Source organism: Mesoplodon bidens (assembly GCF_964165515.1).
Source record: "Mesoplodon bidens genome assembly, chromosome: 2".
Lineage (NCBI taxonomy): Eukaryota > Metazoa > Chordata > Mammalia > Artiodactyla > Ziphiidae > Mesoplodon > Mesoplodon bidens.
This window is the reverse complement of record NC_138177.1, coordinates 86,614,690-86,753,727: the sequence shown is the minus strand read 5'-3', so window position 1 is coordinate 86,753,727 and position 139,038 is coordinate 86,614,690. Positions and strand designations below refer to the sequence as shown.

The window sequence follows — 139,038 nt, the reverse complement described above, 5'->3', positions numbered from 1 at the left end:
ATGGCCGCTGAGCCTGCACGTCCGGAGCCTGTGCTCCACAGCAGGAGAGGCCACGGCAGTGAGAGGCCCACATACCGCAAAAAAAAAAAAAAAAAAAAAAAAAGTTTATGGGAGGGAAGCCTTTGGCTTGATGGGGAGGAGGGAAAGTTCACATGGAGAGGGCCCTGGGGATTACTTCCTTGGCAGCTGGATGTTCTGACCAGAAGCAGCAGGTGAGGAGGAAGGAACTGGCCAATTCCTGTTGGTCTGAGCAAGGGTTGGTCTACTACCCCCCTCGTTTTCAGGGCTCTGAGTGTGTGTGTGTGTGTGTGAGCAAGCGATGATGTGAACACTGTGAAACCACCCGCTTCCTTTTCCCTTCTCTCACCTCTATCTGCTAGGCGAAGTGTGTAGACTCCTTCCCCTGTTTGTGACTGCCCAGAGTTGTTCTCAAGTCATTTGTGAAATACGCAGCTTCTCAATTCAAGTGTAGACTGTAGTTGTACCCCTTTATGCTTGGCCCGATTCAGAGACACAGCCTCTCAGAGCTGTGAGAAAACCTAGCTGTCATCTAATTACCCCCTGCTCTGAAGCCCAGAGACCACAGGTAGTTGGAGATACAAACAGGACTGAATCCCAGACTGTGGCACGGCTTGCCTATGTCATCTCTCTTCTCTCCATAACCACTCATATTCCACCCCTCAGGCACACTTTATGCCAAGACCACAGTGTCTTGATTACCTTAGCTTTATAATAAGTATTGAAATCAGATAGAGTTGGTTTTTCAATTTAGTTCTTCTTTTTAAAGTTGTTTGGCTATTCCAGGTCCTTTACATTTCCATATGAATTTTGTAATTTGGCTTGTCAATTTCTACGAAAAGCCCTGCTGGGATTTTGATTGAGATTGTGTGTGATTTGTAAATCAATTTGGGGACAAGTAGGTGGAATGTAAGCTGGAACGGAGTTGATATTACAGCATTTATCACAGGGGTTTGAATTTGCCTGTTTAGTGTTTTTCTCTCCCAAGAGGCTGTAAACACATTGAGGCCAGGGACTGTGCTTTATTTACCATTTAATTTTTGCTGTTATAGCTCCAGCCCCAAACACTGTGCCTGGCATATAGTAGTTGCTGAATGCATATCTGTTACAGGAACAAATATTTATTTGATCATTTATTTGCTTATTCAACAAAGAATGGATTTTTGTTTGCTTTCATTCTACTTTTTGTCTTCCTTACAGACAGTCTAATCCTATAAATGCTTGCTGAATCATTACCATGTTTTGAGGAATATATCCAAGGCTCTGCATGTCTTTCTGAAGTGTGTGTGTCTGTGTGCGTGTGTTGCATGTGCACACAGGTCTGCAGGTGATGAGTGTGTTTAACATCACAGGAGACCTTCTTCTAACAGCTCTCATTGATAGATGCCTTTCCATTTCTTTCATTCTAGGATTTATGGAGTGGCAGCTGTCGAAGACTAGGTGTTAAAAGCATGTTAGGACACTACCCTGGTGGCGCAGTGGTTAAGAATCCGTCTGCCAATGCAGGGGACACGGGTTCGAGCCCTGGTCCGGGAAGATCTCACATGCCGTGGAGCAACTAAGCCCGTGTGCCACAACTACTGAGCCTGCAAGCCACAACTACTGAAGCCCACGTGCCACGACTACTGAAGCCCACATGCCTAGAGCCCGTGCTCCGCAACTAGAGAAGCCACCAGAATGAAAGGCCCCACACCACAATGAAGAGTAGCTCCCACTCACCGCAACTAGAGAAAGCCCGCATGCAGCAACAAAGAACCAACGCAGCCAAAAATAAATAAATTTATATTTAAAAAAAAAAGTTAGATGTGCTTCTCCTTTCTCTGCTAGTTTTTTTTTTAATTTATTTTTATTTATTTTTGGCTACATTGGGTCTTCGTTGCCGTGCACGGGCTTTCTCTAGTTGTGGTGAGCAGGGGCTACTCTTCTTTGCAGTTCACAGGCTTCTCATTGTGGTGGCTTCTCTTGTTGTGGAGCACGGGCTCTAGGCACGTGGGCTTCAGTAGTTGCAGCACACAGGCTCAGTAGTTGTGGCTCACAGGCTCTAGAGAGCAGGTTCAGTAGTTGTGGCGCATGGGCTTAGTTGCTCTGTGGCATGTGGGATCTTCCCAGAGCAGGGCTCGAACCCATGACCCCTGCATTGGCAGGTGGATTCTTAATCACTGAGCCACCAGGGAAGTCCCCTCTCTGCTAGTTTTTAAACTTCATTTTATTAGAAAATGAATCAAATAATTATGTCTATTCCTTCACCTCTGAAACATGACTTTCCCCAGTCTGGAGCTAGAGGAAACATTTACTTAGATTTAATGTAGCTGCTGCCAGCTGGTGAAGGCTGTGCCTCCTCTGAGGTCATGAAGTTCCCTGCTCCATGGATGCTGTAGGAGCTGCTCCTGGGCTGGACAAGGCGCCTAAGGAAGTGGCTCAGCTCCGCATTTCTCTTCAGATATTTTCTCTGCCATTTGACTGAAATGATTTCTACGGTCTAATTAAGTGAACGGTTAAAGCTCCTTTTTCAATCAAAATTCAATTCCAGCAAATAGTAAGAGGAGGAGGGAGAGAGAGAAAACACTGATGAAGCTTATTTAAGCACCATGCTTCCTTTCTGCAGAAAATCAAATTGCCTGACAGAAAAATAGCTTCTTCCCATCAAGATCCATCAGCCTGAGTGTACTTTACACTAACTAATCCATGTTAGGGCTCAACTTTGGTCCCACAGCAGAAGGACCAGACCGACTGGAGATTAGAATCTGGTGCTGCCACTTACCAGCTCTGTGGCTTCAGGCAAATGACTTCACATTTCTGAGCCAGTTTCCTCACCCATGAAATGGTAGTTAATAACTCCTACTGTATACAATTCATATAATGATCCGAGAGCAATGTGTAGCATGCAACGAATAACTATTGTGTGTCTCTGGTTTGTGGACTGAGTGTGAGCACAGACCGACATGTGAGTGTGGGGGGCAGAATATATGACCTGTGTGCGGGTGGGGTAAGTGCATCATGCGGGAGGGGGAGCGTGTGGGGTGCAGCTCTGTGTCAATGGACGTCTGCGCATCTGTGTGGCCGTGACCTCTCTGTAGGTGATTAGGTCCGCATTCTCCATCCTTCTTGTAGAGGTCTCCAGACAAGCTTGGGTGGAAACCTCAGAGGGGATTGCTTAAGGGTTGTCTGAGGCTTGTGGGGCACGACACCCGCTCCCTTGCAGCAGCAACAGCTCTCAGATCCTGTCTCAGTAGTCTAGACATCACTTCTAGGCCTTCATCAGTCCCCGGTGACTTGTTAAAAGGCTTCAAAGGAGAAACTTCAGACTAGAAACCTCACTTGCCATTCACATTTTTTAAACATTGAAGACAAAACTATAAAGACCATATCTGTGAATGCTAATTAGCCTCCAGAGAGGGAGAAAGAAGAGGATGGAAGAGAGACATAGACACAGAGCTGTAGAAGGCCAGAAAGTTGCTGCAGGGACAGCAGGGGGAAAGGGAGTAACTCCTTGAATTCTGTAAAATTACATTAAGGATACAAATGCCTCATGAAGGTGAAAAAGGCCAAGTATCAACAACAAAAGGATCTGATCCCAGAGATGAGTAAGTAAGACCAGAGCTGGAGCTGGAGCAGAATTTCCCTTTTCAAAGAGGCTCATGCAGTGGGCTGGGCTGTCCCCTTCATAAAGACAGCAGAGACCGCCCAGAAGGGGTGCGATAGGCACTAGGAGTATGGGGTGTGATCTGAGGGTGTCTGTTCAGGCTCTCATCCCCAATCATTCATTCCTATACCCACTAACCCCCAGTCACTTATATCTGGACTCCTGCTTTAATAGAAAGTACAAAAAAATGAATCTTTAGCACCAGGTATATTTATAAATACTATCTTATTTAATTCTAACATATCCATATGAAGTAGATACTTAGGAAATATTATCTCCACTTTATAGATAAGGAAATTGAATATCAAAAGGTCACACCTGGGTCTGACTCCTGACAGTGGATCAGGCTGCTTCTAATCTTTGGGTCTTGAAAGTTTGGTTGGTTGCTATCTAATTGTTTCAATCTTCATTTTCCCTCTGATTACCAAGTAAATATATGCTTACTAAAAGCATTTTAAAAATACTGAAACTTACAAAAAAGAATATAAAAATCATTAGTAATCCATAGTGATCTGTATTTTCTTTTTATTTTCTTTGTGGCTTTGATAATTATTGTCACTAGTAAGATGCTCTGTTAGAAATGCTTTCAGCTGTAAGAAACAGACAACTTGACTACCAGTACAAAGATGTGTTTAAAAAGAGGTTTTTTGTTTGTTTGTTGTATATTAGGAAGTCTGAGCAATTGCCACCGTTGATTTAGTGGTTCAGCAGTGGATTGACATTTGAAAATGTTCTTAGCATTTGCCTCATGATTACAACATGGCTGCTGCAGCTCCAAAAATCACAGGCAGGTTCAAGGCAAAAAGAGAAGGCAAGGCACTAGCATCATCTGTTCCTTTATGAGAAAAGAAAAGACTTTCCCAAAAGTTCCTGGCAGATTTCTTCTGTTTAAAATCTATGGGCCATAACTGGGTCACAAAACTACTCCTACTTTTTTTTTTTTTTTTGCGGTACGCGGGCCTCTCATTGTTGTGGCCTCTCCCGTTGCGGAGCACAGGCTCCGGTCGCGCAGGCTCAGCGGCCATGGCTCACGGGCCCAGCCGCTCCGCGGCATGTGGGACCTTCTTGGACCGGGGCTTGAACCCGTGTCCCCTGCATCGGCAGGCGGACTCTCAACCACTGAGACACCAGGGAAGCACCCCCCCAGGCAGATTTGATTGGTCCAGAGGTCAGCTTTCCCAGCATGTAGTACATTAGAATTCTCACTTGATGGAGTACTAGTAGCTAATATTTACTGAGCACAGTTCTAAATACTTTACTGATATTAACTGCTTAATCCTTATGAATTTCAATCTTATGAAGTAGGCACTGTTATTAGCCTAATTTGCAGATGAGAATACAGGCAGAGAGTTTAAGAAATTTCTTCAACTTTACTCAGCTAGAAAGTAGCAGAGCCAATATTCAAACCCAGGTAGTCTGGCATCCCCCTCCCTCCTCCCTGCTTGTCCCCCTCCTCTTTCCCCTGGTTGACTCACCAAAAAAAATGCACACCGTGAGAGTTTCTAGTTAAGTTTTATTTGGGGCAAAATGAGGACTGCATCCTGGGAGACAGCATTTCAGATAGCTCTGAGAAACTGGTCCGAGGTGGTGAGGGGGGAGCTAGGATATGTAGGAGTTTTGCAACAAAGGGCAGGTAGTCGGGAACATCAAAAGATTACTGTTAATTCCACAAACCAGATACGCTAAGTTTAAGGAATTTAGCGCTTTTCTATGTATGGGAAGATACAAGAGTCTGGGCTCACTGAAATCAGTCCTTTGAAATGCACCTCAGCTATCTGGGGCCATCATCGTCTGTTTTTACATCCCGAGTTTCCTTCGGGCTCACCATAGGGAGTGGCTGCAGTCTGATGGCTGCTGGATGGCGGGTATTCTTTGCCTTCCTGAGTTCCCTCAGGGCTCACCAGCTCACCACTGGCCGTGGCTGTAACTGTGGAAGACTGTGACATCCTTTGGTTACTGATGTGGCAGCAATATTCCATTTATCACCCCTTTCCTCTCTTATAAAGTTCTAAACAGGCAGAAAGTTTGGCAGACTGGTATAATGAATTTCCATACACTCATCACTTATTTGTAACCAACTGCTAACATTTTGCCATATTTGCTTCAGCTATTTTTAAAACCTCTAATAGATAAGGACTTAAAAAAATAACATTGCCACAATACCATAATCACACACGACTAAATTATAGCAGTAATGTCTTCATATTATCTAATACTCAGCCCATGCTCAATTTTTTTCTGATCCTAGCAAAAATGTCTTTCTACAGTTCTTTGATGTAAATAAGGATCCAGAGTTTACACATTGCATTTGGTTGACACAAGTCTTAAGTCTCTTTTAGCTTATAGCACTCCCCCGTTTTTTAAAGCCTTTAACTTGTAGAAGAAACACAGTCATTTTGCCCACAGTATTTCCCATATTCTGGATTTGCTGATCGTGTGCTGGTGGTGTTGTTTAACGTGTTACTGCACTGTAAACCAGAAGTTAGATCTGGCACACTGCTTACTGTAGCACAGCTGTGGATGCTTCTCCACTCCCCTTAGCATTCATTCCTATTGAGGCAGGAGGTAGATGGGCCCCCAGGGCAAATGGTTTGAGTTCGTTCCTGTGGACCCATACTCTGAAACAAGAATTACAGGACAATTGAGAGAGGAGGCTGGGCCCTGCCCAGACAGAAGATAAGAGACCACATATTCCTCATTCTCGAAGTCAGGAGACCTCCCCGACTACACATGCGCAGAAAGGCTCCTTGGAGGTCCAAAGGGGAGTGATGCCAAGTGACGAAATCTACCCATAGGCCTCTGCCATAGAATCCATCTTGGCTAAGAGATGTGCACACACACCTGGGAAAATCCCGATATATACCAGATACAGACTTTGAACCAGGCAAATCAAACTGATTGGCCAAAGGAAACCCAGAAGAAATGCCCCATGTAAGTGAATTAAACTTCCACGAGGACACGACTCACTCTCTGATAGACACCCATGTGTCTATCCACACACACTGTACTCTTTTTTCTCCTAATAAATACTTGTTTCACTACTTTCTGTCTTTGTGGAAATTCTTTTTCTGCAAAGCTGTAGGGCCAGGGCCTTGTCACTGACCGCTAGTCTAGTGGCTAGAATTCGGTGCTTTTACCTCCACAACCCGACCTCAACCACTGGCCAGGAACTGAAACCCTGCTTCAGGCCACAGCAGGCCGAGGCCACCCGAGATCACTATGTGCCAAAGGTTGGCATCTTGCTGCCTAAGGACTTTTTGTCTCACTGTGAAGCACACTTACCTGTGCTCTAGGCAAGTCAGGAATGCAGGAGAATCAATGTCCACAGTAGCAACCTTCAACCAATGAACCAAGAGCTGGTGAATGAAGTCCCCAGCTTCCTCATCCCTTAGTTGGGATAACTCTGAAATTTGTTCTACGCTGTCCACATACTCCAGTGAGGTTGAGTTGTACCTGTCTCACTTTCTCACTCCCCTATTGGCATTTTCTGGAGACATCTCCCAACTAAACTCCTTAAATTGAATCCTAGTCTCAGGGTCTGCTTCTAGGGTTACACAAATCAAGACAATTAGATTCTGGTTCACCTTTTTTTTTTTTCTGGCGTGCTGTGTGGCTTGAGGGATATTAGTTCCCTGACCAGGGATTGAACCTGCACCCCTGGGCAGTGAAAGCATGGAATCCTAACCACTGGACAGCCAGGGAATTTTCCTGAATACAATTTTTACAAGAAATGCAGGATAAATGTTTCATTGACTTTTCTTCTTTTTTTAAATATTTATTTATTTATTTGGCTGCATCAGGTCTTAGTTTCGGCATGAGGAATCTTTAGCCGCGGCATGTGAACTCTTAGTTGTGGCATTCTAGTTCCCTGACCAGGGATCAAACCCCGGGCCCCCTGCATTGGGAGCATGCAGTCTTAGCCACTGGACCACAAGGGAAGTCCTGACTTTTTTCTTTTTATCAGTTTCTAGAAAAATGACTTAGTGTCCCAGAAACCTTCAAAGGTGACAAATGATGAGTTTTTTATTTTAAAGTATAATTATGAACTCTTTGATGTTTATACTTTTGACATGTTATTATCCACTGCTGTCACTATTTTGTTTTGATGCTTATATTTTCTCAACTTTGGCTAGTGGGGCCTGATCAAGTTGACCGCTGTGTCATTTTGACGTAACCCCTGAAGTCTTCAAGACTTGATTTCAGGCAAGACAAGAAGACTTGGGCTTATCTTGTACATTTCCAGCTCCAGACTGCATTAGCCATTTCTCCAATAAATTCTGGTTCCTTTTAGTAGGAAATGGTATTTGAGAATACAGCATGTAGCAGTGCTCCTTGCTACTGACTTGTCATTGCTTCTAGGTCTTTTTGAACAGAGCTGAGAAATACGTATTTCTTAGAAAAGAAAAAATATAATATTTCTTAAAAATTAAATTTAAAAATATTTAATATTTATCTGAAAAACATGAATATAGGGACTTCTCTGGTGGTGCAGTGGTTGGGAATCCGTATGCAAATGCAGGGGACACAGGCTCGAGCCCTGGTCCGGAAAGATCCCACATGTCGCGGAGCAACTAAGCCCGTGCGCCACAACTATTGAGGCTGCGCTCTAGAGCCTGGGAGCTACAACTACTGAGCCCACATGCCACAAATACTGAAGTCCATGCACCTAGAGCCCATGCTCCGCAACAAGAGAAGCCACCGCAATGAGAAGCCCGCGCACAGCAGTGAAGAGTAGCCCCCGCTCGCCACAACTAGAGAAAGCCCATGGGCAGCAACGAAGACCCAAGGCGGCCAAAAATAAATAAATAAATAAATAAATTTAAAAAAATGAATAATGACTCATTTGCTTTATATCTATCTATCTATCTATGTATCTATATGTGCGGTAGGCTGCATTAGTGGCTCGAATTTTTCACCCTATGTGTTTCTGCATACACACCGCTTGCCACGTGTCTTTTTCAGTCTTTCCCTAAAGAAGTTCAGTCTGTTTTACCACTCTTTGAATCTGGGCTGGTCTTGTGCCTATCTTTGACCAATAGAATGAAGCGGAAGCGATGGTATGCCAGTTCCAAACCCAGGCATTAAGGTTCCTTAGCTATTTCTGCTTAATTATTTGTGCCTGGGAACATGCCTGGTCAAGCCTGCTAGAGACACGTGGAGCAGGGTCAAGGCCCCCCAGTCATTCCAAGAAGTCATTCCTAGATCAGCCAACAGCTATTTGGTTGTTCCATTATTTTGTTTTGAAAACATAAGCAATTATATATATATATATATGTATTCATATCTCTGTATTACTTTCCTAGGTTTGCTGTGACAAAGTGTACTACAAACTGAGTGGCTTAGAAATTTGTTTAGTCTTTCACAATTCTGGAGACTAGAAGTCTGAAATCTAAGTGTTGGCAGGGCCGTGCTTCCTCTGACTTCTACAAGGAAGAGCCCTTCCTTGACTGTTCCTAGCTTCTGGTGGTGGAATTCTTGGCATTCTTTGGCTTGGAGCTGCATTACTCCAATCTCTGCCTCTGTCATCACATGGCCTGGCCTTCTCTGTCTCTGTGTCTACATTTCCCTCTTCTTATAAGGACACTGGTCATTGGATTAAGGTCCACCTTAATCCAGGATGACTTCATTTTAACTTGATTATACTTGCAAAGACTCTATTGTTTGTTGGTATGGGGAGATCCACCCCCCCTCCCAACACACACATGGAGTAGAATTGGGTTCAGAGCCCCTTAGCAGGTTATTGAGCTACTCTAGCCAAGGACTTTGGCTGTCTGGACAGAGGGTACCCAAGGTCATTCCCCTGACCCTGGCCTGAGATCTTCCCTTTGTACCTGGAAACCTGTGCCTCCCACTCCTAGAAAAGAGATTGCTAATCTATCATTCCTGCTCCTCACCAGCCCCCCTCCACCAACTCCAACATCTGGCTCTGCCTGATGAAAAGCCAGATTATTCATGACTCCCATTCAGCATTTCTGGTTAAAGCCACACCCCACAGCTGTTTGTATTTTCATCAGAGGCTTTGGCAACTTTTCTCCACTGCCCCCAAAGCCATGTTTAGAGGGAAGATTTAAATATGGGACTTTCAGATCAGCGGCAGCCTGTCTGCAGGCTTGTTTTTATCCCCTTCAGTCTTCTTATTTCTAGGCATGAAGGAAGAAGATGGGAGCCATGGAGGGAGGCAGGATCACAAAGGGGGTCCAAGGATGGGTTATTTCCTCTCAGAACAAATTAATTAGTGTCTGAAGAAGCCTGAGTCAAGTCTTACTGTAAGGGCTGGAGACAGTGGAAGGTTCTTAATCTGAAAAACGAAGACCCTCCTGAATTTGGCCTAGAGAGTTCCAAGCTCAGTTGTCTATTTGCTCCACCTCTCCTGCTTGGGGGGCCTTGCTGGAGCATTCAGGGCCACCTCTACCATCTACCTCACACCTTCTGAGGCCCAGTTGGCTTCCTTTATTCTAACTCTGACCAGCCCAGAGATGGTGTAACATTTGTCTCTGTGGAAAGACGATGGCTTGGAGTCAGGGTGGAACCTTCGTGTGGGTCCTGGTTCCACCATGATCTAACTATGACTTTGGGCAAGTCATCACTCTTCTCCAGAATTCAGTTTCCTAAATTATAAATTGGGAACAGAATCTCAGCCTTGTCTACTTCACATGGGTGTTGTGAGGGTGAGATATGATTGTGGAAATTTCCTGTTTACTTGTCTGACCTACGCACTCCATGCTCCACAGGACAAAAGTATGTCTTACCTGTTAATTATTGTGTTCCCAGCACCTGGAAGAGTGCCTAGCACGAGAGCTCAATAAACACATGCTGAATAAATCATTGTAAATGTGTCTCATCAGCTGTCATATACCATTACACAGGATTATGTTTAATGCTGCTCTGTCTGATTTATGGGAAGACCCTCCATGCACTCCTCACAGCACCTTGAGTTTACAGATCCAGTAAACTCATAGCACAGACCCAGTGTGGGTCTGCCCCTCCAGACTAGAAGCTCCTAGAGGGCAGGGACATCTCTGCATCTTGTGCACCTAGCACTGTACCTGGCACACAGCTTTAGAAATGTCTGAGGAATTAATGAATGGATGAACAATGCAGAGTGGTTAAGTGGTTTGCCTGAGGTCACTCAGCTAAGGATTATGAACTGAAAAAACAAAACTTTTTTTTTTTTTTTGCGGTATGCGGGCCTCTCACTGTTCTGGCCTCTCCCGTTGCGAAGCACAGGCTCCGGATGTGCAGGCTCAGTGGCCATGGCTCACGGGCCCAGCCGCTCCGCGGCATGTGGGATCCCCCCGGACCAGGGCACGAACCCGTGTCCTTGCATCGGCAGGCGGAATCTCAACCACTGCGCCACCAGGGAAGCCCCAAAACATTTTTTAAAAGTTGAATAAACACACTATGAACTCAGGTTTTTGCTAAGTATTTTCCACTATCTTATACCAGTTGTCCTGACTTCCAGGGCTATATTCTCTCCGTTGCCCTCTCATGAGTGCACCTCACCCATCCCATGCTGTCCAGTAATGGGATTTGAACCTCCTGGTGAGGGCAGGTCATTCTACCTACCTGAGACATAGATGTGAATGCAGAGTGTTTTGGGAGGTGATCCCAGGAAACATTCATGGGGGTGGGAAAGTGAGACAGGAAAAAAAAGAAAGCCAATAAAGAGATGTTAACAAGCCAGCTACCACTGTGGACAACTGGAGACCTGTCTTGCTGGGGAGCCTTAGGAGGTGGTGAGAGACATGCCTTAGAGTCATCTCAACTGAGGGCGAGGAAGCTAGGTGCTTATGCCCTACCCTGTTGTCATTCATGGAGGGGTGCTCCTTCAACTCTCTGGTACTTCTGGTTTGCCAGCCATGCAGATGTTCTAAGTGGCAGCCTTGGAGTATGGAGGTGAATGCTAAGGGTATGTGGGCAGAGCCCACTGAGGTCTCATCAGGGTCCCAGCCTGGCTTGGTGTCCTTTGAGTCTTATCCTAATCTTCTGTAAAATAGAGGTAACAACCCACCTCCCCAGCTGGGCTGCGGTGAAGTTAGAGGAGATGAAGTTATGTGACATCACTTACAAGGTGATGATCGACAGTTATGACTAATGACAAGTCCTGCTCTTCTAGTACATTAAAGGAAGATTTAGAAATCAAATGCCAAAGCGAAAGCTGGTCAGGTCACTCCAAGGGGGAATGGCTTTAGATTTAGATCTTGATTAAATGTCTGAGTCGTGTAATGATGGAGGCAGGACCACCCAGGCTGTGCCCAATTACTGGTCAATTCACACCCAACCCATACCCAGACATCTGGGAGGAAAAAATCACTTTCATCTCAGCTCCAATTCTTTTTTTTTTTTTAATTTTATTTATTTTTGGCTGCGTTGGGTCTTCGTTGTTGCACGCGGGCTTTCTCTAGTTCTCTACTCTTCATTGCGGTGCGCGGGCTTCTCATTGCAGTGGCTTCTCTTGTTGTGGAGCACAGGCTCTAGGTGTGCAGGCTTCAGTAGTTGCAGCATGCGAGCTCAGTAATTGTGGCTCGCGGACTCCAGAGTACAGGCTCAGTAGTTGTGGCACACGGGCTTAGTTGCTCCGCGGCATGTGGGATCTTCCCGGACCAGGGATCGAACCTGTGTCCCCTGCATTGGCAGGTGGATTCTTAACCACTGCACCACCAGGGAAGTCCTCAGCTCCAATTCTTGGCTCAGTTATTACTCCCCAGTGGGCAGGAAATGCCAGAGAAGAGAGACAAAGCTACTGAGAGAAAGAGGGGCTGTTTACTGTTTGGCAGGAAGGAAGGACAGGGCAGGATGTGGTCAGGAACAGATGAAACTGCCCCAATGGATGCAGATCATTGAATGAATGGCATGTATGATTTACATGCTCTTACCCTTGAAGATCTAGATGTTTCAGAGAGTGGGGAAAGGAAAGGAGAATGAAGCAAAGGACTAAAAAAGCAAACAGAGGTCTCTCTTTATTCTGCTCTTTCTCCATTACTGGCCAAGGCTGCTAGCAATAAACTCAGCAAATCTAGTTGATGCTAATCTTGTTGGAAGAATTTACTGTAATTTGCTTCACTGGGGGGATAATCAGATTTGTGTAAACTTTCATAATAGTCTGCAAAAGCTTCATATCTCTTGACAGATATGGTCTTTAAAATGCCTGTGCTATCATCTTAGCATTGGAGAGGAGAGACTGTGGGCTGTTGGGGACCTTGGTTTTAGCTACCAAAGAGGTGCACAGACCTGCTGTTTTCTCTGGACCCCCGCTCTCAGGCCTTCACTCTACCCCTTCCTCATCGCCTGGCTCCAAAGCTGATAGGGTCCCGTTGGTGAGTGGGACTGATAGTGGCCTGGAGCAGGGGTATCTTAAGGATGAGAGGGTAGTTACTCCCCCTGTCCCCAGGTCTAATTGTCCAGTGATTCCTGATCTAATCAGCCAAGAGTATTACCTTTAAAAATCTTTGTTTTGCAGTCCCTGTAGCAGCAAACGTCATTCTTACCGGTATTTTTATAATTTTCCAATTACTAATAAAATTATTTCTGTTTTATTTTAAAGACATAAAAATACTTATTCTATGCACTTTTTCATGCCTAGAAAACTTGCCATGAGTAGCAACTATAATAAGTAGAATAAGCGTAATAAACATGAGCTATTCCTCTTAGAAATAGTTGGTATTCTTTTGTTTGCTTATAAAAATGGGAACTGGATTCTTGGAGCAAATAATGGGAAGTTAGAGGTGAAAGGAGAAAACCAGGATCTGGGAGGACAACTGGGGCAACTAGTGCTCCTTGTAGCATGACAAGGTCTGGAGGGCATGAATTCATATTTTATTTATAATGACGTGAAACTACCAATCTCCTTTCCTCAAACAAAAACACAGACCTCCCACTCCAATCAAAACCAAGCCTAAATATTTTACTATAAAACGCAATTCTCTGTGACTCATTAAAGCTAAATCTGGCCTCTCTGTACCCCGACACCAAATTAAATCTCAGAGACAGAGACTTGGGTGAAGTAGAAGAGAATAGCTTTATTGCTTTGCTAGGCAAAAGGGGCCACACCTGGCTAATGCCCTCAAAACTGTGTGTCCTGACTTGGAGGGGGTAGTGAGGAGTTTTATAGTAATGGTTCAAAGAAGGTGTTATCAACTCATGGACATTCTGATTGGTTGGTGGTGAGGTAAGTGGGAGTCTGCATCAACAACCTTCTGGTTCCAACCAGTCTGGGGTCTATGTGCTTGTGGGCAGCACACAGTTAACTTCTCCCACCTGGTGGGGGTTTTAGTATCTGCAAAACAGCTCAAAGATATTGTAATGTATATCCCTTGAGGTGGAACTGGGACCCTGCCCCAAGGCTGCACTATTGTTTCTTGACTCTTCCTCCCATGTTTCTGCATCCCCTCCCTTCCCTAATCAGCAACTGTTTGAACTTGCCCATTGGAATTCAGGGAAGGTCATGGAGGCTGAATGCAGCCTACTTCCTGCTAACAAGAAAATGGGGGACACAAAGACCTTTGTGCCCAAGAGCCCCCACCCCCGCCTACCCAGGGTCCTGCTCAGTTTCACCATCATCATCATTTGGGAATGTGTGCATGTGTGCAGTTAGGATCTGAGAAGCCAGGGGGAAAAGTGTCCTCAGGGGCAGGGCTCTGAGACAGGGGGCTGTATTGGTCATCAACCTGGGTGAGGAGAGCTAAGGCCAGAGTGCATTCAGAGAGGTGAAGATATGCTGCAAAGAGAAAAATAATCAAAGTTGATATTAGATCTTGTATGGGGATGTGGGTATTGAGGAAGGATATGTCTAAAATGACTGTAGGGTTATTAGCTTGGGGAAGGGAAAATGGTGGTATTATGAGAAATGTAACCATTGGGAAGGAGGAACATTTAGGTGAGAATATGATTAACTCGGGGTTGGGTACACTGAGAAGTGGCTTTGGGGCAACTAACTGAAACATCCCGCACTAAAGGTTGGCATAGGACTGAGCATTTAGGGCAGAAGATAGAAAATTGAGAATTATTCACATAAGAAACCTTTAGTGAGCCCCTGTTACATGCCAGGAGTTCAGGTAAGTGCCAGGTGGAGAGGTGCCTGGGAGCACAGTCAGAAAGTGGGGTGATTAAGTGATTGGACTTTAGATCATACAGATCCACGTCCCAGTTCCCACTTTGCCACTTACTAGCTGTGGGACCTTGGGCAAATCATTTAATGTTTTTTTTTTTTTTTTTTTTTTTTTTTGCGGTAGGCGGGCCTCTCACTGTTGTGGCCTCTCCCCCTGCAGAGCACAGGCTCCGGACGCGCAGGCCCAGCAGCCATGGCTCACGGGCCCAGCCGCTCCGCGGCACGTGGGATCTTCCCAGACCGGGGCACGAACCCGTGTCCCCTGCATCGGCAGGCGGACTCCCAACCACTGCGCCACCAGGGAAGCCCTCATTTAATGTTTTTAAGCCACAGTTTTCTCATCTTACAAAAAAGTAGAAGAGTGTGTCTGGCACACAATCATTAATAATAAAGGCAGTTCTCATGAGGATTAGTGAAGATAATGCATATAAAGTGCATAGCATTGTGTCTAGCATACAGCAAATGCTAAAAAAAAATGTTACCTGTTATCATCAGGAAAAAAAGTACTTTTGAGCTTAAGGTACCCTAGTCCAATGGTTATGAAAACAGCAAGGGTGTTAGGAGCTCAGCTGAGCTGGAGTAGATAGAGACAGACAGAGAGAGCAGTAGCTGAGCAGTCAGTTATCTACGTAGCAACTGTTGCAGGAAGGGGGACCCCTTCCAGGGCCCGAGAGTGGGCCCTTGTCTAACACTTGGAAATGAATTGTCCGAGGAGACACGTGCTGACAAAGCAGGAGACTTTATTGGGAAGGGGCGCCCGGGTGGAGGGCAGGAGGGTAAGGGAAACCAAGAGGACTGCTCTGTCACGTGGCTCACAGTCTCAGGTTTTATGGTGATGGGGTTAGTTTCCGGGTTGTTTCTGGTCAATCATTCTGACTCAGGGTCCTTCCTGGTGGCATGCGCATCACTCAGCCAAGATGGATTCCAGCGAGGAGGATTCTGGGAGGTTGGTAGGACACGTGGACTGGCATCTCCTCTCTCCTTTTGACCTTTCCCAAATTCTTGCAGCTGGTGGTGGCTTGTTAGTTCCGGGTTCCTTACCAGGATCTCCTGTTGTTAAGATAACTCATGCAAGTGGTTACTATCGGGCCTGGCCCGGGTGGGTGGTTTCAGTCAGTGGTTCCCCTAACACAACTGTCAGGAAAGAAGAAATTTTCCTCTACCTTCTAGGTTCTTCTGGCTGGTCTAAGAAGATTAACAGATTAACAGGAGAAAATCACTCAAAAGTTTGATAGCATGTATGCATGGAAGAGACCCAGAAAAACTGAGTAACTGGCCCAAATGGCCCAAACTCTCACTTTAAATACCATCCTCAGCTAAAGACAAAAGAGAATGTTGGGGGTAGGGGTTTGGGACTTTGAACGGGCAAGGAAATTGACATGGAGTTAGAAAAGCAAAAGTTTGGTAAACAATTGTTTGCTGAGCCATGCAGAGGCAATGGGACACAGAATTTTAACAGATTTCTCTAGGTTTCTCCCAGTCTACACACCTAAATCATACTACAGTTATCTGTGGTGATGGCTGCCTTCCTGGAACAGGTCCTCTATCTATATTCTTTAGGCAGTTAGGGGGAAGTTCAAAGTTTCTTCCTGAGGCTTTTGGGCCTTGATTGTTTTCAGCTCAAAATAATCTGCATGCTGAAGAGACATTTTGGGGTGGCAAGTTTTGCCCTCCTACATAACCAGCCAAAAATGAAAACCTTAAGCCTCTAACCACTTACTATGATGGCAGAAGAGGCTAAAACTGTAACTGAGCAGGACCCTATGGGGCCTTCCTGGGACAGACCCCTCCCCCATATCCTCTGCTGTAGCTCCTCTCTGAAGTACCTAGATAATGGTATCTGATGCATATCTCCTGAGTTTTCAGGTGCTAAAACCACCACCAAAAGGAAGTAATTAACTACTTGATGATCATGAGCACTAGCCCCCAGACCTTCTGGCGCCTAAGGATTGATCACCACCAACCAGTCGGAGAATTGTGCACTGAGCTGATCACATACCCTGGGATGCCCCTCCCTCACGTTGCCTTAAAAAATGCTTTGCTGAAACCTTTCTGGGGTGCTCAGGGTTTTTGAGCACAAACCACCCATTCTCCTTGTTTGGCTCTGCAATAAACCTTTCTGTGCATCGGGTTCAGTAACAAAACTGAGAAAGTGCTGACTCCCTCTGTTCCATTTTCCCCTGTGGAGGCACCAGTGGAGGGACAGGTGGCTCAGCACAGGTGTAGGGTCATCTCACTGTTGAGGGGGTGGGGGAGGGGAGCAAGGAGGAAGTATGAAGAGTGTAAAAGTCCTGAGCACTGAGTCAGGGTAGGGAAAAGCGTCTTAAGGTTTCCCCTCCTCCCCTGCAAGGAGGCCTGGGTAGAAGAGCCTGAAGAGGACCTGGCCCAAGGCCTCAGATCAAGAGATCTGGGAATGAAGTCACTGGATGAGGAATGTGAATGTGTGAAACAGCCAGGGGCCGGAGTCCTTGACTGAAATACCCCTTAGACACTGTAACACACTGACTGGGCCAAGTCTGCTGTGGGGAGGGCAGCCTCTCCTGTAGACCTGCCAGGTAAAGCCTTTGTAACTGCCCAAGGTCAGGCCTGAAAAATCACATGTGGGTTTTTAACCAGGAGTCCGACTCCTCAGAAGGTACATGATAAAGGAATGTCAGACCAGCAATGTTTCTGTGACTATAAAGCCGGGCCAGTGAATGTAAGGTTAGAAACAGGAGGCCTGAGCTGTGAATGAGTTAGCCTGGGCTCTGAATTTGGAGTTCTAATCAGCTTTGCTAGGATAGTTTATTTCATCAACACCCTTCACTGATTCTTCTTGGTCCCTTTCCTTTCAGAGTTACAGAGAGGAAAATATAACTGAAACAAGGTGACTATGTTTACATTCTGACTATCAGATCTGTCCCCCAGGCTGGTAGTTACCTGCAAGGCCACTGGCTGTGAGAGTAACACATTCACTTTAGTGTGAAGAGAACTCCAGGGTTTCACTCTGTTTAGTAGGAGTAGAAGACAGCCCTGGGGAATGGCAGAGGTTTCTCGGTTACAAAAGTGTTGGCAAATGAGTTTCCAAGTAATTTTCTCCCCTTTGTCCTTCAACCCCAGGAGATTATTGAGATAGTTACTGAAAGTGCTTGTAATTTGCATTTCAAAGTAATATATGCAAAAATAATACGTTTCAGCACATGCTTCAATAGCATATTAAAACAAATTGGCTTTGGGTCCTGCCATTTATATCTTTGTCATTCTAACTCCAAGTCCTTTAATGCATTTAGGAAAAAAGGAGGAGGAGCATTTGGGAGGAGGTGGGGAAGAGAGAAAAGTGGAGCAGGGACCTATAGAGCCCGCTGTGTGTGTGGCTAGAGGGGGTGGGCATCTTACTCATCTCGTGTGCCCAGGCTCAGGCCTGTGGGATTCAGAGACTCCAGAGTGAAATGGTTGCTGTGAGATAAATGCGGGAAGACATCCTATCCCCTGGGAAAATGAGAGGAGCCCTCCTTAGGAACCACCCCACCACTACTATCATCACTCAGGCATCCTGTGGTCTCTCTCTCTGGTTGTATTTAGATGATGTGGTTATCTATGGGGGAGTCTTAGAGGGGATAGAAACTGCAGGTCAGGAGAAGTTCCCCTTGTCAAAATATAATTTTCAAAAAGTAAGACATGACTCTCACATAAATATATAGTGAGCATTGATTTAATTCATTAATGAGGGAAGGAGCAGAATGGTAAAGCCATTTCAAAGAAAAGTATGCGAGGCCGTAAATATAACAAGAGAAAGAAAGATTGCTAAGTTAACTACAAAACTTGGTTAGTTTGCTCAGGGCAAGAATACTGTAATGTTTGGACCTATCTTTTCTACTGGATAGAATATATTTGAGCCTCTACTGGACAAAAAAAAAAAAAATCATTTACAACTTATCAATCATCTAAAAGTTAACATCTAACTTTACAGAGTGTGGGTCCCTATCAACATCAGACAAAGGTGTAGTCCCTCAGGCGTCAGGAGATGCATAGGCAGGCTCATCGGGAAATGCTCTAGTATAAATTTGAAAGTGTATGCAGCAATATATATATATATATATATATATTATAAATTTATTTATTTATTTTATTTTTTAGCTTTGACTGTGTTGGGTCTTCATTGCTGCGCGCAGGCTTTCTCTAGTTGCGGTGAACCAGGGCTACGCTTTGTTGTGGTGCACGGGCTTCTCATTGTCGTGGCTTCTCTTGTTGCAACCATGGGCTGTAGGCATGCAGGCTTCAGTAGTTGTGGCACCTGGGCTCAGTAGTTGTGGCTCGCGGGCTCTAGGGCTCAGGCTCAGTCGTTGTGGCATGCGGCCTTAGTTGCTCCACGGCATGTGGGATCTTCCCGGGCCAAGGTTCGAACCCGTGTCCCTTGCACTGGCAGGCAGATCCTTAACCACTGTATACAGCAATATTTTTGCCTTATTTACAAGTTTTGGATAATTTTTCTTAACACCCCAAAGCACACTCCAACCCCACCATAGTTTTATAGTTCAGTTATTTGGCTGATATCTCTCTGAGTGAGCAGGTTGGGAGTGTGGGCTACAAAAGGCTCCAGGCATGAGGTTGACCTAGACCCTCTCTCCGTCCTAGTCCTCCCAGCTCTTGCATCCCACACCTACACTCAGTCACTGGAAATGAGACTGTAGGATATTGAGATATTGAGGCCAGGATGGGAACCCTGTAGCTTTTGCTGGCTTCACAATGGGGCACAAATAAGCCCCCTGCTTCAGTAGAGTGAGGGTTTCTGCCACCTGTCCCAAGGCAGAAGAAATTCTTACAGTTGAAGGTTAAGGGCCTAGAGCCAGATCCCCATCCCTGCGGCCTATGTGTTTGTGAATTACCCCTCCTCCTGCAAGAAATTCTTACAGCCGCAGCAATAAACAGATGTGCACAGTGCTGAGAACTGACAAAGGCTCTCTCCTTGACCAAACTTTAGTCAGGCTCCTCTAAGCCTTTTCTCAACTAGGCCTTGACCTTGGCCCCCATCTTGTGTCCTGCCCTGTGGCCCTGCCTAGCCCAGTCTTAGCAAAGAGCCCTGCTAAGTCAGTGTGGTGACAATTCCCCACCTTTGACATCGGATGTCCCTCATCCCCACCTTTGATGTGTAAGTTTTTGACCGTGCCTGTAGCAAGGATCCCGTTACGTCAGTTTAGCAAGATTCCTTCTACCCTTGATGTCTTCTCTTAAAAATTTTCCACCCACTGACCCCCTCATTGTGTTCATTGGCCATAAATCCCCAGCTGCCTTTGCTGTGCTGGGAGTGGAGCCCAATCTCTCTTCCCTATTGCAATAGTCCTGAATAAAGTCTTCCCTACTAATTTAACAAGTGTCAGAATACTTTTTTCTTTAATGCAACTAAGAATAAAGTAATATGTATCCAGTCCAAGTCCAGTCCTTCATGCTGCTCTCAGATCCCCACTGTCAGAATGAGTCTCCCTCCGCCCACGTCTCCCACTGGATTTTGTTGCTGCCTCCATTAGGGCATCAACAGGGATGGGGCCCCTTGTTCAGAAAGCAGGGGAGAGTACCATTAACGTTACTAAAATAGAAAGCCCTTATGTTTCTTTCTTTCCTTTCTCTCCTGTTACAATGTTTATTTACTATTTAATGTCATTTTCTTTCTTCTTTGACTTTCTTGAATTAGCCAGCCTCTAATACTGAAAATGATGACATAGAAGGAAAGGGAAAAACAGGACCACTCATAGTGCATTTCGCTTTTTGTCCTTCTTTAGTCATGGACAAGCTGTAAGGAGGAAGTGTTGGTAGGATGTGCACATATCAGGAAGTCAAATGAAAACAGCTGAGTTAGTTTTATGCCTTTCTACTCTTTAGGTAAGAGCAAAATATGTGTAGATGTACAAACTATGAAATGTGAATTATGTAACTTTGGTGATTCTGCATATGAACTAAATGACCTAACATTTGCATTTTAAACTGGAATTGTGCAAAATAAAGATGAACAGTAAAATTTATGTTAATAATTCAATATTTTTAAGGTTTTTTTTTTTTTTTTTTACTTAGAATGACATTAAATACCAAAGAAACACCATAACAAATCAAGAGAGAAAGGAAGGGAAGAAAGAAAAGGGCTTCATATTTTAGTAACTTTAATGGCACTTTTTCCCTGCTTTTTGAACAGGGGCCCCATCCTTGTTGATGTTAATACGCTGGATCTGATGGGGAGGCTGAATGCTAAGGGAAGGAGCACCAGGACCGATCAGAGCAAGGCCAGGTAAACAGGCAGGGTGTAATATACAAGTGAAATTGTCCTGTGAGTACAAGATCCCATAAAATGCTCCTAGGAAATTTTTTCGAATTGGCTCCCCCCACCCCCAATAGGCTAGAAGAGCCATATATTTATGACAAAAAATTTTAAAATAAACTAAAATGTTCTACATTGCTTTAGAAATGAAATATATTTTCTTTATAGTTTATTTCTTGAACAGTAAATTAACATCAGCATGACCATAAAATAATGAAAAGATAAGGCTAGACTGATAATTCTGGTGGGTCGGTTGGCTGAAGTTCCATGAGTTACCCTTGGAGGCTTAGTCTAGAGCCCACTCTTCCAAACCTTCCAGTGGGTGTATAAGCACCTCATTCTCTGTATTAAATTTCTCGCTGCTTAAAATAGCTAGAGTGATTTGTTTCTTGGGCAGACCCTGACTGATAAATGGGTTTGAGAGCACAGGTCAAAGGGAGCAGTGTCAGAGACTCGACATGATGAAAACTGCATCCTGCATGAGAGAATAGAGCTGCCCTTTGCTGTGAGCTTCTCTCTCAGATCAACTAAATCCCTCTCTAATCAATTAAGCCCATTTACTCCTTTATCCTCCTCTGCAGAAAACCAGAAGCGCTAGACGTTGGGCTCCATTTCAGACATTGGGAAATTAATATCTGCTGGAGAAAGCAGAGGCTCAGCCCAGCCTGGTTTTGTCTGGGATATGATGGTGGGACTCCTACTCATGTGGTGGTTTAAAAGCCCTCTTCATGAGCCTTGCAGAAGTTTTGTTAGAAGCCAGAGTGAGGTTGGATAACACCACTAGGCCACACCTTCCATCCATGCAAGATTTATTTTTTTTATTTCCTGAGGCAAAAGTACCTCCTACCAAAAGCTTCCTACCTTATTTCCTGAAGCTAATTTCCCTTTGGCTGACACTGTGAAGCAAAATGTATTAATACCCATGATGGGTGATCAGCATTCAATAAATAATGCTGGTTGTTCTAATGTACCTGGTATGAAATATTCAGAGCTATTAATGCATTTCAGTTTAAATCATCACCAGGGCTTTGGTCCAAATCAGTGGTGAGCTTAGGTTCTATCATCTTTTTCTGCAGAGATCAGATGTAGAGTGTAGGCTGAGGGTTCCAGGAAAAGGCACCAAGGAGCCAAACCTCTGCAGAAGGTAGGGGGCTATGCGGTGCAAGAAGATGTGATGGGGGAATGGCCAGAGTCCTTGCTTGCGGTTCAGGACTCCTGTCCTAGCCTGGCTGCACTGAAGGACTTGTTAACCAAAATTTCAGAAGCAGGGACCTGATTGAAATAAAGAGGCATTTATTTTGGATTTGTTAGGACCGCAGCCCAGGAGACACAGATTCAAGCAGCACTTGAATTGTGTTCTGCTGGACTGCAAAATGGAGAAAGCTTATAAGGGCAAAAGCCTCAAGGTCACAGTTAGTTACATGAGTTGTTTATCAAGAAGTATAACTGGAGCTGGTAAGAAGTAAGGGTGCTTATTTAGCAAGGATGGTTGGGGTCTGAAATGGTTGCATAGTTACAAGGGGGAACAACCTTGGGACACAAGGTTGCAGCTGGCAGATGTTTTAAAATGGCTGGTGTTCTTCGGTTTGGTACAGTTCACAGCAAGTTCAAGTTCTTAGTGGTGCAGGGACATGTCAGACCAGATCCTCCATGGCCACCCAAGTCCTTTTTTTTTTTGCAGTACACGGGCCTCTCACTGCTGTGACCTCTCCCCTGGCGGAGTACAGGTTCCAGACGCACAGGCTCAGCGGCCATGGCTCGCGGGCCCAGCCACTCCGCGGCATGTGGGATCTTCCCGGACCGGGGCACGAACCCGCATCCCCTGCATCGGCAGGCGGACTCCCAACCACTGCGCCACCAGAGAAGCCCCCAACTCCATTTTTGATGCCTGAACTATGATTACTCCATCAGGATTTCAATGTCATCATACTTGAGGTTCATGGGGTCATGGGAAGCCAGATTGGAGCCTTATAGGACGTCTTCCCCAGTCCTTGATTGTAAGCACTTAAAATGCCTTCTGTCTCCTGAGGCAGTAGAGGGAACATGGGAGAGAGGGGGAGTCTATATAACCACATAGATTGGGAGTGGGACTCACATCACCAAGCCTTAGGACCTCCACAGGAAACGTTGGATAGCTAGAGAGTTCAGAAGGTTAAGCTCAGATATCCTGTCAATATGGGTGTGGTTGACAGGTCTATAAATCATGTTTGCTTAGCATGTGGTGAGCATGGGAGGAATCTGACAGGTGAGCTGACAGAAGTGAGTCAGTCAGCACCTAGTGGGGCAGCAGTACTTCCTGCCTGTCTTGTTAATTTTTAGGACATTAAACGAGAGGTAAAGAATTGTTGGCATGGGAGAGCTCTACAGACAGAAAGCGGATTGCCTAGGCGCCCCAGACACCAATATCCCCACACCCTTCTCAGATCTCTGGTTTCCCACCCTGCCCCGCCCCTGGTGAAGTCCATTAAGAACCTAATCCAGGGGGCTTCCCTGGTGGCGCAGTGGTTGAGAGTCCGCCTGCTGATGCAGGGGACGTGGGTTCGTGCCCCGGTCCAGGAGGATCCCACATGCCGCGGAGCGGCTGGGCCCGTGAGCCATGGCCACTGAGCCTGCGCGTCCGGAGCCTGTGCTCCGCAACAGGAGAGGCCAAAACAGTGAGAGGCCCGTGTACCGCAAAAAAAAAAAAAAAAAAAAAAAAAAAAAAAAAAAAACTAATCCAAAGGGATCTGAAAGGAAGGACAGGGTTATTTAGTTCCACTAAGTGTTCCCTAAGGACAGGGTTATTTAGTTCCACTAAGTGCTCCGAACACAGACGGATGTGGGGAAAGGAGGCTTCAGAGCTAGAATTAGCTCTCCCAGCTCTCCTCTCTGAATCCCAGCTGAAAGCCTGTTTTCTCATCCTTATTCCTAGGGAATACTGACCTCCCCTCACTCTTGCCTCTCCTCCCATCCTTCCGACAGCTTAGGTCCCCCAAGTGCTCTGGGTTTCTGACACTGCCAGTCCCCAGCAGCTCCATTCTGATCTCGATGCTAATAGGCTGATCTACTTTCCCCAATATGGCAGCTCTCTCAGCTGATGCTGGCTCCCCCTGATCTTTGCTTTACTCAGCCACCTCTTATCTCTCAGAGACCATGAGGTGAATATGAGAGAAAGCAGTAGTTGGACTGGCCTTAGACAGTAGGCAAGGACCATAATGTGTGCCAGTTATTCAGCTCTTGTCTCTCGGCTTCAATCCTATCCTTCTATCCTTTATTTTGTGATGCTGGGGCAAGAACTTTGAAAACTACTTTTCTGCTCAACTATCTAGCACCCTGTTAGGTTCTGCCAGTAGGGCTCGCCAGAGGTAGACTGGAAGGCAGAAGGGATATAATCTTCCTCTGCTTCCTGTTTCTGTCAACATCATCTAGTCTTGCTTTTTTACAGCAGCTGAGGCAGTTCTTTCAGCAGCAGCAGTTGGTTCCAATTTGCAATTGCTCCTCCTCTGTTCAACTTCTAAATGTTGGGTGCTCCAGGGCCAGGCTCCAGTCCTGCATGCCCATCATTTTCTGTGAACTCCGTGAATGATTTCAGCTGGTTTATGGATTTATGTGCCAGATATTCTGATGACTCTCAAATCTGTATCTCTAGCACTGACCCTTCCCTATACTCCATGTTTGAAATGTTAGATGTGTTAAGTCTAACATTTAAATTAGATTTAAGTTAGATGTGTAATCTGCATCTTCAATTTATTTTATTTTATTTTTTGCGGTACGCGGGCCTCTCACTGTTGTGGCCTCTCCCGTTGCGGAGCACAGGCTCCGGATGCGCAGGCTCAGCGGCCATGGCTCACAGGCCCAGCCGCTCCGCGGCATGTGGGATCCCCCCGGACCGGGGCACGAACCCGTGTCCCCTGCATCGGCAGGCGGGCTGTCAACCACTGCGCCACCAGGGAAGCCCTGCATCTTCAATTTAAATGTCCAAGCAAAATTTTAAATTTCTTCTCTTCCAAACAAGCTTCTCCTTTTGTCCACCTCATCTCAACTGACCACACGTCACCACCTTCACTACATCACCCCAGTATAAGCAAGCATCAGCTCAGAGTGAGCTGGGTAGAAAATTAGGAAAGCTCTCGCAGTAAAGCTTCTAGAGTACACAGTTAGAGAGTCTCAGGGCACAGTGACTTTCTCCCTGAATGAAAAGAAACTTGGGATAACAAATCTGTTGGGAGTGAAACCAGAACTATGAAATGAAGGAGCCGGGAGGGGACACTCCGAAGAAGTGGGATGGAAGGAAACTAAAAAGGGAAAGTTGCCCTTTTGGATGACCTCAGCCTCCCTGCCTGTCAGGGGCCTCATGCTCCCGCTCATTACTTGTACCAACTAGGACTGTGTGCTGGGCTGGGATGATAGACCATAATTACTCATAATGACTTCCCAGGGCTCAGCCCAGGTAGGCGCCCAGGCATTTCAAGATAATGGCTTTTCTTCTCTTTTTATTCTGAGTGTGCTAGCTCCCTACATGGAGTGAAAGGTGCTTATTGAAAGTGCCTTTGATAATTAGGTTGGTCCTGGCTTCATTAAACACTGATAAGCTTCCTGCTTCTGGGTCCAGACAAGAAAAGGAGCCAAAAAACTGGATTCTCCTTTAAATGAGTCCCTGGGATACAGAGGGGCTGGAGGTGCTTCCCTCGCCTGTTCCTGGGTTGAGCTGAGAGGAGAGGAAAGGCAGGTCCCCGTGGGACAACAGGAGGAGGCCTTTCTCCCATGCACACCAATCACATACTAAGCCTCGATTTTCTTATCCATTATATGGAGCTTAGAAGCTAGAGAATGTCAGAGCTAGAAGGGACCTCAGGTGTATCGATGCCTACACCTTTACCCTATAGAGGAAAACATACAGCTATGGAGGCCCAGAGAGGGGATGGAACTTGCCCAAGGTCACACAGTTCAGCTGTGCCAAAGCCATGCTCAGAACCCAGGTCTTTTCTGGTTGCTCAAGGCTCTGTGATCCCTGATGTACATCGAAGGATTATCATGGGACCTTAGAAAGTGAAAGAGAGAAGATAAAGTGGTGTGAAAAGTGAGACACTCTATGCAGAGGTGAGGGGTTCCTGTCTGGGGGGTGAGGATGGGAGATGAAGAGAGGAGGTCCAGAAGTCTCCTGGGTTTCAGCCTCACCTACCAGGCACGTGAGCATGGCCAGCTCCTTCGGCCCCCTTGAGTCTCATTACCTGCCCTGCTAACCTCACAGGGCCCTGGGGAAGAGGGCGTGAGGTGAGAAAGGAGACTTGTGAAAGTGCCTTAAGAAAAAAAGCCCATCAAACTGTTGCAGGAAGGGGGATCCCTTCCAGGGCCCGAGAGCGAGCTCTCGTCTAACACTCGGAAATGAAGTGTCCAAGGAGACTTTACTGGGAAGGGGCGCCCGGGCGGAGGGCAGGAGGGAAAGGGAACCCAGGAGGACTGCTCTGCCACGTGACTCGCTGTCTCGGGTTTTATGGTGATGGGGTTAGTTTCCGGGTTGTCTCTGGCCAATCATTCTGACTCAGGGTCCTTCCTGGTGGCAGGCACGTCGCTCAGCCAAGATGGATTGCAGAGAGAAGGATTCTGGGAGGTTGGTAGGACATACGGTCTGGAGTCTCCTCTCTCCTTTTGACCTTTCCTGAATTCTTCCGGTTGGTGGTGGCTTGTTAGTTCCGCATTCCTTACCAGAACCTCCTGTCACAAGAAAACTCGTGCAAACGGTTACTGTGGTGCCTGGCCCGGGTGGGCAGGTTCCATCCGTGGTTCCCCTAACAAAACTGCACAAAAGGCTGGCTTTGTGCTCACTCCCTCCTCTGCCTGCCCCAAAGTCACCACCCAGGAGGCCAAGGGTGTTGCTTGGAGTCCAGCCAGGCGCAGACCTCAATCGGCATCAGCAAGTCACTTCTCCACTTGCTCTCTGAATTATTGAGCTCTCCTGCCCAACCCAGCCCCAGACCTGTGACAACATTAAACCTTTAAATAGGCCTGGGCCTTGGCTTAGGAGACAGTGTTTCCTTATTGTCCCTGACGCCCTCCCCACTCTTCAGAGAGCAGAACACCATGGAGAAGGCTCATCTCCACGCTCCCCTTGGCTGTGGATCATGGTGATGGACTCCACCTGGGTCCTAATTCGAGAACAGGCCCGGCTCTCAGCCCAGCCCTGAACTCGTCCCTTGCCCTGAGCTCTTCCATCTATCCCTGCCTGCCGAGCACCCGCTGAATATCTGATACCCTTCTCCCAGCCAGCCCATGGCAGTCCTGGGGCTAGAAGGCTCCCCAGGAGGCCATTCTGTCCCTTCTGCTCTCAGGCTGGTGCAGACAGATGTGCAGACAGTTGTTAACTGCAGCTCTGTCTTGCCCCGACTCCCACCCCTATCTCCTGCCCAGGGAATTAAGGCCCAGAGGGTTAATGCTTGGGTGTCCGCATCAGTCCTGGAGAAACTTTTGTGTGGACTCTCTGGAAGATGCTGGTTGTTTAGAGGCCCCAGAGGAAGAGTCTAGGGAGAGGGTGGGAGAACCATTGTGGGGTGGGGTCAGGAAGGGAAAGCCCTCCAGTGCCGGGACCCAGAGGATGAAGGGCTGTGCTGTGTGGGCTCAGGAGAGCCCAGCTGAGCTGAACGGGATCCTGCCTGCTTCTGCACATCTCATTGGCATGTGTTTGTTTGTGGGTCCTGCCTGGACTAGCCAAGAGTCCAGCCCTCCTCTCCACCCCACCTTGCCGGGGCTGAGCCTGCAGAAGGCTTTGGTCTGCCTACCCCACACCCCTCCTCCCTCCCCAAAACCTCTTCTGGGTGTCTCCCACCCCCACTGGCCCCTCAACCAATACTTGTTGAATGAATAATTATTGCTCTGAGCCCTGGAGGAAGGAGTGGGCAGTGTCTCCAATGAGCTGTGACCATGGCCTCCATAAAGGCCTAGGGCTGGGGTCCAGGAACGGTGTGGACCCCTCTGCATCCATGCAGTCATGTGGGTGTGTGCTGGGTGAGCTTGCTGGTCAGGCCAGGGCAGGTGCCACCATGAAGGGACAGTGCCATCTAGCTGCACCTGGGGCCAGAGCAGCAACAGGGTCCTAGAGTTGGCTCAGTCAAGCGATGTCATCCAGGGAATCCCTGGGCACCGGCCAATTCTTTAGCAGACCAGTGGCCTTTCCTGCCATATAGGGGGTGACACAACCTCAGCTGAACTGGTCCTCAGCTAGGGGACCTGTGCTGCTGAAAGGGGGACCCAGGTCAGACTGAGGATACCCTTGGAGGAGCCCCAGGTGGGGACTAGGCTTATCAAAAGCACCTGGAAAGGGACTTCCCTGGTGGAAGTCCACGCACCTAGAGCCCGTGCTCTGCAACAGGAGAAGCCACTGCAATGAGAAGCCCAGGCTCCGCAACAAAGAGTAGACCCCGCTCGCCGCAACTAGAGAAAGCCCGTGTGCAGCAACGAAGACCCAACGCAGCCAAAAAGAAAGAAAGAAGAAAGAAAGAAAAGAAAGAAGGAAGGAAGGAAGGAAAGAAAGAAAGAAAAGAAAAAGAAAGAAAGCAAGCAAGCACCTGGAAATGTCTGACTTGAGCCAGATGGGGACCAGGCTGCTTACAGAAGTGGAGTGTCCAGGCCATTGGGTGGCTGTCCTACTGTGTGTCTGTGCTCCGCTGTCCAGAGTGCAGTGCAGCACTTCAGCTGTGGGACAAGTGCACGTCATCAGGACTGCTGAGGTGCTGGGGCAGGGTCTGCACCATCCTGTCTTCCCCACAGCCAGGCAACATCCTGGCACCACATAGACCCTTGCTCTGTGGCTCTGCCTGGCAGGAGCTGACCAGTATGAGAAGAGCCTTCTAGCAGTCCAGGCGGTCTGGGCACCAAAAGGGCCACTCTCTGAGATGACAAGTCCCTGTCACGGTCAGTGTTCCACCAAGGCCCCATCAGCCGGGTCAGATGCTAACCGTACTACCGTGCTGGGAGGGAGGCTGGGCTTCATGCCTTCTGAGGTTCCTTTAGTTTATGATTCTGTAGAATGTAAAATTTTACGTTCTTAATTTGTAAAATTACATTCAAATTTAAATTTGCTTAATTTAAATCTCTGTCACAAGTTGAGAAGCAAACTCAGAGATGGAGATAAGTGTGCAGGACATTCATTAGGGAGTTCTCTTGGGATTGTCACCTGTGGAAGAGGGTTTGGCAGCAGGGTTGACCAGAAGGAGGTGAGCTGCACTGCAGTCTGAACAACTGCCCAGCCAACCCTCCCAGGAGCACAGGAGCTGGCAAAACTTTCAGAGGTGACCCAAATCGAGGTGAGAATGCTGGGCCTTAGGACCTCATGTTAATTGTCACTGGGTGTAGGCTGGCTGGTCACACCTGCCAAGGTGTGACCTTGGGCAATCCAGAAGGGCCGCAGCTGAGGCTGTCTGCTGGCAGCCATTCCAGCAGCTGGGGAGTGTCCTGCATGCCTGGAGCGGAATCTGGGCCACAGGGCATCACAGCGTCTACCACTATTCCTGTGGTGACATTTTAGGCAGCAGTGAACCAAGCAAGAATGGTGGATTTGGGGCAATGGACTTTGCCCAGTGTTTCTAACCCCTGCTCGGGAGCATCTCCCTGAGGGCGATGGCCAGAGTCCTCCAAGCTCCTCTTCTGAGAGGAGGCGTGGCTGGAGGTCTGTGGGGAGACAGTGGGAGCAAGAGGCTGCCCAGGGATCAGAGGCCTTTGCTTTAACTGCCAACAATTAGATCCAAGGGAAATCAGCTCATTTCCATTCTCACCATGCAGGGGCCCTAATTAAGATTTAAACTCATGTTTCCTTTTTTCTTTTTAAAATTTCCTTGGTAGGTAATTAACTTTTCCTTTCTGTGGGTAAGCAATTAATCAATGCTGTGTTAGTGACCGTGGAGGTCAGAGCACTGTGATTTGCTTGGGAGTTTGTGTCTTTCACTTACTTCTACTTTCCAAAAGAAGGACCTGCAGCAGGGGAGGGAGCAGGGGGAAGAAGGAAAGATGCTCTAGTGAGCATCGGCTGTGCAACGGATTCTTTGTTAGGATTCTTATGAAGTCCTTACAACATGAAATCCTTACAACAAGGAGGGTATAAATGGTTTTCCCTGGAGCAGCAGAGCAGCTGAGTGCAAAGGTGCCCCTATCTAAGTGAGCTTTCCCTCAAGAGGGGCCAGCCGAATGCTTCCCGGGAGCCTAAATTGGTTCCTAGACCCAATTGCAACATGTGGGGGACTGTGAGTGCATGAGGTGTGTGTGGGGGGGTGTCTCCCAACCAACAAGCAATTCTCCGAGGCCACGTGGGTGTCCTACATACAATTGAACTCGATTCTGACACTATCTACCCAGAGACAGCATCAGATTCCACAGCTTAAGGGCTCCTACAAGACTTCCTCCCACATCACCCCACTCTCCTGCCCTTCAGACACCAGTTGCTAGTCCAGGTTGTTAACTGGACTTCTGACAACAAGCTATAGATTGGAGGTTCCAAAGACATCCTCCTTGGGTTGGATTCATTTGCTAGGTAGGCTCACAGAACTCAGAGAAACATTTTACCCACTAGATTACCAGTTTATGAAAGGGTATGACTCAGGAACAGCCAGATAGAAGAGATACGTAGGGCAAGGAAGGTATGGCAGAAGGGCACGAAGCTTCCATGCCCTCTCCAAGTGCCACTCTCCTCAGCTCTCTATGTGTTCACCAACCCAGGAGCTCCCTAAACCCTCTCCTTTGTTTTGTTATTATTATTATTATTATTTTGGCTGCACTGCACAGCATATGGGGATCCTAGTTCCCCGACCAGGGATAGAACCCACGTCCCCTTCATTGGAAGCCAGTATTCGTAACCACTGGACTGCCATGGAAGTCCCTCCTTTTGGGTTTTTATAGAGCTTCATTGCACATTCATGATTGATCAGATCGTTGGCTGTTGGTAATTGATTCAACCTCCAATCCTTCTTCCCTCCCTGGAGGTTGGTGGGTGGGAATGAAAGTTCCAACCCTTATTCACATGGCAGGCTCCTCTGGAAACCAGCAGCCAACCTTAGGTGCTATCCAAAAGTCATCTCATTAACATAACAAAAGACACCTTTGTCTGCCCTCCTCAATTAGGAAATTCCAAGGGTTTTAGGAGGTCTGTGCCAGAAATGGGATGGGTATAAAGACCAAATATATATTTCTTATCATAAATCACAATATCACAGGGCCTGAAAGCTCCTCTGGCTGAGTTGGGCTGGGCTCCATGGGCATGTGGGTCCTCCCACTGCCAGTCTCAGTGCCTGGGAGCCTCTCTTCTCTCCCAAGGCCCTGGGTCCACCTCCCCACAGCACATACCTGAGGGAGAACATGTGGATCAATAGGATTGTGTGTAACTTGCAAGTGAGAGTGTAAATTGGTGCAACCATCTTGGAAAATGATTTGAAGTTGTCTTGTTTGCATATCCTAGGACCCAGCATCCTATGCTTAGGTATAAATGTGGAGAAACTTGCACACATGTACGAGAAGACATGGACCCAAGAGACAGCATTATTTTTCAAAGAGGAGTGGAAACAACCCAAATGTCCATCCACAGGAGAATGGATAAATAAAGAATGCTGAGGTAACCCAGAAATAAGAATGCCAGGAAGCAGCTACCCCTCCAGAGGAGGGGAACAAAAGGGAAAAGAAGAGCTTTATAGAGGCTTGAATCTTGGAGGAGGGAGCACCACTTACTACTTATAGCCAATCATTTCTATAAAGATCAAAAAAGCAAATGAAACAAACATATTAGTTAGACATCTGTGCCTATGTGGCAAAACTTTTTGAAAAGCAAAGGAATGATAGACATAAAATTCAAAATGGGGTTAGCCTCTCACACAGGGAGGCAGAGGGTAGATGACAGGAGACGTGATGTTCTGGTTCTCGTGTGAGTGGTGGGTTCATGGGTGTTGATCATATTTTGTTGTTTTTTTAAAAAATTTTGTTTTTAACATTAAAAAATTTGGGGGGAAGGGGATTTCCCTGGCGGTCCACTGGTTAGGACTCGGTGCTTTCACTGCCATGGCCCCGGGTTCAATCCCTGGTCAGGGAACTCAGGTCCTGAAAACTGCATGGCCAAAAAAAAAGAAAAAAAAAATGTTTTGTGATAGCTAGCCTCTAAGAAGGACCCCAGCGGTCCCCACTTCCTGGAATTCATATTCCCTCCCACTTTGTTCTAGCGCCACATGGCTTTCAGGATCTTAGTTCCAGGCCCCAGCAGTGAAAGAGCCAAGTCCTAACCACTGGACTGCCAGGGAACTCCTGGTAGGTCCCTTCTGAGGTTGGGTTTTAATATTTTGGTTTCTCTTGCTCTCTTTCCCTGGGAGAATTTGCTCTGGGGGAATCCAGCTTACATGTCGCCAGCAGCTTTATGGGGAGGCCCAAAGGCAAGGAACTAAGGGCTTTCGAGGAAGACAGTGTGAGTGAACTTGGAAGTGGAGCCACCCCAGCTTTCAGATGACCACAGTCTCAGCCAGTGTCTTGACAGCACCTGCATGAGAGACCCTGAGTCAGCGCCACCCAGCTAAGCTGCTCCTGGATTTCTGACCATCAGAAACTCTGTGAGGTAATAAATGTTTGCTATTTTAAGCTGCTACATTTTAGGGTAATTGGTTACATAGGGTTAGATAACTAATACATACTCTTTGATATGTATAGAACATTGAATTTTAAAATATAAGTGAGAAAGCATTCAGAGGTAAAAGAAGGAGGGAATGTAGCTTGGAGGCGGGCCAGTTGGAGTAGTGGTCGTGGGCGGTGGCACAGCCATGACGTGCGTGGGACAGCGGGGCCCGGGGCTCCGGCAGGAGGGCAGCACGCGTGCAGGAGGAGGAGAAGGAGGGCAGCCTGGGATCCTGGTGGCGGGGCTGCAGGGCCGCTCTCGACCACACGAGGGCGCCCCACACCGCCACATCCAGCCTGGGGGCGGCAGGAAAGGAGGGAAGCGTGGGTGGGGGAGAGGCCTTTTGGGGAGGTTGGGGTCGGGGGGAAGCATCCTGTGATGCAACGCTGAGACCCTCACATGGGATTTGGAAGGTGGAAGGGAGCCAGAGGCCGCCTTCCTACTGCTTTGGCTGCTCCCTTCTGGCAAACGGGGTCATACAGATGTGCATCTTCTACTGCAGTGATGTCCAGTGTGTGGTCCCTACCCCCGGCAGCAGCATTGGAGGCCCTGCCTGTTCCTTGGATCCCCAGGATACACTTGTATCCTGAATTCAGGAGTGCCAGGGCAACCTCCAGATGTTCACCTTCCTCTCCTGCCCACAGCGAGGGAGCAGATCCTCTGGAGACTCAGCCTTACCTCCTCCCCTCCCCCGTCCAGCCATCCAACCACCCCATTAGCACCTAACCCCCCCCGTATCAAGTCACTCTCTGCTCAAAATACCTTGAGTGGTTCCTGTTTCCTGTGCTAAACTCTGGTTGATACGACTGTTGTTATCCTTATTTTACAGATGGGGAAACCGAGGCACAGAGAAACAAAGTGATCTTCCCAGAGCCACACAGCCAGTGGGTGGTAGGGCCAGGCTCCACACGCAGGTCTTTCTGAGCCCCGAGCCCACTGCACCATCTTGCCTGGTGAATATGTGCTGGTGTTGCCGGCTGTGGGAGGAGGCCCTGTGAGCTTTTAGGCGGTGGGCTGGGCTGACACCCATGGCAGGTCCTGAGCAGGTCCCCAAGGTGTCTGTTCCTTCCTGAGAAGCACAAGCGGCTCAGGTTCCTGGGGACTGACCCCGAGGCTGGGGCTGTGGGATGTGTGGGGCAAGGAGGCTGCTGAAAGCGAAGCCGTCTGGGCACCACGTCAGTCAGTTCCCAGGGTTGGAGCCCATCAGCAGTGTCTGGAGAAACACTTAAGTGACCAGTGCAAAATCAAATTAGGGGGATGGTGAGGTGGAGGTGTCACCAGGCCCGGAGGCCGTCTTGGGTGGCACCACCTTGGTGAACTTGTAGTGGTTTGTTCTTGTCAGTCCCCCAGGGTTGAATGGAGCCTGAGGGTCTGACAGACACATGATCATTCACTCGCCTGAGGCCACACGCCAGGTTGCCTAGTGGGGAGTTCTTACAGGAGGGTATCTGTCATCTGGACTGGAATGTCCTTCCTGCGTGCTTAGCATTTTTGCTCCCTTTGGCTGATAGAACTATGGGTGGGGAAGGTGAGGCACGTGCTACGGATGGGGAGAAAAGTAAACCCAAAGGAGTTGGTTGATGCTTCAAGTGTTTAAAAGAACACCAGTCTTTGGCTACATCTGAGAGCACTGAGCAGGGCAGCTTGTGTGCCAGTCCCCACCCGGGGGAGTTCCACCTCTTGAGTCTTCATTCACTCATTCATTTATTCATTATTTTATACTTTCAGCACATACTTGAATGTTACCACATACCACATCCTTGACTGCATACCAGAGATGGAATCTTCAGATACTCAAAGTCCCTGCCTCATGGAGCTTACATTCCAGGTGGAACACATTTTACTGTGCTTTCTTGTGCTCTTTTGACCCATTTCTTTAGGCAGATAATACATTTTCTTCTCAATAATTTTAGATGTACTACCCCAGCCTCTGGTTGCCTCTTCTATAATCAGGCCTAGAGAACTGGGCTCAAGGAATAGGGACATTCACTTCCTACTCTATACTAACCCACGTTCACCCAAAGGGGAGAGAGAGAGGGAGAAGGTTGGGGGGTGGGGTGGGCGTAGAGCACAGGTGTCTCTTCATTCATTTCTCCAAGGCAGCCCATAGGCACACAGGGATGTCCTCTGCCCTCTGCCCTCATCAGACCTGGGCTTGGGAAACACTCTGCCCTTGATTCACTTTTGAGTCCTTGGAGTTCAGCTCCTGGATTTTTGGGGTTCTCATCACATTGTGTTATAAGTACTGATATACTTTTATTGCCCCCAACAGACAGAAAGCCTTTTTTTTTTTTTAAAGTAAGCAGGAGTCTTCTTCCTTTTTTAAAAACATTATTTATTTATTTAGGCCTCATCTGGTCTTCATTGCTGCACGGGGGCTTTTTCCAGTTGCGGCAAGCGGGGGCTACTCTTCGTGTGGTGCGCGGGCTTTTCATTGTGGTGGCTTCTCTTGTTGCAGAGCTCGGGCTCTAGTCGCATGGGCTTCAGTAGTTGTGGCATGTGGGCTCAGTAGTTGTGGCTCGTGGGCCGTAGAGCTCAGGCTCAGTAGTTGTAGCACACAGGCTTAGTTGCTCCACGGCACGTGGGATCTTCCAGGACCAGGGCTCGAACCCATGTCCCCTGCATTGGCAGGCAAATTCTTAACCACTGTGCCACCAGGGAAGTCCAGACAGAAAGCTTCTTATTCAACGTTCTGTCTTTCTAGCCCAGCCCAGGGCCTGATGCATAGTCTGTTAACACATGGTTGCTCAATTAAGATAATTTGTACAATTTCAAAGCCTCGTTGGTTCTACTGTTGGTCTCTACACACCTATCTCTGGTTTTTCCTTTCTAAGAGAGATGCCATCCTTCCCCTATCTACCCACGCCCATCCAACTATTCAGGGCCCAGCTGACATGCCACCTCTTCCAGGAAGCTTCCTCAGCCCTCCAATCAAAAGGGATGTCTCTTTGCTCACTGTCTCAAGAAGTTCACACTCTGATGTGTGTGATGATGGTGGTTCAGAAAAGCAAGTCACAGTGATAAGTGTTATTTATGATAGAGGTAATGACCATAGTGAATATTGAGTGTTTACACGAGGTCAGGAAGGATTTTACTGCCATTGCCTTGTTTAATCCTCATAGCAACCTTCTAATGGAGTTCTGCTGTTATTCCCATTTTACAGATGTAGAAATTGAGGCTTAGAGAGGTTAAATGCTATGCCTGGGGAGTCAGAGCTGGGGAGGGTCTGAGCTGGAATTTAACATCAAGGTTTATTCTCTTAATAACTATTGCAGTCTAGCCATGAAGAGACATCAGAACCCAAAAAGGGCCACTGAGAAAATTTGGAGAGTGTATCAGTCAGGATTGTGCACAGAACAGAATCACTAAGAATGATATGAAATAAGCAATTTATGATAAGAATTACACCTTACATAATTGTGGGAACCAGTGAAGGATTCCGTGGAAGGTTGTGGTCCCTGCATCTGGCCTGGGCCTGGAATTGCTGTATACCTGCATGGACAGGATTTGGGAAGAAAAACTGGAGGTGAGGCTGGGGAGAACAAGGTCAACAAGCCCCATAAGAACAAACTAGAACCCATGTCTCTCCCTTACTGCCTCCAGCCTTGACAAGCCAGGTGACCTGCAGCAGAAGTTGCTGGTGCCATTTGGCCTGGAGCTGCCCAGGTAGGTGGCCCAGGACTTGGAGGGAGCTGGAGCAGCTGTGAGCTGGGCTACTGTCCGGGCAGTGCCAACAGGCTGAACCATCAGTTAAGTGTCAAGGTTGCAATAGTACCTCATTTTGGCAGTGTTACACAAAATCATCTAAAACTTAGAAATAGGGCAAATGATGATTATGTGTCCTTTCAAAGTCCTCCTTGGATGGATCCTTGTCTAATGTACCTACCTACAGATTATTTAATTCTCTAGGTTCTAGAATCCAGGAGAATAAAGCTTTTTTTAAAAAAACATTTTTTTAATGAAGTATAGTTGATTTACAACACTGTGTTAATTTCTGCTGTACAGCAAAGTGATTCAGTTATACATATACATACATCTTTCTCATACTCTTTTCCATTATGGTTTATCACAGGATAATGAATAGAGTTCCCTGTGCTGTACAATAGGACCTTGTTGTTTGTCCATTCTGTATATAGTAGTTTGCATCTCCTAATCCCAAACTCTTAATCCATCCCTTCCCCGTGCCCCTTCCCCTTTGGCAACCACAAGTCTGTTCTCTATGTCTGTGAGTCTGTTTCTGTTTTGTAGATAAGTTCATTTGTGTCATATTTTAGATTCCACATAAAAATGATATCATATGGTATTTGTCTTTCTCTTTTTGACTTACTTCACTTAGATGACAATCTCTAGGTCCAACCATGTTGCTACAAATAGCATTATTTCACTCTTTTTTATGGCTGAGTAGTATCAGGAGAATAAACCTTTGCTATCTATTTACTATTGTTTAGGGACCAGGCTCTGGGATGCTCTGTGTTCACTCATAGTTTTTGCCTTGCAGAGATGCAAATGATCCCTCGTCCAGTAAAAATATATAACCCTGGTAGGAGCTCAGCTGAGACAGGAGCAACAGAGCTGTCAGGTGTCAGAGTAGTCAGTTAAAGCAACCAGCCCTAAATGGAAGAGGTAAGCCTGTAACCACTTACTGTGATGGTATAAACAAGAAGCTAAAACTGAGGAAGCAGCAGCTCTCCCTGTTCCATTTTCCTGAGGCCCAGGTGGATCAGCACAGATGTGGGGTCATCTCACTATTGAGGGAGTGCCCCAAAAAAGGCTCCAGCAGTTTGATGGACTCAGTTTGGTGAAGGGTGAGGTGGGGAAAGACCTGGGCACTGAGGACTGGTTTCCCCCTCCCCCCTCCCCTGCCCACAAGGAGGCCTGGGCAGAAGTGCCTGAAGAGGACCTCACCAAGGCCTCAGGTAAAGAGACCTGGGAATGAAGGCAGTGGCTGAGGAATGTACATGTGTGAAAGAGCGAAGGTTAGTTAGTTTTATTGTATCTCTAAGTTTGCAATCATTCCGGCATTCCTTTTTTCATCGACTATATTGTTTCTTGAATTTTCCTTTGAACTGGATTTACTATTCTGCTAGTTCCTTCGTTAAGGAGTTAAACTAATCTTTGCCACATGCTCCTTATATGCGTGTATGATGGGCATGTTTTAACCTCGTCATGGTTATACTTTGACAGTAGCAGTGTTGAGGGTGGATTGGAAGCGAGGAGCGAGACCCCAGCCTGTGGGGGTCCTTTGGAGGCTATTTCAGGAATTCTGATGAGTGTGTGAGGGCCTGACCCAAGGCTGTAGCAGGGAAAACAGGTGAGGAGGGGGTGGACAGGGGAGACACTGAAGCACAACAACTTTTGGGTGTTGGTAAGTGATGAGAAGTAAGCAGGAGGGATTCCTTCCATGTGGGAGGAGGCTAAGAGTACTCCAGAGCTTCCAGCTCAGAAAACTAGCCCAGCAGGTCCAAGTCTTCCTTGGCTCGTGCTTATCCTCAGCATCTGAGAAAGTGGATAATGCTTAGAATTTACCTGGTTCTAGGACTGAGGCAGTGGTTGTCACTAAATGACTCTACAGCCTCAGGGGATTAATAGGTACAAACCACTGTGTAAAAAATAGATAAGCTACAAGGATTTATTGTAAAGCATGGGGAATGTAGCCAATATTTTAAAATAACTATAAATGGAGTATAACCTTTTAAAATTGTGAATCACTATGTTGTACACCTGAAACTAATATATTGTAAATTAACAGTACATCAATTTAAAAAAATCATTGACACTTGGTTCCACACTAATCGGACTTATCTGGTCTTGGGTGTGTCCAAGTGATTAGAATTTTTATTTATTTCTTTTTCTTTTTTTTTTTTTTTTTGCGGTACGCGGGCCTCTCACTGTTGTGGCCTCTCCGGAGCACAGGCTCCGGATGCTCAGGCTCAGCAGCCATGGCTCACGGGCCCAGCTGCTCCGCGGCACGTGGGATCTTCCCGGACCGGGGCACAAACCCGTGTCCCCTGCATCGGCAGGCGGACTCTCAACCACTGCACCACCAGGGAAGCCCTCTTTTTCTTTTTTTTAATTGAAGTACAGTTGACTTACAATATTGTGTGAGTTTCAGGTATACAGTAAAATGATTTGGGTATATTCTTTTATTGATTCTTTTCCATTATAGTTTATTATAAGATATTGAATATAGTTCCCTGTGCTATACAGTAAATCCTTGTTTTTTATCCACTTTATATATGGTAGTCTCTGTCTGTTAATCTTATACTCATAATTTATCCCTCCTCCCTTCCCCTTTGGTAACCATAAATATGTTTTCTATGTCTGTGAGTCTATTTCTGTTTTGTAAATGAGTTCATTTGTATCATTATTTTAGATTCCACATATAAGTGATATCATATATTATTTGTTTTTCTCTCTCTGACTTCACTTAGTATGATAATCTCTAGCTCCATCCACGTTGCTGCAAATGGCATTATTTCATTCTTTTTTTACAGCTGAGTAATATTCCTTTTTTATTTTATATATATATATGTATATATATATATATATATATGCCACATTTTCTTTATCCATTCATCTGTTGGTGGACATCTAGGTTGCTTCCATGTCTTGGCTATTGCAAATAGTGTTGCTAAGAACATTGGGGTGCATGTATCTTTTTGAATTAGAGTTTTCATCTTTTCCAGATATATACCCAGGAGTGGGATTGCTGGATCATGTGACAGCTCTATTTTTAGTTTTTTAAGGAACCTCCATACTATTTTCCATAGTGGCTGCACCAATTTACACTCCCACCAACAGTGTAGGAGTGTTCCCTTTTCTCCATACCCTCTCCAACACATTATTTGTAGACTTTTTGATGACGGCCATTCCAAGAGCTGTGAGGTGATACCTCATAGTAGTTTTTATTTGCATTTCCCTGATGATTAGAAATGTTGAGCATTTTTTCATGTGCCTATTGGCCATCTGTATATCTTCTTTGGAGAAAGGTGTGTCCAGGGGCTTCCCTGGTGGCACAGTGGTTAAGAATCCATCTGCCAATGCAGGGGACGTGGGTTTGAGCCCTGGTCCCGGAAGATCCCACATGCCGCAGAGCAACTAAGCCCGTGCGCCACAACTACTGAGCCTGCGCTCTAGAGCCTGCGAGCCACAATTACTGAAGCCTCTGTGCCTAGAGCCCGTGCTCCGCAACAAGGAAAGCCACTGCTATGAGAAGCCAGTGCACCGCAACGAAGAGTAGACCCCGCTCACCGCAACTAAAGAAAGCCCGCACACAGCAACGAAGACCCAAGGCAGCCAAAAAAGAAAAAGAAAAAGAAATGTCTATTCAGGTCTTCTGACCATTTTTTAAAAATTAATTTATTTATTATTTATTTTTGGCTGCCTTGGGTTTTCGTTGCTGCGTGCAGGCTTTCTCTGGTTGCAACGAGCAGGGGCTACTCTATGTTGTGGTGCTTGGGCTTCTCATTGCAGTGGCTCTCTTGTTGTGAAGCCCAGGCTCTAGGAGCATGACCTTCAGGAGTTGTGGCACATGGCTCAGTAGTTGTGGCTCACAGGCTCTAGAGGGCAGGCTCAGGAGTTGTGGCGCACGAGCTTAGTTGCTCTGTGGCAGGTAGGATCTTCCCGGACCAGGGCTTGAACCCGTGTCCCCTGAATTGGCAGGCGGATTCTTAACCACTGCGCCACCAGGGAAGTCCTTCTGCCCATTTTTTGATTGGGTTGTTTGTTTTTTTGTTATTGAGTTGTATGAGCTGTTTGTATGTTTTGGAAATCAAGCCCTTGTTGGTTGCATTGTTTGCAAATATTTTCTCCCTGTCCATAGAGCATTTTTTTGTTTTGTTTATGGGCGATCAGGATTTTTAAAAGCTACTTTAGGTAAAAACTGTTTTGATAGACTGAAAAGTATTAGAATTTACTGACTTTATCCAGGTGTTTCGCAAAGTGACATAGTAACATCAAATATAGTCATCAGGTGGTAAGAAGCAGCATAGTGTCTAACCCTGGTCTTTCCTTAAATTTAATTACAGATTATGTACTTTGTTTAATGTCTTTCTCACCCTCTAGACTATAAGCTCTCTGAGGGAACATCCCCATGTTAGTCACTATTGTATATTCCCAAGGCTCTATACAGTGTTGGGCATGTGGTTGGCCTTCAGATATTACATATAAGATGAATAAAGAAATACTTATAAAAATTTAAAAAATGTCTCTACAGCCTCAGATTTGAAAAGTATTCAGAATTATAGTCAGAAAAGCAGTCAGGTGCTTTTCTTCCTTTTTTTTTTTTTTTTTTTTTTTAAGTGGGGTGGGAGGGTACAGAGAATGAAGCACAGCAAGAAGAGAAAAACACCCCAGGGTGAACATCTCTTGAATACACATTTATAGATTGTCAGCCTACCGAGGGACTTAGTCCCAGCCCACTTCCCCTTCTGGCTTCTTAATGGCTGCTGGCCACCTCCTCCTGCAACCCAGTGGGCAAGAGCTCAGCAATGAAAGCTCTTTTAATTCTTGAAATGGTAAAAGCATGGTAGGAAAGGAAATCCACAAGTGAAGAAATCACATTATGAATTCCAGTGCCAAAGAAAAGGACTGTAAATCAGATTGCGAATTCATTGGGGACTAGGAATCATCTTGCTCTTTTTGGTGCAGGACCTGAGTGATTGCTTTGGCCATTATTTACCCTCCGGGATTACACAGGACTCGCCTCTTCCATTCTGGTGTTTGTTTCCAGAGTTTCCATCCAGCCCCACCTTCAGCTCTAGCCGCTGAGCTGCCATGTTCTTCTGACAGTAGATGACCTGCTAGGATGGAGGGGTTGTGTTGTGAATTTTTTTGGTTTTTGGTTTTTTCACTTTTCATTGAAATTTTAAATTTACAGAAAAGTTGGTACAGAGAGTTTCTATATGCTCTTCACCTAGCTTCCTCTGATTTTTTTTTAATTTAATTTATTTTTTTAAAAAATGTTTTATTTCGGGCTTCCCTGGTGGCGCAGTGGTTGAGAGTCCGCCTGCCGATGCAGGGGACATGGGTTCGTGCCCCAGTCCGGGAAGATCCCACATGCCGTGGAGCGGCTGGGCCCGTGAGCCATGGCAGCTGAGCCTGCGCATTAGGAGCCTGTGCTCCGCAACGGGAGAGGCCACAACAGTGAGAGGCCCGCATACTGCAAAAAAAAAAAAAAAAAAAAAAGTTTTATTTTATATTGGAGTATAGTTGATTCACAATGTTGTGTTAGTTTCAGGTACACAGCAAAGTGATTTAGTTATACATATTTTGCTTCCTCTGATGTTAATTTCTTTCATAATCATGGAACATTGGTCATAACTAAGAGGTTAACACTGGACAATCCTATTAACTACAGACCAGTTTTTCCATTAATGTCCTTTTGTGGTGCCAGGATCCAATCCAGGATATCACATGCATTGTTTTTAATTATAGCTACCTCCCTGGGGTTTTGTGTGGATTGGATGATAAACTGCACGTAGAAGGGCTATGTAAACCATGAACTATGTAAGCGTTATCAGCAGTTCTTTTTCATTGTTGTTCTGGTTAATGATGAAACATACTGACGCTTCCCTCACTGCACAGCTCGGTGTGAGTAGATTCCAATTTCATTATTTATTTTTTTTTTTTTTTGCGGTACGTGGGCCTCTCACTGTTGTGGCCTCTCCCATTGCGGAGCACAGGCTCCGGACGCACAGGCCCAGCGGCCATGGCTCACGGGCCCAGCCGCTCCGCGGCATGTGAGATCCTCCCGGACCGGGGCACGAACCCGCGTCCCCTGCATCGGCAGGCGGACTCTCAACCACTGCACCACCAGGGAAGCCCCAATTTCATTATTAAAATGACTAAAACCATATGCTGGGCACTTTAATCCTCACAACAATTATATTATGCTTCTGTTATGAGACTCAGAGTTGATGTACTTTTAGGCTTTCTAGACCCTCCCAGGTAGAGTTAGGTACCTTCTCATGTGCTGTCCCGTCACAGCACTTACTGTGCAGCCTTCCCCACTAGACTAGGGGCTGGGGGTTCCAGGAACTGGACTTTGTTCACCGTTATCCCCTCTATCCAGCAAATAGTCAGGCATATAGATGATACTCAAAAAAAAACACTGCTTAGATGAATGAATAAATGAAGGCTGATCTTTTAACCATTCCTCTATTCTGAAAACTGCTGTTTTCCTTCCAACTTACTGTTAACTGTCTGCCTTCCCCTACCAGAAAGTGAGATCTGTGGAACACAGAATGAATCTTCAATGCCTAGAACCCTGCTTAGAACTGACACGTAGGGTAAATGTCAATAATATCTGTTGAGTGAATGTATGGAAATGTAGACTTCCTCCTTTGGTCCACATCACCCTGTCTTTTTGTGACATCATTGTACCCTTTTCTTTCAAAAAAAAATTATTTATTTAGGCTGTGCCGGGTCTTAGTTGCGGCATGTGGGATCTTCATTGTGGTGTGCGGACTCAGTTGTGGCATGCATGCGGGATCTAGTTCCCCAACCAGGGATCAAACCCGGGCCCCCTGCATTGGGAGCACAGAGTTTTACCCACTGGACCACCAGGGAAGTCCCTCACTGTACTTTTTTCTGATGCTGATCTCAGTAAGATAATGTTCAAAAGCATAACGCTGTGATATGGGTAAGTGCGGAATGCTCTGGCTTCCTGAGTTAAACATGCATTTGCAGCTGAATGATGACTGGAAGGGGAACCACAGGAATGCTGTCCCCAAGAGCACTGTCTCCAGGAGGGAAGCAATGATGGCTGCCACAGGTGGCCTGTTGACTCTACCCTCCACAGCTTTGTCCAGGACAAGCAAAATCATGCCTTGAGGCTATTCATGCTCTGTGCTCTCAACTTCCATGTCACACTCGCCTCCCTTTCACCAGAATGCAACCCTTAAAGATAAACAAATAGATAATGGTTTATAATAATCATTAGCTTTATTTTCTTAGGAGATAAGTGCCTCTTGTCAGAACTCTTCTATTTCAAATCTATTCATTTTTCCTCTGTTATTAGTGAAAATCACAATCACATTCACGTTAAGGAAAATGAATATAGGGAAAAAGTCACCATTCCAACACAAGTATGGTTGGAATTTTGTGTTTATCTCTTTCCTCTTTTTTTCCCTGAGAGTATATTATATATACTTATCTAGTTTGTGTTCTGCTTTTTTCACATAACATTGTATCATGCTTATAACAGACAGATCTTTCCATGCTATTAGACTTCATAACCATCTATTTAAATACACTGCCACACATTTAAGGATGTTCAAATATATTGTTCATTTCACTGTCAGATATGCCAGGAAAAGTCACCTAAAGAGTTTGAAGGACAAAACCTCAAGGCACCTAAATATTTTTAAGACTGTTAAATGTCAGGATTAAAAAATAAACCTTCTCAGGAATTCCCTGGCAGTCCAGTGGTTAGGACTCCACACTTCTACTGCAGGGGACACGGACTCAATCCCTGGTCAGGGAACTAAGATCCCACATGCCACGCAGCACAGTCCAAACACAAAAAACAAAAAAAACCTTCTCTAAAAATATACGGAGGACAGCACATGGGAAAATGGTCAACATCTTTAATGTTCAGGGAAATGTCACACACTACATACCAACTAGAACGGGAAAGTTAAAAAGATTGGCAATGCCAAGTGCTGACAAGGATGTAGAACAGCTAGAATTTTCATACATCGCTAGTGGGATTATCAAATGGTATAGCTACTGAGAAAATAGTTTGATAGTTTCTTACAAAGTTAAACATGCACTTGCCATATGACCCAGCAACTTCAATCCTAGGCATTTACCCAAGAGAAATGAAAGCATATGTCTGCACAGATCTCTATGTGAATGTTTATAGCATCTTTACTTAGAACAAAGCTCAAATGTCCAACTGGTGGATGGATATACAAATTATGGTACATCTATACAAAGAAATACTGCTCAGCAATAAAAAGCAATGAACTACTGAAAAATACAACAACATGGATGAACCCTAAAACATTATGCTATTGTGAAAGAAGCCAGACACAAAAGGCTACTCCCAATTGCTTTACTCACAACACTTCTGACACCAAACGTGTGGGTTATTTCCATACCAACAACCATTTCGCCAACTCTCCAGACACCAACTAGGTTTCCTACAATTCAATTCAGTTCTGACATAAAGTACCCAGAGTTAGTGTCAGATTCCACAGATTTAAAGGCTTAGTCTCACAAGACTGCCCTCACTTCAGATTCCAGTCTCAAGTCCCAGGTTGCCACCTGTACTTGTGACCTATCAGCTATAAATTGGGAGTTCCCATGACTCCTTCATCAAGTTTGATAATTTACTAGAATGGATCACAGAACTCAGGGAACACTTTGCTTACGTTCACTGATTTATTATAAAGGATACAATTCAGAACAGCCAGATGGAAGAGATGCATAGGGTACAATATGATGGGGAGGGGAGGTAGGGAGCTTCCATGCCCTCTCTGGGCACACTACTCTCCCAGTACCTCAAAGTATTCACCAGCCAGGAAGCTTTCTGTAGTTTAGGGGGTTTTATTACATAGGCATGATTGATTATATCATTGGACATTAATAATTGAACCCAACTTCCAGCCCCTCTCCCCTTCTCAGAGGTCAGGGAATGGGGCTGAAAGTTCCAACCCTCTAATCATGTTTTGGCCTTTCTGGAGACTAGCTCCTAGAAGTTAAGAAAGGGGTCTCCAGCCACCAGTCACCTAATTAGCATGCAAAAGAAACTCTTATCACTCCAGAGATTCCAAGGCTTCTAGGAGCTGTATACCAGGAACTGAGGATAAAGACCATATATATACTATTGTGCCATAGTTACATACTATGTGATTCCATTTATTCCATTCTGGAAAAGATAAAACTATAGGGGACAGAAATCAGATCAGTGGCTGCCAGGGGCTATAGTTAAGGGGAGGGGATTAACTGCAAAGGAGCAGAAGGGAATCATTTTGGCTGTTTGAAATATTCTATATTAGTGTGGTAGTTATTTGACAAAATACCTGTGTCAAAATTCATTAAACTTTACTCTTATAAAAGGGATTTGTACAGTATTTAAGGTATACCTTAATAAATATGACTTCAAATAAAAGCTATTTCCTTCTGTCACCTTTTGCAAATCCCCTGCCCCTAAAGGACGTGACATATTTATTATGACTGTTGTAAAGGAAGGAAATAAAAGTTCTATCAATGAACACCTGGTATGACTTCCACAAAAATGTCCACTATCCACTGTAAGCACCAAGAGTAGAACATGATTCAGTAGAATTTTTCAAGTATCTTTGGTCCAAAGCTTCTGTTTATCCCTGACTTCAGCCTGAAAGTTTCTCCTCTTTGGGTCCTCCTTCTGTGCCTTTCAGTTCTGGAGATTCTGCAGCTTTAATAACTTCTTTTGGTTCCATCTCTTTACTTTCCTTTTTCTGCTTCGCCTCTGCCTTCTGTTCTTTTGCCTCAAGTTGATAATGGATGCCCATGCCAATGCAGAGATAGATGCCTGAGACAATAAGGATTATGCCGCATGCCCAGTATGTATATTTGTAGTCTCCGTATATGTCACTGAGACGACCTAAGGATGTCCAAAAAAAAAAAAAAAAAAAAAGTTATGTGGGTAAACAATTATACCTTTCCCAAATAAAGCTTAAGGATCCACTCAAAGAGCTCATAAAAGTCTAAACAGAAACTGCTCAAAATTATTTGATCTTTTGTTTATGATGTCAACTGATTTTGGATGGCCCTGTGTATTCTGTTATCTTTAGCAACTTGAAAATAATTAAATCTTGGCAAATTTGAATTGGGAAAGTCCTAGAGACCACCTAGAGTCAGTCCTCTCAATACTCAATGGAAAAATTTGTTGCTCAAAAGAGGTTTAGTAGTCTTGCCCAAGGCCATAGAGCTAATTCCAGTCTCCCAGGCCAATGCACTTTCTCTGACATCAGCATTTCCCAAAGGGCATTCCTGTGAACACTCATCCTCTGCTAAAACATTAACTAACAGCAACACCTTTCCACCATTCTAAGTGCTTAATCCTCACAACAGGAAGGTTCCAGCATCATCCCCATTGTATAACAGAAAAACCGAAGGACAGAAACCTTCAGTAACTCATCCAAGGTCACAAAGCTTGTAAATGAAACAGGTTGGCTTTCAACCCACCAAGTCTGACTCTGAGGCCTGCACCATAACTTCTGTGCTACAGGATACTCCCTAGTGTTTCCAAAGTCAAGTAAATTTGGAAATGACACAGTCTTTTCTATTAAAGGCTTTATGAGGTAAAGAAACTTATTTACTTATTTATGAGGTAAAGAAACTTATTTACTTTGGTGTTTCCAATCTTTTTTTGGCCATGAAATCCTTGTAATAGTAAAATTTATTAGTATCTCAAACTAGTATTAAGAAATAAACTTTGGAGGGACTTCCCTGGTGGTCCAGTGGTTAAGAGCTCTATTCACAATAGCCCGGAGCTGGAAACAACCTAAGTGTCCATCATCGGATGAATGGATAAAGAAGATGTGGCACATATATACAATGGAATATTACTCAGCCATAAAAAGAAACGAAACTGAGCTATTTGTAATGAGGTGGATAGACCTAGAGTCTGTCATACAGAGTGAAGTTAGTCAGAAAGAGAAAGACAAATACCGTATGCTAACACATATATACGGAATTTAAAAAAAAAATGTCATGAAGAACCTAGGGGCAAAACGGGAATGAAGACGCAGACCTACTTGAGAATGGACTTGAGGATATGGGGAGGGGGAAGGGTGGGCTGTGACAAGGCGAAAGAGAGGCATGGACGTGTATACACTACCAAACGTCAGGTAGATAGATAGTGGGAAGCAGCCGCAGAGCACAGGGAGATCAGCTCGGTGCTTTGTGACCGCCTGGAGGGGTGGGATGGGGAGGGTGGGAGGGAGGGAGATGCAAGAGGGAAGGGATGTGGGAACAGATGTATATGTATGACTGATTCACTTTGTTATAAAGCAGAAACTAATTAAAAAAATAAATAAATAAACTTAAAAAAAAAAAAAAAAAAAAAAAAAAAAAAAAAAGAATCCACCTTCCAATGCAGGAGATGTAGGTTCGATCCCTGGTGAGGGAACTAAGATCCCACATGCCGCAGGGCAACTAAGTCTGCGCGCCCCAACTACTGAGCCTGCACGCTCTAGAGCCCGCGAGCCACCACTAGAGGGCCCGCGTGCTGCAACCACTGAGCCCACATGCTCTGGAGCCCATGCCCCACAACTAGGGTGCCCAAGCACCACAATGAAGATCCCGTGTGCCACAACTAAGACCCAACGCAGCCAAATAAATAAATAAAAGAAATAAACTTTGGAAAATACTACCCATATAAAGGACATAATGACCAATTCAAATATGACTCTATATGGTTTTCCAATGCAGGGCATCATGCACTAAGCAATACTTATTGATTCTCTAAATATACACACGGCCCTGGGTCTGCTAGGCCCTGAGTTAAGGGTGAGCAAAGGAGGTAACATCCACAGCTCAGTGGAGAAGATAAATGTTAATCCAATAACTACACAGACTGTGACAAGTGCTACAAGGAAGGTTTGAAGGCAGAAAATAGGGGTTTTAAGACCAGCAAGTAGGGTCAGAAAGGCTTTTCTTTTTTTTTAATTTAAAAAAATTTTTATTTTTGGCTGGGTTGGTTCTTTGTTGCTGTGCGCGGGCTTTCTCTAGTTGCAGCGAGCAGGGGCTACTCTTGGCTGCAGTGCTTGGGCTTCTCATTGAGGTGGCTTCTCTTGTTGCGAAGCACGAGTTCTAGGCATGTGGACTTCATTAGTTGCGGCACGCAGGCTCAGTAGTTGTGGCTCGTGGGCTCTAGAGTGCAGGATCAGTAGCTGTGGAGCACGGGCTTAGTTGCTCTGTGGCACGTGGGATCTTCCCGGACCAGGGCCCGAACCTGTGTCCCCTGCATTGGAAGGTGGACTCTTAACCACTGTGCCACCAGGGAAGCCCAGGAAGGCTTTTCTTAAAGTGTAAACTTAGCCAAGACTTACAGGAGGATGGGAGTTATCAAGGAGAAGGGAGATGGGAAAAGGCTCAGGGCAGAGAACAGCAAGTGCAAAGGCAGTTGGTAGGAGGAAGCACAGGGTGTGAGAGGAGAAGCACAGAGCAAACTGAGTGGTGGGAAATGAGGCTGGAGACACAGGTGGGCCAGGCCACGCAGGACCTAGTAGGCCACAGCAGGGAATTTGACCTTCACCCTGAGAACGTGGGAAGCAACTGGAGTGTTCTGAGATGAAGAACAGCTGGAGTGGATATGGGTAAAATTAGAAGGCTACTGACAGAAGATAGGAGATTTGGATGAGTGGCGGTTGTGATGGAGAGAAAACGGGCAGATTAGAAAGAGATTTAGGAAGCAAAAATGGACAGGATTTGGAATCTCCTTGGGTATATATAGGGAGGAGTGAGGGTGGACAGGTCAGTAGTGGATCTTCAGTTATGTATCCTTCCTTCCTTTATAGTACATAATCTCAAAAGCATGAGTCACATCCAGAAGTCCCAATAATTGTTGTGTTTTGTATTAATAATAATTTTAAAATGTAAACCATTTAGCATTCTTTTTTTTTAACATCTTTATTGGAGTATAATTGATTTAGTGTTGTGTTAAGTTTCTGCTGTATAACAAAGTGAATCAGCTATATGCATACGTATATCCCCATATCCCCTCCCTCTTGCATCTCCCTCCCACTGTCCCTATCCCACCCCTCTAGGTGGTCACAAAGCACCGAGCTGACCTCCCTGTGCTATGCAGCTGCTTCCCACTAGCTATCTGTTTTACATTTGGTAGTGTATATATGTCCATGCCACTCTCTCACTTCATCCCAGCTTACCCTTCCCCCTCCCCGTGTCCTCAAGTCCATTCTCTACGTCTGTGTCTTTATTCCTGTTCTGCCCCTAGGTTCTTCAGAACCTTTTTTTTTTTTTTTAGATTCCATATATATGCATTAGCATACAGTATTTTTTTTTCTCTTTCTGACTTACTTCACTTTGTATGACAGACTCTAGGTCCATCCACCTCACTACAAATAACTCAATTTCATTTCTTTTTATGGCTGAGTAATATTCCATTGTATATATGTGCCACATCTTCTTTATCCATTCACCATTTAGCATTCTTAAGAGAATAATACATCAAGTTTTATAGTCACTTACTAGCTGTGTGATCTTGGACAAGTTATTTCACTTTTAGAAGCCTCTATTTCTTTATTTATAAAGCGGGAACAATAATTGTCCTACATCACAGACTTATAATATATGACAGAATATAGAAAATGACTAGGACAGTCCCTGGTATACTGTTAGCCCTCACCTGGTACCTATTGTTAGTATTTTAAATATTACTGCTGAGATAAACTCCACAATTAAAAAGAAATCACCAACAGTATGTTAAAGGTGGCTATACATTTTTCTACAATAAACATGTTAGGTTTTTTATCAGGAAAAATTATTATACATACTTAAGTGTGTAATAGTTTTTTATTCCTCTTTCAGCTTGATGATTCACTTCTATTAAGTATTTGAGAAATTACGCTGTACCAAGCATTGTGCCAGCACTGAGGGTACAGAAGCGAAGAAAGACTATCAAGCAGCTCACTGATTTCTGCTTTCTATCACCTTCCTAATCTTCTCTGCCTGTTTTATGTTAATAGAACCATAGAAATAGGGAGACATACTATACCTAAAATCGGTGGCCCCAGGAGAATAGGACAGCATTCCACAATGGTCACCAATCCCACAGCACTGGAGAACCTCTGGGATCCAACCAGGTCCATCAGCGTTTCAAACAATACGGCGCCAAACCACCCAAAAGCAAATCCAAGGAATCCCGCATAAAGACAGAACCCTATATAGCTAGAGGATAAGGGTACTAGCATATGACACACTCCATTTGCAATAATAGAAGCAGCAAAAAAATACTGAATTCCAGGTCTTATCCACTTTGTGTTGGCTACAAATCCCATAGAAGGTCTGGCTACCATGTCAACAAAAGCCAGAATGGAAAGAAGGAAGGCAGACTTCTCACTAGAGTGATGTTGACTCTTGGCATAATTACTAAGAAAGACTAAAGGTGTAGCCAGCGCAAAAGACATTATCACATTCCCAGAGAGGTACAGCATAAAGCCTCTGTGTTTGAATAGAGATAAGTCCAGAAGTTTGTTAACTGTTTGGAAAACGGACTGTTTCTCCTTTGGGGGGTTTCTGCCATTAACTTCTGTATTTGCATCACCTGCCCCCTTGTTTGCATCAGATTTGCCAGCTTCCTGAAGGGATTCTTTAGACTTCTCTTTCCCTGCAGTTGTTGGCTTGGGCCCTATTGGTCTCATCAGGGCTCCAGCCACACAGCAGTTTAGTAGGATGCCTCCAAGAATTAGGAAGCTTCCTCTCCAGCCAAAGACAGCAAAAAGAGCCTGGTTGAGGGGGGCCAGGGCGGAGAGGAACACAGGGCTGCCTGCCATGGCCAGTCCATTTGCTAATGGTCGCCTCTTGTAGAAATACTTGCCAATCATGGTCAGAGCTGGATTAAAGTTGAAGGCAAGCCCAAGACCTGGCGAGAGGGGAAAAAAGAATCACATACTCCAATAAATGTCAGAAACATATTTGGAATTAATTAACTAGGCAAAGAAATGAAGTGGAAAGAGGTCAAAATCATGAGAGGCTATTATAACTAGTAGGTCATTAAGTGGACTGTTATCAAATAAATACAGACATAAAGTCTCTTTATGCAGCAAATACTAGATTTATAATATAAAAAATGTATATATATGTATATATGTGTATATATATATATATGTATATATTTTTTGGCCGCACCATGTGGCATGCAGGATCTTAGTTCCCCGACCAGGGATCAAACCCAGGCCCCTTGCAGTGGAAGTACAGAGTCTTAACCCTGGGTCACCAGGGAGTCCCTAAAAAATGTATATTTTAAAACATAATTCTTTTTCCTTTAGTAACAAAAAGAACAATAAATGTAAGATCCTTTGTCTTATTTCATAATTTTAGCTTTCCTGAGGAATAGGGAATTGAAAGCAAAAAGGAGAGAGGATAAATCTTATAAATTCAGAAAGCAAGATAGGAGAAGGGGCAGAAGGAAGGGAAGCAAGAGAGAGGGAGGGGGAGGGAGAGAGAGAAACTGTTTTTGGATAGTAAAACACAACATTGTCAAGATGCTAACACTACCTTAGTAAACCCATTAATTGAATGAAATTTCTATGAAAATTTCAATGTGTTTTATTTTTCTAATGGGGTAAAATGACTCTAAAATACACCCGAAGAACAAATGCATTAGAACTATTGGAAAAGGATAAATAACTGGTGGGCCTACCCTAACAGAGATATAAATATATTGTACAGCTACAGTAATTAGAATAGTGTGGCACTTATTCAAAATTAGAAAAACTGATTACTAAAAGTGGGCAGAAAGTCCAGAAACAGAACCAAAAGATACATTTAAATTAATAGGGAAAGAATGGATTTTTCAGCTAATGGGGCTGGGACAGTAACTATCCCAATAACCTCTTAAATGGTCTCCCAATCTTGCTTCCCTAATAGGTAAACCAGGTTAGGATGCTTGCACATTTCAATCTCTCTAATGACTGCCCGTCCATAACTTTTCACTCTGGATTTAGAGGTCCCATGATTTGGCCCTAACCTACCTCCCTGCCCTCATCTCAGTCTATTCTTACTTGTGCTAAGTGTAACTGTTCTAGATTTTCACAAAGCCTTCTCCTAGCTTTCATTCAGATCTCAACTTAAAATCACCACCTCTGAGAAGCCTTCCCTTAAGGGACTGTTCAATCCTTCTCTATCAAAATTCTGTTTTAAGTCTTTGCAAAGCAGTTATTACTACCCAATATTTTTCTTATTTATTCATTTATTTGTTGGTCTGCGTATTGTCTGCTTCCCTCCACTAAACAGCAGGAATCTTGCCTGTCATGTTGGCTCTCCCCACAGAGCTTGGACCAGTGCCTGGCATATAGTTAGGGACTCAATAAATATTTGTTGAGTGAATTAATAAATGAAATAATGAACAGGCTGAATAATCACATGGGAACAAATAAAGTTCTATTCCTTCCTTATGTTATTCAAATAATCCAGATGAGTTAAAATAGTTAAATGTTTAAAAATTTAATTAATGTAGTAAAAGTATAGATCCAAAAAGATAATACCCATTATTGGCATTATCTCAGGTCCTGCAGGTGGGACTGTAAATTATTATAACCTTTCCAAAAGAGTATTTGGCCAATGATATCAAAACGCTTTTTCCCCAGTAATTGCTCTTCTACAAATTTATCCAAAGGAAATTATCATTTTCACAAAGATGCATACAGAAGCACTATCATGCAAATACTGTTTATTAAGAGTGAAAATATAAACAATCTAAATGTCCTTCAATTAGAGAATGGTGAAATAAATTATGGTATATCCATCTATCCCATGAAAAAATAATCGCTGCTAAAGTATATTTACTGAGATGGAGAAACTATGTATAATACATGATGTATTATTAAGTGAAAAAATTGGTTACAAACATTATACATAATCTCACCCTTTTTAAAAAAATTTTAACTTTATTGGAGTATAGTTGATTTACAGTGCTGTGTTAGTTTCAGGTATACAGCAAAGTGATTCAGTCATACATATACATACATTCATTCTGCTTTAGACTCTTTTCTCTTATAGGTTATCACAGAATATTGAGTATAGAGTTCCCTGTGCTATAAGTAGGTGCTCATTGGTTATCTATCTTATATATAGTAGTGTGCGTATGTTCATCCCAAGCTCCTGATTTATACCACCCACACTTTTCCCTTTTGGTAACCATAAGTTTGTTTTCAATATCTGTAAGTCTGTTTCTGTTTAGTAAATAAGTTCATTTGTATCATTTAAAAAAATTAGATTCCACATATGAGTGATATCATATGATATTTGTCTTTCTCTGTTTGACTTCACTAATCTCATCCCTTTTTGTTCTAAAAATTCTATGTGTGCATAGAAAAGTGAGTGGATATGGCATCAAAATATTAATGGTAGTTTAATCTGAACTGTAGAGCTATGGGTGTCGATTGTATTTATATTCAGCAATTTTATTTTCTTAATTTAGTTATTAGAAAGGGGGTTTCCTCATGCATGCACTTTATCCCTTGAAAATGTATCTGTCTTTTCTATCAGAAACTGCTTTGTATCTGACATTCTCTCTTTCTCAAATTTGAGCCAATTCCTTCTTGGGTAGAATGGGAAATGAGTGGGAATAGCTAATGACCCCCCTTTCAACAACTTTTTACCTATCACCACTATCTTCTTTCTTAAAACAAAAAAAGAAAGAAAAGAAAAGAAAGAAAGAAAGAGAGGGAGGAAGGGAAGAAAGAAAGGAAGAAAGGAAAGAATCTCTTTCAATTTATTCATTCAATAAAAATAATCACCCATTAAGTGCCAGAACTTTCTTTAAAGACTTGGTTTTTTTAAATTAACATATCAACAGCTCTCAAAAATAGTGACCTAGTAATTTTTCTAACAAACAACTTTCATTTTTCAAAAGAATTGGCAAATTAATGGTATAAATAGTCCACACAAAAATTAATGCTTGAAAATACATCAGTAGCAACTCACCTGCAATGACTCCGACACACAAGTAAAGTTCCTGCACAGTGGAACAGAAAGAAGCCGCAATCAAGCCACAGCCTGACAAGCAGCCGCCAACAATCATAACTGGACGACTGCCATATTTATTCACCAGGATACTGCTGATAGGACCTAGGAGAGAACAAACAGCTTAGTCATATAGAGGAGAAGCCCAGCCCTCACATCCACACCTGCATATGACATTACCAACATGACAGGATGCCACCCCAGAAAATAAACAGATAAAACAGAAGACAGTGGTAAGGAATATTACTTTCTATCTTTATTTCAGAGTCACAGGTCTGTGTAATGGAATACATATAGTATTGATTGTACATTTTCTATATATCTAGGACATATTAGGTGGGTTTTAACTAAAGTATGCAAGACAATAATCTAATTATTTTAAGGCAGAAGAGGCTGCAAATACCCTGATTATAAGTGTTTACAGGATTCTTCATGTATCTAGGATATTATCCACATATACGTAGCAAGTTTGCTTGTTTTAAATTTTTAGATGGTCATCTAGAGCAAACACACATGAACAATGAGATTTATGAGCAAGTCTGATCAAACTTCTGACTTAAGGGCATATTTACAAACTAGCTAAAATGTATTATTTCTCACAGAAAACAACAACACAACCAAAACAGAACTACAAAACAAGAATGCCTACCATCACCTCTTTTCTTCAACATTATACTGGAGGTCCGAGCCAGCAGTAAGACAGGGGGGAAAAAGGTGTCAGGAAATGGAGAAACCAAACTATCAGTATTTGCAGAAGATTTGTCTATCAAAAATGTTTGAAAAAAAATCTACCAATAAACTATTGGAAATAACAAGAGTTTAGCAAGCTTACAGGGTATATGATTAAAATACAAACATCAATTACCTTTCTATACCCAGCAGTCAACACAAAACACATTTTTAAAGAAAGTTATCCTTTATAATGACACCATTTTATAACTGACCTAACAGAGCACACAGCTGCTATGTAGCTTTTATTGTTAAAGACAATGAAAAACATGACTCTAATCACATAACTCCAAGAACTAACATTTCAAATATCTCACTGATAAAGCCATCAAGAACAAAAAGCACTTACTACGGAGCTTTTGTCTACCCATTGAAAGTTAAAAGAGCAGGTCATGAGTACTTACCTCCACCATACATGACAGCAAACGCGATGGAAGATAACCATGACACTTCGCTGGTGCTGGCTTTAAATATTTCTTCAATTTCTTTGTAAAATACAGTAATAGATTTGCCAAAAGCACAAGAGAAGCCAATGGAAATGAAAGCTCCAACAACCACTGCCCACCCCCAGCCTCCATCTGGGGGCGTGTATCCAACTGGACCTCCGTTTGATGGTGGCATTGTAAGTAAAGATGAATTCTAAAATGCAGTTCAAATCCAAATATCTAAAGGGTATGAAATTAAAATAGTACATAACAAGTAGGTCAGTAACAAAGCACTCCCATAAAATCCCTTACATTTATTAAATAAATAAATAAAGGCATATAGCAATTCTCTAAATAAAAGGTCATTTCAAGCATTAGATTCTCATTTAACGGGCTGGAAAGTTAGCTCAGTAAAGTTGGGTTTTCATCTAGCTGCTTAGATTTAAGGTATTCTTTTACTAATACGTGACTAGAAAGATTCCTAAACGATGGCTGACCAATACTGTTTAAACCTGCAAAATGAACCCTGAGGGACTTCCCTGGCAACGCAGTAGTTAAGACTCCATGCTCCCAATGCAGGGGGCCTGGGTTCAATCCCTGGTCAGGGAGCTAGATCCCACATACATGCCACAACTAAGGAGCCCGGCTGCTGCAACTGACAGGGCGCAACCAAATAAATAAATAAATAAAATATTTTTTAAAAAAATGAACCCTGATATCAGAGACTAGTAGTTTTAAACCAAAGATTTCCCCTTTTCTTCTTAAGCCCCAGCATTAGTGAAAAACATAGTTAGAAAAAGAAATACAATGTGATTATGAATTACTAGCAGGTGGGAGAAGTTGAGAGCCAAAAGGTTTACCAGTCTACTTTAGAGAAATTAAGTTCTCCTTTGATTTACTTAAATCAGCTTCTATTTTATGTCAAAATAAACCTTCCAACAATATGTTATCATACTCATTCTGGCCACCCTAACATTACCTGGAATGATGTAGTACAGTATTAATACTGTACAGGTCAACAATGACAATATCATATTTTATTATTCCTTACTCTTTAATACAAATCCTACCTTCCTATCCATAGAAATCAACTTTTAAATAGCTCACCTTCTAACTAATCTAAACATTTCAAATATAATTTAGAAAGTGATCCTGTAGTGATTTTTTTTAAAAAAAACAACTCTTAGGAAGAGTTCTGCTTAAGAAGCTACAAGACTAGGTTTTTTAAATAAAACTTTTATAGAAGTAAAATTTCTAAAAGCTTTATAAAATTATAAAATTCCCAGGGTTTGCACAACTTTTGTTAGATTTATTCCAAGGTAGCTTTTATTACTCTTGTAGATGGTAATTAAAAAAAATCATTTTCTGTTAGTTGCTGGTTTATAAAGACACGATTGATTTGCTTAAATAATAGCTTTACTGAGATATAATTCACATATAAAATTCACCCTTTTAAAGTTTGTATTTCAGTGGTTTTCAGTATATTCACAAAACTGTACAACTATCATCACTAATATCAGAACATTTTCATCACCCCAGAAAGAAACCCTGTACCCATTAGCAATTAATTTTATTCCTGAATATGATTTTTGATGATATTGTAAATTGAACTGTTTTCTTAATTTTACTTTTGGATTTTTCATTGCTCGTGTCTAGAAATACAATTGATTTTTGTATGTTAATTTTGCAGCCTGCAAATTTGCTAAACTCATTTATTAGTTCTAATAGACTTATGTATATATATATGTGTGTGTGTGTAGATTCCTTAGGATCTTCTATTTACAAAATCATGTCATCTGTGATAGTTTTACATCTTCCTTTCATTGCCTAATTTCCTTGGATAAAACCTCCAGTGCATGTGGTGAAAGCGGACATCCTTGTCTTATTTCTGACCTTACAGGGAAGTTTTCAGTATTTTACCATTAAGTATGATGTTACCTGTGGGTTTTTGTAGATGCCCTTTATTAAGTTTGAGAAGCTTCCTTCTATTCCTAGTTGTTGAGTATTTTTATCGCGAAGGATATTGGATTGTAGCAAATGGTTTGTTATGTGTCTATGAAGATGATCTTGTAGTTTGGGGCCTTTATTCTATTAATATGGTATGGTTTGACTGATTTTTATATGTTGAACCATTTATGAATTCCTTCACTCCTGAGGTAAGTCCCAATTTGTCATGATATATAACCCATTTTATGTTGTTGGACTCTATTTGCTCATATTTTGTTGAGGATTTTTACGTCCATATTTACCAGGGATAATGGTTTGCAGTTTTCTTCTCTTGTGATGTCTGTCTGGTTTTGGTAACAGGGTAATACTGGCTTCAAAGAACAAGCTGGGAAGTGTTCCCTCCTCTTCTGTTTTTTGGAAGAGCTTGTAAAAGAGTGGTTTTAGTTCTTTAAATATTTCATAGAATTCACCAGTGAAGCCATCTGGGCTTCAGGTTTTCTTTGTGGGTAGTTTGTTGATGATTATGTTTACTTGCTATAGGTATATTCAGCTTGTCTATTATATCTTCTTGAGTCATTTGATAGTTTGTGCCTTTCTAGAAATGTGTTCATTTCATTTAGGTTATCTAATTTGTTGGTCTGCAATTGTTCATAGTATTCCTTTGTAATCCCCCTTTTTTTTTTTTTTTTTCCTGGTACGCGGGCCTCTCACTGCTGTGGCCTCTCCCGTTGCGGAGCACAGGCTCCGGACGCACAGGCCCAGCGTCCATGGCTCACGGGCCCAGCTGCTCCGCGGCACGTGGGATCCTCCCGGACCGGGGCACGAACCCGTGTCCCCCGCATCGGCAGGCAGACTCCCAACCACTGCGCCACCAGGGAAGCCCTTGTAATCCCTTTTTATTTCTATAAGGTTAGTAGTGATACATGAAGAGTTTAACCAACAGTACTATTAGAGGGAGCAGGCCCCACAAAATTGACCTCACTTCTAACACCAATTGCAAATTTAGGCAGCGGGGGTCAGGCGGTGCGGAGTGGGGTGGTTTCCAAAACAGTTTTGGCAATTCAACAGGACTCACAGAATTCACTGAAAGCTATTTTATTCATGATTTATTACAGGGAAAGGACACAGGTTGAAATCAGCCACAGGAAGAGATGCACAGGGCAGAGTCTGGGAGAGGTTCAAGTGTGGAGCTTTGGATCATACTCTTTCCATGGAGTCATGGATAGCATTACCTTCTCCCACTTACAATGTGTGACAATATAGAGTACCACCAACTGGGGAAACTCACCTAAGCTTTTGGTGTCTAGAATTTAGTAGGGCTTGATCACATACTGCTCACGTGAGTACTGACCTTTAGTATCCAGCCCTTACTAGAGCCCTTACCAGGGGCTAATACTTTAGTCTCCAGTTCTTTCAGAGATTGGAAATAAGACAATGTAGCTAAAGGGCCCAGCAAACAAAGACACTCTTTATCAGGCAGGACTCTTCAGAGACCTAGAGATCATATTCCAGTAGCCAAGGACAAAGGCCAAACCTCTCTATTGGTAAGGTTAATTCTTCACTATACATAATGTATCCTCTTCCAGTTCTGATTTTAGTAATTTGAGTTCTCTCTCTATCTCTTTTCTTGGTTAGTGCAGCTAAAAGTTTGTCAATTTTATTGATTTTTTCAAAGAACCAAACTTTTGGTTTTATTGATTTTCTCTACTGTTTTTGTACTTTCTAGTTCATTTATTTCTGTTCTAATCTTCGTTATTTCCTTCCCTCTATTAACTTTGCATTTAATTTACCCTTTTTTTCTTGTTTCTTATGGTAAAAGCTTCAGTTATTATTTTTTTTAGAGACTTCTTCCCAACAGGATGGAAATTAAATTAAATTTTATTTTATTTTATTTACTTTTGGTTGTGCTGGGTCTTCGTTGGTGAGCGTGGGCCTTCTCTAGTTGCATCGAGCAGGGGCTTCTCTTGTTGCGGAGCATGTGCTGTAGGCATGCAGGCTTCAGTAGTTGTGGCACGTGTGCTCAGTAGTTGTGGCACGCGGGCTCTAGAGAGCAGGCTCAGTAGTTGTAGCACACAGGCTTAGTTGCTCCGCAGCATGTGGGATCTTCCCAGACCAGGGATCAAACCTGTGTCCCCTGCATTGGCAGGTGGATTCTTAACCACTGTGCTGCCAGAGAAGTCCCCAAAGTTTCAGTTATTGATTTGAGATTTTTTTTCTTTTTAAATATAGATGTATACAGCTATAAATTTCCTGCTAGGCACTGTTTTAGCTGTATTACAGAAATTTTGGTATTTTGTAATTTGTTTTCATTCATCTCAATGTGTTTTCTAATTTCCTTTATAATTTATTCTTTTTTTTTTTTTTTTTTTTTTGCGGTACGCGGGCCTCTCACTGTTGTGGCCTCTCCCGTTGCGGAGCACAGGCTCTGGACGCGCAGGCTCAGCGGCCATGGCTCACGGGCCCAGCCGCTCCACGGCATGTGGGATCTTCCCGGACCGGGGCACGAACCCATGTCCCCTGCATCGGCAGGCGGACTCTCAACCACTGCGCCACCAGGGAAGCCCCTAATTTATTCTTTGAACCATTGGTTATTTAGGAATGTGTTGTTAATTTCCACATATTTGCTCATTTGCCAAATTTTCTTTTGTTGTTCATTTCTGATTTTATTTCATTATGATCAGAGAACATACTCAGTCTTTTCAAATGTACTGAGACTTGTTTTATGGCCTAATAGATGGTCTATCCTGGAAAATGTTCCATGTGTACTTAAGAAGAATGTGTATTCTGTTGTTGTTGAGTAAAATGTTCTACAGATATTTGTTAGATTTATTTGCTTTATACTTGATACATACTTGGTTGTTCAAGTCTTCTATTTCCTGGTTGATTTTCTGCCTAGTTATTCTATTGAAGTTCTGTTGAAATCTTCAACTATTGTTATTGAATTGTCTATTTCTCTCTTTATTTCCATCAGTTTGGGCTTCATCTATTTTGGGGCTCTGTGGTTAGGTGTATGTATGTTTATAATTGTTATGTCTTCGTAATGGATTGAACTTTTATTATTATAAAATGTCTTTGTGTCTAAAACAATTTTGTCTTAAAGTCTATTTTGCCTAGGTTTCTTTGGTTACTGTCTGCATGGCATATTTTTTCTTCATCTGTATACTCTAAAGCAGTTTGTGTCTTTGAATCTATAATGTGCCTCTTGTAGACAGCATAGGGTTGGATCCAATTTGCTGATCACTGCTTTTTGATTGAAGTGCTTAATCTATTTAGATTTAATTTAATTACCGATAAGGTAGGACTTAGGTCTGCTGTTTTACTATTTGTTTTCTCTGTCTTATGTCTTTTTTGTTTTTCTATTCCTCCATCACTGCCTTCTTTTATGTTAAATAGATATTTTTGGTGTGCCCCTTTAATTACCTCGCTGTTTCTTTTACTATGTTTTTTGTTATTTTCTTAGTGGTTGTCCTGTGGATTACAATTAACATCTTAACTTAAAACAGTCTAGTATAGTTTAATACCAATTTAATTGCAATAGTATACAAAAACTTTGCTCCTGTACAGTTTCCTCCTTCACACTATTGTCTTACAAATTCATCTTTATACACTATAAGCCCATTAAAAATTGTATAATTATTTCTTTTAAATCGGGTAGAAGGGGAAAAAAAGTGTTTACAAAGGAAAAAATACATTCATACTGTCTTATTGTATGTTTACCTATGTAGTTACCTTTACTGGTGTTCTTTATTTTTTTCCACGTGGAGTCAAGTTACTGTGTAGAAAAAAGAAAAAAATACATTCATACTGTCTTATTGTATATTTACCTATGTAGTTACCTTTACTGGTGTTCTTTATTTTTTTCCATGTGGATTCAAGTTACTGTGTAGTGTCCTTTCAATTCAGCCTGAAGGACACTCTTAGGTATTTCTTGTAGGGAAGGCCTGCTGGCAACAAATTCTCTCAGTTTTTATCTGGGAATGTCTTAATCTCCCCTTCATTTTGAAGGATAATTTTGCTGGATATAGAATTCTGGGTTGACAGTCTTTCTTTCAGCACTTTGGGTATTTTGTCCCATTGCTTTCTGGCTTCTATGGTCTCTAAAGAAAAATCGGCTATTACTCTTATTGAATATACTTGGTTTGGTTTTTGTTTGTTTGTTTGTTTGTTTGTTTTTGCTGTACGCAGGCCTCTCACTGTTGTGGCCTCTCCCATTGCGGAGCACAGGCTCCGGACGCGCAGGCCCAGCGGCCATGGCTCACGGGCCCAGCCGCTCCGCGGCATGTGGGATCTTCCCGGACCGGGGCACGAACCCTTGTCCACTGCATCGGCAGGCGGACTCTCAACCACTGCGCCACCAGGGAAGCCCTATACTTGGTTTGTGATGAGTTGCTTCTCTCTTGTTGCTTTCAAAATGCTCTCTTTGTCTTTGTCTCTGAAGTTCTATTTATTTTTCATTCTTTTTTCTTTTTTTCCCTTAGATTTGATAACCTCAATTGACCTGTATTCAGGTTTACTGATTCTTCTGCCAGCTCAAGTCTGCTTTTGAGCCCCTCTTACAAATTTTTCATTCAGTTATTGTACTTTTCAGCTCCAGAATTTCTATTTGGCTCTTTTCTTTTTTTGTAATAACTATCTCTTATAAATATTCCCTATTTGGTGAGATTTTGTTCTCATAATTTCTTTTAGTTCTTTAGACATAGTTTTCTTTAATTCTTTGAAAAAATTTATAATACCTAAATTAAAGCCTCTGTCTAGTAAGTCCAATGTCTAGGCTTCCTTGGGGATAGTTTCTATTAAATGACTTTTCTCTCTGTGTATAGACCATACTTTCCAGTTTCTTTGTGCATCACTTATTTTGTTGTTTTTGTTTTTGTTGTTTAAAACTGGACATTTAAAATAATATGATGTGGCTGCACCCCAATGTTCATTGCAGCATTGTTTACAATAGCCAGGACACAGAAGCAACCTAAATGTCCATCAACAGAGGAATGGATAAAGAAGATGTGGTACATATATGCAATGGAATATTACTCAGCCATAAGAAGGAACGAAATTGGGTCATTTGTAGAGACGTGGATGGACCTAGAGACTGTCATACAGAGTAAGTCAGAAGAGAAAAACAAATATCATATATTAATGCATATATGTGGAATCTAGAAAAATGGTATAGATGATCTTATTTGCAAAACAGAAATAGAGACACAGACGTAGAGAACAAATGTATGGACACCAAGGGAGGAAGCAGGGTTGGGATGAATTGGGAGATTGGGATTGACATATATACACTATTGAAACTATGTATAAAATAGGTAACTCATGAGAACCTACTGTATAGCTCAGGGAACTCTACTCAGTGCTCTGCGGTGACCTAAAAGGGAAGGAAATCCAAAAAGGAGCAGATATATGTATACATACAGCTGATTCACTTTGCTGTACAGTAGAAACTAACACAACATTGTAAAGCAACTATACTCCAATAAAAATTAATTTAAAAATATAAAATAAAATGATGTGGCAACTGTGGAAATCAGGCTCCCTCTCTCCGCAGGGCTAGTTGTTATTGCTACTGGTTGTTCATGTTGATACTACTCCTATTGCCTTTTGTTTGTTTAATGAATTTCCTAAATAAATTCTGTGAAGTTTGTAGTTTTTGTCATATGTGGCTATTGAAATCTTGCTTGGTTAGCTTAGTGATCAGCCAATGATTGGACAAAAATTTCCTTAAAATGCCTTGAATCAGTATATCTCCCAGACTTCACCAAAGGGTATTATGTGTATGTTCAGGCATGCTTTCAATTCTCCAGCAGGCAGCTTACACTTCTGCCTTAGCTTTCAATTCCTGCTTGTATAGAGCTTCAAGTTCAGTCAGAGGAGGGAGATTCAGGCCTTCTCAGGTATTTCCTGAGCATGGGCACAGTGTGCACACGTGCATGACCTTCTAGCATCCTGGGAATATGTCAGAGCTTTTCAAAGCCCTCTATGGACATCTCACTACCCAGTTTTTGCTTTGAAGTGTTTGGTCAGCTTTTTGTTTGCCCCAGTTGTTTTTCCAACTCAGGCAGCTGAGATTTTAAATAATTGCCCCTGATTGTTTTCAACAAATGTCCTGGGGAAAAAGCTGTTTGCACTGAGCAAGCTCTGAATCAGGTCAAAGAAAGACAAGCCCTGTGAGTGGGGGCTTCGAGGAAACTGTCAGACATGTTGAATAATGATAATTCTCTAAGAATGAGGTTTTTTGAAGGTTCCAGACAATTCTGCCCCCACCAGTGGTCACTACACTGCTGATTTTCATGGCTACTATTATTGTGAGGTTTTTTGTTTCAATTCTACTAGAGTTGGGGAGATGAGAACTGGAATAGATCATGTTAAAACACCATAAATCAGACTCCCCTGGTGGCACAGTGGTTAAGAATCCACCTGCCAATGCAGGGGACACGGGTTCGAGCCCTGGTCCAGGAAGATCCCACATGCTCTGGGGCAACTAAGCCCATGCACCACAACTACTGAGCCTGTGCTCTACAGAGTCCTTGAGCCACAACTACTGAGCCCACGTGCCTAGAGCCCATGCTCTGCAACGAAAAGTAGCCCCCACTCACTGCAACTAGAGAAAGCCCGTGTGCAGCAACAAAGACCCAATGCAGCCAAAAATAAAATATAAATTAATTTAAAAAAAAACCACCACAAATCTTGCTGTTCTGAGATTCAGTTGTTTCTTGAATACGTTCTCTTTGGATTATTGCAAGCCACTGGTTAATTTTGAGTTTTGAAAAGTTGATTTTTTTTTTGCCAATGTTCTTATTGCTCTTATGAAAGAGCAGAATTTCAGAGGACCTTACTCCACCATTCCAGAAGTACCACTACAATTGATTTTTTTTTTTTTTTTTTTTTTTTGCGATACGCGGGCCTCTCACTGTTGTGGCCTCTCCCGTTGCGGAGCACAGGCTCCGGACGCACAGGCCCGGCAGCCATGGCTCACGGGCTCAGCCGCTCCGCGGCATGTGGGATCTTCCCGGACCGGGGCACGAACCCGTGTCCCCTGCATCGGCAGGCGGACTCTCAACCACTGCGCCACCAGGGAAGCCCCTACAATTGATTTTTGTATACAGTAGTCCCCCTTTATCTGCAGTTTTGCTTTCTGCAGTTTCAGTTACCCATGGTCAACTGTGGTTTGAAAATATTAAGTGGAAAATTCCAGAAATAAACAATTTATAAGTTTTAAGTTGCGTGCTGTGCTGAGAAGCATGATAAATCTCACACCACCCCACTCCTTCCTGCCTGGGACGTGCATCATTCCTGTGCCAGCGTATCCACGTCGTACATGCTACCAGCTCATTAGTCACTTAGTAGTTGTCTCAGTTTTCAGATCGATTTTCATGGTATCGCAGTGCTTGTGCTGAAATAACCCTCATTTTACTTAATAAGTAAAATAATGTATATAGTGTTTCATCATCAAGAAAAGTATTTACTCCAGAGTTTGGCGGATACATTATCAGATTTAGGAAGTTTTATTCCTAGTTCATTAAGAATTTATTTTAAATCCATTGACCATTGAATTCAGGTTTGTTTTTTTTTTCATAATACCTTCACAAGGCATGTCTTCTTTCATCTATACAAGTAGTGAGTAACATTGATAGATCTTTTAAATATTAAACCACCCTTGAATTCCTATGAATTCAAGGATGAATTCATCCTTGAAGAATATGCCCAACTTGGTCACAATATACATCTTTTTAATACATTTCTAAGTTAAATTTGTTAATATTTTGTTTGGATTTTTTGAAATGTGTCCATAAAGTATTTGGAAATATAATTTTCCCTTCTCATATTGTCCTTTTCTGATTTCAATATCAGGTTTTTTTTAATTAATTAAATTTATTTATTTAATTTTTTTGGCTGTGTTGGGTCTTTGTTGCTGCATGCAGGCTTTCTCTAGTTGCGGTGAGCGAGGGCTACTCTTCATTGCGGTGCACGGGTTTCTCACGCGGTGGCTTCTCTTGTTGTGGAGCATGCGCTCTAGGCACATGGGCTTCAATAGTTGTGGCACACAGGCTCAGTAGTTGTGGTTTGAGAGCTCTAGAGTGCAGGCTCAGTAGTTGTGGCACATGGGCTTAGTCGCTCCACGGCATGTGGGATCTTCCCAGACCAGGGCTTGAACCCATGTCCCCTGCATTGGCAGGCAGATTCTTAACCACTGAGCCACCAAGGAAGTCCCTCAATATCAGTTTTACATTAGAGTCATAAAGTGAGTTAGGAGATGTTCTCTTTTTTCCTCCTCTCAGGGAGAGATTATATAAGACTAGAATGATCTAGTCTTTGTAAGTTTGGTAGAATTTACTGGTAATACTATTTGGGCACTTTATTTTCTTTTTGGAAGATTTCATATCACCTCCTTCAATTTTCTTAACAATTATAGGTCTATTCATTCCTTCTATTGCATTTTGAGTCTGTCTTTTTAGGGTATTTTTCTATAGCTTCTTCCATTTTGTCAAAGTTTTCAAATTACTGGCATAGAATTTTTATATTTTAATCTCTTTATGGGTATAGGTATATCCTCTTTATCATTGATATTTGTGCCTTCTTTTTCCCCCTTTAATCTCAGGAATTTATCTATTTTATAAGTTTTCTTCAAAGAACATTTTCACAAGAACCTCTCTGTCCTGAACAGATTTTTCCTCCAATTGCAGGGCTGGGACCTATACTTGTGCTAGTATATTTAGTTTTATCACCCCCTAGATGTTTCCTAATTGTTGAATATATTGTTCAGGGTTTAATACATTGGACCCTTAAAGCTGTCCATTTATCTTTATTTCAAAAATGTGAACATATGGCCAGCATATACTTGATTGATGGTAAAATTTAAATAGCATACCCGTAATAGCATACCCATAAAAAAGAACATTTTAATAGCATACCCATAAAAAAGAACATTCTCAGTTTTATCTATATTTTATTATACTATCCCCTTATTTCATTGATTTCTGTTACTATTTTTTATCATCATTTGTATTCCTACATATTTGGAATTTATTCTATTCCTTTTCAAACATAAGATGGCTACTTAGCTGATTAATTTTTAGCCCTAATTTTTTTCTAATATGAGCATTTAAGACTACAATTTCCCTCTATTTATCACCTTTACTGCATTCTATGTAGTTTTATATACAGTATTTTTACTATTGTTTGTTTCAAGTGTTTTACAAATTTCCACTGTGCCTTCTTCTTTGACCCAGAGTTATTAAGGGGTTTTTAACTCTCCAAAGGAAATCTTTTGTTTGGCTTTATTGACTTATACTTAACAACACTGTGGTAAGATGACAAGGTTGGTACAATTCAATTTTTTGATATTTTATAAGACTGGCATTTATGGGCTGGTACATTAATTTTTGAAAATATTTCATGTATGCTTGAAAAGAATATACATTTTCTAGCTGTTGGGTTGAATTATTTATTTGTTGAATCAAACTTTTGTTTTTTCAACTCTTCTAAATCTTTACTAGTTTTCTATTTTCTGCTTCATCTATCAATAATTGAAGAGAAGTATGTTGAAATCTCCTAATGACGATGTGTTTCTCAATTTTTCCATGTCGTTCTTTGGTAATGCTTATGAACTTAGGTGGTTGATCTTAATCTCTGAGAAACTTGAAGGCCTAAACTGAGGGCACTTTCTTCCAGAAAAAAAATTTGCATCTCCCAGAAGCTAGGAAGGCTATGGACCTGGATGATTTTAGCCAGGAATCCTGGCTTAATGGGGGAGCTAAAGTTAGTTTTCCTTTGCTGCTGATCCCAGGCTTACCTCCCAATTACTAGCCCGAGTATGCAAGGCATAGCACAAAGTAAATTCAATTCAAATATCTGAGTGACGACTTTAGTTTACTAAAAGCAATAAAAATTGAAATATGTTTCCTGCTCCCAAAGAATTTATAATTTAGTGGCAGATAAGGAAGCTATTACCATTATAGATACTATTTTTTAATTATCTATTTTGTGCTAGATACTTTCACCAGGCTTATATGACAAGCTTCTTGTGTCCTTGCCTGGACATTAATTTCTTCATTCATTGTTCAAATTGTTGAAAATGCACTCTCAAGTGCTTTCTTTTTTTTTTTTTTTTTTTTGCGGTACACGGGCCTCTCACTGTTGTGGCCTCTCCTGTTGCGGAGCACAGGCTCCGGACGCTCAGGCTCAGCGGCCATGGCTCACGGGCCCAGCCGCTCCGTGCCATGTGGGATCTTCCCAGACCGGGGCACGAACCCGTGTCCCCTGCATCGGCAGGCGGACTCTCAACCACTGCACCACCAGGGAAGCCCAAGTGCTTTCTTTTTTATCTTCTCTCTGGATTGTCTTCCTTTCTTGCAGGCCATTCACTCCTTTTCAGTTTGATTCAGTTACTCCATTTCTTCTGCCTATTTTATGTTAATCAGGTTGGCAAGTGACTAAAAACTTAACTCAATCTGACTTGACCAAAAAGAAAATGTTTTTGGCTCATGCAACCAAGAAAGCTAAGGCAGTGGTTCTGGCTTTAGGCACAGCCTGATCCAAGGACCAAATGATCTGGTCAGGGATATTTCCCTATTTGTGGTTCTACTTTCTTCTGTGTTGATTTCACTTTCAAGCAGGTCCTCAACTCATTGAGGCAAGAAGACTGCCAGTAACTCCAAGCCTACATACTTTCCATAAAATCCCAGCTTCCTTCCAGGCAACAGAATTCCTAGAATGTTCACTTTGGCAACATAATTAGTTTTAAGTAAATACTTGGTTTGGTCAGATCTAATCACTGTGTGAGCCTTGACTGGCTGGATCTATTTCATATGCCTAATTCTGAAGCCTGGGGTCCAGTCACAGAACAGATAGAATGGAAAGCCAGAGTTTTTAAATGCTACAAAGGCCTATATAATTTATCCTAACTTCATCTCCTACCTTTGTCCCTCCTGGCTTATACCACTCCAGCTATACTGGCCTTCTTACTATCTTTAAGGATGTCAAGCACACTTGCCCTTCAGGGTTTCCGAATTTACAGTTATCACTGCCTAGAATTTTGTTAACCCAGATATCGCTTCAATTAAATCTTTGTTCAGATGTTCCCATATCAGGGAGCCTTTTCTGGACCATCCTAGATCAATCCTAGATCAACCTCCCACTTCCTACTCCTTACCTTGCTTTGTTTTTCTCCATGGTACCTATCTAAAAGAATATATAAAATAACAGCAAATACTCATATAGTGCTTTCTATGCAGCAGGCATTAGATTAAGCACTTTACTTGATTAATTTAATGCTCTAACAACCCTATGAAGTAAGTACTATTACTACTCCCAATTTAGAGTTGAGCAAGCTGAGAACAGAAAGGTTAAGTAACTTATTCAGGACATGGCAGAGCTGGGATTCAAATGTAATCAGAATGGCTCCCAAGTTTGTGCTTTTAATTACTAGACCACATTACCTCTTATTGTTGTCAGTCTCTCCACACCAAAAAATAAGCTGCATGAAAACAGGGACTTCTTATAGTGATATATCTCTAGCCCTTTGGCATGTAATAATAGATACTCAACAAATATTTGATGAACAAATAAAAGAGGATGCCGATATAGCCAGAAGGGAAAATGGATCCTTAAACATGTACTACACACAGGCTGCCCTAAATTAACACTGCAAACTGAGAGCTTATCTGTTCCAGTGGTTTCCTTATCGTCTATGTGATGACTCAACCGCATAGTTCCAGCTAGCCAGTCCAGAATCTGGGCGTCATCCTTCTCTCATTTGCCCTCATGCCCCATATCTAATCAATGTGAATAGCTCTGTATTTGTCCTCCTCTCCACCCTCACAGCCACTGTACATTAGATCAGGTCCCCAATCTCCCATGGGTTAATGCAATAGCCTCCTAACTGGTTTCCCTACTTCCCACCTTTTGATCTCCCTTTCTCATTCTCCACACTGCAGTCCAAGTGGCCTTCTGAAAGTAAAGCCTGGTCATTTTGCTCTTTTTCTTAAAATTCTTCTATGGCTCCAGATATAGCACCCTCAGAATAATTTATCAAAGCATTCAAAACCTGTTCTAATCTCACCATTGTTTGCCTCTTCAACTTTATCTCTTCCTGATTTCCATCATACACTATGCCCCAGCCTTAATGGAGTGCTTGAACTTCTTCAAAGTGCCATCCTCTCTCATCCTCTGCCTTTTGCACGTTTCTGTTCCTTGTGCCTAGTTCTGGCTCTCCCATCACTTGGCTAACTGCTATTTGTCTTTCAGGTCTCATTTTTCCTGAACGGCCAGGGGCAGGCTTGTCATCTCTGCTATGTGGACCCATAGGACCCCAGTCTTACTTCTATCATAACACCTACATTGTAGTATAATTTGTTTTCCCGGCTCTCCCATTAAACTGTGTATGCTCTTGTGAGCAGACACCATATCTATTGTGTTCAATGATATACTTCCATTATCTAGAATAGGTTCTGGCAGATACCAGGCAAATATATTATCTGGAAAATTAAATGAAGCCCCATTTAATTGGTGAAGATGTGCCTAAAGTTGTTAAACAGTAGAGCCCATATCCAAATTCAAGTGAGTCTGGTTCCAAAACACATGTACTTTAATGTACAGACCCTTTTTAAAAGAGGAAAGATAAAAATTCTTCTGGATCGCTGGGTTCATAAAATTATTTTATTTGTAATGCTACTTACATATGTACATATTAGATATAGTAACACTAAACAAAAGCACTACAAACATTAATTTATAATTATATAATTGTAATTTATAATTAATTATAAATTAATGCTGTGACCAGATTAGTGCTGTCATAGTGAATACGCTTATCCTATTATATACTTTTTCTCTATTTAAACTAATATTGAATTTGTTTTTACATAGTTTAGAGTATGCCATAAAATCATCTGGTCCACATTTGTATAAACCTATCATTTAAATATTAAGTATTCATCCATATTCTTCACTAGCCTGCATCATTAAATCCATACTATTTGGTACCTGTATTAATTTTAATCAAATATAAATGCAAAGTACTTTCCTTTTAAAACAATGGTCATCCACAATATCCAGAAAATACTTTATCTATTTTAAATTGTCAATTAAAAACAAATACAAGATATGAAAAATTCTCCTACAGAACTAGTTATCCCTAATAATATGTACACATGAACACAAATATCTAAGACATATTTTGTAATCTCATTTAAACAGATACATACACACACACACACACACACACACACACACACACACACACCCCAAGGCAATGCCACCACAAAAAAGCAGGAGCCTGGGCAAACTTTTCAGAGTCCTCCTCTTCCTCCAGAAGGATCTGAGACTTCTTCAACAATGTTCCTTAAGAGACTCTGGCCTTGTTCCAAACTTCCCCAGGGTCTCCTGGTCAGATAAACAGGACTGGGATATGACCAGGGCCAGCAAGTTCCACTAGGATAGTTCTGTTTACAGGAGCTCAGACACAATCAGATTGTTTCAAGTCCTTTAAAGTGATTTGGCACAAATAGCCCAGATATCTCCTCCTAACATTTACAACTTTCTAAGTAGCTGCTCAAGGCCAGAAATTGATGGAAATCAAATCAGAACATGAAAGCACCATTATTCTATGGCCTGGTAGCAATTACAGATTCATCTCCTTCAGAGATTTCCATTTATTTCGACTATTCATCAGAATGGGTAAGATTATACCATGAAATTATTAGAAATACAATTTTCTACCCATTCCCATTCACTGACGGAGACAAACAAGGATAAGTGAAAGTCTTCAAGTGAGTATAGGACATATAGTACATTTCACCTGAAGAAGAGACATGATTGATGTAAGAGCCATTGCAAAGTTTCCCCAGTGCCACTGGGCCCTCATCTCCCAAAGCATGACTCATCCTTGGTAAAGGTCTCTGTTGGTCCTGGTTGGTTCTGACGCAGGAATTTGGTCCCGAGCTTAGTTTCTGTTTTTGCTCTGGAAAACACTGTCACATCCCATAGTGTCCTTTGCCTGGGGTCTTTTAGATATAGAGCTACCAAATTAATTCCCTTCCACAACTACAGGCTTCTTCTAAGAATCACATTTGGTGCAGGAAAGAAAAAAAGATCAAGCAAAATTCTTTGCTGATATAATGTCCTGAATTATACCATTATATCCTCTCTTAATCTCTTAGATTTACTTTGAAAGGAACTAAGTGTGTGTACAAGTGACTCCCAAGCCTGTGGTCTTCAATCATTTTGCCCCAGAATGAACTTTGGAAACTGTACTTCCTTACACATTGACTACTAAACTGTATAAGTTTGATAGTTGCAAATATGTAATTTCTGGCATATTGTATATTGTGTTATACGTGCATTAAATATATCATTGTCAAAACATTGGCACTTCGGCTCATTCAGTTTACGGAAAATGGCCACTATATAACTGGCCAGTCCTCACTATCAGACAAGGTGTGACCTCATTTGAATTTGAAAGGGAATAGAATATGCCACCCCAAAATATGCCATTTGGCATATTGTTTATTTTGAATTAAAGTAACTTAAGAAACAGCCGGTACAAGATGGACACTCTGACCTCCTTTGTCCCCGACAGCAGGAAATAAATCTCCCATTCAAAAGTCACCCTCCCCGTACCAGGAGGATAGCAGGCATCCTTATTATCAGAGATAGTGAGTTTAGGGCTGAGAAGGCTATATAAACAAACCTTGTTACTTCTTCACTAATATGCCACCCAAGCCCAAATGCTTTGTCTTGTCAGTTCTTCACAAATGGATTGTTTCCTTGTCTAAAAGGTATAAAAGCTGCCTGCTTAGGTTACTTCTTTGAGTGTCATATTTTTTTCAATAAATTTATTTATTTATCTTTTTTATTTTTGACTGCATTGGGTCTTCATTGCTGCACACAGGCTTTCTCTAGTTGCTCCAAGTGGGAGCTACTCTTTGTTGTGGTGGCTTCTCTTGTTGCAGAGCACAGGCTCTAGGCAAGCAGGCTTCATTAGTTGTGGCACATGGGCTCAGTAGCTGTGGCTCGCAAGCTCTAGAGCACAGGCTCAGTAGTTGTGGTGCATGGGCTTAGCTGCTCCACGGCATGTGGGATCTTCCTGGACTAGGGATCAAACCTGTGTCCCCTGCATGGTGAGGCAGATTCTTAACCACTGCGCCACCAGGGAAGTCTCAAGTGTTATATTTTTATGGGCTCACATATGTACGAAATTAAATGTTTTTCTGCTGTTAATCTGCCTTATGTCAATTTAATTATTAGACCAACCACAGAGCTTAGAAGGTAAGAAGGGAAAAGTTTTTCTTCCCTACAAATTCAAAGCAGTGAGTTGAAAAGCATTCCTGTTACAACCTATTCCTGTCTCCTTCAAAATTCTCTCTCTGGAGCTATGCATTCTGGGTTTTTCCCTTTGTTTGGATTGTTCCCCAAAGATTTTTATAGCATGGAACAGCACACAGAGTAAGAACAGGGATGAGTGAGGTAGTCTTTCTTTTGTAAAGAAGGAGAAGGGAATAGGTAAACAAGGACTTACTGTATAGCATAGGGAACTATATTCAGTATCTTGTAATAAGCTATAATGGAAAAGAATCTGAAAAAGTATGTATATATATATATATACGTATATATATATATATACGTATATATATATATATGTATGTATATATATACATATATATATACATACACACATACACACAGTATATGAATCACTTTGCTATAGACCTGAAACACAATATTGAAAATCAACTATACTTCAATAAGAAATTTTTGAAAAATGATGGAGAGGGGGATTTGCATAAAATGAGTCAGTTAAAGAAGTCCTGAGGAATCCAGTCTCATTTTAGGAGAGCTCATTCTAAATTCAGGGTACATATGAAACTGAGGATTTGCAAAATAATTCCATAAAACTATACCACCATTTGAAAATGAAGATTACCTGTCCCAGAGCATTTCACCTATGTATGCTGAAGGTAGGATAATAGAAATATCTCCAAGATTTCTAAAATTTCCATTTGAGTTAATAGAAGCTGTAACATCTCAGTTCAAAAGAAACAATCTGGGTTCTGAGGTTAAATAGAAATGCTCCATGGCATGAATTTCACAAATCTTTTTTGAATTAAGAGTAAAAAAAACATTAAAGGTTAATTAATCTCAGAATATTTACACTTAAATTTACATACATACTCCGTGATAGTAGAGCTGTTTGATGCAGTAAGGTTCAGTTGGAACAGCTAATATAATACTTATTGAATGTGATTAAACTTTGAGCTTAGTTGCCGGTTATGATTTCTCACAATTTCTTTTATTTATTTATTTGTTTGTTTATTTATATATTTTTGGCCATGCCACTTGGCTTACGGGATCTCAGTTCCCCGACCAGTGATTGAACCTGGGCCACAGCAGTGAAAGCGCTGAGTCCTAACCACTAGACCACCAGGGAACTCCCACAATTTGCTTTTTAAGGTCACAATTTTTGGTCACCAAGAACTGTTACATCAGTTTTAATAATAACACTGTCATATTAAAAACTTTATTCCACAGTGTCAAAATTAAATTTAAAACTGCAAGTGTCTTCAGGAAGAAAAAGATTCAGAGAGAAGAAGAAAGGGAATAAAATACAAGCATTCAAAAGAAAAATTATGGATAAAAAAATTCAAAACCCAGAGGTGGACTCAACACAATTCTGCCAAATTACCAAATTCCTGTCCTTGTTATTTGAAATTTTTTATTTTGGCATGATTTCTAAATACCAATTTTCTTCACATTTTAGAAAGGACATAAAAATCTGAAGTAATAGTGAAGAAAGGGAAGTTAGAGACTGTGTCCTTTGAAGTCCTTTACTATACGGGAGAGTTTTGCTCAGTAGAATTCCAGATTATAATCTAGACTATAATCTATAAACATTGTTTTCTGCAATCCAAAGTAGACTCTCCAAAACCTAAATACGCTATTTTTATTTATTAATATATGACTGATTTTGTCCCAGGGTTTGAACCACAAATGTACTGACTACTTTAAAATAATAAATAAACAGGTATGGAGTTAGGGTTATGGTAATCTACATTACTCCTTTTGAATAGAAATGCTAGTATACCACTGCTGGTATCTACTTCACACCTAGTTCTTTGAGGCCAATTTGGGAAAATAAGTAGTCACAAGGAGGAAGACAGCAGAGAAAGTTGTTCTTCCTTTTCTTGAAAAAAAGAAAAAGTATGACTTGAACTGCTCACTGAAATATTTAACACTATAATCAGCTTCATAATTTTTAATAGTTTTATAGTTGGTTTTATGTAAAAGTATCTCATAGGTTTTTATGAATAAAGATTAAAATTCTACCTCTATGATTTACTCATCATTCTTACAAGTTTGCATCCCAATGCTTGCTTCGGCAGCACATATACTAAAACTGGAATGATACAGAGAAGATTAGCATGGCCCCGGTGCAAGGATGACACACAAATTCGTGAAGCATTCCATATTTTTGTGGGATAGGAGGGTGGGAGGGAGAAGCAAGAGGGAGGAGATATGGGGGTATATGTATACGTATAACTGATTCACTTTGTTATAAAGCAGAAACTAACACACTATTGTAAAGCAATTATACTCCAATAAAAATGTTAAAAATTTTTTTTCATCCTAAATTCAAGACAATTACATTTGTCTCCTTTTAGTTCTTTCCCGTATACATAATTGTTTAATGTCCATCACTGAGTCTGAACATCATTATTACTACTACATCTGAGCCCACTACTTCAAAGAAGTAACAAAGTTGTTTTTGTAAAGTACCTGATAATCCACAAAAGACTAATAAATTAAGTATTGTTTGTCTAACATAAGCATTACTTACACTAAGCACAGATAGATAGTTATTTGCAAAGTTGTTTTAAAGGGCATTTCTGGACACTAAAAAAGTATCAAAAATGAAATTTTGTTACCTCAAAATACAATTATAGGTTCAACTTAAGTCTTTAAATGCTGACGATGTAAGTCCTAGAATATACTGTCAGTAAAACAAAAATCACTTTATAATACACTTAAAATAATTTCAACAATCTATTTCACTTTCCTAAAAAAATACAGTAAATTGTTAATCTGCTCCCCTTAGGGGGCTGTTTCTATATGAAAAATGACAAACATCAGAAAGGTGCAATCACAACAGAGTGAGGTAAAATTGTACATTTCTAATTTGCATCCTAAATCTGAATCATCAACCTCGAGAGGGGTTACTGGCAATTGGCATGACAAAGGCCTACACCTTAGAGGAAATTACTGAAGACAAGGTTTGGGGCTAATTTAAATAATGTAACTGATATTACTGGATCCACAAGAAGAGAGAATTCCATGGGTCACGGTACAAGACACACTGTTCCATTTAACTATGCATTATGGGAACTTCAAAGACAGCTACTACCTTAGAAACTTACAATAGAGGAGAGGAAGTAAGCAAAAATACTACAAGTGTAAAGATTCACATAATACAAAAAATACAGTGGAGGGCTTCCCTGGTGGCGCAGTGGTTGAGAGTCTGCCTGCCAATGCAGGGGACATGGGTTCGTGCCCCGGTCCAGGAAGATCCCACATGCCACGGAGCAGCTAGGCCCGTGAGCCATAGCCACTGAGCTTGCACGTCCAGAGCCTGTGCTCCGCAACGGGAGAGGCCACAACAGTGAGAGGTCCGCGTACCGCAAAAAAAAAAAAAAAAAAAAAAAAAATACAGTGGAGGGACTTCCCTGCTGGTCCAGTGGGTAAGACTCCATGCTCCCAATGCAGGGGCCCTGGGTTTGATCCCTGGTTGGGGAACTAGATCCCGCATCCATGCTGCAAGTAAGAAGTCTGCATGCCACAACTAAGAGCCCACATGCCGCAACTAAAAGATCCCATGTGCCGCAACCAAGACCTGGCGCAGCCTAAATAAATAATTTTTTTAAAAAAATACAATGGAGAAGAGGGATAGGTAGGATTTGAGGAGAAAATGGAATTTCTATGGACAAAGTCACGGAGAATCAAGAATGGGGTAGAACTCAGGATGAGTCAAAGGAAGAGGGAAAAAAGTTTAAAAGAGCTTAAAGATTAGAAGGTTACAGGTGGCCCTGTGCCCAACTTTTCATAGGCTGGGAAGCAAGCTTGAGAAACTTGATGTTGTCTTGGGCAGAGTGCGTATAGCAACAGATCAAAGAAAAAGAGGAAGAAAACGTGCTCTCAGCTGCCGGGGGATCTCGCTGAGTTGCTTTTGTCTTGCGGGCTTCTGTTGGGATTGGTGTTTCCTCCCGGAAGACAGCTGCGTGGGCTTTGAGGAGGCTCACTCCCTGCCGGATGGGTGATGGAAGTCTAAACATGAGGAAGGATCTTGGTGCTCTGGCTGGGTGTCAGGCCTGAACATCTGAGGTGGGAGAGCCGAGTTCAGGACATTGGACCACCAGAGACCTACCAGCCCCACATAATATCAATCGGTGAGAGCTCTCAGAGATCTCCGTCTCAACACTAAGACCCAGCTCCACTCAACAACCAGCAACCTCCAGTGCTGGACACCCCATGCCAAACAAATAGCAAGACAGGAACACAACCCCACCCATTAGCAGAGAGACTGCCTAAAATCATAACAAGGTCACAGACACCCCAAAACACACCACCAGATGCAGCCCTGCCCAACTGAAAGAAAAGATCCAGCCTCATCCACCAGAACACAGGCACTAGTTCCCTCCACCAGGAAGCCTACACAACCCACTGAACCAAACTTACGCACTGGAAGCAGACACCAAAAACAACAGGGAACTGCGAACCTGCACTTGCAAAAAGGAGACCCCAAACACAATAAGTTAAGCAAAATGAGACGAGAGAAAAATATGCAGCAGATGAAGGAGCAAGGTAAAAACCCACCAGACCAAACAAATGAAGAGGAAATACGCAGTCTACCTGAAAAAGAATTCAGTTATGATAGTAAAGATGACCCAAAATTTTGGAAACAGAATGGAGAAAATACAAGAAACGTTTAACAAGGACCTAAAAGAACTAAAGAGGAAACAAACAATGAAGAATAACACAATAAATGAAATTAAAAATTCTCTAGAAGGAATCAATAGCAAAATAACTGAGGCAGAAGAACGGATAAGCGACCTGCAAGATAAAATAGTGGAAATAATTACTGCAGAGCAAAGAAAAAAGAATGAAAAAAATTGAGGACACTCTCAGAGACCTCTGGGACAACATTAAACACACCAACATTTGAATTATAGGGGTCCCAGAAGAAGAGAAAAAGAAAGGGACTGAGAAAATATTTGAAGAGATTATAGTTGAAAACTTCCCTAATATGGGAAAGGAAATAATCCAGTCCAGGAAGCACAGAGAGTCCCATACAGGAAAAACCCAAAGAGAAACAGGCCCAGACACATATTAATCAAACTCTCAAAAATTAAATACAAAGAAAAAATATAAAAAGCAGCAAGGGAAAAGCAACAAATAACATACAAGGGAATCCCCATAAGGTTAACAGCTGATCTTTCAGCAGAAACTCTGCAAGCCAGAAGGGAGTGGCAGGACATATTTAAAGTGCTGAAAGGGAAAAAACTACAACCAAGATTACTCTACCCAGCAAGGATCTCATTCAGAGTCGATGGAGAAATTAAAACCTTTACAGACAAGCAAAAGCTAAGAAAATTCAGCACCACCAAACCAGCTTTACAACGAATGCTAAAGGTACTTCTCTAAGTGAGAAACACAAGAGAAGAAAAAGACCTACAATAACAAACCCAAAACAATTAAGAAAATGGTAATAGGAACATACATATCGATAATTACCTTGAATGTAAATGGAGTAAATGCTCCAACCAAAAGACATAGACAGGCTGAATGGATACAAAAACAGGACCCATATATGTGCCGTCTACAAGAGACCCACTTCAGACCTAGGGACACATACAGACTGAAAGTGAGGGGATGGAAAAAGATATTTCATGCAAATGGAAATCAAAAGAAAGCTGGAGTAGCAATTCTCATATCAGACAAAATAGACTTTAAAATAAAGACTATTACAAGAGACAAAGAAGGACACTACATAATGATCAAGGGATCAATCCAAGAAGAAAATATAACAATTGGAAAGATTTATGCACCCAACATAGGTGTACCTCAATACATAAGGCAAATGTAACAGCCATAAATGGGGAAATCGACAGTAACACAATCATAGTAGGGGACTTTAACACCCCACTTTCACCAATGGACAGATCATCCAAAATGAAAATAAATAAGGAAACACAAGCTTTAAATGATACATTAAACAAGATGTACTTAATTGATATTTAGAGGACATTCCATCCAAAACCAACAGAATACACTTTCTTCTCAAGTGCTCATGGAACTTTCTCCAGGATAGATCATATCTTGGGCCACAAATCAAGCCTTGGTAAATTTAAGAAAATTGAAATCATATCAAGTATCTTTGCCAGCCACAACGCTATGAGACTAGATATCAATTAGAGGAAAAAATCTGTAAGAAATACAAACGAATGGAGGCTAAACAATACGCTACTAAATAACCAAGAGATCACTGAAGAAATCAAACAGGAAATCAAAAAATACCTAGAAACAAATGACAGTGAAAACACGACTACCCAAAACCTATGGGATACAGCAAAAGCAGTTCTAAGAGGGAAGTTTATAGCAATACAGTCCTACCTCAAGAAACCAGAAAAATCTCAAATAAACAACCTACACTTACACCTAAAGCGATGAGAGGAAGAAGAACAAAAAAAATCCAAAGTTAGCAGAAGGAAAGAAATCATAAAGATCAGATCAGAAATAAATGAAAAAGAAATGAAGAAAACGATAGCAAAGATCAGTAAAGCTAAAAGTTGGTTCTTTGAAAACATAAACAAAATTGATAAACCATTAGCTAGACTCATCAAGAAAAAAAGGGAGAAGACTCAAATCAACAGAAGTAGAAATGAAAAGGAGAAGTAACAACTGACACTGCAGAAATACAAGGGATCATGAGAGATTACTACAAGCAGCTATATGCCAATAAAATGGACAACCTGGAGGAAATGGACAAATTCTTAGAAAAGCACAACCTTCCAAGACTGAATCAGGAAGAAATAGAAAATATAAACAGACCAATCACAAGCACTGAAATTGAAACTGTGATTAAAAATCTTCCAACAAACAAAAGCTCAGGACCAGATGGCTTCAGAGGCAAATTCTATCAAACATTTAGAGAAGAGCTAACACCTACCCTTCCCAAACTCTTCCAAAATATAGCAGAGGGAGGAACACTCCCAAACTCATTCTACAAGGCCACCATCACCCTGATACCAAAACTAGACAAGGATGTCACCAAAAAAGAAAACTACAGGCCAATATCACTGATGAACATAGATGCAAAACTCTTCAACAAAATACTAGCAAACAAAATCCAGCAGCACATTAAAAGGATCATACATCATGATGAAGTGGGTTTTGTCCCAGGAATGCAAGGATTCTTCAATATATGTAAATCAATCAATGTGATACACCATATTAACAAATTGAGGAGAAAAACCATATGAGCATCTCAATAGATGCAGAAAAAGCTTTTGACAAAATTCAACACCGACTTATGATAAAAAAAAAAAAAACCTCCAGAAAGTAGGCATAGAGGGAACTTACCTCAACATAATAAAGGTCATATATGACAAACCCACAGCCAACATTATTCTCAATGGTGAAAAACTGAAACCATTTCCACTAAGATCAGGAACATGACAAGGTTGCCCACTCTCATCAATATTATTCAACATAGTTTTGGAAGTTTTAGCCACAGCAATCAGAGACGAAAAAGAAATAATAGGAATCCAAATCAGAAAAGAAGAAGTATAATTGTCACTGTTTGCAGATGACATGATACTATACACAGAGAATCCTAAAGATGCTACCAGAAAAACAGTAGAGCTAATCAATGAATTTGGTAAAGTAGCAGGATACAAAATTAATGCACAGAAATCTCTTGCATCCTTATACACTAATGATGAAAAATCTGAAAGAGAAATTAAGGAAACACTCCCATTTACCACTGCAACAACAAGAATAAAATACCTAGGGATAAACCTACCTAAGGAGACAAAAGACCTGTAGGCAGAAGACTATAAGAGAGTGATGAATTAAAGACGATACAAACAGATGGAGAGATATACTATGTTCTTGGATTGGAAGGATCAACATTGTGAAAATGACTATACTACCCAAAGCAATCTACAGATTCAGTGCAATCCCTATCAAACTACCAATGGCATTTTTCACAGAACTAGAACAAAAAATTTCACAATTTGTATGGAAACACAAAAGACAAAATAGCCAATGCAATCCTGAGAAAGAAAAACAGAGCTGGAGGAATTAGGATCTGTGACTTCACACTATACTACAAAGCTACAGTAATCAAGACAGTATGGTACTCGCACAAAAACAGAAATATAGATCAATGGAACAGGATAGAAAGCCCAGAGATAAACCCACACACATATGGTCACCTTATCTTTGATAAAGGAGGCAAGGATATACAATGGAGAAAAGACAGCCTCTTCAATAAGTGGTGCTGGGAAAACTGTACAGCTACATGTAAAAGAATGAAATTAGAACACTCCCTAACACCATACACAAAAATAAACTCAAAATGGATTAAAGACCTAAATGTAAGGTCAGATACTATGAAACTCTTAGAGGAAAACATAGGCAGAACACTCTATGACATAAATCACAGCAAGATCCTTTTTGACCCACCTCCTAGAGAAATGGAAATAAAAACAAAAATAAACAAATGGGACCTAATGAAACTTAAAAGCTTTTGCACAGCAAAGGAAACCATAAACAAGACGAAAGGACAACCTTTAGAATGGGAGAAAATATTTGCAAACGAATCAATGGACAAAGGATTAATCTCCAAAATTTACAAGCAGCTCATGCAGCTCAATATCAAAAAAACAAACAACCCAATCCAAAAATAAGCACAAGACCTAAATAGACATTTCTCCAAAGAAGATATACAGATTGCCAACAAACACATGAAAGGATGCTCAACATCACTAATCATTAGAGAAATGCAAATCAAAACTACAATGAGGTATCACCTCACACAGGTCAGAATGGCCATCATCAAAAAAATCTATAGGGGCTTCCCTGGTGGCGCAGTGGTTGGGAGTCCGCTTGCCAATGCAGGGGACACGGGTTCGTGCCCCAGTCCACGAAGATCCCACATGCCCCGGAGCGACTGGGCCCGTGAGCCACAATTACTGAGCCTGCGCGTCTGGAGCCTATGCTCCGCAACAAGAGAGGCCGCGGTAGTGAGAGGCCCGCGCACCGTGATGAAGAGTGGCCCCCGCTTGCCACAACTAGAGAAAGCCCTCGCACAGAAACGAAGACCCAACACAGCCATAAATAAATAAATAAATAAAATTCTTTAAAAAAAAAATCTACAAACAATAAAGGCTGGAGAGGGTGTGGAGAAAAGGGAACCCTCTTGCACTGTTGGTAGGAATGTAAATTGATACAGCCACTCTGGAGAACATCTTAAAGAACTAAAAATAGAATTTCCATATGACCCAGCAATCCCAATACTGGGCATACACCCTGAGAAAACCATAATTCAAAGAGACTCATGTACCACAATGTTCACTGCAGCACTATTTACAATAGCCAGGACATGGAAGCAACCTAAGTGTCCACTGACAGATGACTGGATAAAGAAGATGTGACACATATATACAATGGAATATTACCCAGCCATAAAAAGAAACAAAATTGCATTATTTGTAGTGAGGTGGATGGACCTAGAGTCTGTCATACAGAGTGAAGTAAGTCAGAAAGAGAAAAACAAATACCGTATGCTAACATATGTATACGGAATCTAAAAAAAAAAAAAAGTTCTTAAGAACCTAGGGGCAGGACAGGAATAAAGACGCAGACGCAGACGCAGAGAATGGACTTGAAAACACCGGGAGGAGGAAGGGTAAGCTGGGACGAAGTGAGAGAGTGGCATGGACATATATACTACCAAATGTAAAATAGATAGCTAGTGGGAAGCAGCCGCATGGCACAGGGAGATCAGCTTGGTGCTTTGTGCCCACCTAGAGGGGTGGGATAGGGAGGGTGGGAGGGAGACACAAGAGGGAGGAGATATGGGGATATATGTATATGTATAGCTGATTCACTTTGTTATTCAGCAGAAACGGACACAATGTAAAGCAATTATACTCCCATAAAGATGTAAAAAAATAAAATAAAAGGTTAAAGGTGGCATGCCACAACGCCAAAACAACCTCCCACCCCATATCACCCCCCCACCCCTCGCTCAGGCACAACTTGGCCAAGAGATCCTGGAGGCAAGAGGTTAATCAACGCTATCAGATTTTATAGCCTCAGGTCATTACTCTTCCATTACTCTTCCGGATGGAAAGCATCCCCAGTGGGGATGAAGAGATTTCCCCCAGGGCACCACGATCTCACTCATCTCCCCGCGCCGGTGCCCGGGACACCTGTCCGCACCTCCTTCACCAACCGCTCCCTGCTCCGCGGCACTGCAGACACGAAGCCCTCGCAGGGCCGCCCCCAGTCCCCGGGAAACCAAGCTCTCCGTTCCCCGAGGCTCCCTCCCACCCCGCCCAAGCAGCCAGGGCTCCCAGCGCGCCACCCGCCGTTACCCAGCTAACCGTTGTGCGCGGGTCGCGGCGCCTCGTGAGGCTGACGTGACGTGACGGGGCGACTCGGGGAGGAGCTCCTCTCCGCGCCAGGCGCCCCCCACGCCGTGGGAGTTCGCCAGACACTGTGGGGAGGGGTGGGCGCCACCTCCTTATACCACGCCGCGGGGGCCGGAGCATGCACGCAGGGGGCGGAGTTGGCCCTACGGGCTCCCGCCCCCTCCGCCCGCCCTCACAGCGCTGACTTCGGTGTAGTTCCCCCTCGGCCGCCGGCGTCGGCTCCCGGTCCCGCTGGGTGTTCCCCCGCAACGTCGCGTACACCACCACGCGTGCGGGACGCCAATGTCGGCCTCACCCTCAGTCTCTGGCGGAGAAAAGGGGAAACCGCTAAGGACGGATGGGGCGTGCCCCCCCGGCTTCTGACTCAGGTGTGGGGGGGAGATGGGCGCGCGGAAGAGCGGGGAAGTGACTGGAAGTGGGGGACTGGGCGGGGTTTGAGTGGACGCGGGTGCACCTCCGATCCGGGAAGAGGCCGTGGGCTAGAGGTTAAGAGCGTGGGCTGTGGGCTCGCTGCTTGAGTTCCGTGACCTCGGGGAAGTTACTCCACCCCTCAGGGCCTGTTTCCTGCTCCCTAAAATAACAACAGTAGTAGAAGCGACCTCATTTAGGAGATTTCCATGGTCTTTGAGGTACACAGAAGTCGGGAAAGAAGAGCTGGTAAGAGGATGGAAAGATTGGTCCAAGAGGGGGAGTGTGTGTGTGTGTGTGTGTGTGTGTGTGTGTGTGTGTGTGTGTGTGTGTGTGTGTGTGTGTGTGTGTGTGTGAAAGATGGAGAAATGAAGATTGCAGAGAGGCCAAATTTTTGTGGACACTGAATGTTTGGGACAGGATGTAATTATGGTTTTGGGGGAATTGATTATATACTAAACACTTCACCTGAATCCTCATGACCCTGTGGAGTAGGTACTATTGACAGTTTACAAATAAAGGACCTGAGGTTCAGAGGGGTTGAGTAACTTTACAGAGGCCACTGACCTAGTAGTGGCCAACATTTGAAGTCAGACTTCAGAGCCTGGTTTTTGTCATAAGAGCCATGGTTCTTGAGCAAGTCCAGATACCAAAGTGTATCTGTTAAAGTGATTAAATAATCTTGATTTGAGAAATACCAAAAAAGTATGTTAAGGCCCTTGCCTTCAAAGAATTTACAAGTTCTCTGGGGCAACTGAGATACAAATCAGCCCACATTTCTTGAGCATTTGCTCATGCCAGGACCTGTCCTACCACTCCACCTTTTGTCTCACACACACACTTCATTCCCACAACACTTAAGGGTAGGCCTTATAGTTTCTGTTTTGCAAATGAATAACCTGAGGTTAAGGAGGAGTGGGGTTTGTGGGGTCAGGCCTTGCGCCCTCCTCTCAACCATTCTGCCTGTTTCACAGCAAAGTTTTCAGTAACAGTTCAATATTTAGTAGAAGACATTGCAGAATCTATGGTCAAGTACTGCTTGTGAGCAGTAATTGTTTTTTACCTTTGTAAATGGAGAGAAGAAAGGCACTTAAGGTCACTGGAGTGGCCAGGACTTAGATCAGCAGTGCTTCAGGATTGTTAGTGTCAGCAGCATTCAGAGTAGATGGTAGATAGTTGAGTTAGGGAGACAGTGGGAGACTGTGGCTCGGGTGTAAATTTATAAGGGCCTGTACTATGGAATGGCAGTGCGAAGAGGTAGATAAGAGATTCCCAGGAAACTTCTCAAAGAAGGCACCTCAGGAAACTTCTCAAAGAAGGCACTTAAAGCAACAGTATAGTGGGTTCAGAATATGGACTCAGGAGCCAGACTGCCCAGTTTCCAACAAAGTACCTAATTAAGGTTGCTAGGGGAATAAAATTAGTGTTTGTGAAGCACTTGGAACAGAGTGTAGCATATAGCAAGTGCTCAATAAGTATTTTTAAAAATGAATAAATAGGAAATTAAGGAAATAATTTCATTTACAATAGCATCCAAAAGAATAAAAACACCTAGGGATAGGTTTAACTAAGGAGGTTGCAAAGATTTTAGGCAACTCTATTTTCTGAAGAAACACTGCCCACGAAACTGCCCTTACTTCAGACACTGTCTGCAAGATTGGGGGTCTCCAGGGTCACCCTCACTTCACACCATCTGGCCACAAATTTGGGGGTTCTCATAACCTTACTTAGGATCAATAATTTGCTAGAAAGGCTCACAGAACACCCTGAAAGCTGTTATATTCACAGTCACATTTATTACAGAAAAAGGATACATTGAAATCAAGCAAGGGAAGAGTAGCATAGGGCAGAATCTGGGAGGGGTCCAAACTCACAGTTCTGGTTGTCCTCTCCAGGTGAGGTCCTGAGGGGAGTTATCTCCTCTCAGCTATGATGTGTGACAATGCTCTAAGAGTATTGCCAACCTAGGATATCACTCAAGCCCTGGTATCCATTGCTTTGTGAGGCTTCATTACTTGGCATGAATCATAGTCCATGTGATCAAACTAAAATCTCCAGTCACCTGCCTCCCTGAAGTTTGGGCTGTTACCATGTGACACAAAGCCCTAACTCTCCAATCACATTGTTGGTCTTTCTGACATTGCCAGCCCTACCCTGAGTCATTTCATTAGCCTGAACTGAGAAGAGGCCCACCCTTAGACACCTCATTAGCATAAACTGTCAGAGTTGGTCTGATGGACCCACTATGAATTACAGAGACACTCCTATCACTTGGGAAATTGCAAGGGTGTGGCAGTCATCTCCCAGGAACTGGGACAAAGGCCAGACCTCTCTTTAGACAAGACCAGATTCCTTACTACACAAAAGTAGAAGACACACTGAAAACTGTAAAATGTTGCTGAAAGATACTAAAGACCTAAATAAGTGGAAAAACATCCATGTTCACGTATTGGAAGACTTAATATTGTTAAGATGGCAACACTACCCAGCGTGATCTACAGATTCAATGTAATACCTATTAAAATTGCAATAGCCCTTTTGGGAAAAGTGGTAAACTCATGGAATTGTGCAGGACGTTGAATACTTAAAACAATATTGAAGAAGAACAAAGTTGGAGGACTCACATTTCCTTATTACAAAACTTATTACAAAGCTACAGTGATCAAAACAGTGTGGTACTAGCATAGGGATAGCTGTATAGACCAAGAGAATAGAAAGTCCAGAAACAAATGTACAAATCTATGGCCAATTGATTTTTGAAAAGAATGCCAAGACCATTCAATGGGAAAAGAAATGTCTCTTCAACAAGTGGTGCTGGGACACCTGAATATTCATATGCAAAAGAATGAAGTTGCACCCTTACCTTATGCCATATACAAACATAAACTCAAAATGGATTAACCAATAACCTAAATGTAAGAACTAAACTATAAAACTCTTAGAAGAAAAGATGAGGGGTAAATCTTAATGACCTTGGATTTGGCAATGGATTTTTAGATACAATACCAAAAGAAGAGCAACAAAAGGAAAAGATAAATTGGGTTTCATCAAAATGAGAAGCTTTTGTGCATCAAAGGACGATATCAAGAAAGTGAAAAGACAACCTACACAATGGGAGAAAATATTTGCAAATCAGGGTCTAATGTCCAGAATATGTAAAGAACTCTTACAACTCAACAACCAAAAGACAACCCAATTAAAAAATGAGCAAAGGATTTGAATAGGTGTTTTCCAAAAACAATGTGTAAGTGACCAACAAGCACATGACAAGGTACTCAACTTTATTAGTCATTAGAGAAACGCAAATCAGAAACACAAGGTGCCACTCTATGCCCACCAGGATGGCTATAATAATAATTTTTTAAGGAAAGTATGTATTGGCAAGAATGGGGAGAAATTTGAAAACTTGCACATTGTTCATTGGGGTATAAAATGGTATAGCCACTGTGGAACAGTTTGGAAGTTCCTCAAAAGTTAAACATAAGATTACAACAAGACCCAGCAATTCTAAGTATATACCCCCAAAATTGAAAACAGGTATTCAAACAAATACTTGTACAGGAGTTTCATAGCACTATTCACAATAGCCAAAAGTTGGAAACAACCCAATGTGCATCATTAAATGTATGGATAAACAAATGTGATATAGCCATACAATGGAATATTATTTGGTCACAGAAGGATTGGAGTACTGGTACATGCTACAACACGGATGAGCCTCGAAAAGATGTTAAGTGAGAGTAGCCAGTCACAAACGGTCTCAAATTGTGAATATCTAGACACAAAAGGTCAGAAATTGTATGATTCCATTTTATTAAATATCCAGAATTGGTAAATCTAGAGAGACAGAAAGCAGATTAATGTTGCCAGGGGCTGGGAGAATGACTTTTTAATGGATACGGAGTTTTCTTTTAGGGTAATGAAAATGATTTGGAACTTGATATAGGTGTTGGTTGGTGGTTGTACAACATTGTGAATGTACTAAATACCACTGAAATGTATACTTTAAAATGGTTAACTTTATGTTATATGAATTTACCTCAATAAATAAACCAAATAAATAAATGGAGAAACAGATTTTCCATGAATTTAATGAAGTTTCTTCTTTGTGTTAAGAGAATCATGTCTAAGTTTATAATTTAAACTTTATATATCTTAAAGAGGGCCAGGGCTTCCCTGGTGGCGCAGTGGTTGGGAGTCCGCCTGCCGATGCAGGGGAGACGGGTTCGTGCCCCGGTCTGGGAAGATCCCACATGCCGTGGAGCGGCTGGGCCCGTGAGCCATGGCCGCTGGGCCTGTGCGTCCGGAGCCTGTGCTCCGCAACGGGAGAGGCCACAACAGTGAGAGGCCCACATACCACAAAAAAAAAAAAAAAAAAAAAAAAGAGGGCCAATGTGATAGTCAGAAGCCACCCTCCTCCCCCAAGATGGCCATGTCCTAATCCTTGGAATCTGTGAATACGTTATTTACATGACAAAGGGAAATTAGGGTTGCAGATGGAATTAAATTTGCTAGTCAGCTGACCTTGAAATAGGGAGATCATCCTGGATTGTCTGGGCCCAATATAATTAAGAGTCCTTAAAAGTGGGAGAGAGTAGGCAGACAGGTCAGAGTGATGCAGTGTGAGGACTTGACCTGCTGTTATTGGCTTTTGTTTTTTTTTGTTTTTTTGGTTTTTTTTTTGCGGTACGTGGGCCTCTCACTGTTGTGGCCTCTCCCGTTGCGGAGCACAGGCTCCGGACGCGCAGGCTCAGCGGCCATGGCTCACGGGCCCAGCCGCTCCGCAGCATGTGGGATCCTCCCGGACCGGGGCACGAACCCGCGTCCCCTGCATCGGCAGGCGGACTCTCAACCACTGCGCCACCAGGGAAGCCCTGTTATTGGCTTTTAAGATGGAGGAAGGGGGCCACCAGCCAAGGAATGCAGGTGGCCTCTAGAGTCTGGGGAGGGCAAAGAAACAGACTCTCCTCTAGAGCCTCCAGAAGGCTTGACACATTGATTTTAGCCCAGTGGGGCCTGTGTTGGACTTCTGACCTGAAGAACAATACATCTAGGTTGCTGTTGTTGTTTTTTAAATATTTATTTATTTGGTTGCGTTGGGTCTTAGTTGCAGCAGGTGGGCTCCTTAGTTGTGGCATGTGAACTCCTAGTTGCAGCATGCATATGGGATCTAGTTCCCAGACGAGGGATTGAACCAGGGCCCCCTGCACGCTCCCAAGGAGCATGGAGTCTTAACCACTGCACCTCCAGGGAAGTCCCCTAAATCTATGTTGTTTTAAGCCACTAACTTTGTGATAATTTGTTACAGCCATGATGGAAAACTAATACAGACAGCATAAATGTGTATACTTCAGGCCCCACAAAACTTGTATCTTCCTACTGACAGTGAATATTTTTATGAAGAGTACAGGCTTTGGAGTTGGAAGGCCAGGTGCTATAACTTGCTAGCTATGTTTCTGTGGGCAATTCACTGAACTCTTCTAGGCTTCAGTTTTCTCACCAGGAACGTTGGAGATAATACCTACAAACCCGATCTGTCATGAGTTTCAAAAGAGAAAATTATTGGTAAAACTGGGAAAGTGCTCTGAGAGTGTTGTTTTGTTTTTTTTTTTAATATAAATTATCAGTAAAGGGTGCTTAAGGGGGAAAGGTCCAGAGTTACTCTAATATTTTAGCTGGAAATATAGAAATAGAGAACGTGGGAAGTGGAAACAGTTTGAGTGAACTGGAGAAAATGATAAAGCAGGTACAATTCTTACTATTTTTCCAGATATCATCCTTGTTTTAAGCCAGTATAAGATAGGAATTTTAGAGTTGGCAGAAGCCTGGAAATCATGTAACCATTGCCCAACCTTATGCAGATGTGGAAGCTGAAATCCAGAAGCTGGAAGACTTTCTTCAAACCACTCAGCTAATGAATGGTTTGACCAGGTGAATAGACAAGTTTTCTGGACTTTACTGTCTAAAGCATAACCTTTAAGATAAAAAGTGTTTCTTTACTGCACACCAGAGGGGATACAGTGCCCTCTAGTGGCTTTTTATTTTATTATACAAATCCCCATTACTTCACATTTCTGTTTTAAAGGTTGAGAAGGAGATGATGCAAGAGCTAGGCTGCCTTAGAAAAGGACCTTACAGTTATTTGCAAACTCAGATTTCAAGGTTTCAAGAAAGTTCTAACTTGAAAAATTAGGGGCTAGGATGAGAAACACCATTAAAGGAAAAGGGGTGGGGAATTTGTAAATGCAAAATTGGAAATTTGTGCTGAATACACTGCTCAAATATTTAAGAAAATACGTTTTTGTTGTGTTTCCACTGACAAACTCAGTGAAATCAAAAAGGTTCACTTTTCATTTTATTGAGATACAGTTCTCATAACATAAAATCCACCATTTAAAAGTGTAAGCTTAAGTAGTTTTCAGTATATTCACCATGTTGTGCAACCATCACCACTATCAAATTGCAGAATATTTCCATCTCCCCCCACACCCCAAAAAACCCCAAACGATTAGCAGTTGATTCCAATTCCACACACCCCCCATCCCCTGGCAACTGCTAATGTACTTTCTGTCTCTATATTTGTCTATTCTGGATATTTTATATAAATGGAATGTGAACTTTCATGTCTGGCTTCTTTCACTTAGCATAGTGTTTTCAAGGTTCACCCATATTATAGCATGTATCAGTACTTAGTTCCTTTTTATGGCTGAATAATATTCTGTTGTATGGATATATCACATTGTATTTATTTGTTCATCAATTGATGGGTATTGAGTTGTTTACACTTTTTTAAAAAATTTGTTTATTTATTTTTGGCTGTGTTGGGTCTTCGTTGCTGTGCGCGGGCTTGTGGGCTTTCTCTAGTTGCGGCGAGTGCGGGCTACTCTTGTGGTGTGTGGGCTTCTCATTGCAGTGGCTTCTCTTGTTGTGGAGCATGAGCTCTAGGCACACTGGCTTCAGTAGTTGTGGCACTCGGGCTCAGTAGTTGTGGCTCACGGGCTCTAGAGCGCAGGCTTAGTAGTTGTGGCGCATGGGATTAGTTGCTCCGTGGCATGTGGGATCTTCCCGGACCAGGGCTTGAACCCGTGTCCCCTGTGTTGGCAGGCAGATTCTTAACCACTGCGCCACCAGGGAAGTCCCTCTATGTTTAACTTTTTGAAGAACTACAAAGCAATGTATGTTCCAACTGTCTCGTATTTTCCAACATTTGTTTTTTCCATTTTATTATTAATATTAATATTGCCATTCTAATGGGTATAAAGTAGTATCTCATGTGGTTTGTTTTAAATTTTGAAATCAATTTTTTCTCTTTATTTTTGTTTTTATTTGTGGTAAAATACACAAAACATAGAATTTACCTTTATAACTATTTTAGGTATATAGTTCATTAATGTTAAGTATATTCACATTTTGGTGCAACCAATTTCCAAAACTCCACCTTGCAAAACTGAAACTATGCCCGTTAAGCAACTCCCCATTCTCCTCTCCCCTCAACCACCATTCTACTTTCTGTCTCTATGAATTTGATGACTCTAGGGTATCTCATATTAATGGAATAGTATTTGTCTTTTTGGGACTGGCTTATTTCACTTAACATAATGTCCTCAAAAGTTCATCCATGTTGTAGCATGTGTCAGAATTTCCTTTCTTTTTAAAGTTGAATAATATTCCATTGTAGGACTTCCCCGGCACTCCAGTGGTTAAGACTGTGCTTCCACTGCAGGGGGCACAGGCTTGATCCCTGGTTGATCCCGCATACCGTGTGGTGCGGCCAAATAATAATAATAATATTCCATTGTATATATACACCACATTTTATTTATCCATTCACTTGTCGATGGACGCTTGGGTTGCCTCTACCATTTAGCTTTATGAATAACACTGCTATGAACATGTGTGTACAAATATTTCTTGGAGACCCTCTTTTCAATTCTTTTGGTGTATGCCTAGAAATGGAGTTGCTGCCTCATATATAAATCTGTTTTTAATTTCTTGAGAAACTGCCATACTGTTTTCCATAGTGGCTGTGCTATTTTATATTCCTATCAACAGTGCACAAGGGCTCCAATTTTTCCATATCCTCCAACACTTGTTATTTTCTGTTTTTTTGATAATAGCCGTTCAATTGGTGTGAGGTAGCATCTCACTGTGGTTTTGATTTCCATTTCTCTAATGACTGATGATGGTGAGCATCTTTTTATGTGTTTGTTGGCTATTTGTGTATCCTTGGAGAAATGTATTACAAATCCTTTACCCATTTTTTAATTAGATTGTCTTTTTATTGTTGAGTTGGATGAGTTCTTTATATATTCTGGATACAAATCCTTTTTATCAAGATACATGGTTTGCAAAAGGATTTATTTTAAACTGTCCTCTATTGAGGTATACTTTACATAGAGTAAAATATACAGATCTTAAGTGTACAGCTGAATGAAGTTTGTTAAATTTATACATACCTGTAACTTTCATCCAGGGCAAGTTAAAAAATATTTTTGTCACCCCAGATAATTCCCCTGGGACCCTTTCCGTGCAGTTGCCCATTCCTCTCTGCCCAATGCAATGATTATTTTTATTTCTGTCAATAGAAATTAGTTTTCCATGTTTCTGAAATTCATAAAACAAATTGTGTAATATGTACTACTTGTGTCTGGCTTCTTTTACTCAACATTATATGTGTGAGATTCATCTGTGTTATTGCATATATTCAGTTGATACTTTTTTATTGCTGAATTTTAAATTTTGATGAAGTCCAATTTATCCACTGTTTTTTTTGGGGGGCTGTTGTTGTTTTTTACAGTTAGTGCTTTTTGTGTTCTATATGAAAAATGTTTTCTGACCTCCCGTTCCTCTACCACCAGGTTGCAAAGATATGTTCCTATATTTTCTTCTGAAAGATTTAGAATTTTAGCTTTCACATTTAGACCTATGATGCATATCAAATTCATTTTTGTTTAATATGCGGTGAAGTTGAGGGGTGGTTGTTTTTTTTTTTTTTTCTCCCACAGATATCCAGTTGTTCCAGCACTGTTTATTGGGAAACTTTTTCATCCTTCATGAATTGCTTTGGTTATTTTGTTAAAATTAATATATGGGGGCTTCCTTGGTGGCGCAGTGGTTGAGAGTCCACCTGACGATGCAGGGGACACGGGTTCGTGCCCCGGTCCAGGAAGATCCCACATGCCGCGGAGCGGCTAGGCCCGTGAGCCATGGCCGCTGAGCCTGCGTGTCTGGAGCCTGTGCTCCGCAATGGGAGAGGCCACAACAGTGAGAGGCCCGCGTACCGCAAAAAAAAAAAAAAAAAAAAAAAATGGTATATATGTGTAGGTCTATTTTTGGACTCTCTGTTCTGTATTGCTGATCTATTTGTCCATTCTAATGCCATTACTACCTTATCTTTTTTTTTTTTTGCGGTACGCGGGCCTCTTACTGATGAGGCCTCTCCCGTTGCAGAGCACAGGCTCCGGACGCGCAAGCCCAGCGGCCATGGCTCACGGGACCAGCCACTCCGCGGCATGTGGGATCTTCCCGGACCAGGGCACGAACCCGTGTCCCCTGCGTCGGCAGGCAGACTCTCAACCACTGCGCCACCAGGGAAGGCCCACTACCTTATCTTTCATTAATACAGCTTTTTATTTTAATAAGTCTTGAAATTAGGTAGTTTGCCCTAGAGCTTTGCCCTTCTTTTTCAATATTGTTTTAGTTATTCTGAGTCCTATCCACTTATGTATAAATTTTAAAATAAGTTGTTAATCTCAACCAAAAAAGCCCATTTCGGGTTTTTATTGAGATTGCATTGAATCTATAGAACATATTGTGAGAATTGTCATGTTAACAATATTAAGTCTTCTAATCCGTGAACATGGTATTATATCTCTTCATCTGATTAGGTCTCCTTTAGGCTCTCTCAGTAATGTCTTGTTTTAATGTAGAAGTTTTGCACAGTTTCATTAAAATTATTCTAGGTATTTTTGGTTATTTTAAAATAGCATTGTTTTATTTTAACTTTTGAATTGCTCATTGCTAGTAGAAATAAAATTTATTTTGCATATTGAATTTGTATCTGTAACCTTGCCAAATTCACTTATTATTTCTAGTAATTTGTAGATTTCCTTGGATTTTCTACATACACAATCACGTCATCTGCAAAAAAGAAAGTTTTACTTTTTTCTTACAATCTTTATCCCTTTTCCTTTTCCTTGCCTTACTGTACTGGCTAAGCCCACCAGTACAGTGGTAAATAGTAGACATAAGAATAGACATCTTTGCTTTGTTTTAATTTTAGAGGGAAGTGTTAAATATTTCACCTTTAAGTTTGATGTCAGCTATAAGATTTTATATACAGCCTTATCAGATTAATGAATTTCCTTTCAATTTTTAGTTTAAGAGTTTTAAAAATATTTATTTATTTATTTGTTTATTTATTTATTTTGGCTGTGCTGGATCTTCATTGCGGCACACGGGATCTTCATTGTGGCACACGGGATATTTACTTGTGGCATGCGGGCTCCTTAGCTGTGGCATGAGGACTCTTTTTTTTTTTTTTTTTTTTTGCGGTACGCGGGCCTCTCACTGTTGTGGCCTCTCCCGTTGCGGAGCACAGGCTCTGGACGCGCAGGCTCAGTGGCCATGGCTCACAGGCCCAGCCGCTCCGCGGCATGTGGGATCTTCCTGGACCGGGGCACAAACCCGTGTCCCCTGCATCGGCAGGCGGACTCTCAACTACTGCGCCACCAGGGAAGCCCATGAGAACTCTTAGTTGAAGCATGCATGCGGGATCTAGTTCCCCGACTAGGGATCGAACCTGGGGCCTCTGCATTGGAAGTGCGGAGTCTTACCCACTGGACCACCAGGGAAGTCCCTGCTAAGAGTTTTTATCATGAACAGGTGTTAAATTTTATGAAATGCATTCTGTATATTTACTGAGATAATTACATGTTTTTTCTCCTTAATTCTGTTACTATGGTAAATTACACTATTTGATTTCTTTTTTAAAAATACCTTTTATTATGGAAAGTTTCAAACACATAAAAAGTAAATAGAATAGTATAATAAACTCCCAGGTTACCCATCACCTAACTTCTTATACCATTTGTACCCTCATCAAATCCCCACACTTAAAAGTTCATTCAGGTTTTTTGCTTTGGATCTTTTCTATTTGTCACTTTCTCTCTAATTCTTTTCCTTCCCCATTTTCTCCCTCTTCTACATTCCCTTTCTCCTCATACCTTGTCCTTCTCCTCCTTCTGCCTCTTTCCTTCCTTATTACTCCCCCTTGCTTCTTTCTCTTCCTCTTTTCCTCCTCTTCTCCTCTCTTCCCTTCATCCTCCTCATCTTCCTCTTTTTCTGGTAAAGTTGACAAATTCCTTATTATTATTTAATAAAGATAACTGAATTCAATGAAATTCTTTTCTTGCACCCCCTTTCATACAATTCAAATTAACAAAGTTTTCTATATACTATTTAATCTATTAGAATACTACCAGAATTTTTGTCAAGCACTGAAATATTTCACATTAGTCATGATTATAAATTCCATCAATGTAGTCTAAAATACGTAAGTGTATTAACTGGAACTTAGTTAATTACAGAGACTTCTTACTTTTCCTTTCTTTTTTTTCCCGGCAGATATATTGCTCATTTATTCGCTCCATGTTTGAAAAGAATTTCAAAATAAAGTAATTTTATACACCATACAATTCAGAGCAGAGTTGGGCTCAGGGGACCACTTCATGGTTCACAGGGTGGCAGAACCCTCTGTCTCCAAACATTTTTTGAGCTAGTTTGACTTTCTGCTGTGAGTCCTGGTCCCAGTCTTGCTTAAAACCCCATGAGGTTAAGTTCACCACCCAAGGGGTCTGGAATTTTCCCAGCCATAGGGATGAGCTTCTAGTTCAGAGGTGAAAGAGGGCTTCCTGGAAGGGACCAATAAAGCCTCTGCAGCAGAAACAGGAGGAGACAAGGGCAGAAGGCACGGGGCTGAACCAGAGAGCCTCTGGGGGATGGTGGAGCTCTCAGGATCCAGCATTTCCCTGTGCTCAACCGTGGGTTTCCATTCAGTAGAACAGGGTCTACCTTAGAAAGCAGCAGAGGGCTTCCCTGGTGGTGCAGTGGTTGAGAGTCCGCCTGCCGATGCAGGGGACACGGGTTCGTGCCCCGGTCCGGGAAGATCCCACATGCCGCGGAGCGGCTGGGCCTGTGAGCCATGGCCACTAAGCCTGCACGTCCGGAGCCTGTGCTCCGCAACAGGAGAGGCCACAACAGTGAGAGGCCCGCGTACTGAAAAAAAAAAGAAAGAAAGAAAGAAAGAAAGCAGCAGAAACTTTCTCCTAGTAGCTTCCAAAACCTGAAGACAGGGCCCAGCAGGAATTTTGACTGGACTCAGGAGATCCCAGGATGCCAGGGAGCTACAGGCCCTTGATTATTGAGGTGGTCCAGCCAATGGGCCCAGCTCCTGGAAGGCACGGTCAGGTAGTTTTCCAAGGACAGCCCACGACTAGGACAGACAGACCCATGCAAACACACTGGAGTTGGTAAAAGGGACTCCATATTGCTCATTCCCTAACTCCAGGTTTGACACTCATTGTTCAAAAGACACAAAGTGAACACCGTTCTTGAGGTTGGAGGACACATGGCTGGCCTCAAAGGGGACTCTCCACCGCTGGATGCGAAAATGATTCGAAGAGAAATGACGCAGGACAGCCTGGTTGACGTCTAGAGTTTGGACAATTAGCCGATGTATACATATACGGTTAGTGCCTCTTCGTTCCATCCAGCAGGCAGAGACACAAATCTCAGTCTTTCCACTATCCAGGAGTTCTTGCCAGAAACCCTCCTTCTCCAGGTCCAAAACTTCCTTCCTTCGAAACCACCTGTAACCAGGTAGGTAGTAGGCAGGTAGGAAGTGGACATCACAAGGAGCTGCAGGCATGCCCTTACATTTTCCCTCCTTTGTCCAGCCGTCCCCACCACTCAGCATAGGCTGTTCTGTGAAGCCATCTAGGCCCGTGGGGTTCAGGAGGAGGTTGCGCCCTATGGGTCTGCACTCTCAGAAGCGGCCCAGGATGCAGGGCCTGAGGTCGGCGGCGGCGGGCAGGCAGGTGCTGACGATGGGCCACAGGGCAGCGTGTTTCGGGGGCAGGATGCTCAGCCACAGGGCCTGGCAGTCCACCAGGTCGCGCCAGTGCCTGTACACCTGGCGCCGGTGCCTGAGCAGCATGCGTTGGGGCACATGGCTCAGCACCATTAGAAGCAGCTCAGCTGGCAGTTGGTTCAGGCCCAGCGCCTCCTCAGATTCCTGCTCTAGCGCCTCCTCGGATTCCTGCTCCAGCAAGGGGATCCCGACAGCCTGGCCCCTGGAGGAGGGCTTCTCACCAGGCTCAGCTGTGGCCTGCATCTCAGCCAGCACCCCTCCTGGGTGGGCCATCACCTTGCTTCATGTCTCTTTCCTTTCTAAGACAAGTTAGAGCACTTTATCATTTTGCTGTTTTGCGTAAATAATCTGAAAATGCACTGCTTATGGCTATGCTTAACAAGTTGTGATATATGGTGGAAAATAGGAATAATACAGGGCCAAAAAGATAACCTTTAAGTATTTTATACTTTTTTGACTTAGGGCCCATGCAAGTTAAATGAAAATTTTGAGGTTTATATGGTTGTTTTTCGTTGCTGTTGTTGCAGGTTTTACCATCTGAAGAGGATAGAATGAAAAAAGAAATGAGAAATCAGCTTGTTGTGAAGCTTGTGAGAAAAAAAATAAGGTAATTTGGATGTTATATGAAAGAATATCTTCAAACCTATGCTTATTTTGGCAAAATTTAGAAAATTTTAATGGCAAAATATAGCTGGAAGAAACAGGATAATGAATCTAACTTACATTCCCATCTTACTTTAAAAGAGGAATAAATTTTACTAATAGAAGTCATGTAGAATAGCTAATGAAGTGAAATGTGTGAAATGAAATGAAACTTAATATTTTCATTATCTGGGTGCTCTTGAGAAGCAGTGATTATTTCATCAAAAGAAAAAGTGTTGATTTGAAGATATTGTCACATTGTATAAGAAATTAGAAAATCACATTTATCATGTAGCTATATTTTTCATATTAAACCTCTAAGGATAGTTCTAAACATTCTTATGCTATTCCAGCTCTGAAAATTGCTTGGAAAAACTTTTAGAGAATTAAAATTTGTTTTTCTGGGACAAGATTGCATTAGCCCTACCCTTACAACCAAATTCCTCCAAACACTCATTTGCAGGTGTCAGTAATACACACCATTTTAAACAATACTTCCACAGAAATCATCCGTCACATAAACATGTACTGCTCCCATAGCCAGACTCCACATCCAATAAAAACACATGCATTTGTTCTTCTTTCCCCTCTACCCCCAAATAAAAAATAAAAAAACAAATCCCCTAACTAGGGAGCTACCAGAGAGAAGGTGGAGGTGAGGCTGAAGGTAGGAACTGCTAGAGCACAGTAATCACATTTCCTCTCCTCCGGCCCCCCTCCCCTGTCCATTTTAAATTGAGGTAATAAAGGTAAAATTACGCGTGTAGATCTTAAGTGATCAATTTAATGAGTTTTGACAATCTTATATTCCTCTCTAACCACCAGCTGAAAAAAAAAGATATAGAACATTCTGTCACCCTAGGAGGTTTCTTCATGCCCTTTCCAGTCTGTTCCCCCTCTTTCCGAGGAAACACACATCTGATTTCTGTCCCCATAGCCTTCTTTAGCATTTTCCTGGACTTCATATATGGAATCATACAGTAATATACTATTTTATGCCTGGACACTTTCACTTAGCATATTTCTAAGATTATCCATGTTGCTGCTAATTTCAGTAGCATGTTCCTTTTAGTTGCTGAGTAGTATTTCATTATATGAATATACCACATTTTTTAAGACTTTATTTTTTAGAACACTTTTAGGTTTACAATAAAATTGAGAGGAAGGTAAAAAGATTTTCCATACACCCGCTGCCCCCATACATGCACAGCCTTCCCCATTATCAACATCACTCACCAAAATGGTACATTTTCCTACCAAGGATGACCCTACATTGATACATCATAATCCCCAAAGTTCATAGTTTACCTAAGGGTTTATTCCTGGTGTTGTACATTCTGTGGTTTTGGACAAATGTATAATGACGTGTATCTATCTTTATATAATATCATACACAATATTTTCACTGCCCTAAAAATTCGTTGTCCTCTGTCTATTCATCTTCTCCACCCCCCAACTCCCCCTTCAAATCCCTGGCAACCACTGATCTTTTCACTGTCTCTATAGTTTTACCTTTTCCATGATGTCATATAGTTGGAATCACATAGTATGTAGCCTTTTCAGAATGGCTTCTTTCACTTAGGCATATGCATTTAAAATTCCTCCATGTCTTTGCATGGCTTGATAGTTCATTTCTTTTTAGTGCTAAATAATATTTAATTATCTGGGTTATGTTAATGTATCCATTCATCTACTGTAGGACATCTTGGTTGCTTCCAAGTTTTAGCAATTATGAATAAAGCTGCTCTGAACCTCCTTCTGCAGGTTTTTAGGTGGATATAAGTTTTCAATTCTATTGGGTAAATACCAAGGAACACGATTGCTTGATTGTTTGGTACAAGTATATTTTGTCTGTAAGGAATCACCAAACTGTCTTCCAAAGTGGCTGTACCATTTTACATTCCCACCAGCAATGAATAAAAGTTCCGGGACTTCCTGGTGGCCCAGTGGTTAAGAATCCGCCTGCCAATGCAGGGGATACGGGTTCGAGCCCTCGTCTGGGAAGATCCCACATGCCACGGAGCAACTAAGCCGTGTGCCACAACTACTGAGCCTGCGCTCTAGAGCCCGTGAGCCACAACTACTGAGCCCGCATGCGACAACTACTGAAACCCACGTGCCTAGAGCCCGTGCTCTGCAACAAGAGAAGCCACCGCAGTGGGAAGCAGGCGCACCACAACATAGAGTAGCCCCCGCTCGCCGCAACTAGAGAAAGCCCGTGCACAGCAACGAAGGCCCAATGCAGCCAAAAATAAATAAATAAATAAATTATTTTTAAAAGTTCCTGTTGCTTCACCTCCTCACCAGTGTTTGGGGTTTTCAGTGTTCTGGATTTTGGCCAGTCTAATAGGTGTGCAGTAGTATCTTATTGTTTTAATTTGCATTTCCCTGATGATATATGATGTGGAGCATCTTTTCATGTGATTATTTGCCATTTGTATATCTTCTTTGGTGTTAAGGTTTTTGGCCCATTTTAAAATCTGGTTTTCTTATTGTTCAGTTTTCAGAGTTCTTTGTGTGTTTTGATTAATAGTCCTTTGTCAGATGTGTCTTTTGCAAATATTTTCTCCCAGTCTGTGGCTTCTCTTCTAATTCTCTTGGTAACTGTGTTTCTCAGAACCAAGTTTTTTAATTTTAATGAAGTAAAGCTTATCAATTATTTCCTTCATGGATTACACCAGAATTTTTTAAACCCATTCTTCTGTTTATATACTTATGGTTTGTTTCCAATTTGGGAACTTTATAATAAACACTGCTGTGACTATTTGTATAGACACATGCTTTTCTCTCTCTTTGGTAGATACCTAAAAGTAGAATTATTAGGTCATAGGGTAAAGGTATGTTGAAGTTCATTAGAGGGGACTTCCCTGGCAGTCCAGTGGTTAGGACTCCGTGCTTCCACCGCAGGGGGCGCGGGTTCCATCCCTGGTCGGGGAACTAGGACGCCACATGCCGTGCAGCATGGCCAAAAACAAAAAGTTCATTAGAAACTACTAAGTCCTCCAAAGTGTTTGTACTATTTTACCAGCAATGTGTTACAGGTCAAGTTGCTCCATATTCTTGTTAACATTTAACATTGTTAGAGTTTTTTTTTACTGTGGCCATTCTGATGCATAGGAAATAGTACGTTATTGTGGTTTTAATTTACATTTTCTTGATGACTGGTGATGTTTAGTACCTTTTCATGTGCTTATTTGACATCATACGTATTCTTTTTTAAAATTGAAATATAGCTGAGGTACAATAGTATTTTAGTTTCAGGTATATAATACTGTGATTCAATATTTTTATAGATTATACTCCATTTAAGGTTATTATAAAATATTGGCTATATTCCCTGTGCTGTACAATATATCCTTGTAGATTATTCACTTTATACATGGTAGTTTGTACCTCTTGATCCCGTACCCCTATAACTCCCCACCCCCTTCACTCTCCCCAGTGGTAACAACTAGTTTGATCTCTATACCTGTGAGTCTGTTTCTCTTTTGTTATATTCATTCACTTGTTTTATGTTTTAGATTTCACATATAAGTGACAACATACAGTATTTGTCTTTCTCTGTCTGTCTGACTTATTTCACTTAATGTAATACCCTCTGTATCCATCCATGTTGTTGCAAGTGGCAAGATTTCTTTTTTTTTTCTGGCTGAGTAATATTCTATTGTGTGTGTGTGTGTGTCTTCTTGTTAATTCATCTGTTGATGGACATTTTGGTTGCTTCCATATCTCGGCTATGGTAAATAGTGTTGCAGTGAATATCAGTGTGCATGTGTCTTTCAAAGGAAATTGCAAACATTAATAAACTTCCCTCTCAGTAGTTCAGCATACATAGCAATAACTAGAGTTCAGTATTTGTTGACAGTATTTTTTTCTTTCAGGAAAATTTGAATGAATATATTTTATAGTTGTAATTTGTAATATTAACTTATTAAGGTCAGTGACTTTACCACAGCAAATTTTTGATCATTATAAATAGAAAATTTTGAAACTGGAATATTACATAATAATTTATTTCTCCATTTTATTTTGTTTGCACAGTACTGAAATGATTGATGATTGATCAAAATAAGTAGTCACAAATGGTAGCAGATTTTTTAAATAGCTCATGGAATTTTAGGAAATTAGGCCTAAATTTTATAATTTAGGTCACACTTCAATGACATTAATTCTAAAGCTGGAAGGAAGTATATTAGACATTTTTCTTTTTAAATTGTAATCAGAATAGTATCTAATAAGAGTTCAGGTATTTTTTTCATATATGTAATAGTAGGGCATAACTTACCCCAACTAACAATAAATGCTAGAAGTGTCTATAAGTGTTCACTGGTTATCGTACAACTGATCATTGCAATGTGAAGAAAATTTGTTCCAAAAAGATGAAACTTATACATTTATTGAGTGTGCTATGTTATCTACTCATGTGTATGATTTTACAACCTGGATTTTTAAAAAGGAGCTACCATCTACCTTGTCAACCACACATTAAGAAAAAGTTCATATTAAGTGCACAGCAATGGGAGAAGAATCTCTATTCAAAGAGCTAGGTTTCTGCCAAGGGAGGAATTAGGAAAATGCACTCGTACCCCCACCCTAGAATGCCACACTTAGGAATCAAAGAGGTCTCTGGCAGCCAGGCCCAGCAGGCTTGACAGGTTAGTCTTTCTAATCCCTACCTGGGAACACGCTGCTCAATACTGTCTGCTGTGGTGGCAGGAAACTAATTCTGCTTCTCTGTGAATAATGGAGGGTACCACCACCCTGAGGATTGTCAGAAGCCAGGGGAGCCAGTGCTTGGGTAGACATTTTTTGCTTCAGGGCACTAGGCTGGTTGGAACCCCTTGGAGAATCCAGCTGGAAAAAGTCACAAAACCCATGCAAGGCATCCTAAATAACCACGCTTAACTTTTTATTTATTTATTTATTTATTTATTTATTTATTTATTTATTTATTTATTTGCGGTGCGCGAACCTCTTACTGCCACGGCCTCTCCCGTTGCGGAGCACAGGCTCTGGATGCGCAGGCCCAGTGGCCCTGGCTCACGGGCCCAGCCGCTCCACGGCATGTAGGATCCTCCTGGACCAGGGCACAAACCCATGTCCCCTGCATCGGCAGGCAGACTCTCAACCACTGCGCCACCAGGGAAGCCCCAACCACGCTTAAATTAAGGTAGAGGATTGCCTCTTGAAGAGGCTCAGGACATTCAGTCCAGGAGTGATTGGCACTTCATTCACTTCTACATGGAGGAAAAAAAAAGTTTCTGGAATATTAAAAAACTGCCCCGGTGACCTGATTTCATTGGCATGGACCCAGTCTGTTCTGAGAAGTTGTGCTGCAGTTGTGGTATGGCAAGAAGAATACTATTTTTGGAGTAAGGAAACACTTAGCTTGGAACGTATGGATCACAAGACCTTGAACAAGTCAACTAACCTCAGTTTTCCTCATCAGTAAATGGATTGTTGTGGTAAGAACTTCATAAAATAATCCACGTGGAAGCACCTGACACTAATGCTCAGAATACATTACTTAATCTGAATACAGTCTCCTAAGTAAAACAGATATTCCTTAACACACCAACAGATGCTCTGAGTGAGGGAGGGAAGAAAGAAGGAGGAAGTTTTTAATTGAACTGTTATTAAATAAGTTGGAGGTGCTCATGTAATTGTAGCTATTATTACTTCACCTTTTAGAATCAAAAGGAAAGTGATACATCACCTAAGATAATGCTGAGGTAAATATATGTAACTTTTGCTTTCTTATGTCTGGTGATAGATACTGTGCACTTCTGGGGAGGCCAGATCACAAGTTGGCCTTAAACTTACATAATGGACAGCTTTTATTCTTGCCTGAGTAGCATCCATTCCTCCTTTTATGTTATAGCACCTAGTTTTCCTCTATCATGCTCAGTTCATTGTTCCTGGGGGGAGAAGAGTCCACACCAGCTCCAGAAGTGGACTTGTAAGCCAGACCTTTCCAATCAGAGCATTACATTTATGGCAGATCCCATTGATTGGCTAACCTAATCCCCATTCTAAACCCCCTTCTTCCCAGCCTAACTCAGCTGGAGAGTCTGGAAGAGCAAAATACTTGGCTCTCCAGCCTTGCTTGAGGGTAAGGGTAGCCTTGTGACCCAGTTATGATCAATGAGTCATGAGCAGAAGTCTGCTGGGTGATTTTGGGAAAACTTTCACTTTCTTCAACAAGGGACGTTTGCTGCCCGTAGCATCCTTTTTCCTGCCTAGAACCTGGATGTGATTTTTTTGGAGCTGCAGCTGCCATCTTGCAATAATGAAGAAAAAGCCAAAGAACTAAAAAGCCAAAGAACTTGCGGACCACGGGCTCTAGGCAAGCAGGCTCAGTAGTTGTGGCTCGTGGGCTCTAGAGCGCTCAGTAGTTGTGGCACACGGGCTTAGTTGCTCCACAGCATGTGGGATCTTCCTGGACCAGGGCTTGAACCCGTGTCCCCTGCATTGGCAGATGGATTCTTAACCACTGTGCCACCAGGGAAGTCCCACATCTTTTAATATAAGGAACATGAACTTCATTTTGTTTTATCATGTACTCTGTTGTCTGCAATTGAAGGCATCTCTAACTGTTAAAATATCTCCTTGGCTGTACTGATTGATTCAAGGATGGCCATGTGCTCAAGTTAGACCAATCAGAACCAATGAGACTCAGTTTTAGGACTTTCAATGGACTATTAGAATAAGAAGTTCTCTATCTGTAGACCTGAAAGTAAAAAGATATAAGCCTAGAACTGCTGGCAGCCAACTTGCTCCAACTTGGGATCAGCCAGTATGAGAATGAAGCCAGTACAGAGAAGACACAGATGAGACAGGGAGAGAGAGTGAGTTATGATGATATCCTTTGAGTCCCTGATCCAGATTTGCCTAAAGGGAGGGTGCCTCTGGACTTTTAAAATACAGGAGCCAAAAAATCCCTTTTTGGCTCAAGCTTGTCTGAGATATGAGGTTTCTGTCATGTATCATAACCTGACTAATACTTGGCAACATATTACCGGTGCTGCTTCTAGTCCATATTTTCTCCTGCCTGCACTGCCTCAAGTACATAAGAGCAGGGCTTAATATTTATCCATTTTTAGTGAGTCCCTTCCTCCCTCAGCTTCTCTGTTGATACTTTTGTGGGTCCACCCACAAGGAGAGGCTTCTGCTCTGGGTGACAGGAGATGAAAGATCCCACACATTTTAGGAGAGACTTTCCAGCACAGGGAAGCACAGTACACGTGTTTCCTCTCTGACTGAAATTCATGAAGAGGCTGTTCAGAGAGGTAGGAAAGGGGAGACTAGAGGGAGTTGCTGGGTGGAAGGATAATTTGGTTTATTACAATTAAATTGTTTCAACTTTTTTTCCCCTTACTATCAAAGTCATACAGTAAATATAAAAAGAGGGAATTCCCTGGTCATCCAGTGGTTAAGACTCTACACTTCCATTGCAGGGGGCCCAGGTTGCCATGCGGCGTGGCCAAAAAAAATAGAGATCACTATGTTTCTCAAGCGATTTTTCTTTTCTTCTCATAGTCTTCCGTATTATGTTTGCTGGAAAGCATTGTCTGATAATCAAAATAAAATGATAGTTGAATCCAGTTGATAGCAACAAACCAGTTTTCAAGGCCAAGGGATAGCAATAGTCTGGTCCATTGTCAGGGGAGTCCTAACCACTGGACCACCAGGGAACTCCCAATAAGTACTGTGTTTGAATTTACTCTCTTCAGGCTTTCACTCCCATATTCCACCAAAACTGCCTTTGCTGATAAGTTCACACTGCCAAATTTGATGGTTAATTCTTGGTCTTTTTACTTCACCTGTTGGCAGCATTTTACACAGTTCCTTGGAGTCCAGGTAGTGAGGCAGTCAGGAGTGTAGACTCTTGAGCCAGCAAAAGTTCAAAATTAGAGCTTCACCACCACGAGCTGTGTAACCTTGAGAGAGACCTTTGAACTCTGTGCCTCAAGTATGTCATCTATAACATGGGAATGATAATAATATCATCTAATTCATAGTGTTGCAAAGATTAAGTTGTACTAAGAATAATAGTAGTAGTAGTTGGTGGTAGTTGGTAGCAGTTGGTAGTAGTAGTAATATGCTTTCTTGAGTTGGCTTCCAGGATCTCACACTCACTCATCTTTTTTCTTACTTCGCTAGCTACTCCTAATCTCTTTTGCTGCTTCCTTCTTAGTCCCCTGATCCATAAAGCTGCCCCAGATCCCTGTCACTGTACCTCTTTAAATACATCACTCTCTTAGTGAGCTCATCCAGTCTTACGATTTTAAATACTATCAGCAGTGGACACTATTATGTACCATCCACATACCCCTTCAAGGAAGGATTTGTGCCCCAGCTGCTAAGGCTACCATCAGTGGACAGCCTTCATCTGTCAGCCCTTTCAGGGATAACCTCAGCTGCACAGAGCCTCCCTGCCTGAGGCCATGTCTTTCTGGAGGTGGTCGACATTCGATAACTGGTTGAGGCATGAGTATAAAGGCTTACTATTTCAGCCTCACATAGGACAACTCTGCCAGGCCATTTCAGCTCCAGAGCTTCTCAGGGAATCAACTTGGGTTGTCAGGCCTGCATCATAGCTCAACTCCCTCTGCCCAATCCTGCTTCTTCCACCTGCCTTCCAGAGATGTTGATTCCAAGGACATTCTCTGGGAAACATCCTAAACACTGAAGTCTGCCTCAGAATCTGCTTCCCAAAAAACCCAAATTTTGATGCTATTTATATGTTGATGACTCTCAAATTTTATATCAACAGTGTAATCTTCTCTGAGCTCCACATTGTATAGTCAACTGCCTGCTTGGAAATTTAACAGACATCACAAATTTAATGTACCTAAAACTGGGCTCTTTTTTTAATTTATTTTTTTATTGAAGTATAGTTGATTCACAATGTTTCAGGTGTACAGCAAAGTGATTCTGTTTTACTCATATATATAAATACATGTATTTATAAATATATAAAAATAGACATGTTCTTTTTCAGATTCTTTTCCATTATAGGTTATTACAAGATATTGAATATAGTTCCCTGTGTTATACAGAAGGTCCTTATTATTTTATAGATAGTAGTGTGTATGCGTTAATCCCAAATTCCTAATTTATCCCTCCCCCCTCTTCCCCTTTGGTAACCACAAGTTTGTTTACTATGTCTGTGAGTCTATTTCTGTTTTGTAAATAAGTTCATTTGTATCATTGTTTTTAGATTCCACAGATAAGTGATATCATATTTGTCTTTCTCTGTCTCACTTCACTTAGTGTGATAATCTCTAGGTCCATCCATGTTGCTGCAAATGGAATTATTTTGCTCTGTTTTATGGCTGAGTAATATTCCATTGTGTGTGTGTGTGTGTGTGTGTGTGTGTGTGTGTGTGTATATACCACATCTTCTTTATCCATTTTTCTGTTGATGGACATTTAGGTTGTTTCCATGTCTTGGCTCCTGTAAATAGTGCTGCTGTGAATATTGGGGTGCATGTATCTTTTCGAATTAGAGTTTTCATCTTTTCTGGCTATATGCCCAGGAGTGGGATTGCTGGATCATATAGTAACTCTATTTTCAGTTTTTTAAGGAACCTCCATACCATTCTCTATAGTGGCTGGACCAGTTTACATTCCTACCAACAATGTAGGAAAGTTCCCTTTTCTCCACACCCTCTCCAGCATTTATTATTTGTAGACTTTTTAAAAAATTAATTAATTAATTAATTAAGTTTTGGCTGTGTTGGGTCTTTGTTGTTGCACGTTGGCTTTCTCTAGTTGTGGTGAGCGGGGACTACTCTTCGTTGTGGTGCACAGGCTTCTTATTGCGGTGGCTTATTTTGCTGCGGAGCACAGGCTCTAGGCGTGCGGGCTTCCGTAGTTCTGGCACACAGGCTCAGTAGTTGTGCCTCATGGGCTCTAGAGCGCAGGCTCAATAGTTGTGGCACTTGGGTTTAGTTGCTCCACGGCATGTGGGATCTTCCTGGACCAGGGATTGAACCCGTGTCCCCTGCATTGGCAGGCAGATTCTTAACCACTGAGCCACCAGGGAAGTCCCTGTAGACTTTCTGATGATGGCCATTCTGACTGGTGTCAGGTTTTGATTTGCATTTCTTTAATAATTAGCAACGTTGAACATCTTTTCATGTGCCTGTTGGCCCTCTGTGTGTCTTCTTCAGAGAAATGTCTGTTTAGGTCTTCTGCCCATTTTTTTGATTGAATTGTAAAACTGTGGTCTTAACCTTTCCATTTCCAAAACCTTTCTTCTTCTCCTCTCAGTAAACGACAATTCTTTCAGTTGTTCAGGCCAAAAGCCTGGAGCAATACTTGATTCTTCTCTTTACTTCATACCTTAATTCCCACTATCAGCAAATCCTATCTATCCTACTATCAAAATATATCAAAAACCTCTTATCCAGACTTCCCTGGTAGCACAGAGGTTAAGAATCTGCCTGCCAATGCAGGGGACATGGGTTCGAGCCCTGGTCCGGGAAGATCCCACATGCCACGGAGCAACTAAGCCTGTGTGCCACAACTACTGAGCCTGTGCTCTAGAGCCCACGAGCCACAACTACTGAGCCAGCTTGCCTAGAGCCTGTGGTCCGCAACAAGAGAAGCCACTGCAATGAGAAGCCCACACACTGCAACAAAGAGTAGCCCCTGCTCACTGCAGCTAGAGAAAGCCCGCGTGCAGCAACAGAGACCCAACACTGCCAAAAATAATTAATTAATTAATTTAAAAACCCCACTTATCATTTCCACTACTAACAGCCTGACCTACACCACCATTATCTCTTCTTAGGATTATTTTAATGCCTTTCTAATTGAACTCCCTTCTTTTCTCTTCCTCTTTTACATTCTGTTTAATTTATTTTTTATTGTTTGTATGTCAAAATACAGATTATTTTTTCTTGAAGAATAATTGATTTACAATATTATATTAGTTTCAAGTGTACAGCATAGTAATTCAGTATTTTTGCAGATTATATTCCATTTTAGGTTATTGTAAGATAATGATTATAATTCCCTGTGCTATACAGTAAATTCTTGTTGCTTATCTATTTTATATATAGTAGTTTGTATCTGTTAATCCCATACCCCTAATTTTCCCCTCCCCACTTCCCTCTCCCCTTTGATAACCACAAGTTTGTTTTCTATGTCTGTGAGTCTGTTTCTGTTTCGTGTATACATTAATTTGTATTATTTTTTAGATTCAGTATATAAGTGATATCATATAGCATTTGTTTTTCTGTATAACTTATTTCACTAAGCATAATACTCTCTAAGTCCATCCACATTGCTGCAAATGGCAGTATTTCATTCTTTTTATGGCTGAGTAATATTCCATTGTATATATATACCACATCTTCTTAATTCAACTGTTTATTGATGGGCACTGGGTTGCTTCCATGTCTTGGCTGTTGTAAATAGTGTAAACATTGGAGTGTGTGTATCTTTTCAAATTAGTATTTTCATTCTTTCTGGATATATACCCAGGAGTGGAATTGCTGGATCATATGGTAGTTCTATCTTTAGCTTTTTGAGGAACCTCCATACTGTTTTCCATAGTGGCTGCACCAATTTACATTCCCACCAACAGTGTACAAGGGTCCCCTTTCCTCCAAATCTTCTCTGGCATTTTTTATTTGTAGACTTTTTGGTGACAGTCATTCTGACAAGTATTAGGTGATACCCCATTGTGGTTTTGATTTGCATTTCTCTAATAATTAGCAATATTGAGCATATTTTCATGTGTCTGTTAGCCATCTGTATGTCTTCTTTGGAAAAATGTCTATTCAAGTCTTCTGCCCAATTTTTTTAAAAATAAATTTATTTATTTTATTTAATTTTATTTTTGACTGCGTTGTGTGTTCGTTGCTGCATGCGAACTTTCTGTAGTTGCGGCAAGCAGGGGCTACTCTTCATTGAGGTGTGCGGGCTTCTCTTTGCAGTGGCTTCTCTTGTTGTGGAGCATGGGCTCTAGCCGCGTGGGCTTCAGTAGTTGTGGCATGTGGGCTTAGTAGTTGTGGTTCACGGGCTCTAGAGCACAGTCTCAGTAGTTGTGGCACACGGGCTTATTTGCTCTGTGGCATGTGGGATCTTCCCAGACCAGGGCTCGAACCCATGTCCCCTGCGTTGGCAGGCAGATTCTTAACCACTGTGCCAAAAGGGAAGGCTTTCTGCCCATTTTTTTATTGTATTGTTTATCTCTTTGGTATTGAGTTGTATGAGCTGTTTGTATAGTTTGGATATTAACCTCTTGTTGGTCACATCATTTGCAAATATTTTCTCCCACTCAGTAGGTTGTCTTTTCATTTTGTTGATGGTTTCCTTTGCTGTGCAAAAGCTTTTAAGTTTAATTAGGTCCCATTTGTTTACTTTTGCTTTTATTTCTTTTGCCTTGGGAGACTAATCCAAGAAAATATTGCTATGATTTATGTCAAACAGTGTTATGCCTATGTTCTCTTCTAGGAGTTTTATGGCCTCACGTCTTACATTTAGGTCTTTAAAGCATTTTGAGTTTATTTTTTTATGTGGTGTAAGGGAATGTTCTAATTTCATTGTTTTACATGTGGCTATCCAGATTTTCCAGCACCACTGTTGAGGAGACTGTCTTTTCTCCATTTTATGTTCTTGCCTCCTTTGTCATAGATTAATTGACAGTAGGTACGTGGGCTTATTTCTGGGCTCTCTGTTCTGTTCCACTGATCTGTGTGTCTGTTTCTGTGCCAATACTGTGCTGTTTTTCTGCATTCTATTTTAGATCAAGTAGTACTAAATGTAAATCATGTCATGTCACTCCTCTGTTCAACACCCTGCAATGTGAGAAGATAAATAAAATTGGTAAATCTCTCTCCAGACTGATCAGATAAAAAGAGATGTCATAAGTTACCAATATCAGTAATGAGAGAGGACATCATTACAGATCCTATACATATAAAAAGGATAATAGGAGAATATTATGAATAATTTTATGCCAATGCATTTGACAACTTAGATAAAATAGATATATCTCTTGAATGAGAGAATCAAAGCTTGTGTGACTGGAAATGATGATCAAATGTTGAATATATGGGATAACAGCAAAAATCTAGTCAGAAGAAAAGCGTGATTTCAGAGGAAAATCCTTCAGCTCATGATGTTGGTTGTAGTATTTGTTTTGCTCCTGTCACTATTGTTACTTATCCTTTATTACATTAAGGAAGTTCTCACCTATTCCTGCTTTGCTAATTTTTTATTATAAAAACTGCCAACTTCTATTAATTTATTTTTCTGCATCTATAAGATAGTCCTATGATTTTTTGCTATTATTTGTTAAGTGGTAAATTATCTTGACCACTGTCTAATATAAAAGCAATTTTACATTCTTTTAAAAAATAAAATATCAGAGCTCACTCAAAAATAAATAGGTAGACCTTCAAGATGGCAGAGGAGTAAGATGTGGAGATCACCTTCCTACCCACAAATACATCAGAAATACTTCTACAAGTGGAACTCCTACAGAACACCTACTGAATGCTGGCAGAAGACCTCAGACTTCCTCAAAGGCAAGAAAATCCCCACATACCTGGGTAGGGCAAAAGAGAAAAGTAAAAACATAGACAAAAGAATAGGGATGGGACCTGCACCTCTGGGAGGGAGCTGTGAAGGAGGAAAAGTTTCCACACACTAGGAAGCCCCTTCACTGGTGGAGACAGGGGCTGGGCAGGGGGAGAAGCTTCGGAGCCACGGAGGAGAGCACAACAACAGGGGTGCAGAGGGCAAAGTGGAGAGATTCCCGCACAGAGGATTGGTGCTGACTGGCACTCACCAGCCTGAGAGGCTTGTCTGCTCACCCGCCGGGGGCGGGTGGTGGCTGCAAGCTGAGACTAGGATTTGGAGATCACACGCCAGTGAGAGGACTGGAGTTGGCAACATGAACACAGCCTGAGGGGGCGAATGCACCACAGCTAGCCGGGAGAGAGTCCAGGAAAAAGTCTGGACCTGCCGAAGAGGCAAGAGACCATTGTTTCAGGGTGCGTGAGGAGAGAGGATTCAGAGCACCACCTAAACGAGCTCCAGAGGTGGGCGTGAGCTGTGGTTATCAGCTTGGACCCCAGAGACGGGCATGAAATGCTAAGGCTGCTGCTGCTGCCACCAAGAATCCTGTGCTCAAGCACAGGTCACTATCCGCACGCCGCCCCCTGCAGGAGCCTGTATAGCCTACCACTGCCAGGGTCCCGTGATCCAGGGATAACTTTCCCAGGAGAACAAACAGCGAGCCTCAGACTGTTGCAATGTCATGCCGGGCTCTGTTGCTACAGGCTCCCACCACATTCCAGTTATGACTACCGTACCCCTCCCTCCCCGCCCCCGGCATGAGTGAGCCAAGCCCCTTAATCAGCCGCTGCTTTTACCCCCTCCTGTCTGGGCAGGGAACAGATGCCTGCGGGTGACCTACACGCAGACGTCGGGCCAAAATCAAAGCTGAACCCCAGGAGCTGTGTGAACAAAGAAGAGAAAGGGAAATTTCTTGGTGCGGCCTCAGGAGCAGCAGACTAAATCCCCACAATCAACTTGATGTACCCTGCATCTGTGGAATACCTCAAGAGACAACAAATTGTCCCGAAATTGAGGTGGTGGACTTTAGGAACAACTATAAACTTGGGGTTTGCTGTCTGCGATTGATTTCTTTCTGATATTTATGTTAATCTTAGTTTAGTTTTTACCACTTGTTATCATTGGTGGATTTGTTTTTCGGTTTCGTTGCTCTCTTCTTTTTTTTTAATTATTATTTTTTTATGTTAATAATTTCATTTTTAATTTTCTTTCTTTTTATCTCCCTTTTCTTCTGAGCCGGGTGGCTGACAGAGTCTTGGTGCTCAGGCCTGGTGTCAGGCCTGAGCCTCTGAGGTGGGAGAGCCAAGTTCAGGACATTGGATCACCAGAGACCTCCCAGCCCCACATAATATCAATCGGTGAGAGCTCTCCCAGAGATCTCCATCTCAACACTAAGACCCAGGTCCACCCAATGGCCAGCAAGCTCCAGTGCTGGATGCCCCATGCCAAACAACTAGTAAGACAAGAACACAACCCCACCCATTAGCAGAGAGACTGCCTAAAATCATACTAAGTTCACAGACACCCCAAAACACACCAACAGACACGGCCCTGCCCACCAGAAAGACAAGATCCAGCCTCATCTGCCAGAACACAGGCACCAGTCCCCTCCACCAAGAAGGCTACACAAGCCACTGAACCATCCTCACCTACTGAGGGCAGACACCAAAACAACAGGAACTACGAACCTGCAGCCTGTGAAAAAGGAGACCCCAAACACAGTAAGTTAAGCAAAATGAGAAGACAGAAAAATATGCAGCAAGGTAATATTGAGGGAGCAAGGTAAAAACCCATGGGACTAAACAAATGAAGAGGAAATAAGCAGTCTAACTGAAAAAGAATTCAGAGTAATGATAGTAAAGATGATCCAAAATCTTGGAAATAGAATGGAGAAAATACAAGAAACGTTTAACAAGAACGTAGAAGAACTAAAGAGCAAACAAACAATGAGGAATAACACAATAAATGAAATTAAAAATTCTCTAAAAGGAATCAATAGCAGAAAAACTGAGGCAGAAGAACAGATAAGTGCCCTGGAAGATAAAATAGTGGAAATAATTACTGCAGAGCAGAACAAAGAAAAAAGAATGAAAAGAATTGAAGACAATCTCAGAGATGCCTGGGACAATATTAAACACACCAACATTCGAATTATAGGGGTCCCAGGAGAAGACGAGAAAAAGAAAGGGTCTGAGAAAATATTTGAAGAGATTATAGTTGAAAACTTCCCTAATATGGGAAAGGAAATAGTTGATCAACTCCAGGAAGCACAGAGAATCCCATACAGGATAAATCCAAGGAGAAACACACCAAGACACATATTAATCAAACTATCAAAAATTAAATACTAAGAAGAAATATTAAAAGCAGCAAGGGAAAAGCAACAAATAGTGTACAAGGGAATCCCCATAAGGTTAGCAGCTGATCTTTCAGCAGAAACTCTGCAAGCCAGAAGGGAGTGGCAGGACATATTTAAAGTGCTGAAAGGGAAAAACCTACAACCAAGATTACTCTCCCCAGAAAGGATCTCATTCAGAGTCAACGGAGAAATTAAAACCTTTACAGACAAACAAAAGTTAAAAGAATTCAGCACCACCAAACCAGCTTTACAACAAATGCTAAAGGGACTTCTCTAGGCAGGAAACACAAGAGAAGGAAAAGACCTACAAAAACAAACCCAAAACAATTAAGAAAATGGTAATAAGAACATACATATCAATAATTACCATAAATGTAAATGGATTAAATGCTCCAACCAAAAGACATATACTGGCTGAATGGATACAAAAACAAGACCCATACATATGCTGTCTACAAGAGACCCACTTCAGACCTAGGGACACATACCGACTTAAAATGAGGGTATAGAAAAAGATATTCCATGCAAATGGAAATCAAAAGAAAGCTGGAATAGCAATTCTAATATCAGATAAATTTGACTTTAAAATAAAGACTATTACAAGAGACAACTAAGGACACTACATAATGAGCAAAGAATTAATCCAAGAAGAAAATATAACAATTGTAAATATTTATGCACCCAACATAGGAGCACCTCAATACATAAGGCAAATGCTAACAGCCATAAAAGGGGAAATTGACAGCAACACAATCATAGTAGGGGACTTTAACACCCTACTTTTACCAATGGACAGATCAACCAAAATGAAAATAAAGAAACACAAGCTTTAAATGACACATTAGACAAGATGGACTTAATTGATATTTAGAGGACATTCCATCCACTTTCTTCTCAAGTGCTCATGGAACATTCTCCAGGATAGATCATATCTTGGGTCACAAATCAAGCCTTGGAAAATTTAAGAAAATTGAAATCATATCAAGTATCTTTTCCGACCACAATGCTATGAGACTAGATATCAATTACAGGAAAAAAACCTAAAAAATACAAACACATGGAGGCAAACAGTATGCTACTAAACAACCAAGAGATCACTGAAGAAGTCAAAGAGGAAATCAAAAAATACCTAGAAACAAATGACAATGAAAACACGACGACCCAAAACCTATGGGATGCAGCAAAAGCAGTTCTAAGAGGGAAGTTTACAGCAATTCAATCCTATCTCAAAAAACAAGAAAAATCTCAAACAACCTAACCTTACACCTAATGCAATTAGAGAAAGAAGAACAAAAAAAATCGAAGGTTAGCAGAAGGAAAGAAATCATAAAGATCAGATCAGAAATAAATGAAAAATAAATGAAGGAAACAATAGCAAAGATCAATAAAACTAAAAGCTGGTTCTTTAAGAAGATAAACAAAATTGATAAGCCATTAGCTAGACTCATCAAGAAAAAAAGGGAGAAGACTCAAATCAACAGAAGTAGAAATGAAAAAGGAGAAGTAACAACTGACACTGCAGAAATACAAAGGATCATGAGACATTACTGCAAGCAACTATATGCCAATAAAATGGACAACCTGGAAGAAATGGACAAATTCTTAGAAAGGCACAACCTTCCAAGACTGAACCAGGGAGAAATAGAAAATATAAACAGACCAATCACAAGCACTGAAACTGAGACTGTGATTAAAAATCTTCCAACAAACAAAAGCCCAGGAGCAGACGGCTTCACAGGCAAATTCTATCAAACATTTAGAGAAAAGCTAACACCTGTCCTTCTTAAACTCTTCCAAAATACACCAGAGGGAGGAACAGTCCCAAACTCATTCTACGAGGCCACCATCACCCTGATACCAAAACCAGACAAAGGTGTCACCAAAAAAGAAAACTACAGGGCCAATATCACTGATGAACATAGATGCAAAACTTTTCAACAAAATACTAGCAAACAGAACCCAGCAGCACATTAAAAGGATCATACACCATGATCAAGTGGGGTTTATCCCAGGAATGAAAGGATTCTATAATATATGCAAATCAATCAATGTAATACACCATATTAACAAATTGAAGACAAAAAACCATATGATCATCTCAATAGATGAATAAAAAGCTTTTGACAAAATTCAACACCCATTTATGATAAAAGCTCTCCAGAAAGTAGGCACAGAGGGAACTTACCTCAACATAATAAAGGCCATATATGACAAACACACAGCCCACATTGTTCTCAATGGTGAAAAACTGAAACCATTTCCTCTAAGATCAGGAACAAGACAAGGCTGCCCAATTTCACAGCTATTATTCAATGTAGTTTTGGAAGTTTTAGCCACAGCAATCAGAGAAGGAAAAGAAATAAAAGGAATCCAAATTGGAAAAGAAGTAAAACGGTCACTATTTGCAGATGACATGATACTATACATACAGAATCATAAAGATGCTACCAGAAAAATAGTAGAGCTAATCAATGAATTTGGTAAAGTAGCAGGATACAAAATTAATGCACAGAAAACTCTTGCATTCCTATACACTAATGATGAAAAATCTGAAGGAGAATTTAAGGAAACACTCCCATTTACCATTGCAAGAAAAAGAATAAAATACCTAGGGATAAACCTACTTAAGGAGACAAAAGACCTGTAGGCAGAAAACTATAAGACAGTGATGAAAGAAATTAAAGATGATAAAAACAGATGGAGAGATCTACCATGTTCTTGGATTGGAAGAATCAACTGTGAAAATGACTATACTACCCAAAGCAATCTACAGATTCAGTGCAATCCCTATCAAACTACCAATGGCATTTTTCACAGAACTAGAACAAAAAATTTCACAATTTGTATATAAACAAAAAAGACCCCAAATAGCCAAAGCAATCTTGAGAAAGAAAAATGGAGCTGGAGGAATCAGGCTCCCTGACTTCAGACTATACTACAAAGCTACAGTAATCAAGACAGTATGGTACTGGTAGAAAAACAGAAATATAGACCAATGGAACAGGATAGAAAGCCCAGAGATAAACCCACCCACATATGGTCACCTTATTTTTCATAAAGGAGGCAAGAATATACAATGGAGAAAAGACAGCCTGTTCAATAAGTGGTGCTGGGAAAACTGTACAGCTACATGTAAAAGAATGAAATTACAACACTCCCTAACACTACACACAAAAATGAATTCAAAATGGATTAAAAACCTAAATGTAAGGCCAGACACTATGAAACTCTTAGAGGAAAACATAGGCAGAACACTCTATGACATAAATCACAGCAAGATCCTTTTTGACCCACCTCCTAGAGAAATGGAAATAAAATCAAAATAAAGGGCTTCCCTGGTTGTGCAGTGGTTGGGAGTCCGCCTGCCGATGCAGGGGACACGGGTTCGTGCCCCGCTCTGGGAGGATCCTGCATGCCGCGGAGCAGCTGGGCCCGTGAGCCATGGCCACTGAGCCTGCGCATCTGGAGCCTGTGCTCCGCAACGGGAGAGGCCACAACAATGAGAGGCCTGTGTGCCACAAAAAGAAAGAAAGAAAGAAAGAAAGAAAAAAAAATCAAAATAAACAAATGGGACCTAATGAAACTTAAAAGCTTTTGCACAGCAAAGGAAACCATAAACAAGATGAAAAGACAACCTCAGAATGGGAGAAAATATTTGCAAATGAAGCAACTGACAAAGGATTAATCTCCAAAATATACAAGCAGTACAGCTCAATATCAAAGAAACAAACAACCCAATCCAAAAATAGGCAGAAGACCTAAATAGACATTTCTCCAAAGAAGATATACAGATTGCCAACAAACACATGAAAGGATGCTCAACATCACTAATCATTAGAGAAATTCAAATCAAAGCTACAGTAAGGGGGGCTTCCCTGGTGGTGCAGTGGTTAAGAATCCATCTGCCAGTGCAGGGGACACAGGTTCGAGCCCTGGTCCAGGAAGAGCCCACATGCCACAGAGCAACTAAGCCCATGTGCCACAACTACTGAGCCTGCGTGCCACAACTACTGAAGCCCACATGCCTAGAGACTGTGCTCCTCAACAAGAAGCCACCACAATGAGAAACCTGGGCACCACAACGAAAGAGTAGCCCCCACTCGCCGCGACTAGAGAAAGCCCACGCACAGCAACAAAGGCCCAACGCAGCCAAAAATAACTAACTAACTAACTAACTAAATTTATTTTGAAAAAAACTAAAATGTGGTATCACCTCACACTGGTCAGAATGGCCATCATCAAAAAAATCTACAAACAATAAATAAATGCTGGAGGGCGTGTGGAGAAAAGGAAACCCTCTTGCACTGTTGGTAGGAATGTAAATTGACACAGCCACTGTGAAGAACAGTATGGAGGTTCCTTAAAAAACTAAAAATAGAACTACCATATGACCCAGCAATTCCACTACTGGGCATATACCCTGAGAAGACCATAATTCAAAAAGAGTCATGTACCACAATGTTCATTGCAGCACTATTTACAATAGCCAGGACATGGAAGCAACTAAGTGTCCATTGACAGATGAATGAGTAAAGAAGATGTGGCACATATACACAATGGAATTTTACTCAGCCATAAAAAGAAACGAAACTGAGTTATTTTTAGTGAGGTGCATGGACCTAGAGTCTGTCATACAGAGTGAAGTAAGTCAGAAAGAGAGAAACAAATACTGTATACTAACACATATATATGGAATATAAAAAAAAAGGTTCTGAAGAATGTAGTGGCAGGACAGGAATAAAGACGTAGACATAGAGAATGGACTTGAGGACACGGGGAGGGGGAAGGAACCTGATTTGAAAACTTATAAAGCTATGGTAATTGGGGTGGGTGGCATTAGTATAAAGGTAGCTAAACCAATCAATGGAACAGAAAAGAGAGTCTAGAAATATATTCATACAATTAATTTTTTTGGCAAGATTTTGTATCATGTTAGGTGGAATTATGACCCTCTTATGGTCATAACAAGTGGACAAGCTGGAGAACCAGGAACCAGAAGGTGCTAATGTAATTCAGTCTGAGCCCAAAGTCCTCAGAATGGGGAGAGATGGGGGGTGAGGGGAGAGCCAGTGATGTAAGTTCCAGTCTGAGTCCCAAAACCCAAGATCAGGAGTGCTGATATCCAAGGGTAGAAGATGGGTATCTCAGCTCAAGCAAGAGCAAGTGAATTCACCCTTCCTCTACCTTTTTGTTCTATTAAGTCCCTCAATGGATTGGATGGTACCCAACCATTTGGGTAAGGGGTGATCTTCTTTACTCAGTCTACTGATTCAAATGGTAATCTCTTCTGGAGACACACTCACAAACACAGTCAGAAATAATGTTTTACCAGCTATCGGGGCATCCCTTAGCCCAGTCAAGTTGGCATGTAAAATTAACCACCACAAACACAAATTTCCATCAACATGTGAATGTATAAACAAATTGTGGTATAGCAGTACAACGGAATGCTACTCAGCAATAAAAAGGAACAAACTACTGATAGAAACAACAACATGCATGAATCTTAATTATGCTGAGTAAAAGCATATCTGTATGATTCCAGTTACATAAATTCTAGAAAATATAACTAATCTACAGTGACAGAAAGTAGGTCAGTAATTGCCCGAGGGAAGAGGAGAAGGGTGATGGTGAGCAGGAGAAGGGATTACAGAAGGGCACAAGGAAACTTTTGGTTACGATAGACATGTTCATTATCTTGAATGTGGTGATGGTTCCATTGGAGTATACATATGTCAAAACTTATATTGTACACTTTAAATATGTGCAGTTTATTGTCCATCATATTTCAATAAAGCTGTTGAAAAAATTAAAACCACCACTGGCCAGTGTTTCCAAAGGCCTACATGGATTGGAAGATTCATCATAATGGCTTACCAAGCCACACATGATCTGGCTCATAATTATCTCTCTGACTCCATATCCTGCTACTCTCTTCTTTGCTTTCTGCATTCTACACACACTGGCTTATTTACTGTTCCTGGAATATTCCTCAAGTGCTTCCAACTCAGGGTTTTACATGAGTGTTCCCTCTATCTAGAGTACTCTTCCCCCAGATATTTCCATGCCTAGCTCATTTACCTCCTGTGTAGGTCAGTTTTATATGTCAACTTGGCTAGGATATTGTCCTGAGTTATTCAATCAAGCAATAACTAGGAGTTTCTCTGGTTGAACTCTAGTCAAAGAGAGTTCAACCCCCTCAGGTCCTCACTCAAGTATGACCTTCTCTAGTGAGGGAGTCCTTGTTTAAAATTGCAACCCCTGACTATTTGGATCTCCTTTCCTGCTTTATTTTTTTCCAGTGAACTTATCAGTAGAACTTTAGCTCCCTGAGGATAGGAATATTTTTTCTCTGCTGTCCATTATTTTAACCGCAGTGCCTACAGCAATACCTAATATACAGTAAGAATGAATATTTTCGTAAGAGATATTAAGAATACAGAGAAGGTACCCTTAATCCATCTCACTCTACAGGAATCAGGGAAGACTTCCTAGAGGAGACAACATAGTTGAAAGTATTTAGGGTGGGAGGTGACATGTAGAGTAAGGGAATTTAATATAAGCAGGGAGTTCAAACAGCAAGTTCAAAGTCCGAAAGGCAATAATGGTATTTCTAACGTGTATTGTGTACTTACTATGGACCAGGGATTGTGCATATGTACTCTCTTCATGAATCTTCACAATTACATGAGGGAGGTATTAATACAGTACCAATTTTATAGATGTGGAAACTGAGGCACAGAGAGATTTGGTACCTTGCCCAGGATCACACAGCTCAGGAAGAGGCAGAACTGGGATTGGACCTCCACAATCTACATCGGCCCCACTGAGAGAACTGACATGGTGAGTATGTGGAACGTCCCATAATTCAGTGTGTCTGAAGGGTGGAATATGAGAGAGCATGGAGAGACAAGAGAAGAAACAGGTGAGTGGACCCTGCATTCTGGAACTGGGTCTTGTTTCTATCTCCAACTAACTGTTGGTCTCTGAACTTCAGAGAGGAAGTTGTATCAAGATGTGTGTACAGGGCTTCCCTGGTGGCACAGTGGTTAAGAATTTGCCTGCCGGGCTTCCCTGGTGGCGCAGTGGTTGAGAATCTGCCTGCTAATGCAGGGGACACGGGTTCGAGCCCTGATCTGGGAAGATCCCACATGCTGCGGCGCAACTAGGCCCGTGAGCCACAACTACTGAGCCTGCGCGTCTGGAGCCTGTGCTCCACAACAAGAGAGGCCGCGATAGTGAGAGGCCCGCGCACCGCGATGAAGAGTGGCCCCCACTAGCCACAACTAGAGAAAGCCCTCGCACAGAAGCGAAGACCCAACACAGCCAAAATTAAATAAACAAATAAATGAATAAATAAAAAGCTAAGCATTTGAAGCTCTTAAAAAAAAAAAAAAAAAAGAATTTGCCTGCCAATGCAAGGAACACGGGTTAGAGCCCTGGTCTGGGAAGATCCCACATGCCACAGAGCAACTAAGCCCGTGCACCACAACTACTGAGCCTGCGCTCTAGAGCTCGCATGCCACAACTACTGAGCCTGCGTGCCACAACTACTGAAGTCTGTGTGCCTAGAGCCTGTGCTCCGCAACAAGAGAAGCCACTGCAACGAGAAGCCTGTGCACCGCAACGAAGAGTAGCTCCTGCTCACCGCAACCAGAGAAAGCCCATGCACAGCAACAAAAACCCAACACAACCAAAAATAAAAATAAATAAATGTATTTAAAAAAAAAAAGATGTGTGTAGGATCCCTCCTAGTTATAAGAAACTGTGTCTCTGGATACCACCTATCCCAGAACCGTGCTAAGTACTGTTATGGTGATGGGGTGGGGAGCGGGTGGGGAGGGGGGAAGCGGAGATCAAAACTATAGTCTATATGCCAGCTGAAAAGTCAGGACAGGCACAAACAGAACTACTTGATAACAACAGAGACAGTCCCAAAAGGGGGCAGGTATCTGAACACTTCAACTTGCAAATAGAGTTTAGAGAAGGCAAAAGTGAGTAGGAATTCTCTCCCATGGAATTGGAAAAGATATTCACAAATCATATATGTGAAAAGGGATTACTATAAAGTACTCCTACAACTCAACAACAAAAAACAAACAACCCAATTCAAAAATGAGCAAAAGGTAAAGCACTTATACTCTAATAAAAGTGTTAAAAAAATGAACAAAAGGGAATTCCTTGGAGGTCCAGTGGTTAGGACTCTGCACTTCCACTGCAGTGGGCCCTGGTTCAATCCCTGGTCAGGGAACTAAGGTCCCACAAGCCACACATGTGGCCAAAAACAAAGAAAACAAAACAAAACAAAAATGAGCAAAAGACTTCACAGTTCTCCAAAGAAGATATACAAATGGCCAATAAGCTCATGAAAAGATGCTCAGTGTCACTATGTCACTAGCCACTAGAGAAAATGCAAATCAAAACCACAGTGAGATACCATTTCACATGGCCCATCCATTAGGATGTCTATATCAAACAAAGAAAAAAGAAAGAAAGAAAGAAAAGAACAAGCTGTGACAAGGATGTGGAAAAATTGGAACCCGGTGCATTGCTGGTGGGAATTAAAAATAGTTGGGCATTTGAAACATGTGATCCAGCAATTCCACTGCTGGTTATATACACAAAATAACTGAAAGCAGGGGCTCAGGTATTTGTATACTCATGTTCATAGCAGCATTATTTACAATACCCAAAAGGTGGAAACAACCCAAATGTTCATCAACAGATGAATAAGCAAAATGTGGTATATACATACAATAGAATATTATTCAGCCTTAAAAAATAATGGAATTCTGATACATGCCACAACATGGGTGAAATTTGAAAACATTTTGCTAAGTGAAATAAGCCAGTCACAAAAGGAAAAATTATGTATTACTCCACCTATATGAGATACCTAGAGCAGTCAAATTTAGAAAGATGCAAAGTAGAATGGTGGCTGCCAGGGACTGGGGAGAGGAGGGAGTAGGAAGTTGTTTTTAATAGGTATAGAGTTTCAGTTTTGCAAGATGAAAAGAGTCTCACAGATTGGTTGCACAATGTGAATGTACTTAACATTATTGAACTGTACACTTAAAAATGATTAAGATGGTAAATTTAATGTTATGTGCATTTTACTGTAATATAAAACTTTAAAAAGAGAAAAAGAAGTAGTGGAGCTAGGATTCAAATCCAAGTCATCTGATGACAATATGTGCTCTTAACACTAGGCTACACTAGTCCTGCAGGTAATCACTAGTCCATGAGCCTGAGAAGGTAGTTTATCTGTCACCCTGTCTTGCCAGAGCATGTCCCTTGGATTCCACCTATGTGAGGTATCCAGAATAGGCAAATTCATAGACAGAGAGAATAGAATAGAGGTTACCAGGGGCTGGAAGGAGGAAGGAATGGGGAGTTATTTTTTAATGGATACATATTTTCTGTTTGGGATAATAAAAAAGTAGACCTCACACCATAAAACATTCTTTTCTCTTGTGACATGATCCACTAACTTAGTGCAAATGGCATTGCCAGAATAAACACTCTTCTGATCACTACCTCCTTGAAATTCATGAGGATTCTTCAGTTCGTAATGAGGTTATAGTTCATTTGGACCCAGACTTACCTATATTCTTGTGTCCTAATAAAGCCCAAACTGAAGATCTCCACAGAGGTCACTCGGGGGTTTACTTAAGCACCCACCTACTTTTCACGACTTCTTACTAGGACTTTAAAGACCTTAGATTACCTTGTTATTTTATGTTCATCCAATACATAGTTAACATTTTGCTTCATTCTAAACATGAAGTGAGCTCTAGGACTGGTATCAATCCATTTAATTTTTTAGCTAGAATATCATAAGTTTCCAAAGACAAGTTTTTGTCAAACCAAAGTTCATTGCCTAGGGCATGATTTATACCAAGAAGGCAAAGCTCTCACTTGCAGACTATCTGCAAACCATTCATTTTCCAGGCTCACTATCAAACAAGAGGATTCTTGGCTAGGACTCCTAGTTATTGCCAGCAATGGATTCCCAACTTTTCTGAAATTGCTATTTAATGAAGTTCTCAGTAACTCACCCTCTTCTATGAAAACCTAAACATGATGAGGCATTGTGTGATATAATAGCTCTCCAACCACCTCCTTCAATCTGGAACTAACTAATTATTATAATAAATCTTTTTTTTTGTTTGTACATGAGCAACCTGGACAGGCCCTTGGTGTTGTGACTCAATTTTATAGGAATCTGATTCAGTTCTGACTCAAAAGCATGGAGACCAATTGCTTACCACAGCTTCCTCTAACTATAGCTTTATAATAACTTTTTTAATGTTGATTTTTTAAATTGGCTGCCATTCAAACCCTGGTGGATTGCAAAATGCCCCTTCTTGTCCTCCCATTCACCCTGGCCGGGCCTCTCTTTCATTGGGGACCTGTCTTAGTCCTTTCAAGCTGCTATAACAAAATGCACAGACTGGATAGCTTATAAACAACAGAAATTTATTTCTCACAGTTCTAGAAGTTTGATGTCCAAGATCAGGATGCTAGCACGGTCTGGTGAGGGCTTTTTTCTGGGTCAGAGATGTCTCATTGTGTCCTCACATGACTAGGGATCTCCTGGATCCTCTTTTATAAGGCACTAATACCATTTATGAGGATCCCCACCACAGTTGAAGCACCTCCCAAAGCCACCACCTACTAATACCACCACCTTTGGGGTTAAGATTTCAACATGAATGTATGGGGTTCACAGACATTCAGACCATGGCAGAGCCTGTTCTCATTGGCTATCGGCTAATTCTCTCTTAAATGAGTCAGCCAGTCTCTCTCTAATTGCCCGACCAGTCTTCAGGTGGTGCCGCCACAAGAAGCCTAAGAAGTCAACCTGGAAGTTTAATTTGGACCTTACTCATCCAGTAGAAGATAGAACTTTGATTCTGGAAATTTTGAACAGTTTCCATGAGAGAAGTTTAAAGTCAATGGAAAAACTGGAGATCTTGGGAATGTCATTCACATTGAATGCTTCAAGAATAAAATCACAATTGTTCCTGAGAAATAGCTCTCTAAAAGGTATTTGAAATACCTTACCACAAAATATCTTAAGGAGAACAGTCTTCATGTTTGACTTTATGTGGTTGCATCTGACTAGGAGACTTATGAAGTTTGTTACTTCCAGTTTAGTCAAGATGAAGACGGATCTGAGTCTGAGGACTAGGTGAAGCTGCCCCTTATAGGGCTTTGAAAACAAATGAGGCATGCAGGAGAAATAAACATCTAGAAAAGGACTTTTAGTTTATTAGTGAATAAAACATTGTAATCTGTTAAAAAAAAAAGAGTCAGCCAGATCGGCACACCTGGGCTGATTTACCTGTGCTTTCCCATCCCCTCCACCAGTGGTTTTATTATTGCACATAACAATACTTTGAAAAATCAGCAAGAGCTTTGCAAACCATACTGAAAATCCTAGACCCCATGCAAAGCCTTCTCTGTGGAGATGAACAAGGTGGCACCATAGCAGTGTCAGAGGAGGTCTGCTAAAACATAGAATTTAAATAAAACCCAAAGTTTTATAGCATAATGCCCAAAATGTTTATGCTTTGATCAAAAATCACTCATACCAAGAATCAGGAAAATCTCTCAATATGAATGAGAGAAGGCAATAATCAGATACCCATATCCAAATGATATAGATGTTAGAATGATCTGTCAAAGAAAGGTTTTGAAGAAGCCATCATAATAATGTATCAGTGAGCCATTATGAACAGATTTGAAACCAATGAAAACAGAAAGTCTCAGTAAAGAAATAGAAGATAAGAAAAGGGTAAATGGAAATTTTAGAACTTAGATATAAAATACAGTAACCAAACTAAAAGTCAGTGGATGGGCTCAATAGCAGAACTGAGGGAACAGAGGAGACAATCCATGGACTTGAAAATAGAACAATAGAAATAACTCAATCTGAACAACAGAGATAAAATAGACAGAAAAATAAAATGAACATAGAATCAGGGACTTGTGGAGCTATACAAAAAAATCTAGTGGTTGTGTCACCAGAGTCTTAGAAAGAGCAAGAAAGGGGGCAGAAATTAAAAAGTATTCAAAGAAATAATGGCTGAAAAATGTCCTAAATTTCCTGAAAATTTGTCCAAAAGACATAAGCTTACAAATTCAGGAAACTGAGTGAACCCCAAATAGCACAAACCCTCAAAATCTATGTCAGAACACATCATAGTCAAACATCTGAAAACTAAAAACAAAGAAAAAATCTTGAAAGCAGCAAAAGAGAAAAGATGCATTATTTGTAGGGGAGAAACACTTCGAATGACAGCAGGTTTTCTTATCAAAATCCATGGAGGCCAGAAGGAGGTGGCACATTTTTCATGTGCTGAAAGAAAAGAAGTGTCAACCCAGAATTCTATATCCAGCAGACATATCCTTCAGGAATGAAGGAAAAATCTAGACTTTCTCAGAGGGAGGAAAATTAGGAGAATTTGTCCAGCAGACCTATCCTAAAAGAATGGCTAAAGGAAACTCTGTAAACAGAAAGAAAATGATAAAAGAAGAAATCTTGGACTTCCTTCGTGGCACAGTGGTTAAGAATCCGCCTGCCAATGCAGGGGACATGGGTTCGAGCCCTGGTCTGGTAGGATCCCACATGCCGCAGAGCAACTAAGCCTGTGCACCACAAGTACTGAGCCCGCGTGCCACACTACTGAACCCCGCACACCTAGAGCCTGTGCTCCACAACAAGAGAGGCCACCGCAATGAGAAGCCCGCGCACCACAACGAAGAGTAACCCCCGCTCACCGCAACTAGAGAAAGCCCACGCGCAGCAACAAAGACCCAGCACAGCCAAAATATAAATTAATTAATTAATGTTTTTAAAAAAAGAAGAAGAGGGCTTCCCTGGTGGCACAGTGGTTGAAAGTCTGCCTGCCGATGAAGGGGATGTGGGTTCGTGCCCCGGTCCGGGAGGATCCCACATGCCGCGGAGCGACTGGGCCTGTGAGCCATGACCGCTGAGCCTGCGCGTCTGGAGCCTGTGCTCCGCAACGGGAGAGGCCACAACAGTGAGAGGCCCACGTACCATGAAAAAAAAAAAAAAAAAAGAAGAAATCTTGTAAGGAAGAACATCAGGAAGGAAGAAAGTACGACAGAAAGATTAAAAGTATAATAGCAACATATTGAGATAAAGAATACTTTGGGGCTTCCCTGGTGGCGCAGTGGTTGAGAGTCCGCCTGCCGATGCAGGGGACGCAGGTTCGTGCCCCGGTCCAGGAGGATCCCACATGCCGCAGAGCGGCTGGGCCCATGAGCCATGGCCGCTGGACCTGTGCATCAGGAGCCTGTGCTCCGCAACAGGAGAAGCCACAACAGTGAGAGGCCCGCGTACTGCAAAAAAAAAAGAATACTTTGAAGTGCTAGATGGAGAGAGCCCCCACCAACCCACAGCAGAGCATTTATTTATTTATTTATAAATTTATTTTATTTATTTACTTTTGGCTGCGTTGGGTCTTCGTTGCTGCTTGCAGGCTTTCTCTAGTTGTGGCGAGCGGGGGTTACTCTTCATTGCGGTGTGCAGGCTTCTCATTGTAGTGGCTTCTCTCATTGCAGAGCATGGGCTCTAGGCGTACGGGCTTCTGTAGTTGTGACACGTGGGCTCAGTAGTTGTGGCTCGCGGGCTCTAGATCACAGGCTCAGTAGTTGTGGCAGACAGGCTTAGTTGCTCCACAGCGTGTGGGATCTTCCCGGACCAGGGCTTGAACCCGTGTCCCCTGCATTGGCAGGCAGATTCTTAACCACTGAGTCACCAGGCAAGTCGCACATCAGAGAATTTAAATTTTGGTTTTTGTAAGTCATTAAAATTTTGTTGAATACTTTCTTCTGCCGTATAGCCCATTTATGCTGATTGATTAAATCATAATTGTTTTAATTTAATTTTGTAATTTTTATTTTTCTATTCTATTCATATTCAGTATAAATCTCTTAAAAATATTAATATGAAATTTTAAACTGTCTTAAAAAATCAGTGTAACTTACCTAGCCCTAACCCTACAGGAGAGAAATCATTATGACCAGCTCAATAAATGCAGAGAAAAATATTGACAAAAAGGTAATTAAAGGAGTATTTAATTAGAAAGAGAGAGTAGATCATGGGTGAATTGAACATAGAATTTAGAGTCAGAAAGATCTGCATTCAAATTACGATCATGTCATAAAACTTCTTGCAAGTTGCTTATCTCTTCAGAGACTGTTTCTTCTTTTGTAAAATGAGTTGTTTAGAAGATTAAAGGAGAGACTGCTTATCAATAACCTGCTGTCTAGCACAGAATAGGGGCTCAATACATGATAACTGTTATTAACAACATTACATAGGATATATATATATATATATCCTTAAAAGTACTATACTAGTGGAAGACATAGAAAGAAAGGACCTGTTTGGGAAAACAGATGAACTAATACTTGTATTATTAAGAAGTCCCAAAGGGTTAAAATCTATACTACATAAATACATTATTTAATATTATGCTTTATTTTATTCATTTTTAAAATTTTATTTATAAAAAATTAATAATAAACACATACATTTTTTAATCAAAAAAGGAAAAGAAAAAGGAAAATCACACAAAAAAATTAATAACAAGAAATCAAGAGACGAGACAATGAGATGAGATGAGACGAGATGGGGTTGTAAGGGCCCTATACGAGTGTTTTGTTGTTTTTTTTTTTGGCTGTATTGGGTCTTTGTTGCTGTGTGTGGGCTTTCTCTGGTTGCGGCAAGCAGGGGCTACTCTTCATTGCGGTGCTCGGGCCTCTCATCGCGGTGGCTTCTCTTGTTGTAGAGCATGGACTGTAGGCATGAGGGTTTCAGTAGTTGTGGTGCGTGGGCTCAGTAGTTATGGTGCACAGGCTCTAGAGCACAGGCTCAGTAGTTGTGGCAGACGGGCTTAGTTGCTCCGTGGCATGTGGGATCTTCTTGGACCAGGGCTCGAACCCGTGTCCCCTGCATTGGCAGGCGGATTCTTAACCGCTGCACCACCAGGGAAGCCCATGAGTGCTTTTTGAATTCACAGCAAACAGTACTTCTGTCTCCCAAACAACTCGTCTGTAAAGTGTTTCATGGCAACTACATTTGGGTATGAGAACCATGGAAACAATAAAAGGCACACAAATCAAAATTATACTGTTTCCTAAGCATGCTATAGTATCAGTTTTATATTTAATTACGTTGAGTTTTGATGTGTACAGAATTCCATCAAAATGTCTCTGTGTAATTTCATGGGAAGTACATTTAACCTAAGCTCTATTTGGCTTATCTTGAAGGAACCGTTCTCCGAGCTTGTTTGCCCAGCTGCTGCCTGGAATGCGGTGTGGTGCTGGGATGAAATCAGTGATGGGGTTGGTGGGTGATCAGCCAGCCCTGGACAGAATATTTCAAATAACCACCTGTATATTACTTTATAAGCTTCTGTAGTTTTGACTTTAATAGATTTTTAATATTTTAAACATGTTTAAATTTCATATGCTTTTAGTTTTTGCACAAAGGCCCAGACTGACTGGATCCAAGTATTTTTTTGTCCTGCTATTGCAATGAGAAACTATAGGATTTGTTTGTAGTTCCATCATCATCACTGAGCAGCGGTGCCTGTGGCCAGTCTTCCTGGGCCCCGCTAAGATGGACACTGCAGCACGACTCAGAGGTTAGCCACATCTGGTTATTTGACTGTGTCAGCTCTACATACTCCACTGACATGGCTAATTTCAGAGCCATCCCCAGAGACCTGGCTCCTTGCTTCTCCTAAGCAGCTGTGAAGACTGGACATCATAAAGGAGCTGGTCAAGGCCACGTAAGTACCTCTAGAATTCAAATTCCAAGCTCTTTTCTATTAATAGACAAACAGCACTGACACTTGAAACATGCCACTAATTAAGTGCCCAGATGTGTAGAAAAAATAAGTAAATAAAATTATGCTTAAAATAGGTTCTTGGGCTTCCCTGGTGGCACAGTGGTTAAGACTCCACCTGCCAATGCAGGGGACACGGGTTCGAGCTCTGGTCCGGGAAGATCCCACATGCCGTGGAGCAACTAAGCCCGTGCGCCACAACTACTGAGGCTACGCTCTAGAGCCCACGAGCCACAACTACTGAGCCCACATGCTGCAACTACTGAAGCTCACACACCTAAAGCCCGTGCTCTACAACAAGAGAAGCCACTGCAATGAGAAGCCCGCGCACTGCAACAGAGAGTAACCCTGCTGATCGCAACCAGAGAAAGCCCACGTGCAGCAAAGAAGACCCAACACAGCCATAAATAAATAAATAAATAAATAAATAAATAAATAAATAAATAAAAATAGGCCCTCAGTAGATAGGCAATGAATAAGAAGAGATAACTCACAAACAGAAAATGAAAAGAGTAGACTACTACACACAAGTGGAAAGGAAAATGTTAATCTTTAAGAATTTTTTTCAAGTGGGACAGCATTTAATTAATGAAAAAAAATTACATTTCCTACCTCGGTCTGTGCTCCTGGGACCCACCATTCTGTTGGGATTTTCTTGGGCAGGGTGTCATCTAAGATGATCTAAGAATAATTTTTTATATAAAAATGTCTCAATTATAAAAAATTTAGAAAAAGTGTTTAATGAAAATGCCCAATTCTGATGAAGGTGGGGTGAAATACGCATACTCATCTAGGGCTGCAGCAGCTCAAGTTGATACAAAATAGGCTTGAAAAGCCACAATTTCATGAAAAAAATAATGCAGAATAGAGTAGGTTTTGTATTATATTACTGTCAGAATATATTGGACTGGTCAAAAAATTTATTCGGGTTTTTCCATAAGATGTATGGAAAGACCCAAACGAAGTTTTTGGCCAACCCAATATGTTTAATAGTTTAATTTCCTTAATAGTAAATTAATATGTACATGATAACAAACTACAGAAAGGTCCAGGTTGGGCTTACAGTCTTTTTGAGGTAGTCAGTTCTGTGGAATCCAGGGAGTTATCTTACTGCTCCAGCTTTTCCAACCAATTTGAGTGGCCTGTAATAAATCCCTTTCTACTTAAAGCACCTTGAACACCCAGAGGGGTTTCAGTTCCTTGTGCAGAACACTAAGCACTGAATGGGTTTGACAACATTGCCCAAAGGAGCAGTGTTAAGAGACTCAAGAGGATGAAAACAGCATTCCAACATGAGAGACTAGAACTGCTTATTACTGTGAGCTTCTCTCATGGCCACCTAAATCTCTCCTAATGCTGAAAAGCCTATTTACTTCTTGTCAATCCCTTGTTGAATAGCTACAATGTTGAGCTCCAATTCAGGTGTCAGAAATTAACATTTCTGCTAGAGAAAGGTGCATCTGAGGCCAGACTGACTGTGCCTGGGACATGGACATGGCCCTCCCTACCCCACGGAATGGTGATTGACAGGCCCTCATGATGAGTCCCTGGGATAAGTTTTGTGCAGTTGGATAATACACTTGGCCACATTAGACTTGTCCCTTGATGCTAATGTCCATCTAGTTGACACCGTGCTGCAAAGTATACTAATACACACGATGGGTGATCAGCCATTAATAAGTCATGCTGTTGTTCTACTCTGATCACCTGTCATAAAATATTCAGAGCTAAAAATGCCTTTCAGTTTAAATGGTCACTAGGGCTTTAGTCCAGTTCAGTGGTAAGTTCAGGTTTTATTATATTTTTTCACAGGCTAGATATGGAGCACAAACTGAAGAGTTCCAGGAGAAGCACCAATTGGCCCACCCCACACGGAAGGTGGGGACCTATGCGGTGCAGGAATATGTGATGGGAGGAATGGCCAGAGCCCTCCATTTGGCTATTCCTATCCCTAGCCTGACACTGGCTCTGCTGAGAGGCTCATCTGGTCATGGGAAGCCAGCCAGATAGGGGCATTTTAGGATGTGTTCCCTAGTTTTTTACTGTAAGCATTTAAAATGTTTCCAGTCTTTTGTGGTCATATAAGGAGACGATAGAGTGGAGGAAATCTATATGAACATAGCTGGGATTGGAGCTCAAATTACCAGGCATGCCATCCTGCGTAGGAAACTCTGGATGCCTGGAGATTTGGGAAGGCTCAGTTCAGATATCCGGTCACTAATAGAGATGGTTAGCATGTTTGTAAGTCATGTCTGAGGAGCTGTGGTCCTGACTGGCAGGTGGTGGATGTGGGAAGTATGAAGGGTGAATTGACAGGAAGGAGTGAATCTGGGACTTTGTGTCTGGAATGTGGAGAGTGGTTTGTTTCCTGCACAGATCCCAGTGATGAATGGGTTTGAGAGCACAAACCAGAGAGCAGTGTCAGAGACTCAACATGATGAAAACAGCAGTCCAGCAAGAGAAATGAGACCTTTCAGGTTTTCTCTAACTTTTGTTCATTTTTAGGACATGGTTAGAGCCAAAGAAGAGTTGGTAAAGGGATCAGGGTTGGGACTAGGGTGATGCAAACGAGGCCCCTAGGGCACAAAACTTAAGGAGGTACTCACCCTCTGGGACCAGCTCTACATCTGTATGACCTTGAGAGTGAGTATCTCCTTAAATTTCATGCCTCCTTGCCTCGAGGTTATCCTGGCCCTGGTAGGGAAATCTTCAGACAACTAAATAGCCTAGGCTCCCCCATCACTCGTGTCCCCATGTCCTTTTCTCCTATTTCCCAGGTCTCTGAATTTTCCCTCACTGCCCACCCCAGGGACAGTACCATAATAATCTAATCTTAAATTAGATTTGAAATGAAGGGCAGTGCCAGTTAGTTCCATTAAAGCCTCCCTGTATTCTCCCCTGCCTGGACCAAAGATGGATATGGGGAAAGTGATTTCCGAGATGGACATATCTTCCTCATCTCCACTCCCTGAATCCAAGCCCAGCTGAACACCAAAATGGTTTCTCATTCTAATTTTTTTTTGGCTGCAGCACACAGCTTGCAGGATCTTAGTTCCCCAACCAGGGGACCAGGGATCGAAACTTCGCCCTAGACAGTGAAAGCCCGGAATCCCAATCACTGGAGAGCCAGGGAATTCCCTCTCATTCTAATTCTGACCTCCCCTCACTCTTGCCTCTCGTCCCATCCTTGCATCAGTTTACGCCACTCAAGTGCTTTCACTAAGGGTTCCCTTCACTGTCAGCTCTAGGCTGCTCCATTCTGGTCTCGGAGCTAATAAACTGATCCACTTTCTCCAATCTGGCAGCTACCTTCTTCCCTTAATCTTTGCTTTACTCAGCCACCTCTTGGCTCTAGGACAACTCTCAGGTGCCTCCTAGGGTGAGAGAAAAAGCTTTACCACTCAGAGTGATCTTAGGCAGTTGGCAAACAACCAAGTGTGGGATCCTAAGAAATCTTCCCACCTCCTATCAAATAATTCCTATTTTACTTCTCAGATGGATACCTCTTGATAAGAATGCAACTACCCCTGGGAAGGCAAATACTTTAATCTGTCATCAAGCAAGCCTTATATGAATAAAGGAGATGAGAATCGATTTTGGTAGAGAGTTTGAGGCCTTGGGTACCTTGAGTTAAAGAGGCTTCTAAAGGATAACCTGGGTGTTCCAAATATGACAGTTACAATTTTGCAGAGAGCCTTCCTCAAAGTTCCCCGCTCATCACTCCCCTACTTTCCACCTACTTCCTTTATCTTCTCACCTCTTCTCCTGGCAAGTCAGTGCGGGTTGTTGACAGGAAACCCCTGCCCCTTGCTATAAGACCTCTCCAGAGCGCTGCTTGAATGTGCTCATGATGTGGCAGCTGACTTCTGTGGAGAAAGGGATGTCAGAGAGAGAGAGCAAGAAGGAGCCCCCTATTCTTTTTATGTCCTAATCTCTCACACACCATCCTTTCTGCCACATTCTGTTCAACGGAAGTGAGTTGTGAGATTTAGCCCACAACCTGAAGGGAGACGAATTAGGCTCCACCTTTGAAGAAAAGCATATCAAAAATTTGTGGACATATTGTACTTAAGCCATGGGATGAGTTACTGTTATTGCCCATCATAGTTCAAACCATCAGCAGGTCCTGTTGCTCTACATTCAAAATATATCTCAAATCTGACTGTTACCGAGTCCAAGCTCGCTCTGCTCGCCGCACCACAGGCCAGTGAATTGGAGACGAGGTGCTGAGGCAAGGAATACGACTTCACTGGGAAAGCCGGCAGACCGAGAAGATGGCAGACTCGTGTCTCCGATAAACCATCTTATCTGGGTCTGGATGCCAATTTATTTTATAGAATTAGAGAGGGAGAGGCGGGGAGAAGTCAAGTAAAAGGGCCATCAGTCTTGCAAAACATCTCCTGGAATGACCAGCCTCGGTGAGGGGATGTGTTAGTTTCTTTTTTCTTGCAGACTTTCAGAGGTGGGCAGGGTTCCCTGAGGCAGGCCATTTTGTATGATTATAATAACAAAAGCAACGAAAAGCAAAGGTTAAAGTCAGAGAAACAGATCCAACGTGGAGTCCGATTTAGCTCTTCCCTGTTACATGACCGTATTTTTCCATTTTCTTTATTAAGTTATGATCCATACACAGGAAAATTTACCCTTTTGTGGGTATAGTACTGCAAGTTTTGACAAACATATAAAGTCATGTAACTAACACCACAATAAAGATAAGAGAACAGTCCTATTAATCCAAAAACTTCCCCCATGACCCTCAATGGGAAAGTAGGGAAAGTTCTACTGGGCTTTCTGATGCTAATGGAAATAGGCAGAGGTAGCTGAATTTGCAGGAAACTCCCTGGGAAGAAGGGGTATTTTCAGGAGGCTCTCCTCTACTCAGATAAGTGAAGTTCAGATAAGATTTCTTTCTGTATCTTCTGTAGCTTAAAATGTTAACTTTACCAATTCTGGGAGTTCCAGTGGGTCGCCACACCTCTCACCCTCCAGGAGGCTAGACTGGCTTTCTTATTTGGCACTCTGCAGGCTGTGTTCTGAAAGAAAGCAGAAGCTGCAGATGTCTTGAGACCTAGGCTCTGGAACACATACTGAGACTGGAGGCAAGGGGGCAGGGCACAACCCTTAAAGAATGACACAGCTGTTGAGAAAGACTGGATATGACAAAAACTGGTTAGAACTGATTAGTCCCAAGATGGCAGAAGATTCAACTTCCAGTGGACACTGAGCCTTATTATATGCTCACTGTAATACATTAGCACATGCTACATGACACACCCGCTTGTGCCATGACAGTTCTGAGGCCGACCATAAAAGGCCAAAAAGTGGGCGTTGGCCCAATTCCTAAAAATCCCTGCCCCGGGGCTTCCCTGGTGGCGCAGTGGTTGGGAGTCCGCCTGCTGATGCGGGGGACACGGGTTCGTGCCCCGATCCGGGAGGATCCCACATGCCGCGGAGCGGTTGGGCCCGTGGGCCATGGCCGCTGGGCCTGCGCGTCCGGAGCCTGTGCTCCGCAATGGGAGGGCCCACAACAGTGAGAGGCCCACGTACCGAAAAAAAAAAAAAAAAAAAAAAAATCCCTGCCCCTTCCCCCCCAAAAAATAGTTGGAATAATCCTCTCACTCGTTAGCCTATGAAATTACCCAGCCCATAAAAACTTCCCACCCCATATTTCAGGGCCGCTCTCTCCTGAGATGGACCGCATTCTGCCTATGGAATGTGCATCTCTCTCAGTAAACCTGCTTTCACTTTGCTGTGGCTCTCTCTTGATTCTCTCTTGTGTGAAGCCAAGGACTCTCACTTGGTGCCCCATCCCAGCAGCTCACTCGAGACATAGGACATGACCATCCAATTGCGCCCCATTTTCCTGTAACATCTTTACAAAGAAAGAGGAAGAAGGTGGTCTTCTCCCCTCCTCACTTTTCCTTTGACTATAAAAATGTAGCCAACTTAGTTCTCAGGGCAGAGCCCTTTTGCCTGCCCGCTCCTATCCTTCACAAGCGTCCTATATTAATAAATCTACTTCTTACCTATCACTTTGCCTCTCACCAAATTCCTTCTGCACTGAGACATAAAGAACCTGAGCTTCGTTAAGTCCTGAGACATGCTGTGCGGTTTCAATACAGTATCCATTCCACTACATTCTACTGGTCAAAGCAAGACACAAAAACAGGCCAGACTCAAAGATTGCAGAAATAGATCCTACCTCTGAGGGAGGAAGAGCAAAGAATCTGTGGCCTTACTTAATCTTCCACAAAGCGTTTGACTGGAATATGGGGTAGGTGAAGGCAAATCACCCTGTGTCTTACTGAGCTGGAGTCTTGAAGGAGCCATAAACCTCCCTCCCTCCCTACCGCTCTGCCCGCTTTAGCAGGAGATCTGCAAAAGCCTCAGATTTTCACCCTAAGCTCCCAGCATCTCTCCGCTCTCCACCTTCTCGCAACCTCTCTCTGCTCTGTAGCTGAGCTACAGCCAAGCTCTATGATCTTGGGCATGTCACTCTTCCTCTCTGGCCCTCCCAACTCAGATACCCATTCTTCTCCCCACCTCATGCCCTATAGGCCTCCTCACCTTCCTCTCACAGAGAAGTCAGCTCAGAGTGAGTTGAGTGGAGAATTAGGAAAGCTCTTTGAGGCTTCTTGGAATTCCCAGTCACAAAAGAAAATTTGGGATAACAAACCTGTTGGGGTGAAATTTGAACAATAGAATGGAGGGGTTTGGTAGGGTCACTCACAAGAAGTGGCATGGAAGGGAACTAAAAACAGAAAGTTACCTTTAACTTCTCTGCCTCAGAGGGGCCACATGCTGCCCTAGGCCTTAACATTTGGGACTAGTCATCTTGCTAGGATGATAGCAACTAATAGCCCATAATTACCCATAATGACTTCACAGGGCTCAGCTCAGGTAGGAGCCCAGGCATTTCCAGGTAATGGTTTTTCTTCCTTTTTAATTTTGAGTGTGTTAGCTCCCTGTATGGATTGAAAGGCATTTATTAACACAAGTACCTTTGATAATTAGGTTGGTTTTGACTCATGTGCTATTTATTAACTACTTCAGTCAGTTTGGATAAGGGCCCTGCTTCTGGGGCAAGACAAGAGAAGGAGACAGAAAACTCAAGTTTTCTCAAAAGGAGTCCTTGGTGTCCAGAGAAGACAGAGGGAGCTTTGTCGTTGTGCTCCTGGGGGAAGGGGAAAAGCAGGAGGCAGACCCTTGAGGGGACAACTGGAAGGGACAACACCCACAGGCTGAGCCTCAGTTTTCTTATCTGCTAATGAGGCTTACAACCAGGGAATGCATCAGGGATTAATGCCCACACTTCTATTCATGTAAGGAAAAATAGTAAGACTTTGAAATTAAGTGGGAGTCCTGACCTGGATGGCTCATAGATCTGGGTAATCTCTGCCTGGTTTGTCTTTTTTTTAATTTATTTATTTTTTATACGGCTGGTTCTTATTAGTTATCTATTTTACACATATTAGTATATACATGTCAATCCCAATCTCCCAGTTCATCCCACCACCACCACCCCGCTTTCCCTCCTTGGTGTCCATATGTTTGTTCTCTACATCTGTGTCTATTTCTGCCTTGCAAACCGGTTCATCTGTTGCCTGGTTTGTCTTTGACCAGGCTATGCTACAACTTGTAGAGGTAAAAGTCTAAATACTCATAGTAGGGCAATTAACTCCTTCCTAAGAAATGCAACCTGCGGCCATTTCACAATGGATGCAACTGATTCCTTCCTATGGGTATTGACCAATTTTGCCAGTTCTTCCAGTTTGCAACTGTTCATTAATTCATTTCGGCATTCCTTATCTGGCTATAATCCTGTGGTTCTTTGAGATTTTTTAGACTTGGTCGTAATAACCCAGGGTTTCCTCATTAATTAATGAGTTAAGTTTTTGGCACAGGTGCATTTTATATCTGAGTAAGTTGTCACACATTAATCCTTTAACATCTTACAGAGAAGGATAAGGAGGTCCAGAGAGGGGATGGGACTTTCCTAAGATCACACAGCTTGTTTGTGCCAAAGCCATGGCCAGAACCCAGGTTCTTTTTTTTTTTTTTTGCGGTATGCGGGCCTCTCACTGTTGTGGCCTCTCCCGTTGCAGAGCACAGCCTCCAGACGCGCAGGCTCAGCGGCCATGGCTCACAGGCCCAGCCGCTCCGCGGCATGTGGGATCTTCCTGGACCGGGGCACAAAGCCGTGTCCCCTGCATCGGCAGGCGGACTCTCAACCGCTGCGCCACCAGGGAAGCCCCCAGGTTCTTTTGACTGTTGTATGTTTAGTAATCCCTGACGTGCATCACAGGATTGTCACAAGGACCAGAAGGTAGAAGAGAGAAGAGAAAGTGGTGTAAAAAGTGAGAGGTTAGGGGTTCTTGTGTCGGGGGTGGGGATGGGGAGAGGAGGCTCATTGGGTCCTGGGTTCCAGCCCCACATACTAGGTGTGTGAGCACAGTCAGGTCACTTGGCTTCCCTCAGTCTCATGACCTGCCCTGCTTACCTCACAGGGCCCTGGGGAAGAGGAGGTGAGGTGAGGGAGGACACTTGGGAAAGAGCTCTGGTGATTTTTAAAATGTACTTTCATACTCTTTGATACTCCTCTCTTCAAGAGGTGGAGCCTCATTCCCCTTGCTTGCATATGGGCTGGATTTTGTTAGAAGTGACTCACTTCTAACAGAATAAAGCAGAAGTAAAGGTGTGTTTTGTGTGTGACTAGGTCATGAAACAGCATGGTGGCTTCCACTTGACTACTCTCTCTCAGATTTCTCTGGCAGAAAGCCAGCCGCCCTGTCTTGAGAATACTCAGACAGCCCTGTGGAGAGGCCCTCATGAGGAACGGAGCCCTCCAGCCAAGAGCCACCTGTAGTGAGTTTGAGAGATTTCAGGGCTGATCAAGGAAAAAGATGACCAGGAGGTTGGCAATAGCAAACAGTGAGCTTTATTTGGGCTTTCACAGGCTTGCATGCAGGGGAAGCCCTTTACAACATGAGACCTTCCACAGGCGATCGCTTGGGGCCACCACCCAGAAGAGGAGGAGGGCAAGGAGAGGCAGATGGAGAGGGTCCTTCATACCTAGATGATGTTGTCCAGCAACATGATGGGGGGTCTTGAGGTGAGAGAGCTCCAAGGGGCAGTGGTAGCTTGGAATATTCAGTAGCACCAGAGTTTATTGTACTAATGGCTAGCAGATTTGGCACACAGTATCCTGGGGAATGCAAAGCAGGCAGGGTCCAGATGGCTAAAGGTATGTTTAAAACAACTGGGTGTGTAAAATAAATTTTTTTAATATTTATTTTTATTTTATTTATTTATTTGTCTGTGTTGGGTCCCAGCTGTGGCACGCAGGATCTTCGTTGGCGGCATGTGGTATCCTCCGCCGCTGCTTGCGGGCTCTTTGTCGCGGCATGCAGGCTTCTCTCTAGTTGTGGCACACGGGCTCAGTAGTTGCAGCACGTGGGCTTAGTTGCCCCCACTCCACCTGGCCTGTGGGATCTCAGTTCCCTGACCAGGGATCGATCCCACGTCCCCTGCATTGGAAGGCAGATTCCTAACCACTGGACCACCAGGGAAGTCCCTGGGTGTGTAAAAATTTGAGTTTGCACAGCATGCCTTTGAGCCAACGGTCCCAGTTGGCTGTGAGAGGCCATCTTTGCCTCATTATGTAACCATGTCAGTCTTAGAAGCAGATTCTTTAATCCCAATCAAGCCTCAGGCGACTGTGGTCCCAAAAGAACTTTGAAACTTCGAGAGACTCTGAGCCACAACAATCCAGAGACTTGGCTCCCAAATTTCCGACCCTCAGACACTATGTGAGAT

At 42.3% G+C, this 139,038-nt stretch overlaps 1 protein-coding gene and 1 pseudogene across 2 annotated transcripts; one reads left to right on the top strand and one right to left on the bottom strand.

Annotated features, from left to right (window-relative positions):
- Positions 1-45,088: 45,088 nt before the first annotated feature.
- On the bottom strand, positions 45,089-83,165 carry LOC308612143 (monocarboxylate transporter 1-like). The gene is made up of 5 exons (XM_081224442.1): positions 83,130-83,165; positions 55,501-55,761; positions 54,329-54,472; positions 50,397-51,263; positions 45,089-46,259 (listed from the first exon to the last, which is right to left on the bottom strand). The coding sequence occupies exons 2-5, from the start codon at positions 55,715-55,717 to the stop codon at positions 46,006-46,008; spliced, it is 1,482 nt and encodes a 493-aa protein (XP_081080568.1). The 5' UTR covers positions 55,718-55,761; positions 83,130-83,165; the 3' UTR covers positions 45,089-46,005.
- Positions 83,166-121,208: 38,043 nt separating this feature from the next.
- On the top strand, positions 121,209-124,529 carry LOC308630086 (ribosomal protein eL22-like 1; annotated as a pseudogene). Its single transcript has 2 exons — positions 121,209-121,329; positions 124,160-124,529. The product of its transcript is annotated as a ribosomal protein eL22-like 1 (transcript).
- The last annotated feature ends 14,509 nt before the right edge of the window (positions 124,530-139,038 follow it).

Coding starts and splice junctions, on each gene's coding strand:
- LOC308612143 (XM_081224442.1), bottom strand. CDS start 55,717: ATGCCACCATCAAACGGAGGTCCAGTTGGATACACGCCCCCAGATGGA. Junction 54,473..55,500: donor TGCTGTCATGTATGGTGGAG/GTAAGTACTCAT, acceptor GTTCTCTCCTAG/GTCCTATCAGCAGTATCCTG. Junction 51,264..54,328: donor GTGTGTCGGAGTCATTGCAG/GTGAGTTGCTAC, acceptor CCCTCTCGCCAG/GTCTTGGGCTTGCCTTCAAC.